Source organism: Leptodactylus fuscus, chromosome 4 (genome assembly GCF_031893055.1).
Source record: "Leptodactylus fuscus isolate aLepFus1 chromosome 4, aLepFus1.hap2, whole genome shotgun sequence".
NCBI lineage: Eukaryota > Metazoa > Chordata > Amphibia > Anura > Leptodactylidae > Leptodactylus > Leptodactylus fuscus.
In genome coordinates, this window is record NC_134268.1 from 53507370 (window position 1) to 53629265 (window position 121896).

Here is a 121896-nt window from a genome sequence, read left to right on the forward strand (position 1 = left end):
TTGCTGCTGCCAGATATCTCCAGTGCTGGGTCATCTTCCTTAAGAACAAAGGTTCAGGCATGTTGAGATTCAACACACTCAATCCTTTTTACCCCAAAATACATTGAACAAAACTCAGACAACCATAATAGACATATCACATGGTTGGCCAGTCCTGTCAAAATTGTTGGGTTCCAATTATGCAAGTCTTTTGAGAAGGCCACCTTTAGAGGTCCACGTGCTTCAAAACAAATAGTCAGTAGTGTGAACATGACCTAACCACAACCAGATTCCAGCTATTAAAATAAATTCATATTTTATTTTTGCCTAATCCTTTTGGATGAATTTGAAAAAAAATCCATTTTAATCTAATATTTTATATTATGCAGCCTATTATAGCACCAATATATAGCTTCACTTTCATAAATAATGTAATATCAGTCGGTTCTAAAAATGATTCGACCCTACAAGAATAAAGCTGGCTACAAAATAATCTCGTCGCAAGATCTCTGCACAATAATGAACATCTGCAAACTACGGTTATATTTTCAGACATGTTTGACAATGGCAGAAATTACAGATTTTTAGCAGATGTTTTTATTGCACACAACAGCTCTTCCAACATTTATTACGCTTGCAGAAATTTATTTTGAAGCTAAATGCGGATATCAACTCTTTCGACTCGGAAAACGTTACAAAAAGTGTCAATAACATTGAACTAAATTTCCACCATTTACGGGATGTCTTAACACCATTTATGGCTAATTACAGCCAACAAGGACGAGAACTGACACGTAGTAGTTCTCTAAACCCAAATGTAATCCTCCTTGAAAAGTAGGTCAAATACCATGGAGACGCAGAATTCTAATTCCTTCAGTCAGATCCATTAAAAAGTGGCTGCATAATATTTAATGACGGAGAATATCAAACACAAAGAAACTCAACTTACAATCCTGTTTTATTTTTATTTTTTTGTATTTGGAGACATGCTGAGAAAAGGTTGAAATGCAAAAAGTGGTGGTCACATGCGGCGGTATTATAAGTGCATGACTGAGCCTCGCAACGGTGGTCATAATCTCAGAGGTAAAACTTCAGTACAGGTTTCAAGACAGATTTTGACAGACTTTGACACAGGTCTAATATAAGGTGCAGTCAGGAAGAAAAACTAGAAGCGTATCTTTACTTTTTTTTTTCTAAAAAATGTCATTAGATTGCTGAAGGTAAAATAAAAAAAGGAAATAGAACTGCTTAAGTTAGGAACTGGATTTTTCACATGATGCCTCCGGGCTCCAAGACCTGATACACTGATAGAATTGCACCTCCATGAATGTACCCTTCTATTATTCGTACTGGGGGGGACTACACATAGGAAATGGGACAAGAGTGCGTAATTTCATATATAGCATGGCTACACTTAAAGAGGTTGTCTCTAGAGATGAGCGAACAGTAAAATATTCGAGCTTCGATATTCGTTTCGAGTAGCCTCTCAATATTCGACTACTCGAATCGAATATCGAACCCTATTATAGTCTATGGGGGGAAAATGCTCGTTTCAGGGGTAGGCAACATTCGATCAAATTATACTTACCAAGTCCACGAGTGAGGGTTGGGCTGGATCCTCCGAGAAGTCTTCTCATTGCAGGGTTCCCGCAGCGTCTTCCGGCTCTTCATTCACTCTGCCAGGCATCGGACATGCGCAGTCGGCTCTGCCCAGGCCCGATGCCTGGCAGAGTGAATGAAGAGCTGGAAGACGCCGCGGGGAAGCTGCACGGAGAAGACTTCTAAAGGTAGGAGAAGAACCAGCGTTGATTGGCCGACTGTATAGCATTCGGCCAATCAATGCTGGTTCTGCATCGAACTTTTACATTCGAATAGCGAGTGGTACTCGATCGAGTACGAGTATTTCGAATACCTCAGTATTTGATCGAATACCACTCGCTCATCTCTAGTTGTCTCATTACAGATAACTCTTTAAGGCTAAGGCAGTTTCTTCGGTTGCAGATTTTGCTGCAGTTTTTTTGAGCAAAAGCCAGAAATGGATTGAGCAGAAGGGAGAAATACAAGACCTTCCAATACAGTTCCCATTCATTTTTTTGGCTTTGGTTGAAAAAAAAGCTAAGCTAAGGCCCCAAGTGGTAAGCTGCAGTCACAAAACACCGTGGAAACAATCATGGCAGAAACGTATAGCGTTTTTTTCAGCAGCGTTTTTCACACAAAGCCCGCAGAGTTTTCCTCTGTGACTTTCTGCCCCTATTATACCTATACGTATACCTATATGTAAAAGGCCAGCGTTTCCATAGGTGCAATCGACATGCTGTGATTTTCAAAAACACAAGCTTTTCGGCTGCAGATTTTTTTTCTGCAATGTGTGGATGGAATTAGACAGAAGCCCTTCCACTTTACAGGTTCTATAAAATGCAGCGTTTTTTTGCTGTGTTGTCTATGCTGCAGTCAAAATGCTCCATTTTTCAATGTGGAGCCCTGACCTTAATGGGGGAGCAACCACAGTGATCTGCAAGGTTCCTGGACTTCCAACAAGCAGCTGATATCTATGTAATACAGGGAGAGGAAGTCCTGCCAAAATTTGATAAATCAACACCAGCATAGTTCTACAAATAAAACCTAAGGAAGTTTTAGAACCTAGGTAGAGAAGGAAGGCAAAAGGAATAGAAATAAAGGGATTGATTCCGAAGAAAATATCATTTTTATATATCCTATAAGTGTAACGTACCTGTCTAGGTGTATCTAAACCAAGTCACTTGAAAATAATGTACAAACGCAAAGACTCGCTCTAGAAAGTGTCGCCAGCACCAACATTTGGAAGACGTGTTTGTCCTCAGAGCCCCTTGATAGACTAATCCTTCTATTTTCTTCAAGGCTACATACTAGAAAATTGGTTACATTAGAATAATATATTGGAGTAAGAGAAAAGAATCCAAAATTTAGAGAAAGGAACCTTTGAACCTTTAGCATTGGATACAATGGAAAACAAACCCCATAAGGGTGTCCCTGACTAAAGTTTAACCTTCTACTTGAAGCACAAGCGACTAAACGGGAGAATTTTAGTAAATCATATACACCCGAAAGTGGTGTAAAAAAGTAGAATTTTTGGGTCAAATTTGAGATTCTGCCACACAGAGTGTAAGAAAGGCACCAATTTCTTTAAAAAATCAGATGCCGCTCCACTCCAGTGCACAGGGTTCACCAGTTTTGATAAATTCCTCCCATTGCAGGGTTTATAATTGGGTCTCAGCTGTAAAAAAAGATGGTGGTGGGTTGTGATTTGTTTGTTTCAGTTTAAAGACATTTAGGATAGGCTCACATCGATGTTGGAGACATTGTTCGGAGCTTCTGTTACCCCAGACCCCATGTAGTGAAACACAGCTAAAAAAAATGCTATGAAGAAAAAAATTGGGGTTTTTTGAGTTTTTTTGATTGGAGATTGTAAAATATCTCATTCACTTTGCTGGTAATGTAAAGTGAATTTTTTTTCTGTTCTGTTTCTGCAGCACAATTTCAAATGTTGCGCCTGAGCCTCAGTCAAAATTTCCATAAAAACAATGCGGCGCACACACAATTTTTCGTGGTAAAATAATGGAGACCATAATGGACAGGATCCATTATAAGCCAAAGTGGCTGTTCAGGCACAAGCGACATCTGTCATAGAACAAACCTAGCTCTGTCATTTACAGTTTTCGGTTTCTTACAGGAATGTTGGACAGATAAGTCTGTAGCAAAGCTTGTTTGTGTGTTATAGGAGGAAATACTACAACTTTGACATCTAACTGATCAGAACTAAGTATTGTCCATTTGTAGTGATTTGTTACAATTAGAGATGAGCGAACAGTAAAATGTTTGAGAATCGATATTCGTTTCGAGTAGCCCCTCAATATTCGACTACTCGAATATCGAACCCTATTATAGTCTATGGGGGAAAATGCTCGTTTCAGGGGTAGGCAACGTTCGATCAAATTATACTTACCAAGTCCACGAGTGAGGGTCGGGCTGGATCCTCCGAGAAGTCTTCTCCGTGCAGCATCCCCGTGGCATCTTCCGGCTCTGAATTCACTCTGCCAGGCATCGGGCCTAGGCAGAGCCGACTGCGCATGTCCGCACTACAAACGGGCATGCACAGTCTGAGTACTGTACTGTGACCTGTGCACCTGTGTATCCATCACATGACCATGGACTGTATAGTAGAGATCTAGAAAACCACAAGGGATTGATACAGTAAGTATATTGGAAAATTGTATAGTACTTCATTATATAGACATGATGTTAGTCTGAAACTGGACAACGACTGTAAATTGGTTCATATATACATTTGCTGGTTTTGTTTTAGGAGGTGGTTTTGCTTTTCATTTGCAGACTTACAATGGCCAGGAGTCCAGTTAGGATCAGACAAGTTATTTCTGGAGTTTTCTATCATGATGATTTTACACTTGTAGAGGATTGGAGTGCTGGCTATCATTAGAAGTCTGGATTATTAAAGCTGCGACATATACATCACATGGATATCAGAGATCCCCAACATACACCTATTAACAATTGTGATCTTGTCAGGTTCCGTTTGCCAAAAAAATTTGCACTATAATGGAATCTGCAGATGAGTGTAAACTGTAAGGTTTGTATAAGGATTATATAGAGACGCCATCCCCTTCATGTGCCTAATATTGAAATGCTTGGATGTTATTTGTCTTTCCATAGGCCCCTTATCAAGCAAAAAGTGAAATCAAGGAGAAGGTTATCTGAAGTGATGCTAACAGCGAGCTGATGTTATTTTCTTACCTTAGTTCCACAGCGAGGACCACATGTAGAAAATTTGGAAATTATAAGTTTTATCTAATAGAAACCCCTAATAGGAATATTCCTAAGACTGCCACGGTAGAAGACTTATCTTTCCGGTCATATTTGGGCTGGGTCTTAAAAAACAAACTAAAAGAAGTGAAATAAAGTGCCTTAAAATGCTAATGTAACCTAGATTTCATTTTATTTCAGAAAAAAAAATCCAAATTTCAAATCAATTGAGATTTCAATTTAAAAAAAAGTTCTTTTCAGGCTTAAAATAGAAATAACTTATCGTAGAGATGTGCAACTAATATTAGGTGAATGGGGGTCATCTGTTACATACAGCAGCCTGTAATAGAAGTATTTGCCAGACAAGCCGGGAAGCTTTCAAGCAGTGGGGCACTGGGTGAGTCCCCAGAAAATGGTGAGACATGAGAAAATGGCACTTCGGAAAGCTTAAAGCCCATGATCAATGCAGGCACTGATCGCAGGCATTAGCACCGGATCTTTGCTGTACAATACAGCAATGTTTCAGTGGCTATGGTGGCTACTAGAGATGAGCGAGTACTGTTCAGATCAGCCGATCCGAACAGCACGCTCGCATAGAATTGAATGGACGTAGCCGGCACGCGGGGGGTTAAGCGGCCGGCCGCCGTCAAAGCGGAAGTACCAGGTGCATCCATTCATTTCTATGGTGCATGCTGTTCGGATCGGCTGATCCGAACAGTACTCGCTCATCTCTAGTGGCTACTCAACTCTTGAGCGGCCACCATATTTGAATACCCACCATCTGCCATGATCACACTGTTGCACTAAAAAAAATTCAGCAAAAAACTTAATAAAAATCGCTGTGGGGAAAAAAAAAGCAATGCCGATTTGATGCAATTTTTTAAAATTTTAGCTGCATTTTGCTATGTGGGGCCGTAGGTTAAGGTTAGCTTCGCACTACGATGCTACTATCCGTTACTTTGATCATATCCGTAAAAATTTTGGAATGGCCAATAAAAACAGAACACTTTTTCATTGAAACAAGTCATGAAAACAGACAATGGATCCTTTCCGTCAGCTTTCAGATTTTAAGTTGGGAGAAAAAGTGCATCATGCTGAGCTTCTTTCATCTAGAAAAACCAAAAGTGGAACACCGTGGTGCTCTTTTTCTTGTCTATGGTTTCCCCCAAGGTAAGCAATTTCAGGGAGTGTGTAAATTTCTGATGTTTCATTCAGCTAAAAGGGGTATTGATCCTAAATCTTATCTATATAGACATTTGCCTTGTAGCTAGAACTTTCAGACAAAGGATAAGTATAGAAAATTACTAGGAGATGGGGGCCACACAGTGGCTCAGTGGTTAGCACTGCAGCCTTGCAGCGCTGGAATCCTGGTGTTCAAATCCCGCCAAGGGCAAAAAACCATCTGCAAGGAGTTTGTATAGCATAGCTTTGTTGGAACGATTCCAGTATAACTTGCAATTTATTCATGTAAAGGGAGTCTCTCACCAGAACCTAACATATTAACCCAGCCCTAAGTCTAGTATTTGTTCATGTGGCTGGAAGTAAGCCACATGTATAGTTAGCCTTATACTGTTTAGTTAGTGCTTGGATGAGCAGGGTTTTGTTTGACGTTTTTTTGCCTGAAGTTAAGGCTGTATTATATTTTGCTTATTTTGTAGCTGAAGTGAAGATTTATTTATTTTGCTGTTTTTCAAAATAAAGCTGTTTGCACAAGATATTGTGTCACTGTACATACAAAGAGACATGTCAATCACTGTGTAAGACCGCCCACTGGATTCCTTAGCCCAGAATGAACAAAGATTTAGATCAAGTTATGATGCATTATACCGAATCTTCTCCCACAAAACTATATATCAATCTGCTCAGCTTCTTCTGTCCTATAACATGCTGCCTACAGATTGTACTACATGTTCATTGTGGTAGGAACTCTACTGTACTTGTAATGCTTTTAATAGTCAGAGGACAACCAGTACATGCAACACTTTCTATAACCATCCTTATTATGCATAGACATTTACTTTTCATTAGTGGTAAGGAACACTTCTGTACTGTTTTTACACAGTATTATTATCTTTTCTATTGACCGGTTCACATCTAAGTTCGGGTCATTCCATTCCCCACCCCACATGAAAAATGCAAGCAGCACTTTTCTTTGCACATTTTTTGTGCGAAAACCACATGGACCCCATTATAGTCTATGGGGTCCGTGGGTTTCGTAAGGTAATGGTTTTTTTATGCAGATTAGGTTTCCATTTGGGAGTTCCCAAGTGGACCCCGAACGGAAACCCATGTGTAGATGTGAACCAGGCCTATGAATTAAATGAAAAAGTTAATTCTCATGTATAAGTGATCTTTAACTCCTAACACAGAGGTAATATAATTTCTTCTTATCACACTGATACATGGGGATCAATATAGTTAATACCAAATAATTACTAAGCAATCAAAATTATTAAGGGATTTTCCCACTAACAGCACTTCTCCCAAATACACAGTATATGAGATATGTGCCTGATGGTTGTGGATCCACATTCAGGAGAACGGGGGTCCTTGAGTGCCCCATGTGAATAAAGTGGTAGTGCGGATGTGTATCCACCACTCTATTCAATTCTATAAGACTCCCAGAGTGCTTTGCACTTAATGATTTCAGTCCCATAGAAGCTAATAGAACAGTAGCCACCAATTTGCAACACACACCCTTGACATGGAGCACTCGGGGTTGTCATGTTTGCTTGGACTTCCAGAGAAGAAGACACTCATCTCCTATCCTCTAGATAAGTGTTAAAAAAAGGAAAACACCTTGAAATCCATCAATTCCCATTGCTAACCTATTTGAAGGCGTACTTACATGGTGCAGCATTGTGTAGAAGTGAGTTGCTCCAATGCCCCACCATTACTAAGTATCATGTTAACACATACAATTTTTACTGTGCTCTCATAGTAATTGTAGCTTTATAAAATCTATACAGCAATTGTAATAAATGCACGGCAAAATCTGTAGCAAATGAATATCCTTCGACATAATGTACATGACCTATATTCATCTGCGGGAGTCACGCAGGACTGCCTGCTGCATTGATACCGTGTTAGTAGGTTGTAGATGGGGGTATGGAATAAGGACATGATGTATGTGTGATAATGCTATGTAACACAGTGCTGTCCTCATTTAATCCTGGTTTATAGGCAGTGATTCATTTCCCTATTGTCTGACTGCAGACTGGCAGGGAATATAGAGTGATCATGATCTAGTCTATATTGAGATAAGCCAAACGTGGTGTATATAATGAAGTCTCTCTGCTTTGCTTTATATTATAGCAGGACATTGAGCGAATAAAGGCTTGATATTTTAATACATAATGTGATGTAACCGGAAAGAGGGGGGAAAAAAAAAACACAATGTCTAGTAAATCTTCCCTATCGGAAATGTAGCTTAGGTTTTTTCATTTTTACATCTCTTTCAAATACCTTTGTCTGTCTCCATTCTTATCACAGCAATTTTTATACTTGCAAAAAATACCTATAGAATCTAAACAGTCTTTTACAGTCTCTTCCTACTGATCGCTTGCTGCACAAGAGTGCCCTCTATAGGAAGACAATAGGACTGCAGTCTTTTTTTTTTTTTTTCGCAATGTAATCTAAAGTGAATAAACTCTAAAGCCAAGAAGAGATCTCCTGAACTTTTAGAATAGCGATTAGGCACAAAATTGCAATTGTTAAAGAACAGATAGTCTGGCCTGTAATGAATCAAAGAGCCGAGATACCCTGAAGTCATTTGCTTTGCAGGAAAATCACTAAAACCCCTTAAAGTTTTGATGATACAGTAAAACTATGTGCCAAGTGCTGCAATAACACTGAATATATACTTTAGACAAAGAGCTGTCTACGTGAATGCGGAATACCGCATTGACCATTATAACGTCGCCGCCTTCTTAAGACTGGCCAAAGATGTTAGATTTTTGTCAGCAGCCAAACTACATTTAATTGGGATCTATGTACAAATGAATAAATCTTAAGATCGGATAACAATCCTTCCATTAGGGGAGGGGATCCAATATATTGTTACCTGTTGGATACAATTTACATGACCTATATTCATCTGACCTATGAGCAGAACGCAGGTATCTGGAAGCCGCTCATTTCCTTAATATAGAAATAGCATAAGAATTTGTCAGTGCTATAGGGGGTAGCAGAACAATCACTGGTCACAGCAGTAGTGCACCAACCTGATCACGGATGTCATCCCTCCGGACAGTTACTGGCCCTCGTGGTCAAGAGTAGGGAAGATAAGTCATTGGTATGGCTGAGTAAATAAAGAATATACATCGCATGTGAAATTATTTTCCAAGCCTGGAACTTACATGTTAATACGGAAGATAACTTGCATGTTAATATGGCAGATAACTTACATGTTAATATGGGAGATAACTTACATGTTAATACGGAAGATAACTTGCATGTTAATATGGCAGATAACTTATATGTTAATATGGAAAGATAACTGACATGTTAATATGGGAAGATAACTTACATGTTAATACAGAATATAACTTACATGTTAATATGGGAGATAAGTAGATAGATAATTGGCAGGTATACAATCTTTTTTCTTTTATTCTTCTATAGGTAATATATGAGCCTTGACCAGGCATACCCAGAAACCAAGTAACCCCAGCCCTACTTGTCATAAACAGCGCTTGAGACTATTTTTCTTTTCTTAAAGACAAGTTATCCGCAGGTTGTAAGACACTAAACCTCTATATGAATGGCCTATTTGAAAAGCAATATATTATGTGTCTAAAAACTGGGTTACAAGCCATAAGTGGAATAAAGGAAAACCTTTCTTGTGTATACAGTGGTATAAATAAAGTCTTACAGGCAAACATTAAAGTGGGAATAGCCATTAGGTCAGTCCTGAAAAATAGACACAAATGCCGGATATCTAATGACATTTAACAATGTCAGATCAGGTAAAGCACGACCCCTGTAATCTCCAGAAAAAAATCTGAGATTAGTGGGCTTTTGGTGGAAAAATCCCTTTAATTTTGTTAATGAAAGAATTGCATTGGTGGTGTTACGAACGGACTGACTGTGATCCTAACCATAACCATATCACTAGTACATTGCACTTACACACGTACGTCAGTAATTTGTAAAAGGTGTCCCGTATTATTGAGTATTCATTCTAGGGACGAATATAGTGTATAACAACGACAACCTAATGCAGTGTGTGCAAGATGGTAAATGACAATGTTGCTAGGGGTCCCGGTATTGGACCCCCCGATCAGATACCTACCTCCTGTCCTCTGGATAGGGAATAAGAATAATTAATGGAAAAATCCCTTTAATTCCTACAAGTTTAGGTGTATTACTTATCACTTTAGTAATTTGCCCATGACCATGCCAGTAAGAAAATGACATATATTACTGGTGGCCATAATGTATTGGTGTGCCATATCAAAATGATGACATACAAGAATTGGAAATTTGTAGCTGGACAAGGAATTGGTAATGAAGTGGCAATAGTCGGTATAGTGGTCGGCATACTTTGGCTCATTCAACCTAGTAAAGTACAACCCCCAGCAGACAGTAAAAGCCGTCACCTAAATGTTTTCTACATGAGAAACAGTAAAATTACCGGTTTGCCGCATCTGATCATCTTTGTATGTTTTTGAGGCAAAGGGCAGAAGCAAATTCCATATATATAAGACATCACAGGTGACTTCACCACCTTAGAATTTTCCTTTAATTTCAGAGAATTTCTTGAGATTCCCAATTAGTGTCTGTTTCTGAATCCCATTTCACAGGAAGCATTTATTCCATCTCCAGTATTAAAGGAAAGATCTAAAGCCTTCTCCCTAAACAGTGACCATCTGCTAAGCAAAATATGGGGTTCTGACAGTCAGACACTACTCAGCTCCCTTGTTGTTCCACATTATTGCGTATCTGACAAGAGCAATAAGGGGTTGTCATTAGCTTTACATGACAGGTCCTAAAATGACTTACAAAAGGGAGACTAAAGCATGCAACCCTTTGAAAAGACACAAGCTCTTTATTTCAACTTTGTATCTCAGACATCATCATTTGAATATTGGGCTATTTTGCATTAATTAATTTAACGTCCTAAATATAATGTTTTTAGACAATCCCTTGGCCTTGAAAGTCATGTACTGGACAATATTAAAGAGACATCAGTGTCAAAGATATTCTTCATTGTAATGCGTAGAAAAAATATATATGGAGAAAAGTATTGAGGTATAGCTTTTATAGGGAGTTAAAATGAACTTATTTAATCAAACTGATTATTGATCATGGACCTAGTGGTTCTGGTCAGGTTCTGAGCCCAGGTTCACATGATCAGAACCAGCCACCAACTACCGGGTTTCTCCATCACCTACCTCCTCTCCTGGTCTCACAGGTGAATACCTGGTCTATGGGGCTGCCTGAACTAGAGAGCAAGCACCCATAGCTCAGGTAATAACCTGTGAGATCAGTGGAGAAGGTTCGGGGCAGAGCTACTCAGGGGTCAGGCGCTGGTATTGATCATGGGTCAGAACCACGATGGAACCCCTTCCCCCAAGTCCATTATCAAGAATCCATTGGATGAATTAAAGAAGACCTTTCACCACCATTTCATCAATTCTAGTTCTTAGCATGTATTCATAGACAACACTCCACTGATACCAGCACAGTTACACCATAAAAACGAAGCACTTAAGAAAGTCACAAAAATGCACTTTTTCTTCAAATCTGCCCCATTATGTATTTTAATTCCAGCTTCCCAGTACATTGTACAGAGCAATCGATGCTGGTTCTGCATCAAACTTTTACATTCGAACAGCGAGTGGTACTCGATCGAGTACGAGTATATCGAATACCGTAGTATTCAATCGAATACCTACTCGATCGAGTACTACTTGCTCATCTCTAATAACAAACATCTAGGGTATTGCCATGTCTATAACGATCCAAGCAATACAGCTCCAAGTTATTTCATCAACAAACTGAAAGGCAAAAAAAAAAAATCTAAAAAAATGTTAGAATTACCATTTTTGTCTGTTGGCCACCGAAAAGTAGCTACAAAAAGCTATCAGAAAGCATTACATTCCCCAAAATGGCATAAATAAAAACGTTAAGGCTTCCCGCAAAAAAAAATATGGGCTCGAACAATTCCATTAACAAAAAGTAATGGGTCTTGGAAAGTGGCGAGGGAAAAAACTAAATTGTTATTGCAAAAAGTGTTTTTACTTTGCAAAAGTAGCAAAATGTGAAAAAAGAACGGTGAACTACACAAATTTGGTATCAATTTAATTGTATCGACCAAGTGAAGAAACAGGTTATTAAGGCTGCATGGTGACTGGCCCACAAAGAGACCTAACCGCAATCCTATCAAACACCTATGGGATGAACTGGAACAAAATTTTGAGCCAGGCCATCACATCTGACATCAGTGACCTCATAAATGCTCTTCTGAATGAATGGCTGAATGAATGAATTTTCACTTTTTTTATTCCTTGTATGCCAAATAACTGACTTACAAGGCAAAAAATACCCCAGTTAAGGAGGCTGGGGAGGAGGAAAAGGAAAGGATAAGTTATGAGAGAGATGCTTTTGTCTAATAAGATAAAGTACAAAGTTCCTTATATTTGCATTGCATGCATGAATTTTTTTTAACGTTTTTGCATACTTGTATTTTTTTTAATCTATAAGGCTATGTAGTTACTTAAAGGACTTTTTTTAGGGTTTTTATGTAAAAATGTTATAAACTTTTCATGCCTAATAGGGTATATATGTTACCATTTATTTGGATTATTTTTCAGGCAAAAGGCTTGAAAAGAAATTTTTTATAGAAAAAAAAAATTTGTTTACTGTTAATATTATTCGATTTTTTTATGTTTTTGTAATAAAATTATTTATCTTGTGTATGGCCAGCTTCAATGCCCTTATACAAATAAATCTGAACCCTTCAGGGGCCTTTGAATCATAGGGTAAATTGTGCATCAACAGCCAGCCCTATAATAGTGGGGGTCACCTCAGCTAACCTGCATCGAGTGGGATAATCCCGCATTTTAGGCACAGTACTGCTGTTCCAGACAGCAGGTCATGATTTCAACTGTATCTACATCATAAGGATGCAGATAAAGTTAATTACAATGTTGGAGCTCAGAGCTATCAGCTTCGGCTAATGATGTCTGAAGTTTGATGAGCACCAAACTATAGACATCACAATAGCCATAGCTGGGAAGGAGTTTCCTTCGAACAACGTTAGGTGAGTTGAGAGGGTTGGGGGCCACTTGGGTGAGCATTAATTTATGACTAGCTTCTGTATATTGGGGCTTCCCTTTTTTTTCCCTAAAAGATGATGGAAGAAAATCAATGGGGTATGTTAAATTGTAACTCCCTATGTTTATAGGAGATAAGCCATCAGTGTCTGGAATTGGCTTACTCACCTCTTCCCATTGACAGTAAACACACAATTGGCACATCTATTTCTCTATATACTGGCAGCTGCAGGCAGTCATTATCACAGTCATGTTATAAATTAGCAGAAGTTGTTTAATAACAGACTATTTTTTGATAATTTTATACATTGTGCCGCGGCGTACAATCTGAAGTGACCTTGTAGCGGTGATGAGAACCACTTCAACATCACAGAAAGCGGACTCGTATATAGAGGGAAGAGTAGCTCCTATGACTGATCCCTTACATTATGTGCGGTAATATACGGTGTACTCCTTTAATGAATTCTTTTATTGCAAGTTAGATTTTTCCACATGACATCTGTTTCATCTGAGAAATTAATTAAAGCTGAGACTAATGAATTTTGCTACTCGATATCTATCCTGTTGCAGTTTAACAGCTTTAAACATGTTTATTCCACAGAAATATTTTCCTTACTATTATTATACTCATCCAATTATGGCTGAGCCTTATATTCTCAACAGAACAGACCGCCATGACGAGAACTAGAATTAACTCTGTATGATTCTCCCAGTTCTTTCTATATGAATATTTTATACTGGTTAAAACATCATTTTATCAGACAATTTAGATGACTCACTGCGGCCCCGGCCTAAAAGAGTGTTCTGTCCCCACATGAGGCGAATGAAGATGTGGCAGGTGGATGGGGGCTGGGAGAGGTCCTACCTTCGTTTCCTCAATGCAGGGCAGACAGGACCATGTTGCTCAGCGTCCAGAGATATGATGCACATCAGGAATGGTGAAGTTCAGGCTTGTTTATTTGGAAGACTGGACATACAGCATGTGATGGTAATGCAACACTTCTCCAGGAATACAGGCAACTACTTATAAGTGTAGTTTGTGATAAGTATGTGTGAGTAAGTGGTCGAAAACTGATGCCTTCTGCTGCTCAGTCCAAGGGTGTCTCTCCCAGAGAAAATGGAGACTAGTAATAGTGAAAACAGGAAACAGTTTCCCTTGAACCAGGAAGCGAAGGCATGTACAGAATTAATTAACTACAGGCTGTCATACAGAAAAAGGACAGCAGATGGCAGCATGGATTATAAAGAATACAATCTATGTATGAACGGTATGACTATATCCAGATGAAACAGCACACTCCCCGTCTGAAATTCCGTAAGGGATTTCACTATATATATTTTTTTAAAGTTCAATAACCTAGAAAACAAACACAAATATGCATACAACATAATAATAACTTCAAACGAGGTAGATGACAGGTAGTTCCTGAGATAATCCAAAGATACCCATCTTCGGATCGGAGAAGCCGCACTAGGCCAAACTATCTCCGACCCAGTTGTAATCCAATGAACGAAATATTAGGGTAGTGTTCTGTTCATGGTTCATCCTACTGGAATGTCCTTGGTAGAGAGTGGTTTATGGCAAACATGCCAACCGTTGACAGTCTTTGTCTCCATGTGAGTTGTTATAAGATCTCGCAATGTGGACTAACCTTGCTATAGACTTGACAAGTTTCATCCAATTGGAGAAGCGTTCAAAGCGCTGGCAACCGAGGATGGAGGTTGTTTTAGTGTTCGTTGTCAAAGCACTAACCTCAGAGCGGACTTCTGGGTCACCATCCGGATCCTGAATGCTGAAGACTTCCTGGACACATTCACTTCCCTTCTGTTCCAACGGAAACTTAGGACCTGAAAGCCAAGAAGAGTTAGCGAAGGAACTTATAGACATACGTCTAGTGGCATGGTCAGCTGGATTAAGTTCGGATGGGATATAGTGCCATTGTTCGGGCTTGGAAGATCTCCTTATTCTCTCGATGCGGTTACTGACATACACATAGAAGCGTCTTGTTTGGTTCTAGATGTAACCTAAGACAATCTTACTGTCACTGTAGTATTGTACGTTGTCTATGTTGACGTCCAGCTCGTGCTGTATAAAGTCTGTGAGTTCTACTGCAAGCACGGTCCCACAGAGCTCAAGCCTGGGAATAGTGTGTTCAGACTTGGGAGCCAACTTAGCTTTGCCGAAAATGAACCCAACGTGATCTTGATTGTCGGGTCCTGTTACCTTCAGATAGGCAACTGCTGCAATGGCCTCCATGGATGCATCCGAGAACACATGAAGTTCCCTTCTAGTGCTAGCAGCGAGTGAGGTTCTGGCGTAACATCTTGGTATATGGATTTCATCCAAGGCACACAAAGATTGCTTCCAGGTTTCCCATTTTGATTCCTTATCGGGGGGAAGTGGGGCATCCCAGTCTTTGACTGTTTCGGAAAGTTGTCGCAGAAGAGATTTACCTTGTATGGTTATTGGTGCTACGAATCCCAGTGGGTCGTATAAGCTATTCACCACTGACAGGACACCACGTTTAGTGAATGGTTTATCTGCACAGTTGATTTGGAAACTGAAGGTGTCAGCTGACAGGTTCCACCTCAAGCCTAGGCTTCTCTGCACAGGCGGACAATCTGATCCCAGGTCTATGTCCTTGAATACTGGAGCATAGTCGCTCGACTCAAAGGCTCTCATGACAGCCGGGCTGTTTGAAGCAATTTTGTGCAGTCTAAGATTAGCTCGGTACAGCATACCTTGTGTCCTCTTGAGTAGGTCGATCGCCGCTTCTTCTGTGGGTAGAGATTTTAGTCCATCATCTACATAGAAGTCTTTCTCTACAAAGTCTCTGGCGTCTATTCCATATTCGGACTCTCCCTCTTGTGCAGTTCTCCGCAGACCATAGGTTGCTACTGCGGGGGAAGGGCTGTTCCCGAATACGTGTACCCTCATGCGATACTCCACCATCTCTTTGTTGGGCTCATTGTCCTTGTACCACAGGAACCTGAGGAAATTCCTATGGTCCTCTCTGACTATGAAACAGTGAAACATCTGTTCAATGTCAGCGGTGATGGCAATTGGCTCTTTCCGGAACCTCATCAACACTCCTACTAGGTTATTTGTTAGATTAGGACCTGTGAGGAGGACATCGTTGAGAGATACGCCTTGATGTTTGGCACTTGAATCAAAGACAACTCTAATTTGCTTAGGTTTCCGTGGGTGATACACTCCAAATGAGGGTAGGTACCAGCACTCCTCATTTTCCTTTAAGACAGGCGCTGGCTCCACATGGTTATTCCGGAATATTTTGCTCATAAAGGTGATAATGTGTTCTTTCATCTCCGGTTTGTTGCTAAGTGTACGCTGGAGGGAGTTGAATCTGGACAAGGCTTGTTCACGATTGTTCGGGAGTCTTACCCTGGTGGCTCGGAAGGGTACGGGAAAAACCCAGTGATTAGTCTTGTCCTTAAGGAACTCATTGTCCATTATCCTGACAAATTCCTTGTCTTCCATTGATGGGGCTACCTTGTTGTCATCCTTAGTTGTATGAAACACTGATTTTCCCAAGTTGTCTGCATAGGAAGAAGGAATAGCATCAGGTAGTTGTACGGGATCTGGAGGCTTCTCTTTCACATCATAGTGACGAGGGCATGGTTTGCAGAAAGTAGTTCGACCGTCCCGGCGTACATAGGTCTTAAAGGAATCAACACTTGTTCGGTCCAAGCACACATTTCCTATGATTACCCACCCTAAGTCGAGTCTCTGTGCGTAGGGGGCGTAGTCAGGACCATTGCACTGTTGGCGGACCTTATGTATCCTTAAGTTGTCTCTGCCAAGCAGAAGTAGGATTTCGGCATCTGTATCCATAGGTGGGATAACGTTGACTAGGTGCCTTAGGTGTGGTTGATGGAACGCAGCTTCTGGGGTAGGAATCTCATCCCTTTGGTTTGGTATTTGATCGCATTCAATTAGCGTAGGTAGGGGTATTTCTACGCCTCCATTGATGGGAGAAGCGATGAAACCTTGTGCCCTCCTGCCGCTAGTTTCTATGCGGCCTGAGCAAGTGTTCAGAGTGTAGGGCATCGCTGGTCCTTTGATTCCAAAGGCTTCAAAGAACTTGGGTCCAGCTAGGGATCGATTGCTCTGATCGTCAGTGATGGCATACATTTTTACTGCGTTCTCTGGTTGCCCTTCTGGATAAACTCTGATTAGGCATATCCTAGCAAAACATTTATCACTTTGGCTCTCCCCACATACTTCTGAGCATGAGCAGGAGACCGCTGTGGTAGACTTGGTGTTAGCCTGTGGCTCCCCGCCATGGCTTGTATCCGGACTAGAGGTAACTGCGACTGCTGGATCGCTGGTGGCTGAGGTTGGATGCAAAGCTGACGGGTGTTTGTCACTATGACACTCTTCACACTTAATGGCAGATTTGCAGTCCTTGGCCATGTGTTCTAAGGAGGCGCAGCACTTGAAACACACCCCAAGTTCACTGAGTATTTTCTTGCGCTCCAGCATAGTTTTGGACCTGAAGCCTCTACATTTGTTCAACGAGTGTGGTTTTTTGTGAATGGGACACTCACGATTGAAAGATTTATCTCTTGAGGAAACAGTGTGCTGTTTATCAGTGGGTACTGTAGGTAGTGGCAGGTTAGTCTTTCTGACACTTACACTGCTCTTCAAGTCCTTGCGTTTATGTGTGACGCTTTCATACCTTGGTGAGGATGTTGCTGGGGCTGTGGTGTTAGACTCCAGGAAGTCTAGGCTAGGGTCATTCCTCATTTGGGCCTGCTCGTCGATGAACTTGCAGAATTGAATGAATGGAGGAAAGGTGACATCATGTGACCGTTTGTACCTGGAGACGCATACCGCCCACTTCTCTTGCAGACTATGTGGCAGCTTTGAGACGATTGGGTTCACCCCATGGGCGGTGTCTAGGTAGCACAATCCAGACAGACGAGGATCCTTTTTTGCAAGTTCCAGCTCCATAAGCAGATCACTCAAGTCCAGAAGCTTGTGGGCTTCCTTAAGGTTGATCCTTGGAACATTTTGCAGTCTCTTGAATAGGGACTTTTCTATGGCTTCAGCGCTACCATAGGTTCTTTCGAGTCTTAGCCAGGCAGCAGCGAGACCTGATTCCGCTTGCCCCACATAGACAGTCCGAAGACTTTTGATACGGTTTGAGGAGTCAGGACCCAACCATTTAACCATAAGGTCGAGCTCCTGTTCCGCAGATAGGTTGAGGTCAGCAATGGCGGCCTTGAAGGTAGCCTTCCAGGCTCTGTAGTTCTCTGCACAATCATCAAACTTTGATAGGCTGGTACTGATCAGCTCTCTGCTCACCATAAACCTGGCAAATTCAGACATGTCTGATCCTTCACTCCTTGTTGCCGTGTTAGCTTGTGGTGCTCCTTGGGCGTATAAGCTGTGTGGCGTGAAAGGGTGAATCGCTCCCGGGTAGAATGATGTCGCTGCAGGGTTGAGCTGTGGTTTAACCTCTGGAGATTTCGATGACTGCGGCTTGAACTGTGGAGATGGGCTGGAATGCGTCTTGTGGTCGTCTTGTGATGATTGCTGCTCCTGAGGGGACACATTATGGCATTGGTCTTGGGTCTCTGCAGATGCTGTGGGTAACACTGGCACAGTAGGTTGGGCTGACTTGGATGCTTCCACATTGTTGGGTAGAATGTCACTGGAGAAGGCATGTGCTGCAGATATCTGTCTCTGTACGTAGACACTGGTACGAATGGCTGGATCATCTTCTTCCAGTGGTGGTAGGCAAACTGAGTCGAGGTTTTGCTTCAAAGCTTGCTCGAGTATTGTTACTTCAGCTAATGCGATTTTTTCCTCCATTTCTGTTTGAAGGATCTTTGCTTTGGCTTCTGCCTCTGCCTCTGCTTTCTTGGCTTCGGCCTCTGCTTTCTTGGATTCTGCCTCTGCTTTCTTGGCTTCTGCCTCTGCTTTCTTGGCTTCTGCCTCTGCCTCTGCTTTCTTGGCTTCTGCCTCTGCTTTCTTTTCTGCATAGGAACGTCTTAGTTTGGATCGCTCTGCGTTTAAATGGGCCTCTAGAATTCTGTCGCTGAGGGTAGAAGTTCTTGAGCAGGATGATCTGTATGATCGAGAAGAGTGCTTGGATGAGCCTGACCTGTTAGATCTAGCTTCTTGCAGATAAGCGATACGGAGCTCTGCCTTATCTTTTGCGTCTTGCACAGCGGCATCCCTTTCTCTATTTGTGGAATCTGCTTTGCTTAGCTCTGATAAGGCTTCATCAATATTAGAGTCTTTTAGGAAGGCAGCGTACCTTGTGGATAACCTCTTGTACCTTCCATGGGTCACATCTAGCCGTTTTATAGTGTCCTGTAGACTAGCTGCATCATTTTTGTGGCGTTGGATGCTTGACATGAGGGAGGTGACTCGTTCCCATAGGTCATGCAGGTTGTCATTGAACTCATCCTTCATGTAACGGAAATTCTCAAGGACCTTTACGGTTGGCTTAAGAGAGCGTACAGGTCGTGAGTCTTGGCCTGCTTCTGGTGATGACTCTACTTCCCATTCTTCATGGTAAGCAGTATCGGGTTGTATTTGCTCTGTTTCAACACTGTGAAACAATGCAGAGTCCTTTTCGGCCATTTTGATTTAAGGTGCGCTGTCCCTTTAAGAAACTGAACTTTTGAATTGGGGCCTGGAAACCGCTGTGCAGCTTAGTTAAGGTGTTCTGACAAGATTCCCAAGCTGTTTTGGAGAATCGTGGGGTCTTGCAGTCCGACAGTCTGCAGCAATGTTGTATAACATACAGAGTCTCTATACACAATGCAGACTATATAAAAAAACACGAAAACTTGGTGATCTTCAGTAGTTGATACCTTTTTAATGGCTAACTCATAATGATGACAAATGGCTAACGTTTCGAAGCGCAAAGGCTCCTTTGTCAAAGCAAATTTAAAAACATTTTTGAAGGATGCATATATATATAAACACAGAGCAGGCACAAAGGGTGTTAGATTTCAGGAGGGGAGGGGGGGGTTGTTAGTAGTTGGTGAGACAATGTAAGCAATTGGTGGAGACATTTGCTAGAGACAATGTGGTAATTGGTGGAGACAATGTAAACACTTACAGGTCCTTATCAGATCACACGCTACTGTAAAAAGACATGAACCCCTGTGATGCATTAAGCCCACACTCTAGTGTCTGAAACAGTGTCATGAATTTATATTCATGTATGCGCCTTTCTCTCTTAGATCTGAAATTCCCTCTCAAAATCAGAATTTTCATGTCATTGGTGATGTTGTGGTCCCCCCTGCAAAAATGTTTTGACACGGGAAGGTCAGATCTTTGTTCTTTAATAGTATGGCGATGTGAGTTCATGCGCAGTCTAAGCTGCTGTCCGGTCTCTCCAACATACAGATTTTCAGTGGAGCATTTGGTACACATAATTAAATACACTACATTGGATGTGCTGCAGGTGAAGGTACCTGGAATGTTATATTCCTTGTTCGAGTTAGGTATCTCTATCCTGTCGGTGGTCAGTATGTGGCGGCAGGTTTTGTACCTCTTATTTCCACATGGAAATGTTCCTGCGTTGGTTGGGGATGGTAATGAGCTACTGACCATCATATTCCTCAGGTTTGGTGGCTGTCTATAGCACAGGAGAGGGGGGTCCGGAAATATGGATGTTAGACGGTTGTCTTTTTGTAGTAGTGGATGTAATTTGCGTGTGATACCTCTCAGCGTCTCCAGGTGGGGGTTATAAGTGACAACCAGGGGCACTCGGTTGTTCTCCTGTTTGGTATTGTATCTTAATAACTCCGATCTTGGTATCCTGGTGGCTCTGGTGATTTGGTTATCAATCGTTCTTGGATGGTAACCCTGCCTCCAGAATGTGTCTCTGAGGACTCCGAGGTGTTCTTCTCTGTCTGCAGGGTTAGAGCATATGCGATGGTATCTGATGGCTTGGCTGTATACAATAGAGTTCTTTATGTGTTTCGGATGAAAGCTGTCCCATCCTAGGTAGGTTGGTCGGTCAATCGGCTTCCGATACAGTGATGTCTCAATTTTGTTGTCCTGTATCTTGATGACTGTGTCTAGGAAGTTTATTTCCGAGAAGGAGTGATTGAGCGTCAGGTTGATGGTGGGATGGAATTGGTTGAATAGTTCATGGAAGGTTTTCAGCTGTTGTTCAGACCCAGTCCAAATGATTAGGATATCGTCAATGAATCGGTAGTAGGCCAGAGGCCTGGTGGTGCAGGTGGAGAGGAAGTCACTCTCCAGCTTGGCCATGAAAAGATTAGCGTACTGTGGCGCCATTTTGCTCCCCATTGCGGTGCCAGTCTGCTGTAGATAGATACAGTCACCAAAAGAAAAGTAATTGTGGGTGAGGATGAATTTCGTGAGTTTCACCACTGATTCAGCGTTCATACCTCGCTTTTCCATGAAAAACTGGCAGGCGTTTACACCATCCTGGTGTGGGATATTGGAGTACAGGGATTCTACATCCATAGTGGCCAGGATGGTTCCATCTGGAAGGGGACCTATAGTGGCTAGTTTATTTAATAGGTCTGTGGTGTCCTGAAGGTAGCTGGCTGTATCCTTCACTAGGGGTTTCAGAGTGCCCTCCACCCATCCAGAGATCTGTTCAGTGAGTGTCCCCACACATGAAATGATCGGTCTCCCTGGGTTCCCAGGTTTGTGTAGTTTAGGGAGCATATAAAAAGTTCCCATTCTTGGGCTTGTTGGTATGAGGCTGCTTAGGCCTTTGGCTCCATCAGATAGGTCAGAGATAACTTTTTTCAGTTTTTTAGAGTATTCCACTGTGGGGTCTGAATCTAATTTAGAGTAGTAGTGCGTGTCATTCAGTTGTCTGTGTGCCTCCTGTATGTAGTCTGATGTGTTCATCATGACTATAGCGCCACCCTTGTCCGCTGGTTTAATGATGATGTTATTATTTCTCAGAGATTTTATAGCCCTTCTTTCCTGGGCGCTGATGTTAGACGGCAGGGCTTTATTTGTATCTTGTATAGTTGATTTGACCATGTGTCTGAAACAGTCTATATAATTATCCAGAACAAAATTTCGTCCAGTTGGAGGTGTCCAATCAGATGTCTCCTTCTTAGTTAAGCTGTGAACCTCTGAAGGGGTGGGTTGGGTCACCTCTGTGTCATGAAAATATTCTCTCAGGCGCAGCCTCCTGAAAAAATCCTCCATGTCACTGCACAGTTCAATTTTGTCCATGGTTTTAGAAGGACAAAATGAGAGTCCCCTGGAGAGTACCCCGAATTCTGCTTTGGTGGGTTCATAGGTGGAGAGATTGATCACACAGTTCTGTGTTTCCAAATCAGCATGTGTGTGACAGCCACCAAACCTCAGGAATATGATGGTCAGTAGCTCATTACCATCCCCAACCAACGCAGGAACATTTCCATGTGGAAATAAGAGGTGCAAAACCTGCCCCCACATACTGACCACCGACAGGATAGAGATACCTAACTCGAACAAGGAATATAACATTCCAGGTACCTTCACCTGCAGCACATCCAATGTAGTGTATTTAATTATGTGTACCAAATGCTCCACTGAAAATCTGTATGTTGGAGAGACCGGACAGCAGCTTAGACTGCGCATGAACTCACATCGCCATACTATTAAAGAACAAAGATCTGACCTTCCCGTGTCAAAACATTTTTGCAGGGGGGACCACAACATCACCAATGACATGAAAATTCTGATTTTGAGAGGGAATTTCAGATCTAAGAGAGAAAGGCGCATACATGAATATAAATTCATGACACTGTTTCAGACACTAGAGTGTGGGCTTAATGCATCACAGGGGTTCATGTCTTTTTACAGTAGCGTGTGATCTGATAAGGACCTGTAAGTGTTTACATTGTCTCCACCAATTACCACATTGTCTCTAGCAAATGTCTCCACCAATTGCTTACATTGTCTTACCAACTACTAACAACCCCCCCCTCCCCTCCTGAAATCTAACACCCTTTGTGCCTGCTCTGTGTATATATATATATATATGCATCCTTCAAAAATGTTTTTAAATTTGCTTTGACAAAGGAGCCTTTGCGCTTCGAAACGTTAGCCATTTGTCATCATTATGAGTTAGCCATTAAAAAGGTATCAACTACTGAAGATCACCAAGTTTTCGTGTTTTTTTTATATTTCCAACCCACTGGCTAACACGGTACAACAACGAACATTTTCCTTTTACCAATGCAGACTAGGGTGACACTGCAGTTTCTTAGCAGAGCAGAGTTGTGGTATATGGGCAGGCAGAGGGGTTACTACAGGTTGGGGCCGGGCTTCAAGGCAGTTTTCGACTGTTCTGTCCCCACATGAGGCGAATGAAGATGTGGCAGGTGGATGGGGGCTGGGAGAGGTCCTACCTTCGTTTCCTCAATGCAGGGCAGACAGGACCATGTTGCTCAGCGTCCAGAGATATGATGCACATCAGGAATGGTGAAGTTCAGGCTTGTTTATTTGGAAGACTGGACATACAGCATGTGATGGTAATGCAGCACTTCTCCAGGAATACAGGCAACTACTTATAAGTGTAGTTTGTGATAAGTATGTGTGAGTAAGTGGTCGAAAACTGATGCCTTCTGCTGCTCAGTCCAAGGGTGTCTCTCCCAGAGAAAATGGAGACTAGTAATAGTGAAAACAGGAAACAGTTTCCCTTGAACCAGGAAGCGAAGGCATGTACAGAATTAATTAACTACAGGCTGTCATACAGAAAAAGGACAGCAGGTGGCAGCATGGATTATAAAGAATACAATCTATGTATGAACGGTATGACTATATCTAGATGAAACAGCACAAAGAGTATTTTGTAGATGGAAGTGCATTATAACAAGGGGTTGTATATAACCTTGCCAATATTTGCATGGCTAAAATTGGGTCATACAACGAAATGGACTGGGCTGCAACACAGCGCAATATGTTCGTATTTCAAGAACCATTAATTGTAGTATCCTAAACTGTCCTCTGTCTGGCCCTATACAAAACAAATGAACTTATTAGAACGAACTGAAAAAAATATGATGGCTATAGTCACATTTGTTTAACCACTTCAGTACCGGGCCAATTTGTGGTCCAGGACCAGACACAATTTAGGTTTATTTTGTATGTGCAGTAACGTTTTTCTCATACATCTCATTCAAATAATTTTCCGTCTTTTTTCGGGACACATAGGGCTTTATTTTTATGTTGGTTTTATTTTTGAATGTGTTGTAATTTTTTTTTATATCTGGTAAATATAAACAAAATAGGAGGGAAATTGTGTCTGGTTTTCACTTTTCTTTTTTTTTTTAAATTTAATAACACAAAGTTCTACTGATAAACTTTATAATATAGTTTTTCCTCTCCTTTATAGTAATTTTTATTTTGTATGGTGTTGTTGGGGGTGGGGCTATAACCTTTAAAAACGGCGTTTTATTGGTGTATTATTTTACTTATTTTTTAAATTATTTTATTTAAAAAAAAAAATTAAAACTTTTTTATTAATTCATATATATACAGTGCATATATATATATATATATATATATATATATATATATATATATATATATAATTTTTTTTTTTTCAGATGGTGTCCCCATAAGGTCATAAGAGACCTTTGGGGACGTCTGATCACTTTTTTCTGTGTTAGGGAGACTGATTTCCTCTGTAACTGAGGCTGGTACATTTAGTCCCAGTTGCAGGAGGAATACAGCCTCCTGCACTCTGTATACACAGTTTACAGAGCTGATCTGGGTCCTGTAGGACCCAGCATCTCTTGCACGACACTGAGCTCGGCGGATCACGTGACCACTGGGCAGAGGACGGCCCCATTATGGCAGCGTGCATAGCTGTGTATATAGCGCACATTGAGCGCTGTATACACAGCTATTGAGAAGGCAGGGAGGGTAATAAACCTTCCCTGCCTTCTCTCTGGGAGCTCCGGCTGAAGTTACAGCCGGCTCCCAGTATCTGCAGTGGCACAATCTCGTCCAGCTGCTGTGTTCTGATAGGACGTACCGGCACGTCCTGTCAGAACTAGGCAACCACTGTCTGGATGTAAATAGTCTATGGGCGGTCCGGAAGTTGTTAATCGAGCATTAATAGGACCAAGCCATCAAATGTAATAAACTATCGGACAATGGTTTAAAAAAAAAATATCTGGAAAACTCACTTGGAGGGATAGAACAGCATTATAAGGCCAAAATATACTATACTATAAACATAAATGACTATTCACATTGGTAATAGCTGTTGAACTCAATTGGCTGTTTCCATATCTCCCATAGACATGTACAGTTCTATGAAAAAGTTTGGGCACCCCTATTAATCTTAATCATTTTTAGTTCTAAATATTTTGGTATTTGCAACAGCCATTTCAGTTTGATATATCTAATAACTGATGGACACAGTAATATTTCAGGATTGAAATGAGGTTTATTGTACTAACAGAAAATGTGCAATATGCATTAAACCAAAATTTGACCGGTGCAAAAGTATGGGCACCTCAACAGAAAAGTGACATTAATATTTAGTAGATCCTCCTTTTGCAAAGATAACAGCCTCTAGTCGCTTCCTGTAGCTTTTAATCAGTTCCTGGATCCTGGATAAAGGTATTTTGGACAAACAATTCAAGTTCAGTTAAGTTTGATGGTCGCCGAGCATGGACAGCCCGCTTCAAATCATCCCACAGATGTTCAATGATATTCAGGTCTGGGGACTGGGATGGCCATTCCAGAACATTGTAATTGTTCCTCTGCATGAATGCCTGAGTTGATTTGGAGCGGTGTTTTGGATCATTGTCTTGCTGAAATATCCATCCCCGGCGTAACTTCAACTTCGTCACTGATTCTTGAACATTATTCTCAAGAATCTTCTGATACTGAGTGGAATCCATGCGACCCTCAACTTTAACAAGATTCCCGGTGCCGGCATTGGCCACACAGCCCCAAAGCATGATGGAACCTCCACCAAATTTTACAGTGGGTAGCAAGTGTTTTTCTTGGAATGCTGTTTCTTTTTGGACGCCATGCATAACGCCTTTTTTATAACCAAACAACTCAATCTTTGTTTCCAAAATGAAGTTGGCTTCTCCAAATGTGCTTTTGCATACCTCAGGCAACTCTATTTGTGGCGTACGTGCAGAAACGGCTTCTTTCTCATCACTCTCCCATACAGCTTCTCCTTGTGCAAAGTGCGCTGTATTGCTGACTGATGCACAGTGACACCATCTGCAGCAAGATGATGCTGCAGCTCTTTGGAGGTGGTCTGTGGATTGTCCTTGACGGTTCTCACCATTCTTCTTCTCTGCCTTTCTGATATTTTTCTTGGCCTGCCACTTCTGGGCTTAACAAGAACTGTCCCTGTGGTCTTCCATTTCCTTACTATGTTCCTCAGTGGAAACTGACAGGTTAAATCTCTGAGACAACTTTTTGTATCCTTCCCCTGAACAACTATGTTGAACAATCTTTGTTTTCAGATCATTTGAGAGCGGGCTGTCCATGTTCGGCCACCATCAAACTTAACTGAACTTGAATTGTTTTGTAGAAAAAAATGGTCCAAAATCCCTTCATCCAGGATCCAGGAACTGATTAAGAGCTACAGGAAGCGACTAGAGGCTGTTATCTTTGCAAAAGGAGGATGTACTAAATATTAATGTCACTTTTCTGTTGAGGTGCCCATATTTTTGCACCAGTCAAATTTTGGTTTAATTCATATATCGCAATTTCTGTTAGTACAATAAACCTCATTTCAATCCTGAAATATTACTGTGTCCATCATTTATTAGATATATCAAACTGAAATGGCTGTTGCAAATACCAAAATATTTAGAACTAAAAATGATTAAGATTAATAGGGGTGCCCAAACTTTTTCATAGGACTGTATGAAGCACATCATGAGTATGTTCAGCCATTATGATATACAACTCGTTCCCATCTTGGCATGGGTGTTTGGAGCAATGGCGGTCTCCATAGTGATAAGTGGTAGTCACTAGAGATGAGCGAACAGTGTTCTATCGAACACATGTTCGATCGGATATCAGGGTGTTCGCCATGTTCGAATCGAATCGAACACCACGTGGTAAAGTGCGCCAAAATTCGATTCCCCTCCCACCTTCCCTGGCGCCTTTTTTGCACCAATAACAGCGCAGGGGAGGTGGGACAGGAACTACGACACCGGGGGCATTGAAAAAAATTGGAAAAAGTCATTGGCTGCCGAAATCAGGTGACCTCCATTTTAGACGAATAGTGGATTTCAAATCCGGGTCATATGAGAATGTGAACTTTGTGACTATGAGACAGGGATAGCTGTACAGGCAGGGATAGCTAGGGATAACCTTTATTTAGGGGGGAATGTTATTAAAAATAACTTTTTGGGGCTCTATCGGGTGTGTAATTGTGATTTTTGTGAGATAAACTTTTTCCCATAGGGATGCATTGGCCAGCGCTGATTGGCCGAATTCCGTACTCTGGCCAATCAGTGCTGGCCAATGCATTCTATTAGCTTGATGAAGCAGAGTGTGCACAAGGGTTCAAGCGCACCCTCGGCTCTGATGTAGCAGAGCCGAGGCTGCACAAGGGTTCAAGCGCACCCTCGGCTCTGATGTAGGAGAGCCGAGGGTGCACTTGAACCCTTGTGCACCCTCAGCTCTGCTACATCAGAGCCGAGGGTGCGCTTGAACCCTTGTGCACACTCTGCTTCATCAAGCTAATAGAATGCATTGGCCAGCGCTGATTGGCCAATGTATTCTATTAGCCTGATGAAGTAGAGCTGAATGTGTGTGCTAAGCACACACATTCAGCTCTACTTCATCGGGCTAATAGAATGCATTGGCCAGCGCTGATTGGCCAGAGTACGGAACTCGACCAATCAGCGCTGGCTCTGCTGGAGGAGGCGGAGTCTAAGATCGCTCCACACCAGTCTCCATTCAGGTCCGACCTTAGACTCCGCCTCCTCCGGCAGAGCCAGCGCTGATTGGCCGAAGGCTGGCCAATGCATTCCTATGCGAATGCAGAGACTTAGCAGTGCTGAGTCAGTTTTGCTCAACTACACATCTGATGCACACTCGGCACTGCTACATCAGATGTAGCAATCTGATGTAGCAGAGCCGAGGGTGCACTAGAACCCCTGTGCAAACTCAGTTCACGCTAATAGAATGCATTGGCCAGCGCTGATTGGCCAATGCATTCTATTAGCCCGATGAAGTAGAGCTGAATGTGTGTGCTAAGCACACACATTCAGCACTGCTTCATCACGCCAATACAATGCATTAGCCAGTGCTGATTGGCCAGAGTACGGAATTCGGCCAATCAGCGCTGGCTCTGCTGGAGGAGGCGGAGTCTAAGGTCGGACCTGAATGGAGACTGGTGTGGAGCGATCTTAGACTCCGCCTCCTCCAGCAGAGCCAGCGCTGATTGGTCGAGTTCCGTACTCTGGCCAATCAGCGCTGGCCAATGCATTCTATTAGCCCGATGAAGTAGAGCTGAATGTGTGTGCTTAGCACACACATTCAGCTCTACTTCATCAGGCTAATAGAATACATTGGCCAATCAGCGCTGGCCAATGCATTCTATTAGCTTGATGAAGCAGAGTGTGCACAAGGGTTCAAGCGCACCCTCGGCTCTGATGTAGCAGAGCCGAGGCTGCACAAGGGTTCAAGTGCACCCTCGGCTCTCCTACATCAGAGCCGAGGGTGCGCTTGAACCCTTGTGCAGCCTCGGCTCTGCTACATCAGAGCCGAGGGTGCGCTTGAACCCTTGTGCACACTCTGCTTCATCAAGCTAATAGAATGCATTGGCCAGCACTGATTGGCCAGAGTACGGAATTCGGCCAATCAGCGCTGGCCAATGCATTCTATTAGCCCGATGAAGTAGAGCTGAATGTGTGTGCTAAGCACACACATTCAGCACTGCTTCATCACGCCAATACAATGCATTAGCCAGTGCTGATTGGCCAGAGTACGGAATTCGGCCAATCAGCGCTGGCTCTGCTGGAGGAGGCGGAGTCTAAGATCGCTCCACACCAGTCTCCATTCAGGTCCGACCTTAGACTCCGCCTCCTCCAGCAGAGCCAGCGCTGATTGGCCGAATTCCGTACTCTGGCCAATCAGCACTGGCTAATGCATTGTATTGGCTTGATGAAGCAGTGCTGAATGTGTGTGCTTAGCACACACATTCAGCTCTACTTCATCGGGCTAATAGAATGCATTGGCCAATCAGCGCTGGCCAATGCATTCTATTAGCGTGAACTGAGTTTGCACAGGGGTTCTAGTGCACCCTCGGCTCTGCTACATCAGATTGCTACATCTGATGTAGCAGTGCCGAGTGTGCATCAGATGTGTAGTTGAGCAAAACTGACTCAGCACTGCTAAGTCTGCATTCGCATAGGAATGCATTGGCCAGCCTTCGGCCAATCAGCGCTGGCTCTGCCGGAGGAGGCGGAGTCTAAGGTCGGACCTGAATGGAGACTGGTGTGGAGCTATCTTAGACTCCGCCTCCTCCAGCAGAGCCAGCGCTGATTGGTCGAGTTCCGTACTCTGGCCAATCAGCACTGGCCAATGCATTTCTATGGGGAAAAGTTAGCTTGCGAAAATCGCAAACTGACAGGGATTTCCATGAAATAAAGTGACTTTTATGCCCCCAGACATGCTTCCCCTGCTGTCCCAGTGTCATTCCAGGGTGTTGGTATCATTTCCTGGGGTGTCATAGTGGACTTGGTGACCCTCCAGACACGAATTTGGGTTTCCCCCTTAACGAGTTTATGTTCCCCATAGACTATAATGGGGTTCGAAACCCATTCGAACACTCGAACAGTGAGCGGCTGTTCGAATCGAATTTCGAACCTCGAACATTTTAGTGTTCGCTCATCTCTAGTAGTCACATCAGTTAGACCCCCACTGTTCTAAAATTTATGACCTATTCACCCCTCCCTAACATGGACCCTGGGGTGGTCTCCATTCTTGTCAACATTTGGAGTTCCAGATGTCAGACCCCCCTCCCCCCTTCCTGTTCTAACATCTATTACCTTTTCACATAGGTAATAGTAGTAGAAATTCTTTAAAGTAAATGATCATTTCCTAATATTGTACTCTTGGGTATTAAAAGAGCCTTCTTCTGTATTCTCAGCCATATAAATTGCTGTTTTATATTTCTGCTCTCCTTCCTTTATTGAGGCCTTTTAATTCCCGTCTCTATAGAGGACTGCACAAGTGAATGCACCAAAACATCACATAATTTCTTAATGTTAGGGCTTTAAATTAAATGTCACCGAGTTTGTGAAAACTATGATAAGTAATGTGTAATCCCCTGCAGATGTCTAGGGGGGAGGCCATATAAGGTGTTTCTATACAAAGGATGAACAGATGGGTTATAACAGTATGTCTCATACCAATAGCTTAGAAGTGCCATTGTTCCTTATCAAGTTAATTAAATTGGATTTTATCACTGTTTCAAAACAAAACTATCTTCAAAAGGCCACATTGAATGAATGTAAAATGGTTATCAAGGCGCAAAAACGGACAAAATTGTACAATCAGCGATTAAATCTAAAGTAAATTGTAATCTATTTAATACTACAGAACTTTAACAGAAAGGATTATAGACTCGGTGTCTTTGTTCGGCTTATGAGGCTTCGGTAAATGTTATTCTTTTATTTTCCAAATGTAAATAGTTTTCCGGTTATTCGTGTTAATAAAGTAATTACGCCGCGTAACCTTCTGATTTACCATCACAAACTGCATTAACAACAACATACTAGGAGCAGGTATGACTTCAGGTCTGACCAGTTAGTTTCTCGAATACAGAGCCTTTTTGACAAAAATTTAGAGCGGCATACAGTATTGGATCTAACCCCTGAATCAGATTATATACCGGAAGGCAAACTAGACAGTTGTGTAATTGTTGGAAACCAGAACAAATTTTGCCAACCACATGTCCCATGATCCTGCACCTTATAACCGAAAGTATTAGGTTGATGTAACAGAATGCAGTCTATCTAACCAGTATACTCTATCACAGCAAGCTGAGGATGCGTTCTCAACTGTGACAGACACTCCTGCACGCCAAGGTAAAACAGCACTGAGTGTCCAACGCTCCCCAAATTGGAGTGGAACCAGGCCCCAGAGGTCTTCGCCGGAGCTCCTGATGGTGGAGATGGACTGGTAAAATCTGGGACCCAGAATCAAAGCCGCCTAGAGAGCGTCACATGCACAGCACACCCCAAGTCAGCAGCAAGACTCCGATCAGGAGAAAGAAGAAGAGAAATCAGAAGACTCCTGGAAGATCACCCAGGGCCTGCAGAGCCATTCAAACCGCGAGTAGTCGGGAGAGTCCTCCGCGACTAGGGCTTCCATTCTCCGAATGAGGAGAAGTTCCTGCAAGAACTCAAGCAGCGAGGGCGGTGTAGAGCTGCGCCAATGTCTCAGAATGACAACTGTGGTGGCCATGAGGAAATTCCCCAAAAGGTCCTTCTTAATCTTGGAAATCTTGCCGGGAATAACCGACAACAATGCCTATTGGGGAGTAATGACAATGGAGCGTTCACACACCCTAGAATAAAGGGAGAAAACCGCATCCCAGAAAGGTCGGAGGGCATCACATTCCCACCAGATATGAAGCATAGCGCCTCTTTCAGTGCCACAGCGCAAACACTAGTCGGAAACAGTCACCAAACATTTAGTTACCATTGTAATATTTACAGCTAACCATGGCGTGGTTTATGGATAATTTGTAATGAACCTGGCTCAAACTGGTTCCCTCATCCATATTTATTTTACATGCATGTAATGCATAGGATGACTAAGATTCTATACATTGCTTACCTGTATGTGGTGCAGGTGAGTGTACTATGCCATATACAGCTCATGCAAGGGGGTGAGGGATAGGGACCTACCTGGGGATTCACCTGTTCCCCTATGGGCAGCATTCCAATATCGACATCTCAGTTTTTAAGATTTGTACTATAAGATTAGCAATATTAAGATACTGGACTCATCAAGGATATAGGTACCTATAAGCCACATGCACTTACCCTGCTATGATTTATAACAATTCATTATTGACAATGGCTGAGGCTCAGGTGCAGTAATTCTCTATTGTGCACCATAAAGCCCAGGAACGCTGTCTAGGATAACTCTATGGTGCTGTCTCTCCCGCACGGGCATTTCTAGGACAGCTGCACATCCAACTCCAATCTGCTGTAGGCGGCTACTTTTTTTCCTTGGAAATTGTTCAGGCCTTCTGTACTATTGTGATGCATTAACGGAGTCAGTCTGCCCCATCAGACCTTCTCAGCAGTCCTGAGAGGAGAATGAAATCACTTCTATTGACCGCTGACATATTTATGTGATCACTGCTTTTGCTGAGCATGCTAGTTATCAGTTTTCAATCTCAGTAGTGTATTTATTCAGCAGCAAACTAAATCACATCTGTGCTTATGTGCAACATTAATCAGAGAGGGTAAACTGCGTGCCGCGGCTGCCACCCCTACAGCGAGCTGCATGTGGATGGAGGGGAAAGACGCCGGCGCTGGCACACGCTCATGGCGACTATGTGTGGTAGATGGAACCAGCTAATTCTTCTTAGCATCTAGTTCGGTTTATGTAGATCATTTAACAAGGGAATATATTATAAAACTAGAGAAGCCATACCTTATACAGTTTGCAAGATATTGGGAATTTGAGAAGGTTTTCTGGGAGTCACAAACTGATCATTATAGTGAAGCCAACTATTTTTCGACAGATTACAACCTACATCATTATTATATTTTGGGATTTCTATAGACTCCCAAAGTATAACAATTGAAGGCCCAGAGGAGTCATCCTCACCTTCCCTCACATCTCCTGTCAGCCTCCTGGGAGATGACAGTAGCCCATGGGGACTGTTGAGGCCTAGGACTGGGCCACAGCACAAGTGCATGACATCAATAAGCCCCGCAGGCCTCAGAAGGTCCCTTAGGCCGCTGATGTCACCCAGGACATTGGAAGATTCCTAGTAAGGAACACTGGACACGACAAGGGAACCTAAGACAGGTGAGGAAAGGAGAGTATGACGGTTTATTATTTATCCACATCTCCTCTGGGCCTATTATTATTATTCAGGCCCCAGAGTATAGTAATAGCACCTCCATTTTGGACTGAACAAGTTTGATTCAATACAAAACAGGTAGATGAACTTCACAAATATTGAAAATAAATATCACAAGGTTCACCCATCTCTACTGATGACCTATTCTTAGGACTGGGCATCAGTGTTCCATTGTTGGGGGTCAAATACCCAGTAACCCCACAGATCAGCTGCTCAAAGCAGCTGCACTTTCACTGCACAGGCAAGTGATGTCATTTCATGTGTAACTGTGTACATTTCAGTCTCATTCAAGTGAGTGGGGCTGAGCTGCACTACCAAGCACAGCTACTATGCAACATATGACATTGTGCTTGACATTCAGGGAAAAGGCAGCTGCACTCACCCGAATGCTATTGTTTCTTCAAACGGCTGATCAGTTGGGGTCCTGGGTGTGAGATCCCCAACAATCAGATATTGGTGACCTATTTGAATGTTGTGGTATGGATACTTGTGATACCAACAAACCCACACAGGAATAGATGGTTTCAGGTAGAGTACAAAAGAAGCATCATGACTTATCTTCATGTGCCATTTTTTGCAACAGTTTTCCAGTGTTTTTAGCAAACACTACTTAAAAAAATGCTATTACTTTTCTGTGCCTCCCATTCATTTCAATGGGCTTTGCAAGCCAGAACCTGTCTAAAGACAGGGAAAAATCTCCCTGACTTCCACTGAAATGAATGGGATATTTGGGTGGCATTATTGGAGGCAGGTTTTGAAGCGGTTCAAAAATCCACCTGCAGAAAAACTCTGAAAATTTACCCTAATACTCAACTATTGTTGGACACCATATCCAAATGACAGAACAACAAACACATCTGTAGCGCAAAAATAACAACGTTGAAGAACATTAACACAGAAAAAGCAACATCACTGATCCTAATGGCGGGTCATCAATATTTGACTTCCCAGAAATATTTCCTCAACTGCCGGGCAACTTTACATCAAATGGCTCAATCCACTTGTTATAATGCCCCAGTGACCTCATATGTGTTCCCTATCAGTACAAGTAAATTCACAAGGTTGTGCAGAGTGTGAGAACTACTTGTGGAGAATATGTTACTCTGCTACATGGAAAACATTCAGTAAATATTATTATTTCCCCATGTAATGATAGAAGAAGGTCTAGACTACAGTATAAACTAGAATCAGCCTCCGCTATAATTTGATAAGGGCTCTTGGCCTTTAGATTTCAGCTAAGTTTTCTGCTTGCTCAGTAATGGTACGTTCAATTTTGAAAAGGTCATTCTCAGATTATAAAGTTGGTTTTGAGCACATACATACAAGTCATTGGTAAGAAATAACAGAGCTGGCGCTGGAATAAAATCTTAAAATCCTAGTCTACAAAAAATACAAATGAAACATCTAGTAATTGTTAACATTATCGTTGTTAGGTTTGTTTGTCTGGTGTAGTTTTTTGGAGAAATAAAATTCAAGGTGAAATAAAAAAGTTACATTATTTATTATGTGTGTATGAAACAACAGAGATGATAGATAGATAGATAGATAGATAGATAGATAGATAGATAGACAGACAGACAGACAGACAGACAGACAGACAGACAGACAGACAGACAGACAGATAGATAGATAGATAGATAGATAGATAGATAGATAGATAGACTATGTGATCAAAAGTATCCGGACACCTGGCTGAAAATGACTTACAAGTTCGTGGTGCCCTCCATCGGTAATGCTGGAATTCAATATGGTGTTGGCCCATCCTTAGCCTTGATGACAGCTTCCACTCTCGCAGGCAGATGTTCAATCAGGTGCTGGAAGGTTTATTGGGGAATGGCAGCCCATTCTTCACGGAGTGCTGCACTGAGGAGAGGTATCGATGTAGATCGTGAGGCCTGGCACGAAGTCGGCGTTCCAAAACATCCCAAAGGTGTTCTGTAGGATTCAAGTCAGGACTCTGTGCAGGCCAGTCCATTACAGAGATGTTATTGTGGTGTAACCACTCCGCCACTAGCCGTGCAGTATGAACAGGTGCTCGATCGTGTTGAAAGATGCAATCGCCATCCCCGAATTGCTCTTCAACAGTGGGAAGTAAGAAGGTGTTTAAAACATCAATGTAGGCCTGTGCTGTGATAGTGCCACGCAAAACAACAAGGGGTGCATGCCCCCTCCATTACCAAAGGAGGGCGCCACGAACTTGTAAGTCATTTTCAGCCAGGTCTCTGGATACTTTGATGACATAGCGTAGATAGATAGATAGGATTATGCTATGTTCTCATACACACAGTGGGAGCGCTAATAGCCAAGACTGCCTCTGAATTAGCATATATTGGAGAAAATGGCAATTGTAAGGGGCCATTCACAAGGAGGAAAATGGTGAGGAATTTGGTGTAGAATTTCAGCGTTGAAAAAAAAAAAAAGAACCCATTTCAGTGCTGAAATTCCACACCAAGTTCCTCACCATTTTCCTCCGTGTGAATGGACCCTAAGGGTCCATTCACAAGGAGTTTTTTGAGAAAAAATCCACTTCAGGAATTAGGAAATGTTTTTTTCCTCCAGCACAGTGTATGGACCTTGAAAAAACCGCTAGCCGTTTTTCTGCGTGTTTTTTTCCAATTCCACATGGATTTTCCACCTCCCATTGATTGTGTTGGTTTTTGCAGGTGGAATCTGCCTGAAGGAAGCTTTTTTCTGCTAGCGGAACCCATAAAACTCTATTGGGAGGCGTTTTTTCCACAGGCATTTTCAGTGCCAAAATCCTCGTTAAAAAACTCAGTGTGAATGGACCCTCATAATAGAACAACAAAAATTAACCAAAATTAATATAATTTATAACAATCAATTAAAAGAAATTAAAAAAAATGAATCTATTATCGGTGAACAATGTATTTAAAGAAATGGTGCTATTTCTATTTTTTGTACCCCCACTAACAAAAAAATTAAACACCAGATCACCCCAAATGGTACCAAACAAGAGAAAATATGGAGCTACATCAACAAAATATAAAATAATTGTAGAGTATATACAGCTGTTTAACCCCTTCCCGCCGATGGCATTTTTTGATTTTCGTTTTTCGTTTTTGACTCCCCTCCTTCTAAACCCCATAACTTTTTTATTTCTCCGCTCCCAGAGTCATATGAGGTCTTAATTTTTGCGGGACAATTTTTTCTTCATGATGCCACCATTAATTATTCTATATAATGTACTGGGAAGCAGGAAAAAAATTCAGAATGGGGTGGATTTGAAGAAAAAATGCATTTCTGCGACTTTCTTACGAGCTTTGGTTTTACGGCGTTCACTGTGCAGCCAAAATGACATGTCCCCTGTATTCTGTGTTTCGGTACGGTTCCAGGGATACCAAATTTATATGGTTTTATTTACATTTTGACCCCTAAAAAAAATTCCAAAACGGTGTTAAAAAAAAATTTTTTCTAAAAGTCGCCATATTCCGACGGCCGTAACTTTTTTATACATAGGTGTACGGGGATGCATAGGGCGTCTTTTTTTGCGGGGCCGGGTGTACTTTTTAGTTCTACCATTTTCGGGAAATGTTATTGCTTTGATCACTTTTTATTCAAATTTTTAGCAGAATTAAAACAGTGAAAAAACGGCGGTTTGGCACTTTTGACTATTTTTCCTGCTACGGCGTTTACCGAACAGGAAAAATATTTGTATAGATTTGTAGAGCGGGCGATTTCGGACGCGGGGATACCTAACATGTATATGTTTCACAGTTTTTAACTACTTTTATATCTGTTCTAGGGAAAGGGGGGTGATTTGAACTTTTAATACTTTTTATATTTTTTTATATTTTTTTTAAAATTTTTTTTTTTGCATTTATTAGACCCCCTAGGGGTGTTGAACCCCAGGGGGTCTGATCACTAATGCAATGCATTACAATGCTAATGCATTGCAATGCATTGCAAAAAAGCATCATCTCTTTTGCAGGCTGTATACACCAGCCTGCAAAAGAGAGAATTTGCAGACTGGCTGGGAGCCCTTAACAAGGCTCCCGGCTGTCATGGCAACGGGGGGTCGGCCCTGGAGCATGCTCCAGGAGCCGGCGATCCCTGCCAAAATGGCGGCGCCCATGCGCCGCCGGGAAGATGGCGCCTCCGGCGCCTTTGACAGCAGCGCCGGAGGGGTTAATGCCTCCGATCGGTCCGGGGACCGATCGGAGGCATTAGAGCCGGTTGTCTACTGCTTGAAGCAGTAGACACCCGGCGGCTATGACGGCCGCCCGGCTCCCGGGCGGTCGTCATAGTTACAGACCCGACACGCACCGTACTATTACGGCGCATGTCGGGAAGGGGTTAAATATGGGGAGGAAAAAACTGATGTGCGGCTATTGAAGGACCTGTATAATTTTGCAGGATGGTGCAGGTTTATTAATGCTACCTTAGGCTGAGGCCTCACGTTGCGGAAATGCAGCCTTTTTGTTTCAGATTTCGCTGCTGTTTTTAAGAGCCAAAGCCAGGAGTGGATTGAGCAGAAGGGAGAAGTATAAGAACTTCCTATACAGTATATTTCCTAATCCTTTTGTAGCCATTCTTGGCTTTCACCCAAAAAAACGCAACAAAATCTGGAACAAAAAAACAAAAACTGTGTTTCCACAATGTGGGGCCTTAGTCCAAACTTAGACAATTTAGAAGTAGAAGAGATGCACCAAAATTTATCACAGAATCTCTCGCAGTAACTTTGATGCATCTTGCCAAATGTGTTATACACTTTGTTCTAACTTTATGTCACCTCTTGCTTGGCTTATTGGGGTTGAGCCGATCTTGAGATTTCAGGATCGTTTTTAAAATCCGATTTTTGATCATTTTCCAGCCGATCCCGATTGTGAAATTTGCTCAATCGCCAATCGGCATCCAATCTTTCCCGATCCCGATCGCTCAACCCCATGGCTTATGTTATTTTTGTGTACAAAAGTTGTGGTTCTATTCATACCCTTTTTTAACCTTGCCTGTTTCCATTAAAGGGTTATTCCCATCTTTTTTTTTTTTTTTCTTTTTTTTAAACAGACATTGCTACCAGGTCAGTTATTCCAAAATTGTGGAAATCCACTACCCTCCCAATATTATTACCTGGCTTCAGGATCTCTTAGTTGACATCTCTGTTTGGGGAGTCCGCTTGGTAACCCACCATACGCATAGAAGAGCGGTTACCTGGGAAAACACGTGGACTGTAATGTAATGTAATGTCGACCACATTGACTGTAATGGGGTTCGTATGGTTTCCGCATGACACGTGCAGAGAGAAAAGACCTGAAGCAGCACTTTTCTCTCCGCATGTTTCAAACGGAAACCACACGGACCCCATTATAGTCTATGGGGTCTGTGTGTTTTCCCAGGTAACCACTTTTCTAGGCGTATAGGTTTCCATTTGGAGGGTCCCCAAGCAGACTACCAGAATGGAATCCCGAACACAGATGTGCATCGGGCCTTACATATCCAACCTGGTTGTGGTGCTCAGACCTGATGACTCTGCACACCAACAGGTGTAGCTTCTCTGAAATACCTTTTATTACTCTTCCGCCTTTACCTCTTCCTTCCCTAACTTTCTGCCTTAACCTCTCTATTTCAGAGTCAAACCTCCCCTTTAACTCTATCCCCTTTCACTCCTCCCATGCTTTCTACCCTCTCTCCCCTACTATGATAGAGACCTGTTTATCTCTCTATTGTTTGACTTACTTATGTTATATGGTTGTCTTATTTTTTTTTCTTCATCTCATGATTGTTGATCTGCTGCGACATAGATTTGCATTTCTCCATCCCAGTTCCTTTTCTTGTCCTTCGCTCCCCTTTGCTGACAGTTTCCCCTTTCATCCCCCCCCCCCATCATCAAAATGTTCATGCCGTTTTCTATTTTTTCTACAAAAACTTTTACTAAATACTTTCAATGGTAAAAAATAGTTTTCAGGCCTTTTTTGTCAGAGATTTTTGATGGACTCCAACTTGACACTGTAGACTTCCTTGGCTCAGCTTCCTCCTCCCAGCATAGACTTCTATAGTAAATATGTAATCTGATTTCTCTGTGAGAGACTGCCCATCTTGTCTTCAAGACAAATTACCTAGAGAATTAAATTAAATGTCATATTAAGAGGGCTGGAGAGATGGAAAGGAGCCTGATCAGTGGAGAAAGAAGTATTTTTTCTAATGTAATAGTTCTCCATGTCTTCTATACAGAGTATTGTTTATATGAAGGCTGATACAGACCAGTAATTACAGCAATGTACTTGTTCTCTTTATGCAGAAAAGACAGAAGACGGTCTTCTCGGCTACATTAAGAAAATGGTTATTTAAAATTGCCCAGATTTTGGAGTGAGTTTATTAGTGAACCCCAGAGATGCAGCATTCTCTTAGGAAACGCGTTTCCCACAAATAACTTCACATAGATTACCGCGCTTTGTTTTGACTGATTAGTTATACAAATAGTCGGCTTCTCATCTCGAAAATAAATCCTTGAAGAAAAAAAAATGAATTTCATATGCTTTAGAGTGCTATTTTAATTGAATTAATAAGAAAAGCATAGGTTAATTGCATTCCGTGTTAATGGCGGAGTATTATGCATGCAGGCATAGTTTATTTATAGCCACAGTGTTTGATGTACACAATCAATTCCAAAAAGGGATAACAAAGACTTGTTTGTGTCTGTGCGGAATAATAATTGGGGATTCTCATGATTTTAACTTTTAACTAGATACTTTTAGAAACTTATTTAGCATAATGCATGCATGTATGTCCGGAGGGGATTGTTCTCTAACCTCCCCCTACACCCCACAAAAAAAGAGCATATATATTACATAATACATATAATAGTAAACAACAATGTAACATGATCAGGCTCAGACAAAGCGGTATTTGTCTATTTTACATTTAAAGAGGACCTTTCACCGCCTCCTCCAGCTGTTTGTATGCTTTAATAGGCGCTGCTCCAATGATTCCAGCACAGTTGGAATTTTTTCTCTAGCCCCCACCATTCCTGGGCAATCAGTGGCATTAGTTTTGGTGCCCCCTATGCCAATTAGATTGTCTACTGCCAAGGCAGAGATTCCCAAGCCAGAACAAACAAGCAGCATTATTCTAAGCTCATCATCATGTCCCCTTTTAAGGGACTCAAAAAAACCTATTAAATAAAATATAGTGACATGATTATAAAACCCTTATAATGATGATATTTGCAACACAAAAACTTGGTGGCTACAGTTAGGCATATGCAGCATATCACTTTGTGACACAATATCACTAGGGTTGAGCGATCGTGTTCGGAAAAGATCGGATTCTGATCGGCGATTGAGAAAATTTCACGATCGCCATCGGAATTCCGAACACGATCTTTTTATGTGGGATCAAGATCGGTGATTTTTCCCACAATGCATTGCTTAGCCTTCACACTGAGTACACGATGTATATTCAGTGTGAAGGCTCCGCTGCAGTTCCATAGGAATGAATGGAAGCAGCCGACACACAGCCTTAACCCCCTGTGCGCCGGCTGCCTCCATTCATTCGAATGGAAGGCTAAACTAAATCTCTAAAAGCTACTTACCTCTAGAGATGGCTGCTCCAGTGCCCTCCTTCTTCTTGCCTCGCTGCCCCGCCTCCCAGGTTAGTGTTTAAAGAGCTAGGTAGGCGGGGCTTGTGGCTTAGAGTGTGGGCGAGTACAGGGCGGGGACACGTGATGTCTCCCCTCCCAGTATCCGCCCACACTCTCCTAACCCGCCCACACTCTCCTAACCTGGCAGGGAGGGGGCAGCGAAGGAAGAAAAGCAGCGTGGAGCAGCAGCGAGACGAAGAATGAAGGCATAGGGCACAGGACCAGCCATCTCTGGAGGTAAGTGGACACCAGGGGGTAGGATTGCTTTTAAAATCTTAACTTGCATTGAGATCGGAATTGGGATCGAGATCGGGTTTGAATGAAAAATTATCGGAAATCGGATTTTAAAATCGATCCTGAAAAGTCAAGATCGGCTCAACCCTAAATATCACCAAATTATATTGTCTTGAACAGTTAGGGCCCCTTCACACGGCGTATACGCTCACTGCTTTGGAGCGTGTAAACGTTCCGTAGCAGCAGCGTCTAAAAGCAGATCGCATTGATTTCTATGGGAGCCGGCATACACGCGCTCGCCATAGAAATGAATGGGCTGCTTTTTCCATTCATTTCTATGGGGAGCGCGCGTCTGCCGGCTCCCATAGAAAACAATGGGAAGTGCTTTAGACGCCGCTGCTACGGAACGTTTACACGCTCCAAAGCAGTGAGCGTATACGCCGTGTGAAGGGGCCCTTAGTAATCTAGAAATGTTCAGTCAAGAGGAAAGGCAAGAACAGGCACATCAGTATTGTTAAAGGTATATTCCCATGAACATAACCACATTTATACTTGTAGGTAATTAAAAGCCAAACATTTTTGCAAATATAAGTAGTTAAAATTTTGTAGGGTTTTAAAGATTTTCTCTGTCTCAGTGGTGACATCTGTTGTCTTGATCAGTTGCCAATGCATAAGACTATGAATGTAGACACAATGCATCCGATGCAGGAATAGAACTTGTGCTGAATTTTGTGGCCTGGGATGTGAACCCACACACATGTAATACACGGTCATGTGCATGGGCCAACAGAAATGAATGGATCAGTGTGATATCCAGAAAAAAACTGATAGCACACTGACCTAGCACAAGGGGCCTTAATTGATATTTATGTATCACTGAGGAAACAGATTATAATTACGTTCCGGACCAAAATCAACCTGTTTATTGACAATTTCAAGATAGAAACAGAAGATTTTGGAGCCACACGGTGGCTCAGTGGTTAGCACTGCAGCCTTGCAGCGCTGGAGTCCTGGTGTTCAAATCCCGCCAAGGACAGAAAACCATCTGCAAGGAGTTTGTATGTTCTCCCCGTGTTTGCATGGATTTCCATCCCATATTCCAAAAAAGACATACTGCTAGGGAAAAATGTACATTGTGAGCTCTATGTGGGGCTCATAATCTACATTTAAAAAAAAAAAAAAAGATTTTTTTCTACATCACATACACACAAACTAAATACAATTAGCACCTTAATAAAAAATATATATATATCTATTAATTTAGACTAGTATAAGACGTTGATATTGCCCCTCTGCAACTTTATAAAACAATGCCCTTATCTAGAAGAGTTAAAAGACACAGAAACTCAGCGCTGTGTCTTGTGCATGACCTAAGTTGTCTTCTGGTTTAGATTCCCTCTGGCCACTTTTTCATCATGTCTTGCTATGTACAGGAAGAACTATTTCATTGACTTGCTACAAGAAAGTTACCTCTGAATACCCTCTGGACGGAGGGCACAATAAAGATCTATCATGTATCATGGCGGGAGAGGTGATCCAGTCTGATGCTTTATAAAAATTACTGAAGAAAGTTAAGGAACAAAACAAAATTTTAGATGTGTTTTGGGGAATAAGGGGAATGAAAGTCAAGTTGCGGGAGTCTGCATTGGCATAGTGTGTGACAAATTCGGAGTGGGACTGTGACAATTTCTTCCTGCCATTTTAGGCTAAGGTCCCATGTACTGAGACACAGCAAAAAGAAAGAAAACATGGCTTTAGCCAGTATCCCATGGACTTTGCAGGTACTGTAAAACACAGTGTTTTTGCAACGTGGTGCCCCAACCTTAAAAAGTTACATATGATAAATCTGGCTATCCGCACCCACTTCTCTACCCACTTTTCAAAAGTGCAGTGAGCGGCGTCAAATTTTTGTACAAATAAGTCCAAAATCACAAAACTTTGTTTTTCAACTTTTTGATGCCAGAATTGCTTCCAAATCTGCAGATTTGATTCCAGTATTAGATTGTCAACAAACCGGGCATTTTCGCAGCGACTTAGCTGTCTCATACTCGCTGGCAACTAATCTGCTGTAATGTGCAGTACAATATAGAACTCAGGGTTTTATAGGGACAGTTTCTGTAACCACCTTTAGTCTAAAGTACAACTCAATACGAAGTGATATTTTTAAGTATATCCTGATCCTCTATCAAGATGATAAACTAAGGAGGGCTCCTTAAGTGGGGGCTTCTATCTTGAGTAGAATATTTTCTCCTAGTCTTATAGTTACTAGATATGGGCAACTATTAAGATTCATTTCATATTCAGGTACAGTCGCTCTGGTCCCCAATTAGTTTCGGGCTGAACAAGTTTGGTATTAACCACACCTTAAAATGGCTTAAAACATAGTGTAGGATACTCTCAGGGCTCTTAGATTCCTAACTATCTAATTCCTAGCTGTCTAAGGCAAACACAGCTGAAGTTAGGTCAATGTGAAAGAAACACTATTATATTATGAGGTCTTTCAGACCAAAGAGTATAATTGGGGAGGTGAAAAAAAAAAAAAAAAAAAAAAATAACATTCACACTTACCTTTCATTTCCACTTTTGGGCCTCCCAGCGGTGTCTGGTGCTTTCCTGGTGATGTCCCGTGTTCTTCTGTGTCATCATTAGCCGAGGGGTCACGGCTGAGGACTACAATTGGCCCACCACTGGTGTTCTTCTGTGTCGTCACTAGCCCAGGGGTCATGGCTTGAGGCCTACAATTGGTCCACCACTGGTGGTCTGCTGTAATGTCATTAGTCCAAGGGTCACGGCTTGAGGCCTGTAATTGGCCCACTACTGGCGCTTCTTCTATTCTTACGTCATAGTCCCAGGTTTAGAGCTGAGGCCTGTGTTCAGAGAAACAGGAAATATCCGCACAATGCAGCTAGGTATTAGTAAAGTATTTACTACTATTGTTATTTTTGACCATTGTAAGCTGATGGTAAAGGATTTCATGGAGTTGGATAAATTGAACTACCCCTTTGGTACCATCTGAAGTTGCACATAGTGGTCTACCCAATGCCATTGGCAGAATACAGTTGTACTCAGTGCCCAATGCTGCCCATCATTACATTAGAGTTGTGCTTGTATCCTACTGATAACACAGCAGAGAATCCCTCGAGCTGAACTTAAATATTAAACAATATCCAGGTGCCCTATAGGCCAGAACTGAGGGCGGCTGTAAATGGCGTCTCTGGATGACAGTACTCAGCCGTATAGTACATGGGCTTATTCTTTGGACACTATAGGTTTTATTGGCATAATTAATTGATTTATTTGCCTTACATAGCACCAGCGTATTCCACTGCAGTTGCAGTAAAGATATTGTCATTGCTCATTATTCTAGGTAGGGCTCCAAATTTCCTACAAGGAATGTTACCAGAAACTGGAGGAAACCCATACAAACACAGGGAGAACATACAAACATACAGAATTTATCCTTGGCTGAATTCAAACCTTGAATTCCAATGCTGCAAACCAACAGTGCTTACAGTTTCTACAGTTACCTGACCTGCTGTGATGAGCGGTGATCACACCAATGCTATGTTATAGTACAGTCAGGGGGGCGTTCCTCACAACCCAGTCCTGCCCATCTGACAACAGGGAGTTATTGGTGCAGAAATTAACTGCACTGACATCTCCAGCACCCAAGACATATCCTGAGAAAGCCAACAGTGCGCTGAATTCAGTACATGGGCAGCTTTCTAGCAGTATATAATACCACATATTGATGCAGTATTATATACATATATAAGGGGATATAAGGGGTTAAAGAGGACATGAACGGTGCTCTTTAAACAAATCCCATCCACTCTTTCAGGGGGAAAAAACAGTGTGGGTTTTGAACCTGCATCATATGTATCATGTCTAATATTGCTATGGATTGGCCATGGTCTTAAACTTTGAATACCAGTCTGACTCTCTGGGAGTAGCAGCTGAAAGCTATAGAGAAAGCAGCCAACTTTATCTGCTTTTTGCCACAGTTGAGTCCATGGTGGACATCCCGCAGCAGACCTGTCCCCTGTATTCCCAGCCTTATACAGTGTACTATCCAAAATCACAAAGCCTGGGTTGATGACGTCAGAGAAGAGCGCTGGACACTGCGAGGAGGCCCAAAAGAAGTATCGGAACGAAAGTGATTTTTTTTTTTCACCTCGCCCTCTGAAGAGACCCCAAAGTATAATGTGGTGGTAATTTTAGTTTGTCCAAGACAAATCTCCATTTGTTCGGTTTCATAAGACGACAAACAATTTGGAATATTTGGCTTGAACCCGGCTTGGTACAAATCTCTAATAGTTACTTTTGGGAATTGGCTTTCTATAAAGGTTTTTTTTTTGTTTTGTTTTTTTTAAAGTGTGGCCCTGTTAAACGTGTATCCTGTAATTTTGCTTACCCAATTAATAACTTTATTAGACAAACCGATGGTGTTCATTATAAGATCAACACTTTTATAACATTTAATAAGGAACATTTACATTTACATGCTTCAATTAATTTTTCTTACAGTAACCCATGAAATGTAGCGAAACATTTCCACTATGTCTATCATAGTGATACGTCCGCCTTCAGCGTTGGATTGGAGAGAGTAAATAAGAATATTAGCTCAACACTTTTACTCAGATGGCATTTTGGAGCATCTCGAAACACTCCAATATTTATAATGGCCCCGATGTCAGATTCATATATACAGTCCTATGAAAAAGTTTGGGCACCCCTATTAATCTTAATCATTTTTAGTTCTAAATATTTTGGTGTTTGCAGCAGCCATTTCAGTTTGATATATCTAATAACTGATGGACACAGTAATATTTCAGGATTGAAATGAGGTTTATTGTACTAACAGAAAATGTGCAATATGCATTAAACCAAAATTTGACCAGTGCAAAAGTATGGGCACCTCAACAGAAAAGTGACCTTAATATTTAGTAGATCCTCCTTTTGCAAAGATAACAGCCTCTAGTCGCTTCCTGTAGCTTTTAATCAGTTCCTGGATCCTGGATGAAGGGATTTTGGAACATTCCTCTTTACAAAACAATTCAAGTTCAGTTAAGTTTGATGGTTGCCGAGCATGGACAGCCCGCTTCAAATCATCCCACAGATGTTCAATGATATTCAGGTCTGGGGACTGGGATGGCCATTCCAGAACATTGTACTTGTTCCTCTGCATGAATGCCTGAGTCGATTTGGAGCGGTGTTTTGGATCATTGTCTTGCTGAAATATCTATCCCCGGCGTAACTTCAACTTCGTCACTGATTCTTGAACATTATTCTCAAGAATCTGCTGATACTGAGTGGAATCCATGCGACCCTCAACTTTAACAAGATTCCCGGTGCCGGTATTGGCCACACAGCCCCAAAGCATGATGGAACTTCCACCAAATTTTACAGTGGGTAGCAAGTGTTTTTCTTGGAATGCTGGTTTTTTTTGGACGCCATGCATAACGCCTTTTTGTATGACCAAACAACTCAATCTTTGTTTCAACAGTCCACAGGCTTGTCCAAATGTGCTTTTACATACCTAAGGGGGCTCTGTTTGTGGCGTGGTTGCAGAAACAGCTTCTTTCTCATCAATCTCCCATACAGCTTCTCCTTGTGCAAAGTGCGCTGTATTGCTGACTGATGCACAGTGACACCATCTGCAGCAAGATGATGCTGCAGCTCTTTGGAGGCTCTTTTTCTTAACAAGAACTGTCCCTGTGGTCTTCCATTTCCTTACTATGTTCCTCACAGTTGAAACTGACAGGTTAAATCTCTGAGACAACTTTTTGTATTCTGTCCATGAACAACTATGTTGAACAATCTTTGTTTTCAGATCATTTGAGAGCGGGCTGTCCATGCTCGGTGACCATCAAACTTAACTGAACTTGAATTGTTTTGTAAAGAGGAATGTTCCAAAATCCCTTCATCCAGGATCCAGGAACTGATTAAAAGCTACAGGAAGCGACTAGAGGCTGTTATCTTTGCAAAAGGAGGATCTACTAAATATTAATGTCACTTTTCTGTTGAGGTGCCCATACTTTTGCACCGGTCAAATTTTGGTTTAATGCATATCGCACATTTTCTGTTAGTACAATAAACCTCATTTCAATCCTGAAATATTACTGTGTCCATCAGTTATTAGATATATCAAACTGAAATGGCTGCTGCAAACACCAAAATATTTAGAACTAAAAATAATTAAAATTAATAGGGGTGCCCAAACTTTTTCATAGGACTGTATGTCTAAATCTACCAATAGGATTTGTAGTTTAAGACAAAGTTTTTAAGTGCAAAGTTTGACGGTACTGATAACTGTGCCCTACCATGTCCAAAAAATGAGTGACCATGTAATACATGGATATGTAGGGTCGTCATTTACAGCCGCCCTCAGTTCTGGCCTATAGGACACCTGGATACTGTTTAATAGTAAAGTTCAATTCAAGGGATTCTCTGCTGTGTTATCAGTAGGATACAAGCTCAACTCCAGTGTAATGATGGGCACTGAGTACAACGGTGTTCTGCCAATGGCACTGGGTAGACCACTATGTGCAACTTGAGATGGTATCAAAGTGATGTTTCAATTTATCCAACTCAATGAAATCCTTTACCCATCAGCTTACAATGATAAAAAAATATCAGAAGTAGCAAATACTTTACTAATACCCAACTGCCTTGTGCTGATATTTCCTGGTTCTCCGACTGTTCTCTGGTTACCCAGCTGAGTGAGAGGTTGATGCCATTAAAGGGATCCTATCACTCACACACAATGTTTTCTAGGTACCACATCGGAATAGCCTTAAGAAAGGCTATTCGTCTCCTACCTTTCGTCATCTTCTCTACGCCGCCGTTCGCCTACAATCCCGGTTTTTTTCGGTATGCAAATTAGCTCTTTCCCCAATGCTGCAAGAGAACTCTCTCCATCTTTGTCAGCAGCGTCATCTTCATCCCCTTCTTCCAATGGTGGCATGTAACTTCTAGCCTTGGGCCTTGTGCAGAGAAGACTGCGCATGCCCACAGACCACAAGAAAATAGCCACTTGCACAGTATTGTAAGCGGCCATTTTCTCATGGCCTGTGGGCATGCGCAGTCTGCTCTTCCCAAGGCCTGAGGCCTACAAGTTACAAGCCACCACTGGAAGAAGAGGATGAAGATGACGCTGTTGACGAAGATGGAGGCAGCTTTGGAGAGAGTTCTCTCGCAGCATTGGGGACGCCCCTAGTGCTGTTTGAGAGCTGGGGCCCACCCCCAGTGCTGCAAGAGAGCTAGTTTGCATACAGAGGCGAACAGCAGCGCGGAGAAGATGACGAAAGGTAGGAGAATAGCCTTTCTTAAGGCTATTCCAACGTGGTACCAAGAAAAAATTGTGTGTGAATGATAGGATCATAGGATCCCTTTAAGGACATCACAGTGACGGTTACCTATGAAATCAGCACGTTATCACTGGAGCTGGAGGAGCAGAGACCAGTAGGGTAGCCAAGAAGCATCAGCACAAGACTGGCAGGGAAGTGGGTAAGGTGAGTATGATACCTTTTGTTATTTTATAGCATTGTAAACTGCTGGAAAAATATCACAGAGTTTAATACCCACGTTAAGTTATCTGAAGGCAAAAAAGTGGTATTCCTATTACTTTGTAGTAACAACAAATCGACTGTTCAGTTTCCATTGGAGTAACTAACAAATATTTATTAGACTTGTGATATCCCATCATAGCTGACAAACCACATTATTTCTATATTAAAATGTCATTTTAGTGCTTTTCGCTGTTCCTATCTGACATCCGTGTGAGTGAATAACAGGCTGCAATGGAAGTAATTATGGTGCAGAATCCCATTAATACTATACTCTCATTAACATTCTAAAACAAGCAAACAATACATCGCACATCATTTATATTGTAATTAATGGGAATATGCAAATGTGATTAGTGAGAAAAGTAAAAGTACCGACAACTTGTTAATATCCAGTATGAAGATCTTGTTAGACAGACAGAAGAGCAATGTGAATCTCCTGGGCAAAATCCATAATAGTACAGAAGCTGCTTAAATATTATCATTGGTCTCTTCATATGCGACAAAGGGTGCTCTGAGGACCCAGGGCCAATGTCTATCACCCACATTAACTATTATTCCTGTGCCTAAAAAGTGGTTAAAACTGCACCCCAGCTTGGCACATTGTAGGCACACTATGGCACATCTCATCTCCTGCGCGACACTTTTTAAGACAGTGGGAAAGTGGGGCAGGGATGTCTGCAGGGTGTAATTTGAGGTGGGGTTAAGATGGTGCAGTTGCACCTGGGCCCAGGAACCTTAGTGGGCCCATAAGCACTGGCATCAGTATTGAGATTGCAGCTTCCATCTGGCCCATAAGCCCACAAGCCCACAAGACTTTAGTTACACCACTGGATGTCTGGGTTCATCAGATTTAGTATAACACAGATGAAAACTAGCGAGAGTTTCATAAGAAATCTATTCCTGTTCCTAACTGGCATAGATTTAAGTTCAGGCGCACAGGACCTCCCGACTCCGGCCTCTTAATAATTCTGCAGCATCTTACGCCTGTGGGGGAAATGTATAAAGACTGGCATAGGAAACACTAGTGTTACAGGGGTTATGCCCGAAAAGTATTTATCCTCTATGCATAGTAGGGACTAAAACCTCAACGGTCTGATCTCTGAGACCACCATTGCCAATTCAGCCTGACTGCACCCAGGCTGTCTGTAGAAGTATTGTTTGGAGAACAGATAAAATCCACACCGCCATTTACCGGTACTTAAAATAGTGTTATCACAGCACTCGAGTATCTCCAGTAAGATCATACTCACACGTGATGCCAAGTCAAAATCAGGAGTGTACAATGCATGGAGATAAGGTATAATGTAAAGATTTGCACCTGTTTTGCACTTAACAACTCCTGGTTTTGGTTTACAAATATTGACCAAAAACATTGTTGTGTGTATAATGCTTTAAAGCGATCCTATCATTCAAACGCATTTTTTTATGACTAAGACGTAGGAATAGCCTTAAGAAAGGCTATTCTTCTCCTACCTTTCGTTGTCTTCTCCGCGCCACTGTTCGCATGAAATCCCGTTTTTTGTTGGTATGCAAATGAGTTCTCTTGCAGCACTGGGGGCGTCCCCAATGCTGCGAGAAAACTCTCTCCAGCGCTGCCTCCATCTTCGTCAGCAACAGCCTCTTCATCTTCTTCTTCCAGCGCGCACTGGGTCAAAATTCACATGCGGGCGGCCATTTTGTTGTGGCCGCTTACGCGAGCAGGCGCAGTAAGAACTCCATAGAACTACAGGAGCGTACTGCACATGCTCGCGTAAGCGGCCATAAAAAAATAGCAACTCGCATGTAAAGTCGACTCTGCCCAAGGCCCACTGGCAGAGCCGACTTGCGCATGTGTTGAATTTTGACCCACCGCACGCCGGAAGAAAAAGATGAAGAGACCGTTGCTGACGAAGATGGAGGCGGCGCTGGAGAGAGTTCTCTTGCAAGATTGGGGACGCCCCCAGTGCTGTGAGAGAACTCATTTGCATCCCGACAAAAACCAGGATTTCAGGCGAACGGCAACGCGGAGAAGACAACGAAAGGTAGGAGAAGAATAGCCTATCTTAAGGCTATTTCGATGTGTTAGTCATTAAAAAAAATGCGTTTAAATGATAAGATCCCTTTAAGCTTTTCAAAAAACCATCTGCATGTATCTTATTACAATTGTCATGATATATCTCTTGTACACCAAATTAAAAAAAAAAGTGATCATTTGTTTCTTTCTGATGAATCTGACGCACATATATTGGTATTGGAGGACGATTATTTGCAATAACACACGGCTCATACATGTTGGCGACCCTGGCACATGTAGAGAGCCCTGATCTTATAATGTATGACTTTATTACTGACTATAACATCAGCACAACCTCAGGTGCCTCAGGGCTCCGCTCTGGTGTTCTCATTGTCCTGTATAATAATCTACGTATCATGCACTCCCTCTAGTGGCTAAGACCTTTAATGACAGGAGTAATATCAGCTGACCTATTTATTTTTCCTCTCAGCAAAGGTTCTTTGAGGCTAAGCCAACATGGTGACCTTGGCAACACGACAGCAACCACATGTCCAAAGATTACCGTGTCACTGTACAACATTGCAAATAATGTAAGCGAATGACCTCGAATTGTTATTCCAAGGTTGCAGTGATTGTCATTTGCAAAAATATTTCACTTTGTTTAGCCACTAAGAATCAGGACAACGGAGAGTCACAATGAGATCGCACTCACTTAGGACAACACCGCCATGTTTGTATGCACAACAGCCGTCGGCAGAGTCGCTGTATAGCCAAGTCTGTTACAACAGTAGACAAATATGGACATTATTAGGTGAAAAGGTGTATAGGGGATAAAGATTGGGGTGCAAACAATGTTTACAGGTACTGAACTATCTGGGTCCAGGACACAAAGGGTTATGTCAGGGACGCTATATCTCAGGAGCTGCAGGTGTGGCGTTTGTAGATATGATAGAAGATAAAATATATTTATATATACATTTATATGGTTCTATTACTATTCAATTATTTCTTTAGGTTTGTAGGGATTGGATTTGCCTTTAGGACGAGATGAGAGTGCACTGTATATAAAAGATCCCCATGATGTTAGGAGACGCTATAACATGGTCCACAACTGAAGGATAATTCATGGGACCACGGTAACACTGGTATCTGGAGACAGATATTTGACCCAATCTTGTATTACTTAAGTATATTCTGGATTGGTGTATTGGGGCCTTAGGTTATGGGGCCATTTATATTTTCAAAATATTAGCCATAAGCACAACCATATGCGCACTCCAAGCACCCACCTATCACAAACAGGTCTTTAATGGGAGTCTACCACCTATCCAAAAGGGTATACAACTATGTACACAGCACATTACAGTGAGAAACTACTTACCATTGTTGTGTAGGTCCCTTTTATAGATTTGGAGAAAAACAGTTTTGAAGTCTTAAGTACATGATATAGTTGGTGCTCCCTGACCCAAGAATTACCTTCCTATAAATTTCTCATTCCTTGTGTAGCAATTCTTACCTTTGGGTAAAAAAAAAAAAAAAAAAAAAAAAAAAAAATGGCAGCAAAATCTGCAACAAAAAAGCTGCGTGTCTGCAAAGTGCCTTAGCTTATAATATTTATGAAATATGAACTTTATTTTTTGATAATTTAATTTAGTAATTTATTGATTGGTAATTGATGATTGCCACACAGACACTTTGTAATGCTATATTTAGGGCCGTTTTAACACACATTGGTGGGCTCAGTGCAAAGGTTTCATAAGTGAGAAGTAGGCCCCCGTCCCCACCCCCATCACAACCACTTAAAAGGATCCTATCTATGAAACACATTTTTTTCTAACTAACACATAGGAATAGCCCTAAGAAAGGCTATTCTTCTCTTACCTTTAGATGTCTTCTCCGCGCCACCATTCGGTAGAAATCCCGGTTTTCGTTGGTATGCAAATGAGTTATCTCGCAGCACGGGGGCAGTCCTCAGCACTCAAACACTACAGGGGGTGTACCCAATGCTGTGAGAGAACTCTCCAGCGCCGCCTCTATCTTCTTCTGGAATGAGGTCTTCACCGCGTCTTCTTCCAACGGTGCCTTCTAACTTCTAGGCCTCGGACTTAGGGCAAAGCTGACTGCATATGCTCGTAGCCACAAGAAAAATGGCTGTATTGTAAGCGGCCATTTTCTCGTGGCCGGTGGGCATGTGCAGTTGGCTTGCCCTAGGCCAGTGATGGCGAACCTTTTAGAGACCGAGTGCCCAAACTGCAACCCAAAACCCACAAAATTTTTGCGGAGTGCCAACACGACAATATAGACTTAATACTATGCGGATCCACAATTGCGGACAGTTACTGACCAAAAATTACAGTCATGTGGGGCTTTACAGAGCTTTCAATAATACAAACAACGTTGTACTGAAATGTAAAGGTCTCGGCATTTGGTACTTTGAACAATTAATTTTCACTATTTACATCGCACAGGATCTGTTTTATAGTTACCGTGTAATATTCTTACATCCTGTACTAATATCACGTCTGCTATAAAACAGATACTGTGTGATATAAATAGTGAGGGGACCCCAGACAGTATTATATGCTCTGCAGTGGGCCCACCACACAATATTATATTCTCCACAGTACCACAGTAGCCCCCCAGTGTTATATGCTCCGCAGTAGGTGTCCCCCCCCCCCCCACAGGATTATATGCTCCACAGTGGCATCCACACACAGTATTGTGTGCTTATAAATAGGCCCCCCCCCAGTATTATATGCTCTTTAGTACACCCCCAGTATTATAAGCCACCCCAGTATTATAAGCCCCCCCAGTATTACACACTCCCCCCAGTATTATACACCCCACCCAGTATTATAAGCCCCCTCAGTATTATACACTCCCCCCAGTATTATAAGCCCCCTCAGTATTATACACTCCCCCAGTATTATACACTCCCCCCAGTATTATACACTCCCCCCAGTATTATACACCCCACTCAGTATTATAAGCCCCCCCAGTATCATACACCCCACCAAGTATTATAAGCGCTCCCCCCAACATCATATACACAGTGAGCCACTCTCATACTCACCCCTGAAGAGCCGCCGGCATCCACCTTCTTGTCACTGGCGGCGCTGATGACGTCATCGCGCCCGCGTCGGGGCAGAGGTCAAACTCTGCAGCCAGTGTACGCCGCGGTCGCGCGATCCGCGGCCTACCCTGACAGCTTTCAGCTGTATGTGCATTTGCACATATAACTGAAGGCAGTGATCGCTCATCAACGGGGAATCCTGTACCGGATTCCCTGTTGGTGAGCGATCCGGGCGACCGCACGCGTGCCAGCATGGAGGGCTCTGCGTGCCCTCTCTGGCACGCGTGTCATAGGTTCGCCATCACTGCCCTAGGCCATAACCTCTCATACAGCAGCTCACAGAGCCTTCCCTGGAGTCTGCTTGTACGGCCGCTGCGCAGCTAGTAGTAACTACAAAGCCCAGTGGCTGCTGCACAGTGAGTGCCCTCCCCCTAACGCCGGCCCCGCGGCTTGGTGCAACATGCCCCGTGGCCCGGTACTGGGCCGCGGACCGGCGGTTGGGTCAAGTATATACCAGACCATGCTGGTTACTGATACTAGGCATAAGGCTGCTTTCACACGACTAAGTGTTTTCCAGTCTGAACAGTCTGCAGGGAACCATAATACTATATATTATAGTTGTATATGCTGCTAGGATTACGGTGTGTGATTGAGCAATTGTTACATTATTCATTACATTACATTATCTTTAAAGGGATTATCCAGGCAAGGCCATGTGACCAAAAGATGTGATGTCACTTCCTGAAAAGAAAAAGTGGATCTCAGTATAATCCCTTTAAGAATCCCTTTAGGTAATGTTGAAGAAAGTTTCATGAATATGTCACACATATTGTTTTCCATTCACGCTATTATGATTCTGCAGACTGCAGCTGAAACAGATCAGAAATAAGTAGTCAGGTCATATTTGTTTGCAGTGGCGTAGCTACCGTAGCAAAGACTGAGCCGCCCAGCAAACTTTTGACTTTCCCCTTCATGGTATAGCGTCTCCTTTCCTGGCCCTCACACAGTATAACACCCCATTTACACACACTATAATGTCCCAAAGTGGCCCCTGCACACACTACTATGGCTCATAGTGGCATCTGTACACACTACTATGCCCCATAGTGGCCCCTGCAGACAGTATTATCCCCAGAGTGGCCCCTATACACAGTAGTATGTACCATAGTGGCCCCTGCACACACTATTATGCCCCATAGTGGACCCTGCACAAACTATTATGCCCCATAGTGGCCCCTGCACACAGTATTATGTCCCATTATGGACCACCCATGAACAATTATTATACTCTGGGATCTTTGCATACCCCAGAGTACAATGATCGGAGACCCAGGGGAGGATACAAACATAAAAAACACTGTTACTTCCCTCTCTCTGGCTCCCCCCCACACTCCCCACTGATTTAGGCCATCTTCAATGATTACAAGACGTTACGTGACGCTGGGTTCACACCTGCGTTCATGTCTCCGTTCTATGGTTTCCGTCTTCTGCATGGCAGAAGACGGAAACCATAGACCGGGTCCGGCCGTGAGCGGCGGTGAGCGTTTTAGGCTCTCCGCCGCGAAACCGGATTTTTTTATCCGGACACAGAGTAGTGCATGTCCGACTCTGTGTCCGGATTATAAAACCCGGTTTCGCGGCGGAGAGCGCAAAACGCTCACTGCCGCGCACGGCCGGACAGCTTTCTCACCCATTCAAATGAATGGGTGAGAAAGTCTCCTGCAGGCTTCCGTCTCCTGCATCTGTTTTATGCAGGAAACGGAAACCTGCAATAAGGACAGATGAACGCAGATGTGAACGAGCCCTGAGTCAGGCCAGCATCACGGCGCATAATGACACCAGCCTGGCCCATGTGACATCTGAGATGTCATCAAATAGGCCGGAAGACTGCCGCAGGAGAGATAACAGGTTTTTTTTTATGTTCCTTCACCTCCCTTGGGTCTCTGATTATTATACTCCAGGATCTGAAAAGACCCCAGAGTATAATGATAGCAGTGTTTGTTGGGGTTCACGGGCCTGCGGGCTCACTTACCAATCCCCTCTCCTGCTCACAGCCACCTCCACAGAAGCGCAAGTGCAGGCAGCCGTGAGCAGGGACCAGGGATGGTAAGTAAACAGGGCACATATCTGCTGGGATTACTCCAGCAGGTAATGGCCTAATATCCCGGTTCCTGTGGCAGCTGCTACCTCTGCTACTCCGGTATTTACGCCACTCCTTGGCGCAGCTCGGCGCCTAGGACCTTCCGGCCGGCGGAACTTCCGATCTCTAGGGGGAGTTCCCGGCGGGCTGATTAAGCGGCGTACTCGGCCGGGCTGCCGCGCATGCGCAGAGGTTCCTCGCGCCGCGGCCCGGCCTTTGATTAGCTAAAGCCGGCGTGTTCGGCTCTATTATGCCTTTAGGAGGGGGAGTCTCCCCCCCTCCTTCTAGAGTGGGCCCTATCTTCCCCCTGTTTAGGGGCTTTTGGGGCAGTTTCTGCACTCTTTGAGGGGGGGGGGGACCTGTAAGTTGTGTCCGCCCCTCCCCCCCCCCCCCGTTCCTCCTCCTTCTTCCCTCCTGCCTTTAAAAGCCCCTTTGTCCTGCTGCTGAATGCTTGACTGCTTGCACTCAAGCTGGAACACGCGTATCTTTGTGTAGGATACTTGGAGTCAGTTCCCTACTACTTTAAGGTCTGGGGCAGGCAGGGGGGAGGGGAGGGAGGGAGGGTGAGTTTCCAGCACAGGTTTTAACTCTTTGTCTCTTGCCTTGCTAGATGTCTTCTTCCTCCTCAACCCGGGATATCCCGCCGAGAAAGTCCACGGCGAAGCGCCGTCACCTGGCATGTTTAAAATGTAGTATTCCGCTGCCCGATGGGTACGCCTATCAGTGCTGCCGTGGGTGCAGAGGCTCCCCCTCAGAGGAGACCTCAATGCGTGATGTCGTAGGATGGGTGAAGGAGTTTGTCGGAGAGTCTATGAAGAAACTGGAGACCTCCATTTCCCAGTTAGGCAAGAGACCACGACTGGAATCTCCGCAGCTGTCCCTTCCGTCCTTGGAGGGCTTGCAAATAGTGGATCAGGTATCCTCTGGAGAGGACCCGGAAGAACCGATAAAAGCCTCTTTCCCACTGAAGAAGATTCCCAAGCTCCTGAAAGTGGTCAGGGCCAAGGACCCAGATGCCGAATCGGGCGAGGGCCCTTCCGGATCTCTTAGATCCTTCAAGGCGTCTCCGGAGGTGATAAAGAGGATGGAGGCTGAATGGAGGAAGCCTGAGAGGGCATTCAATGCCTCCAGGAGATTTAGAGGCCTATTTCCCATTGCTGAAGACCAGCTGAGCTCTTGGGGACCTCCACCTAAGGTAGACATGGCAGTCGCCAAACTGTTTAAACGTACGGTTCTCCCTGCGGAAGACGGGTCTAATCTCCAGGACCCCATGGACCGGAGGACGGAGGGATCCCTGAGGAGAATCTATGCCGCCTCTTCGGCGCAGGCCTCCGTGAGCATCGCGGCAGGAGAAGTGGTGACCAAGCTCCAGTCCGATTTGGCTAACCTGCAAAGGGAAACAGATGCAGGAACCCACAGGGACGAGCTGCTGGAGTCCATAGCGGACATCAATCTTATGGTGGATTATCTTGCTGAGGCCGTCTTCTATCAGTCTAAATTGGCCTCCAGAGCCATGGCCTTATCTACGGCCGCAAGACGGCCTTTATGGCTCAAACCATGGCGGGCGGACAACGCCTCTAAATTTACCCTCTGCAGTCTCCCCTTTGAGGCCGGAAGATTGTTTGGGAGAGAGCTGGACAGAATAATGGAGGGGTTGGCAGACTCCAAGGGCAAGTGCCTCCCCCAGTCTGGCGGAAGGGGCCAGCGCTCCTTTCGGACCTACCGCCCTTCAAGGGGAACATCGAGAGGTCGCTTTCAAAGGCGCTCAGGAGGTCAACCCAGAGGAGGAGGTCGGGGCGCCTCCCAGGAGGCGAAAAGAGGCATATGACTATCTCGGCCCTCCCCACCGCGCTCCCGCGACAGTAGGGGGGTCGCCTTTCCGCTTTCACCTCAGAGTGGTCCCGACATATCAGGGACCCATGGGTCCTCGACATTATACACAGCGGCTACAAGATCAGCTTCGCTTCTCCACCTCCAGACAAGTACGTCAGGACCCGCCCTCTTCAGGGCACCAAACAACTTCATCTGGAGGAGTCCATACAAGAGTATGTGGACAAGGCTGCATTGGAACCGGTACCTATGGAAAAACGGGGGCTGGGAGTCTACTCCCCAGTGTTTCTAGTCCCAAAAGCGTCCGGAGGTTGGCGCATGATTATAGATCTCAGATACCTAAATCGGTATATCTGCAGAGTCCGGTTCCGCATGGAGACCATCAAGTCGGTCCTTCCCTTTCTGCAGCCAGGAGATTTTTTCGTCACCCTAGATCTAAGGGACGCTTATCTCCATGTACCTATATTTGCCCCACACAGAAGGTACCTAAGGATTGCCGTCCGCCTAGGCGGGAAACTCTGTCATTTCCAGTTCAAAGCTCTCCCATTCGTTATATCATCGGCCCCCCACACCTTCACCAAGGTGGTGGCCCCGGTCGTAGCCGCCCTGCGTCTCCAAGGGATATTCATTGTCCCTTACCTGGACGACTGGCTCCTGAAAGCCCAGTCAAAGGAGACTCTCGCCACACAGTTGAGTATCACCGTGGCTTTCCTAACCGAGCTGGGCTGGCTGGTGAACTGGCAGAAGTCAGTTCTGGTTCCTTCCACCCGGGTGCAATTCCTGGGTTTCAGTCTGGATTCTCTCAGTATGATGATCTCCCTGCCCTCTCCGCGCAAGGAGAAGATTGGTCTGGCGGTACTACACCTTTCCCGCACCCGGAAGGTTACGATAAGGACAGCAATGAAGGTCCTGGGGCTAATGTCCGCGACCATCGAGGCAGTTCCCTGGGCGTTATGGCATATGCGCCCTCTTCAAGCCGAGATCCTGAGAGAATGGAACCACAGTCCCAGAGGACTGCAAAAGCCTATCCAGTTAACCATCAGGGCCCGTCGATCACTAAGATGGTGGTCCCAGCTCAAAGACGGGAGGTCCACGGCCCAGACTTCCTGGACCCTGTTGACCACAGATGCCTCCCTCTCGGGCTGGGGAGCGCATCTGGGGGAGACCCTAGCCCAAGGTACCTGGAGCCAACTGGAGAAGACCCGCTCCTCCAACTGGCGCGAGCTGATGGCAATATACCACGCCCTCTTGGCCTTTTCCCCTCATCTAAAGGGAGCAGCGGTGAGAGTAAGATCAGACAAGCTGACAGCGGTTCATTATGTCAACAAACAAGGGGGGACCAGATCCCCCTCACTCATGGAGGTGACAGACCGCATTTTCACCTGGGCAGAAGACAACATATCCCAATTGTCGGCGGTACACATCAGAGGACAACTCAACGTCCTAGCAGATCAGCTGAGCAGAGGCATAGCGACGAGAGGCGAATGGTCGCTGGATCCAGGCGTATTTCAGCATCTCACACGGAGATGGGGTCTCCCCGAGGTGGACCTGATGGCCACCCAATACAATGCCAAGGTAGAGATATTTTGTTCCCTCTACCGGGAGGACAATCCCTTGGCAATAGATGCCCTGTCAATACCATGGAGGTTCAAACTAGTTTACGTTTTTCCTCCAATTCCAATGATTCCGAAGGTATTGGCGAAGCTCAGGCAGGACCAGACATCGGCAATAGTGATCATGCCATTCTGGCCAAAAAGGGCATGGTTTACCCACCTCATGTCAATGAGTCGAGGGACCTACTGGAGGCTTCCACGAGTCCACAACCTGGTAACTCTGAATGGTCAGCTCTGCCAGGACCTGGACAGGTTCAACCTCACTGCCTGGAGGTTAACCGCACCGTTTGTGGAGACAGAGGATTATCCCAGGCCGTCCTAAGGACACTGGCCAGTTCAAGAGCAGACTCTACTAACCGCAGCTACCAGAGAATTGCACGGATCTATCAGGAATGGTGCACAGAGAATCAGGCCGACAAGTCGGCTGTTGAAACAATCCTGGAATTTCTGCAAGGTGGCCTGGACAAGGGATTAACTCCGGCCACCCTAAAGGTGCATGTTTCGGCACTGTCTGCTCTCTTAGGGGCTCGATTGTCTCAAAATCCTCTGGTCAAACAGTTTTTGAAAGGGGCCTCTAGGCTCCGCCCTCCAGTGCAACCGCCAGTCCCGCAGTGGGACTTAGCTTCGGTGCTTCAAGGACTGTGTGAACCACCCTTTGAACCCTTGTCTGAGGTAGACTTAAGATACCTCACACTTAAGGTAACATTTTTATTGGCTATAACATCCGCCAAAAGGGTTGGAGAGTTACAGGCTCTATCAGCTTCAGAGCCTTATATTCAATTTTTTTCTGACAGGGTGCAACTGCGGTTTGTCCGTGGGTTCCTACCCAAGGTTCCCACTCCTAAGAACATCAACCAGGTGATATCTCTACCCTCCTTCTTTCCTTCCCCTACTTCAGAACAGGAGGAGAAGTTGCATAGCTTGGACCTGGTGAGGGCTTTGCGTATATACTTGGAGCGGACAAGCCCCTTTCGTAAATCAGAGAATTTACTCAAACACGTATTTGGTCACAATAAGGGTAACAAGGCCTCCAAAGTCACCCTGTCAAAGTGGATAAAGAAAGCCATTATTGGGTCCTTACAGACCCAAGACCTGCCCGTTCCAGAGTGTCTGCGGGCCCACACTACCAGGGCCGTATCTGCCTCCTGCGCAGAAAGGCAGTCCCTCTCGGTGGACCAAATATGTAGTGCAGCTTCCTGGAGCTCGCACCTGACGTTTGCTAAGCATTATAGGCTTGACTGGCGCACCTCCAATGCAGTGGCCTTTGGCCGTACCATTTTGGCTGCAGCCTCTCAGAGTTTCCCTCCCTAGTGGGATATTTCTTGCTAGATCCCCATGTTGTGCCGCTGTTTGGCGTAGGGGGAATGAAAGATTATGAGGATAATCTGTTTTCCCTTAGCCCAAACAGCGGCACAAGTCTCCCTCCCTTTTTATGCAGATTTACTGTCTGTAAGGAAGATGAATTATTCTTGTGACTAACACGGGGGGGGGGGGGGGGAGAGGTCTCTCTGACCTAATATAGGGGAGGGGGAGGTTGTTTGTTAGTTAAGTAAACTTATTCCACCTGTCCTAAACAGTACACAGGGGCAGGAAAACCCCATGTTGTGCCGCTGTTTGGGCTAAGGGAAAACAGATTATCCTCATAATCTTTCGAACTAGCCAATAACATGTTAAGTGAAACATTCCTAACAGAAATAAAAGTTGTAATTGTCGGATTTGAACTGTTTATTAAATTTAAAAGAAATTTTTTAAAAAATGGAAGTCTGGTTTCAACAAGCTCAGTTCTTATCATTGAAGGGTTTCATGATATCTACATAATATCTATATTATTCATGACCTAATATAACCCTTCCATAGCCTGAAAGCCATTTAGAAGTTCATAATGAAAGGTAAATTGAATTAAGTAGAAAGTAGTCATCCTCCATGCCACAAGGGGATCAGACTGTGAAAAAGGACACGGAGCTGGCACTATGCTCGTACATGGATTAGCGTGTCAGCTCTGCTCCCCGATGCACCGCTCTGAGATTGATGATATGTGACATTATCATAATCAACCTTGAAAAGACTTTGCAGTACTCAACATAATCCCCTGGAGTTGTAGTGTATTTTACCTTGAATGAGGTGATGTACAGCTCCGCCACTGACCAAACATCTAATAAGGGAGGAAATTACAACCCATATCCCGATCATATTTCATCCTGCACTAGACTTCAAACACCAGAGGAAGTTGGTTCTGATATCTCAAACTTATATCTTAGTCACCCATCCATGTCCATTTTTCATCCATGGGAATGTCCAGTCTTTTTTTTGGCCATAATTTTCCTTCTGTATGTCGTCCATTTAAAAAACAAAACAAAAAGCCCCCCAGTTTTTTCACTGACTCACGGGTTGAATGAGTATGCGCTCATTAAAAGAAAAAAACCAGACAAAAGTCATTCCTGTTTCAGAGTTCTTTTTCTGCTGAAAAAAACTAATGGACAGTTTTACTATTATTGTCTATGAATAAGACCTTAGAATAGACAAAATTAAAGGGATCAATTCGGGATCAAACTGAACAACTCACAGGTCCTTATGTAGCATGAGGCATGCACCAAATATTTGTTCCATACACGTCCTGTTCGTCCGTTGTTGTAACCCGGCAGATGACCGCTGAGGCCAAATCAGCAGCCTCTGCTAAGGACACATGACGTTGCTACCTGCGACTTCCCAGGCCCTTTCCTGAGGCCGCTAAGGCCCAAGACCAGCTTTAGTACAAGGCATCTGGAATGTCACGCCTGTGGGGAATCTCACTTCAAGACTGACTATTGATAAATGTGCTACCATGTATTCTGTAACATATCTCCATTTGGATGGTTTGAGCCATCCATAGAAGATAGTAAAGATTATCATGTGAGCTCCAGCTCCTGTAACCTGCTTGTCCCCTTGGTGGGTGTTCTATAGCTATGCAGCCATGAGCAAGACTACTTGTCCTCCCAGCCATTTCAATCTAGAGGATCAGGGTGGCAAAGTCATCAAATTAGATCCATTAATTCTCCATTTGAAAGAAACAATTGTGATCCTCTTCAAAATTGTGAAATCGCTGTTAACCTGTATAGAATATATAAGACTTCCGGCAGGGCTTTCTCCACCCATCACAAGTTATGACCAACAGTTTCTTTACTGTAATAAAGAGGTGGGTGGTAAGCAGAGCGATGGAGTAGAAATTAGGGTCAGTTTTGGTCGAAGTCAGAGTTGGAGAAAAGTTGCACTCTGGCTTCAAAATAAAACGATTTGAAATATTACACAATTATTAATATTGTATAATTAATCTGATGTATAGTTGTTACATATTTAATAGGAATTCAACTGTTCGCTTTTTCATTTAGTTCAGGAACTTCATTGTTCCTGTCTGGTCATACTGACTACACAGTCTGGTTGGTAGGATAAGAAAGCCTACAAATATCAGACAGACGATCTGTCTATTGATATTTTTTCTTATAACTTCGTAATAGAATTTTATTTATTTATTTTTACAAGCAAACTTTTAAATTTGCAGAAAAAGTTAAACATTTTTGTAAATTTAAAAAATAGCAGTTTTAAAGATTTTCTCTAATCATCTTAGTGGTGACAGTCTATTGTCTTAATCAGCTGTCCATGAATACAGCCATCAATGAAAGAACTTTCTATACCTTAAATTCAGCCATGATTTCCTTATTGTGGCCAGACCATCAGTGTCCCTGCCCGATAACAATAAGGAAATCATGGCTGGATTTAAGACAAGTACCAGACTATTGTAAGTTTTTGCATCCATGGTCGTATCCATCGACAGCCCATCAAGACAAAAGTCACCAAGAAGATTAGAGAAAATCTGTAAAACTGCAATTTTTTTAAATTTACAAAAATATTTAAACTTTTATTGGTCTAGAAATCCAAATATGGCTATGTAGATGGGAAAACTCCTTTAAGCAATAACAAGAAAATAGAGATTAAAATTGAGAATTGTCCAGAAACTTTTTAGGCAAATTTGCCCAGTTTAGTGTCAGTTTTTCCTTTCATTTAAACAGTTTTGACTAGTGATAGATTTCCATTACAAATCGAAGAGCAACTAACCTATAACACTTTAACTCATACTAAAAGGTTTAATGTCACAAGAAGCTGCCGGCAAAGTGTTGTTTTAAAAAAACCAAAAAATCTAATTTTAACAAAATTGCAACAAGAGGTGAGAACAGAGGGAGGGAAAGAGAAGACAGAAGAGAAGAAATGCAAAGAGAGGGTCATTGTTACAACTCACTCCCTTTTATTGGGCTCTTTTATGATGTCATCGCGCGGCACCAACAACTAGCAATTTACATAAGGCATTAGTGATTATACTTATTTATAGAGTTAGCGGGTCTACATTCATGCCTACAAAATGAAACTGTAGAGAAGAAATTACAAGGAAAGCATGCATCTTCAATTAGCTTGTCTCTGACTGAGGATCGCGCCATAAATTAACGTGTAAAAAGGAGCAGATTCGGAAATTTCAAAGCAATGCCAGTGTAATTGCCGCTCCGCGCAAAAATCAAAAGCACACAAAGAATGATTCTTTTGAAGAGAGTAGAAACATTCTTGGCAAGCCATTATTAATTGCTTGCATCTAATCGCAATAAATTTATACAAGAGGAATCGGGTTTTCATCTACAGACCCAGTTCCATACAGTAGTAAGGATTGTGCTCCCTCTATGTACCTGGTATCAGAAAGTGTCCATCATATCACCTACGCCACGTAGATAAAATGAAGATCACCTAAATCACATTACCCAATTTTCTGGAGCCCACAACAGCTCCATACAGCCTCTATAGGTTGTCACTAGAGAAGAGCAAACGCTATTCGAAACGGCAGTTTCGAATAGCACGCACCCATAGGAATGAATGGACGCAGACGGCACGCAAGGGGTTAAGCGGCCGGCAAAGTCTGCGTGTCGGCCTCTTCCATTCAATCCTATGGGAGCGTGCTATTCGAAACGGCAGTTTCGAATAGTGTTGGCTCGTCTCTAGTTGTCACCCTAGAAAAACAGGCCCTGTTTTTTTGCCTGATTTAATATCACCTAAAATTTACCTTCCAAATAAATGAAACAAAGAAATGGCAAAAATAAAAGGTTCTAAAAACACATGCTTAAATGTAATTTTATAATAAATATTCATTGTGACATGATGAAAACACTCTATGGAGCAGGAAGGAGCCTGGTTAATTGATTTGTTGCCTTTGTAGATAAACAACATCAGCAATTATTTCAGTGTCTTTTCATTCACCCCCCCCATCTCCATAGACTAAAATGGAGAAAGCAACTACCTGAAAAAAAAAAAAAGAGAAGGAAACATTTAATAAGATATACACATGGTTCCAAATTATTATACAAATTAGATTTAAGTATCAAAAATTAAATTTCTTGTTTTCCCCCCCAAAAAAAACAACCTCATGGCCAGTTTTGTGTCTCAGGGCTCTTAAATCACTGAAATCAATCTCAAACACCCGTGATAATTAGTTTGCCAGGTGAGCCCAATTAAAGGAAATCTACTTAAGGCCAGTGCCCCACGGACCAGAACAGTTGTGGTAAAAATCGTGGCATTATAGAGTACAGGCAAAGTGGAATTCATGTGAATCCCATGCCCAATTTGTGGTTAAAACCGCAGCATGTTCACGCTGCGATTTCCAAAACCGGTACAGTTTTGGAACTCGCAGTATGTTAATTATATTGATGGAAACACCGGCAGCTTTCCCATAGATATAATTGTAACAGAACCTAAGTGAATTTTCTGTTCAAAGCGCTGCGGGAAGAACCATGGGGCCTTAGCTGAAGAAGGTCGTTCCACATTATTAAGCAGGCCACAGGTTTCAAGCAATATGGGAAAGAAACGGGATCTCTGCTGCCTAAAAGCGTCAAATAGTGCAATGCCTTGGACAAGGTATGAAAACTTAAGTGTGATCATTGTACTGTGAAGAAATTTGTGACTCATTCAGAGCACAGATGGGTTTGTGCTGATAAAGGCATATTGAGGAAGATTTCTGCCAAATGTACCAGATTGAGATGAGCTACTAAATAGAGATGAGCGAGTATTGTTCGGATCAGCTGATCCAAACAGCACGCTCGAATAGAAATGAATGGACGTAGCCGGCACGCGGGGGGTTAAGCGGCCGGCCGCCGTCAAAGCGGAAGTACCAGGTGCATCCATTCATTTCTATAGAGCGTGCTGTTCGGATCGGCTGATCCGAACAGTACTCACTCATCTCTACTACTAAAATGTCATTACAAAGCAGCAAAGAGGTATTGAATTGTGATAATGTAGAATCCTCGAAAAGCTTGTAGTTGTGCATAAACTGGGCACCCATAAACAGTGCTCACAAGCAGAAACCGTTGCAGAGGGCCAAAACATTCAGGAAGATTAAGTTTGAAACAGTTTTGTTTACCGATGAGTGCTGTGCAAACCTGTATGGTCCAGATGGATGGTGTAGTAAACGACCACCTTGTCCCAACAAGGATGAGACATCCGCAAGGAGGCTATTAAGTTACATTTTAGGCTAGAATCATGAAGAAAGAGTTGGTATGCCCCCGAAGGTGTGTAAGGGTAGGTGGCTGGGTGTACCTTGGAAAAATATATAGAATTTAGACTGTCGCTTTCTTCTATGGCACAAAAAGACCCACCATGCCTTCTGTAGCTAAAATCCTCTTCATGTATGACAATATACCTGCAAAGAACAGCTCATTGGCTGCTATGGGCATAAAAACAAGAGAAACTCTTGGTGTGGCCACCATCCTCCCTGGACCTCAACTCTATTGAGAACCTTTGAAGTATCCTCAAGCAAAAGATCAATGAGGTTGGGAGGCAGCTCACATCAAAAGAGCAGCGCTGGAAAGGCTATTCTGACATCCTGCAAAGAGATTCAAGTACAAACTAACCAAAAAAAAAAAAAAAAAATCATAAGTTCAATGGATACAAGAATTGTGACTGATATCATAGAAGGGGTGCTATGTTATCATGGAACTTGTCCTGGTAATGTGTTTTTTTTTTTTTTTTGTAGAAATGGCATTTGAAAATGTGACCTCTTAAATTTGCAAATTCAACAAATGACCATTTTCAGTTCTTCACAGTCAATAAAATGTTTGGAAACTCTTCAATTGCAATAACTGTCAATTGCAGCGACCATTTTAGAAAAATCTGAAAAAATCATAATTTGCATAATTTAGAACGCAGTGTATTACAAAGCATTTTATATTAACCTTTACTAGGCAGTTCTAAGTGGGTCAAATATTGTGAATATGAGTTGGTGCACTGGGGACGGGCCTTCATCTCCCTGCAGCACTGCTCTTGGCACGTTCATGCCTGTGCCACTCTGTGCAGTAAGAGTTGATCTGCCCACTGCTGTGACATCTCCCATTCTGCTTAAAGAGGACCTTTCACCATTTTGCCCACAGGCAGTTCTATACACTGCTGGAAAGCTGACAGTGCGCTGAGTTCAGCGCACTGTCGGCTTTCCCGATCTGTGCCCGGTGTGAAGAGCTTACGGTCCGGTACCGTAGCTCTTCTATGGTCCTCTGCTCGCAGTACTCGTCCATAGACGAGCATTATCAGGGAGGGAGGGGGCGTTCCTCCCGGCTCTCACAGCACAGCGCAATTGGCTGTGCTGTGAAGAAGGACGTCTCTGACTGACTGTCAGAAACGCCCTTCTGACCATAGAAGAGCTACAGTACCGGACCGTAAGCTCTTCACACCGGGCATAGATTGGGAAAGCCGACAGTGTGCTGAATTCAGCGCACTGTCAGCTTTCCAGCAGTATATAGAACTGCTTGTGGGCAAAATGGTGAAAGGTCCTCTTTAAGCAACAAGACCGCTGCTCCCAGGACTACAGACCCGCCACAAGGGCACCAACTGCCTCATTTGCATAAAGCTTCAAAGTTGTTTTTATCCAAATCTACAAAAGCAACATACATAAGGCATGTTTATCGGTGTAACGTACTTGGTCATACGATTGGAAAATGTGATCATTTGCTTGTACAGTGCACCAGAATACTTCAGTATTAGCATTTCTGAAAGAAGGTGCAATAGGCCCTTTTTTTTAGATGCATAGGTTTCAGTTTGGGGTTCCCCAAGTGGATTCCCTGAACGGAAACCCAAATGCGGATGTAAATCAGGCCTTAGATGAACAAGTCAGAGGATGCTGACAAGAAGTATCAACATTGCCTGGTACCTTGCTAGTCCCCATGACGTGCATGCTCAGCCAATCACTTAGAGGATCTTTCATCAGTTGAGGCACATGTGGTTTTATATACCGCTAGAAAGCAGACAGTGTGCTATCGGCTTTCACGTTCTGTGTCCCAGGTCAAGAGATATCGGTGCCGATACCGTAGCTCTTCACCATCAGAAGGGTTTTTCTGACAGTCAGTTAGCACTGCCCTTCCTCACAGTAGTGCCTATAGCGTTGTACCGTGAGGAACGCCTCCCCAGTGCTTGTCTATCAGGCAGGCATTCCTCAGCGCACTGTTGGCTTTCTAGCGGTATATAACACTGCATGTGGTCCTCTTTAAGGTCAGGGCCCCACGGGACGTAAACACTGCGATTTGCACGCAGTGGAGACACTGCGGGAAAAATCGCGGGGTTGTACAGTGCAGGCAAAGTGGATGGGATTCATGCGAATCCCATCCCCACTTTGCAGAAGAAATCGCAGCACGGACACGCTGCAATCTGCTAAGCCGTTGCAGCTTTGCAAATCGCAGCATGTCAATTATATCTACGAAAACGACGGTGGCTTTCCTGTAGATATAATGGGAAGAGAAAGTCCGCGGAGGAAAACTTTATGAACTTTCTCTTAAAAGCGCTGCGGAAAGAGCTGCAATGCATTCACGCAGTGGTCCTTCCCCCAGCGCTTTAGTGCTGCGGATACGGCCTGTGGGGCCTTAGCCCAAGGCTGGTTTTCACTGCAGTTAGTGATTGACTAAGTAAACATTACTAGTGTGTCGAGACAGAACCAGTTAAAAGACCAATAAGCACGCAGGCAGCATTGGAGCAGTAATGGCGGGGTATTGAACTCTGTCCAACTTTTTTTTTTTTTTCACCTGCTGTAAAACCATATTACCACCAGTTAGGCTAAGCCCCCATGTGGCTATAACACAGTAAGTTATTGCTGCATTTTTTCCTCCCCTATTAAGCATATAAGGAAAATGCTTGCAATTCCGCGGCTACAATGACCATACTGCATTTGTGAATACTGCTTACCACTGCTCAGCACATTCTGCGCCGTCCCAAATTTTCCAGAACCAAAAACCAAACATGAAATAAAAACCGGGCAATGGCTAGATTTTGACATTGTTTATTTTCCAGCTCGGTAATGACTGCTTTGATCTGCCGTATTCATATACAGTATATGGGATATCTAACTTTTGAATCGCATACATAAAATTCAGTTGTACAAGACCGGGTCACCACAGTTCTCACAAGAGGCAGAGTGATGCAGAGGCACAACTGTGTAATACAACTGGAATCTTCCTGTAATCAGATTTGCAAAAACATACATAGTTACAAAGAAAGAAATGTTTAACCCTTTTTTTATATATATTTCGTGCAGTGCAACCAGAATTTTATATCTGTATGCTAGGTGCAAAAGTGTACCCCATGTGAAATGTAACTTTGCTATAGATCTAATATTCCTTTAAAAAACACCAGCAACCAAACAAGTTTCTTTGTTGCATAAAATTATATAATTCTACTACACATTTCTATACATAGATGACATATCCAGATTGATTTCAACCCAAATGCCAGTTAATATATGTATATAATTTTAATATAGGTATACAATAAAGTTTTTTTTTTTTCAATTTTTATTTTTTTAATACAACCTGACTGAACGTGTGATTAGAAAGATTAATTAAAACTGTTAACCTGTACCATTATTATATCTTAAGCTTTGGATGGATAAGTACTCGACAGTAAGTAAATATTACCGGAATTATCAGGGAAAATTGAGAAAATAGCTAAAAAAATAGTCTTCAGATTAGAGAGAAAGGGCAGGCAGAATAAAGCTGCTCGTAATACTGGTATAGCACTTGAGGATTGGAAAAAGATCTCTGAGAAATTGATGAAACACTAAAGAAAACGTGTTATTAAAAATCACATTCAAATACAAGGCTTCGCCGGATCTGATCTGGATTTGTTGTAGACTATGGACACATTAAAGGGGCTCTCCACCTTCAAACTAAAGTGTATGTACTTTAAAAGGGACTGTCCGAGCATACTCACCCATCTAATCGACATTGGGTGTAGAGCGATGCGACCACACGTTGAGCAGGACAACTGCTGAGGCCCATGAGCCTTGTGAACACTACTGCCTACGGTGCGGGTGCATCTCTGCCAACTCCGTGTCAGACGGGGTAGCAATATACCTGGACAACCCACTAAAGCCCTATTATTCAAAATAAAAAGGAAATCCCTGCAAACCAATTTTCGGTGCAAATTTTCGTAAAATTATAAATTTCGTGCAAATTAAAATCCATGATTGGGGATGATCCAGGAAGAAAAAGAAACTTTGAGGCGGAGGCTGTCTCAGGTTCCGATCCAAAAATCGGGTAGCCGTGACTGAAAGCCGGAGCACTGCATCGGCATCCAGCCGCGCACTCCGCTCTGCATTAGGCCCAATGAATGGGCCTAGTCGGGAGGAGGGAGTTTTTTCAGACTGAATCGTGAGGCAGCTCTGCCTGAAGAATGAGCATCTCGCTTCTTTTTTTCCAGGAGCCGGAAGAAACTGCTCACGGAAAAAATATCTGAGCGGCTCCCATTGATTTTAATGGGAGCCGTCTTTTTGGTCAGAGTTTTGAGGCGGATATGGCCTCAAAACCCTGACCAAAAAACTCTGTGTGAACTTATCCTTAGGGCTCTATTCACACTGGCATTTATGAACCATACCTTATGGTTGACACAGAGGGGATTGATAAGAACATTGTAGTCAGACAATATTCCATCTACCAGGGCCCTGACACATTCATGCTGTGCCAGTCTCCATATACTCTTTATAGACTGTCTAATCGGCCCTTTATGTGAACTCACAAAAAAATGCCCCTCAACAAAATATTTTGGCAAAATAAGTTGCCCCCAAAAAACAAAAACAAATTGTCATCCGCTACTTAATCACAAAACATTTGGATATTGCATCTCTACCCTCCAAAAACAGGAGAGGGAGGTCTTCGTTATAGGTGGAGAACACCTTTACGTGTACCCTACAAACCTGTAATAAGTGGGTGTAACCTGTCACAGCCCTGTCACACCGCACTCCTGTCTGGGTGTAAGAAGCAGAGTTACGTATCAGCATGCACGGACATCCTTAGGACTAGGGAATCGCATGATATGAGTTATACATGGGGTCCGAGAATATTACACACACACACACACACACACACACACACCACACACACTCTGAAATAACCAAGTAACAGTAATATAGCAAGCAGATATCTAGAAACAGAATGGCAAATTGTGCAATGGAAAGAGAACTACACAGCATTGTATTGTCTGACGGCTTGTACATTACACAGACAATCCATTGGAACAGACTAAAGCTATGTTATACTCGCTCCTATCTCAATGGGGAACAATACAGCAGCAGCTAGTGAGAAATCACATTCTAGCAATCCACAAACACTGATTCTGGACAGAGAAAAACTAGTTCATTGCGAAGATGGATACTATGCAAAAGACTACTCGATAGTGTGTAACGGTCAAGTATTGCCCACAGTGCAGGGTGAACACAAAGATGCCATCGGATTGGTTAAATCTGAGGGAGATATCAGGCACCAATATGGTATAGTGTTGTAGTGAGTCACCAAACACTACCCTGTATACCAGCACTGAGGGTTGGGTGTAATGGGCCATTCCTCGCAGCAGACTATCCAGTACCAGCCAAGGTGACAACCACCTGCCAATATCTAGAACCATCCATTACCATTTCCACAGGAATCACATGCTCTTATCTTCATGCCATCGACAACAGACGACCAGTGCCAACTAAAACAGAGTCAAGTCACGTTGTAGTGTCCGAAGAATAATAAAAACAAAACAAAAAAATTAATCTAGAGATGTAAGCCTTCTTTGGAGTATCAGCTTTTCAGGGGGGTACAATTTCTCAGTGAAGACACACAGTATATGGTATGAGCTAAGCCTTACCAATGGTGACAGACCTCATGACCATCAAGCCGTAGGGATCAACGAAACCAGAACCACTACAGGGTTATAGGGAGTCAGCGGTTGTGGGAATTACATAAAGTCCATCACAAGCGAGGGCCGGCCATGAACTATACATGGCTATCACCCCGACAGCCAGTCTCTCCCCACCACCCAAGACGTGCACCAAGTTTACACACCAAGTTTACACTGTGAATGAGGAGGAAGCCGCTGCCACGCTCCTCTAGCAGGGGGTTATCTGACCTGAGAACAGAAGCATCAGGTATGTATGTAGTAGTTCTTCAATGGAGTGCATGGGGGGAAATAATTTTTTTATGTTGCCCATGTCCAGTTCTGAGAACCTACACGTGAAGGGTATTAGTGGTACTTTATGTCAATTGTGCCCTTTCACATAAACCCAATTACAATACATAAAGAAGATGTTACTCCGCCGGTTTCGGTGTACCGGTTAGTACAGCTCAGACATTGGATACTAATGTAAAGGGCTGCTTCAGGCTTTTAGTGGTGGAAAAATAACCTAGCAGTCAAATGTAGAGACGAAATGTAATGATAAAGTATTAAAAGGCAACAATCACATAAAGCATACATCAACCACTAAAAGGTCACATAAAAGGTCTCATTTGGGAATCACAGCATGGCTTTTACATAGCAAACGTGTCATTTGTGGTGACCTGTCCAGTCACATACACAAGACCACAAACTGACGTCACTTTGGGAAATCTTTTGTTAGAAGGGCCTCAAGACAATAAGGTGGTTACAGAGTCTCCAAATCTAATGTGTATGGGGAACCCGGAGAAAGATTTCAGTTCCCCTCCAGCATCACTACAGTACAGAAGTATACGGTGTACACTGAAGTCAATGGACTGTCAGGATAGCACATTCAGAATCCTCCTGAGCAAGAGACTCTCAGGCTGTATTCACACGTCAGTGTTTTAGTGACCAAGCAAATCTTTCCCTTATACATTACCTCTATGTGGTCTCCGCAACTTGTTTTGGACACAGATACAAATCACTGAATGAGGTATGAATAAGGCCTTAGTCGTTGTGCTTACTGATGAAGGTCCTGAATGGGGGTAACAGTTTTAATAGAGTAAATGAGAAATTTGTATACTAAACCTGAACCTATCGCTTACCTGGAAATTGCCATTTTTGGCCTTCAATGTATCAATTTACATGGAACTTAGCTACATAAACAACCTAACACATTTTGGGCAATATCTAAGTATGAAGGACACACTTAATACATCAGATTTGTAGCTAAAATTTACCGGTTTGCACCTGAACAGGACCACTGTTTTATTCAGACGGGCACACAAGACCCACATTTTAATAGGTTGGGCTCCCAATGGTGGCACATCCAGCGATCAGACATTTATGGCCTAACCTGTACATAGATGATAAGTTATAATTCTGGACTAACCCCTTTAAGGCTTAGGCTCCATGCACACGAGCAAGTGAGCAGTCCGAGGGTGTCCCGATGCTCCATTCAGCATGTCCTATATAGCTCAGTTACAACCGAATGGAGCAGGAGCAGAACTAGAAGTCACTTTGATATGGAGCGCCTTCTATTAAAACCCCCACGGCCTGCACACCCAGTCATATGTAAGCAAAACCTAAATGTAGTTTCCATGCAGAGTACACAATGAATTGGTCAACACATGAGGGTAATAAAAACCCCTACAAATGTGATGACTTAAAATATCCCCCCTAGGAGCTACAAAATGGGTTAGTAGCCTGATCGCTGAGTGGATGACCATTGGGTTCCCTGTGTAAGTGAAACCGTATTACGCATGCGTGACCACTGTACCATATACATAGAAGAGTCAGCCATTCCTGTGATCACCAGGGGTACCAGTTGTCGCACCCCCAGTCATAACACTTAACCCCTATAAATCCCCTTTAACACACGTTGATATTGCTTGAGAAATTCACCTTTAAGAAACTGGCTTTTTTTTTTTCCCTTGGACAACCATTTGGCAGACATTACATCCCATTCAGTAAACCATCCCGGCAAGTGTGGAGCCAGCGTCACGATTCTTAGTGTACAGTATGTCATCTTAGATTTATTTCAGTATGGAAATACATAGACTTTCTCTCCATTCAATATAGAAGCATCAACTACAAGGAAATGAAATGAAATATACGAGCTTGTTAGAACTTCCTTTCAGAAGTTTAGATATGTCAACCATTCTTTACTATGAAAGCAAAAAAGAAAACGGCAAGTAACACAATCGTCATGATTCATGGTGGACGAACAGGATCGGCATAGAAATACATCTCTACTAGGAAAATGACCCCAAGGTTACATTAGTTGAAGCTAGAAAGCAGCTTTGGAAAGAATGCACGACTACCGCCATATTCTCAGGCTCAGACTTTACATTAATACATTTGCCTGTAATACATTATCAGATTAATTCTCTATACTAGGACAAAATGAAAAAAAAATAAAATAAAGGAGGCACTTAATCACAAAATGGGCCGAGGGATCTATGAGTGGACTTGACTGCGACAAACAGCGCCCATAAGGTTATTCCAAGAATTGAAGAGCCATACCAAACTAGAGAAGTGATGGATGCCACATGTACGCTCGCTATTTTTAGGTCTAGGAGTAGTTTTCTATGTAGGTCAGGCCTGCGCACACCCAGGAATACGAGCTGAAGTGAAATCATATGAGAGAGATTGTAAAAACTCTCCTGTGGACTGAGGTACGCTAACATTGGTGACACGGAGTGGCGTCAGACAAGGACATCCTCGTATGGGCTTTGGTGCCTGCTTCTGCCAATGAGGCCGGGTTCACACACCGAGCTTTGCACCTTAGGAAGCATTACGCTTGCCTCATCTCCGGAATCAACTCTTGCAACAAAGTATACACCGGCTTAAGGCTAAATGTCCACGAATGTGTGCAACAACGGGTACATGGGACAATGGCATGGACGGCACACGGAGCATATTCATGTGCTGCCTGTGCCTTCATTTCCTACAGTGAGCCCAAATAGGAATCTGAACAGTCCTAAGTTTTCCCCCCAAGTTCACAGCAAGCACACTTTTGTGCTTTCCCCGAGACATGTTCCACTATTGCTCGTGCGCGATGGGACTGCTGAGGCGCCAAGAGGTGCAATCCCATAGAAGTCAACAGAGCAACAGTGCGCACGTGCGACCACTGCTTAATTCATATTGGGGGTCATTGGACCTCTGTCACAGTAAGGTCAGGACTGTTGATGTTGTGTTCAATGGAAAAATCGCTTGAAGCAGTAAATCCAAGACATATTTCTAGAAAAGGGAGGTGAACCACTAAGTGATACTATAATAGTGCTTAGAAGGTATTCTCTTGATGCATTTCCTAGAGACATGCTGTCAGATAGGTGACAAGCGCTGGGACTCCCACTAAACTGTGAGTCCCCTATACAAATACAGTGGGGGTCAAGTATGGGCTCTGCTAACACTTTCAACTTTTAGGGGACTACAGAAGAGAAGCTTATTACATCGCTGAGCCATCTCTGCCAGTCCCATAGAGATGAATGCAGTGTTAGGGCACGTGCTTGACAGTCCCTTTAGTCACACTGATTTAAGGAGAATTTAGTTTTTTGGGGGGTTTTTAGGGCACAGTTTAGGGCACTGTTTGACTGAGGATGCAGTGGAGAGTTCAGTTCGGGTCGGGGTGCGAACTTGTTCGGGTCACACCTTCTGCCGACACATCAGCGTGTCAGCCAATCAGCAACTGAACGCTGATGCTGCTCAGCCAATGATGGTCTGACACACCCCTGCCTGGGTCAAAGTTCAGGGAGGCGGGAAACCGGAGACTCCAACATAGATGCTCAGCGGGATCCCTAGCGAAATGGACAGGTTAGTATCAAGTATTTGTCATTTTAAAGAGTGAACTGAAACACCCTATAACCAATAAAACAAGAAGCAGCCCTAAAACACGGTGTGTGAACCCAGCCAGGCATTGGCTCCTCATTCTTACCCCCCAACAAGAAAACAAAGGGCACCTATGGCAAAGACTTAGTTTACCATATTGATGTCACTACAAATATTCTCAAGAGACAACTATTCCTGGAACTCCTGAATTACAGACGGCATGATTGGTTTCATTTTCCAGCAGCTAACAAAAAAAAATTAAAATAGCAAAACAAAATATATATAATAAAAATAAAATAATTGACGCCATAATTCTCAATCTCGTGAACTAACTACTTTCCTAATAGTTAGTACTGAACACAGGAGAAAATAAAATAAGGACACCGGAGTCCTTGCATCCAAAGGGACCCCGGGGCCGCCGCCGCCGCTAGGTTACAAAAAACAGCAGATACTGGTTAAAAAGCTTCAGGACAGAAAGTGCTTGACAAAGATAAAGTTCTCAAGTGTTTGGTGAGGAGTACAAGGGCGATGCACTGATGAAAACCATCATGTAAAAAGAGGAAGGGGAAGAGAGAGAAAAAACAAAAACAAAAAAAGTCAATTTCATGTTAAAGTGTTCAAGGATGTTGCCGTAAGCAGAAATAAAATGCATTAATTAGGTTTTCTTCCACAAAGTAGGCGATTTCCAGAGTCTGCATCATTAGTGTTTCACTCAAGGGTTAACTCCGTCTAATTATTGTTTGTTTCGATTTCTCTCCTGAAAAATAAACACACAAAAAAAAGAAGAAAGTTAAAGTGAGACAAAAGGATTTTTTTATGCAGAATGTAAGGATTACAGGATGGCAGCGCTGACACTTCAGGGCCGGCAGGATTCTTATTGCGCTACAGTAAGGAGAACTTGTAATCTGAAAGGTTGGAACGCACTCTGCAATGGGAGTGTGGAGCCACCTGCTGGTCAAAGTAGGTCTCACATACCAGGCAGAATTTTACCAAACCTGTTCTGATAAGTTTTGAAGATGTTGCCCCAATTCTCTGTTATACGCTACATGTAGGGGGGCATTCACACGACCGTTGTTCGGATCCATTAGAAAATGTTATCAACGAACATTAATAGATCCGTCAAACATCGATTTCTTGTTTTCAACTGATACATTAACATCAGTTTGTGTCCCTATAAGTCTGAAAGGCGTCTGCTTCCAACAATAGTGTGAACTTCTCCCTTGGGGGGAGTTCACACTTGCGCCTGTGTCTGCCCGCCGGGTCTCTGTCCTATTTCCAAGGGAAACTGGATAGGGGACGGCTGACGCTAAGTTCACACCTGTGTTCATCTGCCTGTTCTGAGCTTTCAGTCTTCTGCATGCCAGAAGACGGAAAGCACAGACCGGGTCCGGCCGTGAGCATTTTATGCTCTCCGCCGCAAAACCGGATTTTTTTTATCCGGACACAGTACTGCACGTCCGACTCTGTGTCCGGATTATAAAACCCGGTTTCGCGGCGGAGAGCATGAAACGCTCACCGCCGCTCACGGCCGGACATCTCTCTCACCCATTCAAATGAATGGGTGAGAGACTCCTGCAGGTTTCCGTATCCTGCAACGCAGATGTGAACAAGCCCTTACTGACTATCAGTTTTAAAAACCCACTGGTGTCCATATGCAGCTTCTCCGAGGGAATCTTTTTTTTTAATTTTTTTGCAAGGAAACAAAGTCGGACATGCAGGACTTTGTGTCCATGCAAAAAAACGGTTTCCCCGTGTTTTTGCAGGCTTTTATTCAAGGCCAGGTAGGGATTACTAAGTGCTGTGAAATGTATAGGAGGGCGTCTTTCTTCCTGCTGATCCACTTCTAGCTTTGGTGCAAAGAAACTGCCACAAGAATGGGAGGCGGTGATTGGAGAAGGACGCTGAAAAAATAAGTGTCCTGCTCAATTGGAGTCCACGGTTCGAGACTCCCACGGACTAGGCCCGCTTTTCAGCAGAAAGCCAATACTTTAAATAAATAAAGAAGTGATGGCGGGAAGAGGAATTGTGTGAATGAGAACCCTAAACCGGACAATGCTTAGGTAACATATGTGGTGCTGGGCTCTCAGCAGGTTCTCAGCCTTCTCTATGCACATCCTCGGGTGCCTCCAGCCTCCCTGCCAAGCTACTTAATGCCAGTCACCTCACTGGCCTGGCTTTACAGAAACAGCATAGCTCTGAGCTACTCTCATGGACGTAAATGGGTGTTATGGACATGCAAAGTACATTGAGCTACGTTGAATATGTAACTACCATTCACTTCTATGGGACTTACAGAAACCGCACAACTCAGAGAGCTACACTGTTTCTGTAAAGCCCGACCATAGCGGAGAGTCTTTACAGTAAGGTCTCGGTCAGGTATATACCAGGTCACAGAGGGTGGGAGGCTCATTTTAGAGAGGTGGCACCCAAAGCTATCAGACATTTATCATGGGAACCCCATCTAAGTGTTTTGATAACTGCATATTCTGGATATACAGCTGACAAGCAATTGAAAATGGGTCGAAAAACATTCCAAGTAAACATGACTGATAAAAGGTGTTTGAACAGCAGGCCATAGGTACCAAGACCTCTCTATAGATGACAGTATGTGGGTGCACCGTGCAGAGCGGAGCGCCGTCTGATTCTACTACATACTCCATGCACATGGTTGTTCGAGAAAAAACTGACTCAGACTCTTAAGCACAAACGAGCTTTTTGTCCAGATATAAGCCAGTAGTGTAAAGTTAGACTAGACAGTCTAGCAGCAGCTTTATTCATTGTGTATGGAGAATGAGCAGCGCGGCTGCCGGCCTGTAGAGATTACTGAGAAGCAGCTGATCTGTAGGGGTCCACGTTGTCTGACCCTCGCAGATCTAATATTGATGAATAGGCCAACAATATTAGAAAGTGGATAACCCCTTTAAGACTTGTTAGTCAGTATTGCCTAGAACTTAGATAGTAATGGTAAATTGGTCCTGGTGTGCAAAGAACTGTCTGAGAAGCTGGGGACCATTTTACAAAAATGAACTCTGCGTTAGAGAAACTGCTCCAGAAAGCAGTGGGGGACACCGGAGAAGAATAGGATTACCCTCCACCATATGTTTTACCTTCTTTGGCCTCCTGCCCGACTACAGAGATTCCTGGACAACCCCTTTAAAGAGGACCTTTCACCACCTCTAACTCTTTAAATCCTTTTAATAGGTGCCGCTGGAGTTTTTCTCCTGTCCCCACCATTCCTGAGCAATTATTTGTTAGCTTCAGCACAGTTATTCTCAGACGTCACATGGGCAGTCCTGGGTTGTCTGTTCTAGCCCAAGACCACCCCCTTGGTGGTAGAGCACGTAATAGCTCTAAAACTCAAACTATTGCTTTGGAATGGTGGAGGCAGGAGAAAAAAAAAATCCAGAAGTGTCAGAAACAGTGGAGCGGCACCTATAAGGATTCAATGAGCTGGTGAAAAGATCCCATTAAAGAAAAAATGCTTGAAAGTAACAAGCTATCAATCTCAATGTTTCAGCACAGCATCATATGAGAAGGTGGAGTCCCTGCCATGCCAAAGGAAGGGTGGAGGCAGCAGAAGGGGCTACTGGCAGCCCTATCAGATTTCTCTGCCGAGTCTCTGCTGTGTAGTACAGCGGAGACCCAGCAGTGATGACACTTGTAATGCTTGTGCATTAGTGTAATACTGAAAAACCCACCCAGAACGGCAGGACCGAAGGGGAAAAAGTTGATTTTGAAGATTCTGTTAAAAAAACCCCTACATTGTCAAACTCCTTAAGGGCGAATTAATTGAATCACTCGATTGGTTTCACCAGTAAATTGGAGTAGTTCGTCTTAAATGTAATACATCACACATTACTTTTGCGAGAGAAACAAACGTGTCAATTGTGACATTTATTGAAGCAAATGGTTAAAAAATTCTCAAAGCCAAGGTTTGCAACTTTTTTTTTCTGCCAGATGTCTGATGTAAAGCAATAAAGATGTGAGCTGGCATCTCGTAATCATAACTGACGGGGGCCAAATAATAATCAGCATGAACAGGACTAGGAACACGTATGCACCCTTGTAGAAAGAATACAGAGCTAATAGTCCCTGAAGTTTGATTCACACAGATACTATACTAGAGCCCAAGTGTTCTATAGAAAGTGTTAAGATGGCCATACACATCAGATGCCATCAGGATGCTGACCATCTAATGTATATGGAGATGTCCATACATTGCCGGAGGAGTTACGCTCTTACCATTGAAAACACATGCCCATTGGCTCTAGAGGAAGGTCGGGGTGAATAGTGGTCAGCCAAATTGATATGAGATTCCATATGTTCAAGAGAAAAATAAAATGAATACAGATACTTTCCTCTCTGGGTGCATTACACTATATACGGTAATACGTAAGAACAGTTGTCAGTCTTTCCTAACCAGATGTGAAATGTTGTATCTCCTCTCGAACAGGGGAGAAAATACGCTCCTTCCCGTTTCTCAGCAAAACATAAGCAACCCTTTCAGTGCATAGAAAGCAAGCCATGGAAGCTCCACTATTAAAACACAAAAGCATTTGAGACGACAAGAGGAACAAAGTGCGCTCCTATATTTAGAGCGGTGTAATTTATACCCCTAATCTGGCAATTCAGAAGAGAAGCCGTAGTTAGAGGATGACTCACTATACAGACGGCCATATGAACTCCGTGACCTCTACATGCCACACATCCCTATCTAATTCATATTGTCCAGAAGAATCCTGCCGAGTATAAAAAAAAAATAACACACTTGTGCGCTCACATGTGGGTAACATGTAGTATTCCTGGAAAACAGACTCATGAGGCTCCGTACCCGCTGTCACAGCACAGATTGATAAATGTGCCCAGTGATATAAGGGGTAACCCCAATCCAAGAGTGACATTGTGGGGCCATGAGAATAATCAATAGTATTTTAACCTGTGAAAGTTAAACTTTTGAAAAACTTTTATTTCAGAAATAGATTTTGGAATATATTTTATTACATTTTGGCTCCTTTCGGTGAAGTCCTGTATATTTTTTCTTTCCCTTGTTTCTGCACACTGCTCTCACTATGTGTATGGAAGCGCAGGCTCTTGTATAATGCAGGGAAATAGTTGCACTTCAAACAGTTAAAAACCTGAAGTAAAGCTGAGGAGTCAGAGTTGCGCCGGTTTTTGGGTTTACTCCGACTTCAAAACAAAATGATGGTTACCGTATTTTCCGGCGTATAAGACAACTTTTTAACCCCCAAAACTTTTCTGAAAAGTTGGGGATTGTCTTATACATTGGGTATACAGAGGGGCAGGGGGTGGCGGAGCGGGATCGCAAACTTCCTGCCACCGCTGCCGGGTGTGTAAAGCTAATAGCTCTACGCGGAGGCCTGATGCTAATGCCCGCAATCAGAATGTATTCTAATTGGGGGCATTAAAACTCAACAAATGAATGGGTTGTAAAGTAGACTGCCGGCAAACTGCTGCCTGTCCAGTTTCTCTGGGGTTTAGGACAGAAATCCCAGGGTGGACAGCGGTGGTAGTGTGAACCCTCCTTTACATAAAAGATGGTTCGGGACTAGAGATGAGCGAATAGTATTCAAAACTATAGTTTCAAATACCTCACTCCATAGGAATGAATGGAAGCGGCTGGCGCCTTAACCCCTTGGTGTTCGGCCGCTTCCATTCATTCCTATGGGAGCGAGGTATTTGGTACTACAGTTTCGAATACTATTCGCTCATCTCTATTCGGGACTGGAAAGCAAATAAAAAAAAGCATTAAAGAGTATGTCAAGGGGTAAGTATGCATTAAAAAGAGGTACCCCACAAAAGAGGGGTAAATATTATACAGTGAGTATATCCCAAACCCTATATTTTAACTGGAAAAGTTGGGGGTCGTCTTATACGTCGGAAAATACGGTATATATTATTGCATCTGTCTGACAATAGTTCTGAGGTCATATACAGTATAGAGGCAGTATAAATATGACAATCCTGACTGTTGTCCACTGGTGATTTCTTTGTAAACTTTACAAGTAGAACTGTGATTTGTGTGCCATATGAAAGCGGAGAATCTCTCATATGACACCAGAACTTGTCTAGGGTTTAAACTGCATGGTATTACTGAATGAAATGAGAACACTCAAGCCTCAGATTGCCTGCATTACACCAAACCCCATCCACCCATACAGTGAGGGGCGATGCAAAAATCTCAGCTCTCCATACAGAAACAAGGAAAAGAATAAAGTGCAGGATTTCCCAAGAAAGAAGCCAAAACAGAGAAATTGTATTTTCTTTTTGGAAAATGGAAGTGATCAGACACCAAGAAAACACTGACATTTAGAACCAAAAGACACTCCTAGTTAGAGAGTCTGCCACCAACACTCAGCATGTCAACAAAGTCCCCAAGATTAATTCAATTGAATTCGATATCAAAGATGTTTCCTCTTGTGATTCAGTACATCCACTGCTGAGATACTGCAGTTTTGTTAATATGCAAATGAGCTCTTGAAGAAACAAGGGCGCTGTTGAGGACTTCCTTGGAGCAATGGGGGTGTTACCATTGCACCAAAGAGCTCATTTGCATGTTAAAAACACAGTGATATCTTGCCAAGAGAGGCACAAGGTGAAAACATCAATTGATTCAGGTGACCCTAACCTATATGCGGGGCAGCGTTTGACATGTTGGGTTCTGGTGGCAGGTCTCCTTTAAGGGGTTTAAAGGTAACTTGTTGCCTCTGATAATGTTTTATAAAACAAAAATAGAAAACCAAATGCAAAATACTGAAATTCTCCATCACACACGCTTACCCTACGCATGGCTTCCTCCTCTTCTTGACGCTTCTCGTAATGTGCAAAGTCATCAAAGATAGAGGTTGTATGCTTGAAAGTCGCAATTATTTTAAGGACTTGCTTGGCTTTTTCTAGGGGTACCTCTTGAGTGTCCCTTGAGTTGGTAACAGGCTTATTATCGTTGTTTTCCAAACGAATGTGTCGCAGTTGATTATTGGGAACGTCTTTGACAAAGACCCATTTGACTTCAAACTTTCCCTTCCACTTGTCTTGCGACCAGACTCCAGCATAGGCGTTATAGTCTACAACAGACTTCATCTCCGCGACTCCACAAAAATGTCCACTCCCATTTACGCTGAAGAGTAAATAAAGTGGGCCTTTACCATTCAAGGATCGGTAAGCAGCATCCAAACGCTTATTGCCATGTTCAGTACTGCACCAGATGGAGTACTTGATAGAACGGTGAATATCGTCCTCGGAGTAGCTTTTGATTATAAACACGCGCCCATTTTTCAGACTCCAATCAAAGTCTTTGGGATTATAGTTGTTTATGGCCTTCAATTTCTCCAGTACAGGGTGAACCTCAACACCAGGTGAGGAGCTAACAGGCACAACACCTAAGCTAAAGTTCTCATTGCCAGATACATTGTTCTGATTGAAGCCTACGCCCCGGTTCCGAGGTGCCACCCAGCGGTTCTGAAGCTGCTGCTGCACCTGGTGGGTCGGGCCCTGCTGCTGAGGTCCTTGTTGCTGCTGTGGCTGTTGCTGAAGCTGCTGTTGAGGCAGTTGGTTTTGCACCATGGGTAGAGGTTGAGTTAATGGCTGAGGCTGCTGAATTACAGGCTGAGGAGGCAGAACGGGCTGAGCAAGAGGGGTCTTTACCACGGCCCCCTTGTCATCCCAAGTTCCAATATTGATGTTGTGTTTTATAGGCGGTGGAGGAACTGCAGTGCTACCAATACCCATATTGCCCTTAGGTTTAAGTTTAGGCTGAGGTTTTGCTGGCTTTCGAGCAATGGCAGCCCAAGAGGTTGGTTTGGGAGCTGAACTGCTAACTGGAGGCACGCTATTTGCGGCTATACTAGTCATTCCTGCACTAGTCAAGGCTGAACCAACAGTTTTTGTCACAGCAGCTGTCATGTCCCCGCCAATTTTCAATCCTGTCATTCCTTGCTCGATGCTGTTAATCCCTGGCACTTTGCTTAAGGTATCACTGCCAAAACCAGCTTGCCCATCAGCAATGGCTCTACCAAGGGAACTAGGTGGGTATCCGTAACTGCTGCTATATGCAGAACTTTGAGTTGATTGTCCCTGAGATCCACTTGTCCCCCATGTGGAGAAGTCCGCATTCCCAGGAAAAAAGTTAAACCCATGCTGGCTTAGGAAAGGAGGAGTGTTCCCCAAAGCGCCAGGCTGACTAAACACTCCGTCTGGTATGTAGTGGTGTTCCCCATTGCTCATCTGTCCATACAAGTACGGCATTGGTGGGTCTCCTGCAGTGGACCATGCTGCCTCACCAAGGGAGTAAGGAAATCCAATGGATGGAGCATAATAACTAGGCATGTAAGGGTCTGACATTGGTGGATAGCTATTACTCTGTAACAAAAGAGAAAAAAAATAAAGTATTAACTAATAGACTCAAACTCTCAGTGCACACCCCTACATTTAACATAAAGGAAGCACAGAAGCCTCTTTGCTGAAAATCAAGCACAGCACATTGCTTGGTACTGAAGCTCAGCCCCACTTGAATGGGACTAAGCTGCTTCTGTACCATGTGACATCACTGACAGAGAATAGACCTGACTGTGTATTGCTTACATGTAGCAATTGCCTAAGGAGGGGAATAACTTCAAATAGCTGTATCTCTGGTTTTATACCACTTAGAACCCTGCGTTTAACCCCTTGGTGTTTGGCCGATTACACGCATTCCTATGCCAGCGAGGTATTTGAATGAATACTACTCGCTCAACACTAATGCTTACCATGGCACTATAGGATGTTGTATTACAGACAGTTTCCCCTCTGAAGGCAATGCTTCTAGGGTAGATTATATTATACAATGGTGTACAGAGACACCACGAGAGCCTATGTTATACATTGCCAGGTCATGTAAACCGGTAACACTGAAAACAGTCTGACCTGCGAGTAGCATGTTATACAGCAGGGGAAGCCAAGCAGATTGATAGGTAGCTTTATGGGAAAATAGGTCTGTATAAGGGCTCGTTCACATTTGTGTCCGGTCTCCGTTCTGCAGGTTTCTGTTTCCTGCACAAAACTGAGCAGGAGACGGAAACCTGCAGGAGTCTTTCAAACCAATTCATTTGAATGGGTTTGAAAGATGTCCGGCCGTGAGCGCTGGTGAGCGTTTTATGCTCTCCGCAGCGAAACCGTTTTTTTTAAATCGGACACAGAGTCGGTCATGCAGTACTCTGTGTCCGATTTAAAAAAAAAAAAAAAAAAAAAAAAAAAAAACACGTTCTGAGGCGGAGAGCATAAAATGGTCACCGGCGCTCACGGCCGGACCCTGTCTGACAGCTTTCCGCCTTCTGCATGCAGAAGACGGAAAGCTCAGAACGGACTCCGGGCGCTAATGTGAACCCAGCGTAACTGGTCATTTCCCCATTAACATTCCTGCTTACCCTGGGTTCAGCAGTCCAATGGGTAGATCTAGTCAGTGACTGACAGTGTTCCCTGTATCAGTGTGCATAGAGAGGGCCATTAGTCACAAGAGGGATCACCCACAATCTGCACAGCTCCACCATCTCTACAAACTGCACCACATATTGAAGGTAAAAAGTTACCTTTAAAGACTGTGCACAAGAGGAAACTATCCATCACCTACATAACAGAGGAGAAGCTGTAGATTGAGGGGAGGGGGGGGGGTCTGACCACCAGGGACCAACTCCGATGAAATGTAATAAATTCAATTCTACTTGTGCACTCCTAGAGCTGCTTTCTGGTCTACACTCTCATTGATGGCTGTTCATGCATACAATACACATTTTACACTTCTTTAAGCTTTAACGTGTAATACACTAATAAAGTGGTGTAAGATAAGCGAGCACTGACGATGTAGAATAGACTGCTGCCGCTCTTACAGCAGATGCTTCCTTTCAGCTCATTCCACATTCATTATTCATTGGATTTAATAAGTCAACAGAAAGTACAATTGTTTTTCACACAAGTAAACAGTGAATGAACTCCTTGTTTGTCAGTAACTTGACACGCACATTTTTCAGCTCTGCAATGTAACTGACAAGAAGGCACGGCCCGTTATTTTATGAGTACATTGTTTCCTTATAAGACATGATGCAATGTCAGTCCTGAGAAATAATAGTTATTTAGAATATCTGTTTCTATCTGTCCATGGTGCAGGACTGGCAAATGAACATTTTATCTGAGAAGATCCAAAGTTGAACAGGCTGCAAAAAGGTGTGGGAAAGAACAAGGCTATAATGTATCTGGGGTAGTCACCCCTACACCTTCACATCCAAATATACATGCAGACTGAGCCAATATGAGCATGCATGTGTATAAGGAAGGTACATGGAGTTGTGAACTAAAGACGAGATGGCAGGGCGAGCACAAAGCTTTATTTTTATTGTAAGCACAGCAGGCTTCACAACAGGCAGAGTTGGGACACTAAACCCCCCGGTATATAAAGACCTGTAGGTGGTTTAAAGTCTTCAGTCACCTGCAGGTTCCATTTAAGGCAAATTTGCATATGACAATCTAAGCTTATAACTTGACACTTTAGCAGTTGAAAGCTTAGGCCTGGTTCATATCTGCATTCGGGCCATTCTGTTCCCCTCTACGCATTAAAAATACGGAGAGAAAAGTCATATGCAAGCAGCGCTCTTCTCTCCGCATTTTTTGTGTGGAAACAGAGCGGAAAACACACGGACCCCATTATAGTCTATGGGGTTCGCGGGTTTCCTAAGGTAACTGCTTTTTTATAAGGATTATGTTTCCATTCGGGAGGGAAGGGGGGTCCCAAAGTGGACTCCCCGAATGGAAACCCATGCGCAGATGTGAATCGGACCTTAGGGATCAGTTTAGGATATAAAAAAAAACAAAACAAAAAAAAAACCCCTTACGATGGTCTCAGGTTATGACGTTTCGTGGTTACGACTAGAGATGAGCGAGTAGGTCCTTGCCAGTCAGGAGAGCTGGCAGCTTGCATTTATGCAGGAGCTTACTTTTTCTCATAGAAATGCATTGGCCAGCATTGATTGGCCAGTGCACAGCATTCGCCAATCAACGCTGGCCAGGAGGCGGAGTCTAATATCGAACCACAATGGAGACTGCTGTGGTCCGATCTTAGACTCCGCCTCCTCACAGACGAACCTCCGGCAGAACCAGCGTTGATTGGCCGAATTCTGTACACTGGCCAATCAACGCTGGCCAATGCATCCCTATGAGAAAAAGTCAGGTCCCGCATAAACGCAAGCTGCCAGCTCTCCCTGTACAGTATATTATTTAGTGGGCAGCGGCTCGGAACCGAGGAAGACTGTACTGTATATGGAAATGCTGCACACTAAATCACCTTGATCCGTTCCTACGCGGCATGGTATGGTACAGTAACGCATGTTTCCGACTTAAGTCGTAATTCGGTTTACGCCGCCGTAAGAACGGATCAATGTCGTAAGTCGAGGACTATCTGTATTTAGCAAGTCACCCAGAAGAGCCTTCCTCCGGGGGGCAATGGTGGGACCCAGAGTGTTTTGGGTGTATAAATGGACTAACTCTTCCTCCCTATCCAATTGTGAGAGATTTCTTACGAGTTGCTGGCTTTAGCTTTTTCCGTCCAAGTGCCATACAGTAAAATGACTCCAATACAATGTCAACATAATGACAATATACATAGCCATGGCATTCTGAAAAATGTACAGCTCGCACTAGATGATCACAAGTCGCATGCCTTTTATTATATAGATATGAATAAACACATTTGATTTTTTCATTTCACGAGCTGGTAACTTTCAGCGTGGTGTCCAGTACCATCGCCTACCTGATTCGTCTGGCTGGTTAGATATGGCTCAAAGTCATCATCGTTTACTGCATCCTTCTGATGCATTGAACCGTTCTGTACTGCAACTAAAGAGAAAGATGGTTATGTTAGTGTGTAGCAGTCGTCCCTCCACACATCTACAATTCACCGTAAAGAACACGAGCGAAGCTAACATGCATTATCCCACAAGAAAATGCCTTTGGCAAGACATAAGAAATGAGGTTTGTGGCTTTGTTTTGGGTTATTTCATTACAGAATTGGAAGTTCTAAACAAACCTGTAACAATAGGAAGTCCGAGACCTATTAGCCTCTTATTTTTAGTTAAGTTACTGTCTTAAAGGGATTTTCCAAGTTACAGGTTAGGATACATCTTCAATATTAGATCAATGGAGATATTTGACACCCAGCACCCCCAAGGTCAGCTGTTCCTGTGCTCCAGATTAGTGCCGGTGCTGAGGAGTTGGTAGGCTGACAGGCATGGGAAGACGGGAGCAGCAAAGCTTCACCAATTCGCAAAAAAAAGAAAAAAAAAAGAAAAAACAGTCTATGAAAAACTATTGATCTAATGATACCGGGAACTGATAAGGCTGGTTTCGCATGGGTTTTTTTTGGGACAGACTTTGACGCAGAATCCGCATCACAATCCGGCTCAAAAAACTGCCTGCCTTTGAAATCAATGGGAGCCGGTCGTTTCCGTCTTCCACAAGCAGTTTGTTCCCGCTCGCGGAAAAAAGGAGTGACATGCCCTTTCTTCAGGTGCATTCCGCGGCTCATTCAGTCACGGACGTCCGCCTCACGACACACTCTCCTGATTAGGTCCATTCATTTGGGCCTAATCTGGAGTGGAATGCCGATACTGCACCAGCATCCAGTCGCGGCTAGCCGTTTTTTGGACCAGAATCTGAGGCAGCCTCCGCGTCAAATTCCGGTCCAAATACCCAGTGTGAACCCAGCCTTAGGGCTAGAAATGAGCAAATCAGTTTGGTCCAACCAGATTCAACATAAATATTCCAACAGTTTCAGGTTAGATCCAAATCCAAAACTTTGGGGTTAGTCACCAACAAACTGGATATGAAGTTATAATATCCTGGAATCTCTTCAGACCCCAGAGTATAATAGGCGGTGGCTTGTTCTGGGCATCTTCGTGGCGTCAGCACTCCCTCCTTGTCCTACATGACTGGCACGCACACTGGGGTCACCACTGAGGCCTGTGATTGGATTTCAACGGTAACATGGGGCTCGCCTACATCACAATGCCACAGAGGCCTCTGTGGCAATCCTGGAGCACATGATGTCATCCAGGAGGCCCGAAAAAGGACCCAGCTGGAGCAACAGACATTGCAAGGATGCCTAAAATAGGTGGTGGGGGGGAGATGAGCCTGTTAGTCTTCCACACCTTCCACATGCCTTCACCCATTATACTCTGGGGTCTTAAGAGAATTTCACATACAATCATGAAACTCATTTACAAAGTTTCTCCCATCTCTAGTAGTCTGCATCCAGAAAACAAAGGAATACCTCTTGATTTTCTGCAGTGTGAACAGAACCTTACCATTGCTCTTATATATTTCTGCACACCTCGACAAAGCCCTAACAGTCGTAACTCTACATTACTGAATAGAGACACACAGAGTTGGTAACAGATTTTGGCTAAAATAACAGTAGCTTCGTGGTAGCTTGGGCTCAAATCCAGCCAAAGACAACATCTGCAAGGAGTCTGTACGTTCTCCCCATGTTAGTGTGGGAAAGACATATTGATAGGGGTTTTAGATTGTAAGCCCTGGTGGCTCCGAGAGTGATGACAGTCTGTAAAGTGCTTGAGAATATGTTGCTATAGCAGTGAATAAACTAAATAGAGGAATGGCACAAAATAAAATTATAGGAAATACATTCCAGAAATGTAATTTCATGAGAAACAAAAGATAAGCCCAGGTTCATACAAAGAGCATGGAGACACCGAAAAATTGCAGATAATTCACTAGTTATGGCAAAATATTTAAAGGACACAGCCAGAATTAACAGTCCTCACCTACTACTAGGACCCCACCAACCACGAGAAGGTCACATGTGTTGCTGCTCTATTCAAGGCCTTCTTCCTGTTCTTATACCCACTGAGGTCCCGCTGACTGGGGGATTAGAACAACCGCCCACCTATGTGTTATCGCAACATGACTGTACAGCTTGTAAGTGACAAACTGCCACATAGTACAGTGCAGGCAGCCATTGCAATGACATACCAGCTCCCTGCGGTGCTGAAGCCTCCTATTCCATCTGTTGCCCTTCAGATTTTGGCATGTGTTTGTTGACATACAAACCTCCATAGAGCGGGTATACAGACGTGCTGCATACTCAGACTGTACCCACTGTATGAATGTGCGTATGCAAACAAGTACACCGTGTCCATAAGACATCACTGCGGAGTCAAATTGCAAGAGTACAGTAGCAATGCAATCGCTCGAGTCCCGGAGAACTGCTTTAACCCTTTCACTGCCTATGATGTGTATAATACATCATGAATTGGGCTCTAGCTGCAGCAAGTCAGCCCCAAAGTCTCATTCAGGTAATCTGAAGTGTTTTCCCCTTGTAAACCGATAACTCACCAAGAGAGTGTTGTTGTTTTTTTGTTTTTGTTTTATTCAGTTGTATTTTTCTTTTTGGGGGTGGGGTGGCAATATGCAAATAAACTTTTTGGAGCCACAAAGGTGTTGTCCGTGCTCCAAAAAAGTAAACGGCAACTCCCTGGTAGCTAAAAGCAGCTTATTTACATATTAACAAAAATGTCAGTCAGTAACCAAGACACCAATAAACCTGTTTGTGGGGCTGGCCTCCAGTGACTGCCTTCCTTTAGGACAACCCCTCTCCTTCACACAGAAGGCTCATCTGCTCGGGATCTCCATTTATGAGCCACTAAAGGGAACGAAGTGCTGCTCCATGAATGGCCACCATGATAAACGTGCTCAGAAGAGGAAAGGTCATGGCTTCCCCAAGCAAAAGAGTTTTTCTACTAAAAGGAAAGAGAAAGAAAATTGTTCTCATTGTTTTAGCGGTTTGGGATCCATACGCTAGCATATTAGTTGGGGAGGTATTCCTGTGCCCACAAATTCCCTTTAATGAAAACGTGCTCAGTCACTTGGGCTTATATTTTGCTCCTGAATGATTTGTTTGCTGTACAGACAACTAGACGCTCCAGCTAAAAACCCATTGCCTATTTGTCCTGCACCGCCTACGTGTTCCTTATTCAGACTGAACCTTCTGTAAATACAGTTTACTCTTTCAACACTGCCCCGGAACATGAACCAACAAGAAAAAGCTTTCCAGCTGCAAACCAATACAATGAAAAAGAGGGGGGGGGGGGGGAAAGTATAGTTACACTGTAAAAGCCCAAACTGGGAGTGCCCCGCCTGGCAACTTAGTGAGTGGTTCCCACAGCAAGCTCATGTGAGTAACGCTAGCCACAGATCACCTGACTCTACCAAGGTAATAACTAGGCCAAGCCGGGTGGATGTGGAGAAGGTTTCCTATACGGGGAGTTACTTGATATCACACAATAAAGTTTATCAGGCTGTATGGAAGTCACCAAGAAATGAACACATTTATTAAGAAAATGGGAAACATGGCTCCTAATAGAGGATATGTCAATACCTGCAGAATCTACTGAAGTAAGGAGCTAAGCTGTCTCCAAGTGTCCCATAGCAGGGCTCCAGATGACAACCACAATGGTCTCCAACGCAACCAATGGCCTCCCCAAGGCTCTTTAGTCTTTGTTGCATTTGTGGCTAACCCCGCTGCCTCTTTTAGACAAAAGCCGGTAGCCTCTACATACTCGGACACGTACATTGATATTCACTATCTGCAGATCTAGTGAATAGACTTCATCTTCCTCCTCCATCATTCAAGCAGCTGACAGTAATGTCGGACAAGAAGAGGAGAGCGCCTTGGAATGGGACTGGGTAAGTACTACATGTGGGGGCTGAGAGAACACCAATGGGCTCCAGCGGAAAGTCTCTGTATAAGTCCCCTGTCTTGCTGACCTTTGGTCCCTAGAGCAGCGTCTCAGAGACCTGAATGGAGAACTCTGCTGGATCTCTGGGTGAATGGATAGTTAAGTATACAGTATTTATTATTTCAAGCCTCCCTAGGATTTACCTAGACCATTTCTCTGTCTACTTCATATAATAATATAATCATACTTTTGCATGCTCGTATATTGCACCTTTGCATAGAAATATGCAAACACATGAAAAAACCTTGGTATAACTCCATGGTGACACCAGCTCTGGATGAAGGCCTGACTAGTAGTTGCCACTATAAGGGGGCTAAGCAGGGCTGAAAAGGTTACTTGTAGGGGACAGTTCAGATCCAGGATGGGGTAGTACACTGTGGTGGATAGAGGTTATCAATATCAGATTAATGGTGGGGGGTCCAACACCTAGAACTGCCATTGATCAGGGTGCTCCCACAGAATGAGGCAGACAGCTCTATTCTTAATCGCCATTATTTCCTGCGCCATTCTTGGTTTATCAGTTGCTGAGAATTGATGGGGTCCCAACCATCTTTAGATTCGTGACCTATCTGTAGGCTAGCTCAAATATTTTTTAGCACAGAACGTCCCTTTAATGTGCATTTTAGATTAGGAGAAAGATCATCTACGATAGGATTCTAAACAGAGATGTGATATTAACAAATAAGACCATATACAGGGCCCGATGCAATAAAGGAAGACGTAAAACATTCTGTGCATGCTAATATTTGTAGAATGACATGAAATCACCTACCTTTATTTCCCTGTCCTTTAGGTCTCTGCAACAACGTGGAAAAAGAAAGAAAAAGGTCACTGGAATTAAATACACAGAAAATTCTTTAGAAGTCAGAATAACAAGACACAGCGACACTTCAAAGTATTCTCTAAATAACTGTGTAATAAGCTGACAGGACACAGAACGTTATATATAGTTAGTAAGAGCAGCAGAAATAATCGCAGGATCTAAGAACAATCTGATCCTCAGGATTAAACAATGCAGTTTATTGAGGTTATGTTCACACTGGCATCATGGCCTCTGATGTAAAAGATCTATGACGGATACGTTTTGTACAAGATCCTAACAGACCCCCAAAGACTGACAGTGTAATATCAGGTTCCTGTTTCATTACAGCAGATAGAATAGCACATTAGTGCACATTAGAGCTGATCGGACTATAGTATGGGATGTAAGTCAGGAGGGATGACAGGTTGTCTCCAGAGCGCCGGCCATGAGGCATCGATAACACGGCTAGGAGCAACATACATGGAGGTTATTGCCCTTAGTGTGCTGAGATCTGAGGAAATGCCTGTGTGAACAGCACTAGTGGCAAGCCCTGTCTCTCCCGACTCCCCTCCTATCTGTATTGTGCAATGTAATGGGGAGGCTGCAGAGAAACATTCTGGACCCAATGTGGTAAATGCTTGTAGCCCCCGTATAGATAAGGACTTCAAGGAGTTTTCTAAGACTCTAAAACGGATTGCCTATTCTTTGGGAAGACCATTAAAATCAGATTGGCAAGGGTCCTACTCAGCATATTGGGGAGGTCGTGACACTTCATTACCAGGTACAGGTCCATACATTGCTAGTCATGCCTAGTACTGTATATGGCTCAGTCCCATCCAGGTACAGGTCCATACATTGCTAGTTATGCCTAGTACTGTATATAGCGCAGTCCCATCCAGGTACAGGTCCATACATTGCTAGTCATGCCTAGTACTGTATATAGCGCAGTCCCATCCAGGTACAGGTCCATACATTGCTAGTCATGCCTAGTACTGTATATAGCGCAGTCCCATCCAGGTACAGGTCCATACATTGCTAGTTATGCCTAGTACTGTATATGGCTCAGTCCCATCCAGGTACAGGTCCATACATTGCTAGTCATGCCTAGTACTGTATATGGCTCAGTCCCATTCAGGTACAGGTCCATACATTGCTAGTCATGACTAGTACTGTATATAGCGCAGTCCCATCCAGGTACAGGTCCATACATTGCTAGTCATGCCTAGTACTGTATATAGCGCAGTCCCATCCAGGTACAGGTCCATACATTGCTAGTTATGCCTAGTACTGTATATGGCTCAGTCCCATCCAGGTACAGGTCCATACATTGCTAGTCATGTCTAGTACTGTATGTAGCACAGTCCCATCTAGAGATCACAACTCCATAAGCATCAGGCGCTATGCACAAGACTTATCCTTGCACATGGCAACATCTGTCATGTCACCCCCTCCGGAGCAGAGCAGGACCCCTCACTGTGAGGTCTGATGTTTTACACTACAGAGACCCACCAGCAGTGTCTACCATCACAGACATTTCTGATCAAAGAAACTTAACCTTTTGCGGATTTGAATACTTTCAGTTTGCAGTACCAATAATCAATTTTAATGACAGCCGTGAGCCTTCTGACGGTCCCAGGCCTACCGTAGTAAAACAGGGATTTTACTATAGACTGTAAAACAGTCATATGGCACTCCACGGTAAAAGCAATCTAATGTCTGCAGACACAAGCGCCATGGGGGGAAAAAAAAGTGAAATAAAAAAGTTGAACAAAAGTTCATTCTTCCCCTAGCATGGAAAAAACACACACATTGGATCACAAAATGCCCAGACTATAAGATGTATCTCCACATACAGTGAGCAGGACAGAAGGGGAAAAAAAAAGACCCTGAAACCTACAAATTCTTTTCTTTTTTTTTTCAATATTTGTTACCTTCAGGGGTTTTTTTTTGTTACAAACATGAAAAAACCAAACAATTTCAGTATTGACCTGCTCATACTATCACAACATAGGGAACATTTTGGTATCGTCTGACTATTCAAATACAGAATACTTGTCCTATGCGGTGAACGCCATACCAGGAAAAAGAAAATCTGAAGTGCCTAAACCGGAGTTTTTACAAATGCATAAGTTTGCTATTCGTGCATAAAAAAACAGCAATTGTTTCCTCCTTCCCTAAAACTACTTCTCAAGAATACAGGAAGTATTTTTACCCTGCTGGAAAAAATGTAGCGCCTCCTCTGGCCAACTGCAATAGTAGATGGCAGGCCCAAAGCTCCGGTCTGGCAATGAGTACCACAACCCCTTCATTGCTCGCTGGCAGGGGCCAAGGATAGGCAAAAACACCCCAGTGGCCCGTGACTATGGCATTACTCTGCTATGGGATGGGCAGTTGTATACAGACACTGCAAACTGACCTGGACAAAGCAGAACTGAAAGAGAAGCCGACAAGGACTTGCTGAGGGGCCAGGCCAGCACAATCCAATAAAACAGCATGAGATGACGGCCATCAGGACTGTGAGAACCTGCCATTACACATTGTCTTTGGTCGGCCAATTCATCAGTCATTACTCATTACTAGACACGTGTACACACCAGAAGCGTCTTAGGCATATCTATGAGTAACCATCCTGCTTATACGGCGGCATCACAGAAAACACCCACACGGTCTCTATAAATGGGGCTGCAAAAAAAAAAATCCCAAACATATGAAAAATTAATTTTGGCTGCTTCAGTAATAAAACTTTATTCCGCCTATAGGGATTTAAGCTGGGGCCTCCATTAATTTCCACGATTCAGGATGGTGGCCACTAGATCGCGCACGGATCACAAATGCCACTGATATGAATGGTTTCAGAGATCCAGTGGATGTGTTCGTTGTGTTAGTTGGGAGCGGGGCCGCTCAGGCTCTCAATGTAATGGCGGAAAATCCCCAAAGACTTCTGTACCAGAAACACACTCGATAAACTGGAATTGTGCCAGATATTTACCCATTACACTGCTCGGCCCAAGTCAATTGTTTCTAGTGCTGAACGGGCCACAGTAACAGTCGGACAGATACCAGCAAACTACCGGCGTCACTTATCTCATAGGAGAATAAAAGGATTGGACAGTAAAAGTCCAACCTAGAGGACCACTGTTTTCATATCAAGTGTTAATGGGGGTTAACGAGGCAAATGATATACAAGTGAATGGGATGTGATGTGCAGTAATTCAGCACCGCCATTACATGGAGAATAGAGCTGTCTGCATTTGGTTCTATTCTCTGTATAGTGGTTGCTGATCAGCAGGGGTCCCGGATGTCAGACTCCCACTAATCTCATATTAAGGACCTTTCCTAAGGATCAGGACATCAAGATCATTTTCCCAGAAAACCCTTTTCACAAAAGGCAAAACCAGCAGACAACGATCAGGAAAGGAAGAGGCTGGAAGGCATTGTTACTGTACAGTGATCGGTAGATTATTCATCTCCACATTGGCCTGGGGGGCGCTGCTGACATGGTTTTTTTTCCAGTTGGGTGATCTTTGCACATTTATAGGTACCAACAGTCTAAGATCTGTTCCTAGTATTGGTAGTTCCCGGTAACAAGGCTGGGTAAAGGGGTCTTTATATTACAGGTATCTGTAGGGAGACCTAATGTCTATGTCCAACATTGCACAACTACAAGACCCAAAGCCATCTGGTGGCAACACTCAGTACATGCGGTGGGCCAAACATGATGAACATTAAGAGTGATTTGTCCACAAATTTCATGACTTAGGAAAATGGGGAAGGTGAAAAAGAAAAGAATAAAAAAAAAAAAACAACACACTCACCGGTCCCCAACACTCTAGTGTCTTCCGTGTGCACTGCGCCTTTGCCGGCAGAAGTCCTGTGCCACATATGAGCGCTGAGGCCACAGGAAAGGAACCGGTGACAGATGTGAGTGATGTCGCCAATTCCTTTCAGCATCAGCAGTCACATACAGCACAGGACTTCTGCCAGGAAGGTGCACTGAACAGCGGAGTGACAAGGAAAGGAGAGTATAGTTATTTTTGATTTTCACCATCCTCAGTCCACTACCAGAGTCCTGAAACTCTCAGACAATCCCTTTACTTCAATACCCAATCAACGGCTTCAGCAGAACTCCAGAAGAGACACCACCAGAGCAGAAGAACCGGGACGTGCAGGAGGACACCATAGCATTGAGGACAGGTGAGGATGCTTTTTTTTTCTTTCTTTTTTTTTTAAATGCCCCTGGCTGATTTAAAAAAAAAAAGTTAAAAGGTTGCCCATTTTTGCCGGGACAACCCCTTTAAGCCAAAGTCAAAAATGGCCTCTAAAGGAACACTTAAACTTCTCCTTTCTGCCAAGCCCAATCCAAACCCTGGCTTAAGTAAAGGCAGAATTGGTCTTCTTTGGCCTCCACCAATCCTAAGCATTTAATTCAGCACCAAATATGCTAATCAGGCTCACTGTCAGATGGGCGGTCTCAGGCAGTCTGCACCAGTCTAAGACCGCCCATGTGACAGTAGAGAGTAATTAGCATATTGGGTACTGAAACAAACTCAACGAATTGCTCAAAAACGATTGGGGCTAGAAATAAAAATTCCAATTGCTTTGAAATAATTGGGGGAACCTATTCAAGGATTGGCAGACCCTTACACCATCTTCTAAGAAAGGAGTATGTTTGACCAGTGGCTACTATAAAATATAAACTTCAGATTTCTGGCACCTATATATGTGCCCCATGTTGTAAGTATAGCACAGCAGATAAAATAATACAGCATATAGCAATAAGAGAGACAGACCTATGTCTTAATAAATACCCCCAACAACTTAAGAATACGGTTATATTACATTGGTCACATGATTATTTTGTGTGGGGCAGTGAATTTCCCAGTTCAGGGGGGTTATAATTTTTAACTAACACGGACCCGCTATATGTAAGCACATCGGTGAAAGCTGTAATCTATCTTCATATATTACAAGCATCCAGCCCTTGTAAGTTCTATGGAGTCTATAGGACCAAGAAGATTGTAAAATGCTACTAACAAAGATTTGGCCTTGCTGACATTAAATATTAAATGAGGTAGTTCCAAAATATAGCTTTATAACATTGAGATTAAAAAAAACAGATCTTTGCAAAGCAAAAGAGAAAGTTCAACTTTAACCCCTTCCTGCTGCAGCCATTTTTCTTTCTTTTTTTTGACATTCCATACAATGTACAGGAAAGTTGGAGAAAAAAAAAATCAGAATGGGGTGGAATTAGAGAAAGACTGTATTCGCTCCACCTTCTTAGATTTCATTTATACTGTGCAGCCAAAATGACATGTCCCGTATATTCTTGGAGTCGGCACGATCACAGAAATAACATTTATATAAACTGGCTCATGTTTTAATACCTATACAAAACTTTAAAAAAATGCAAAGAATTTTTTTAGTCGCCATATGCTAACACTTATAACTTATTTTTTTTGCACCACATTTTTTTTTGGATGACTTTTTGTTCAAGGGGTATTTGACTGATAGTGCGCGCTACCCGTTGGGTCTCTGCAGTTATGGCATCCATTCTGAGTGGGTACAATACTATTATGGCGGATGTCAGAAAGGGGTTAAAGCAAATTTGCCACATTGAATATGTAGTTTAGTTGGCAGATATATAGTTATAGCTCAGGGGAGGCTGAGCAGATGGATAAATAGTTTTATAAGAGAATATTCAGTATAACTTATTCAAATTGCAGCTCACACAGGGCTTAAGGGTCCAGTGGGCGGCCCTAATCAGTGACAGAGGACATAGGCAGCAATTAAGTAAAACCGCCCACTGGACTCCATGCGCAGCAATTATACTGAATCCTTCCTATTGATCCCATATATCGAACTGCTCATCTCCTCCTGCTCCACAATATTCTGCCTAATGATTAGACGCCATTTTCCAAGTGACAGGTTCTTCGACCAAGTTTGATATTTAGATAAAGATGCCCATACTTTTCTTTCAGCCAGCCACTACTTCTAGTTTTCCTCTCTGGAGCAACAGCAACGCCCCAGAGCTCAATTGCATATTGCCAAAAATGGCGATATCTCGGCAATGGAGGCACAAGGGGAAACCATCGCTTGATTCACGTGACAGTAACCTATCTATCTACAGGGCTGGGTAATGGTGATAGACTCCCTTTAAACGTGTTGTTGGGGGCTTAAATATTATATTCCTAGGATCTGACTCCTGGCACCCATGCTGATCAGCTGTATAGCAGGTACATCATCAATCACAGTAGCGCACAGATGACAGGTCTTTGCCATATGTAGCACCACACTATGGCACCTATAGATGATGGGGTTAGTAGGAGGCGGCAAGCTACACACTTGTCTATATTGTAATGTCTCTTTACATGGTGAATTTATTCTTAAGGGATTAAAGATGGTTTGAAGGAAGAAGCGCCGAGCAATGGGCAGCCCCAGCATGTGACAGACACAACAGATACACGAGAGCAGCAGACATGGCCTCCTCTTCTGTTACCTGATCCACGCTGGTCGCAGACATTCTCCTGTGGAGCCAGAGATGATGGGGAGCCGCCGCCGTGTGATCCCTCCCTGGAAGTGACTCTCTAGGCGTCTGGACAGGCGGGACAAGGCGCAGAGCTGCGGGACGGACGTGTAGACTAGGCCTGCGGGGCTACGTACGGCATGTAAGGGCAGCGCTGTGCACAGACACACACGGACGTGTACACATCAGCAGCGCCCTGGACATACGGCTACAAAGACATTCGTGCCGCCGGGTCTTCTATAGAAGTGCCAGGCGCAGCTATAGAGTAACGTATATGTGTGTGTACACCTACAGGACACTAATGTGGCGCCGTGTCTGTGTATGGGGACACAGGGGGAGCGGTGGGGACCGCGGCGGCCTCCTCTCTTTGGCGCTCCTCGCCCCCCAGCTCTGACTCTGGCTCTGGACGGGCTCTCTCTTCTCCACAATGGCGGACGAGGCCTCGCACTCTCACTTCCTCTCCGAAGCTCCCCTGACCTTCCGCCGTGACGTCAATACAGAACCACTTCCCTGTCATGTGACCGAGAACGTGGGCGTGGCTCCTGGGCAGGGATACATGACCACGTGACAGGCCCGGGAAACGAGGGCTGTGTGTTGTGTTCAGGGCTTGTCATGGTCTATGTGTGTTCTGTATGTCACCATGACTGACTCTGAGGTGCTGCTCATTCCTGTCATGTCGCCCCTATTGTCAGTGTAGCTGTAGTGATTTGGTAGGTAGGGCCGGGTACCTGAACCAGTAAGGCAGTGTCATCAGTGTGTGAGCAGGGAGCAGAGCTGCTGTACTGCAGTCTAGTATAGCATCTATTATAGCCTGTTCTTCACCAACGGCAGAGAAGAGGTTAACATAGTGGGCCCAGTGCAAAGGTTTCATAAATGGCCCCCCATCAGCACCCCTTAGAAATACCTGACCCGCATAAATTATAACGCCTGCTCCACTTTATCCCCCACTGTATAGTGTCCCCTTTCCAGGTTGCCCCCTAATATTATCTCCCCTTTTCAGGTTGCCCCACTGTATAATGTCCCCTTTTCAGTTTGCTATCTACAGTATAATGTACCTTTTCCCATTTGCCCCCTAGTATAATGTTCCCTTTCCAGTTTATCTACAGTATAATGTACCTTTTCCCATTTGCCACCCACCGTATAATGTCCCCTTTCCAGGTTGCCCCCACAGTATAATGTCCTCTTTGCAGTTTGCTACCTACAGTATAATGCACATTTTGCAGGTTGTTCCCACAGTATAATGTCTCCTTTCCAGGTTGCCATCCTTACCCCCCATATCAGGTCTCCTTTCCACTCTGCCCTCTCCCCCAGTATCAATCACATAAAAAACTACTTTTCTCCATTCACCTGTTGTCTTCTTTCTCTGCTGCCGGTGGCTTCAGAGACCAATAGGCAGAATATAAGTGACGTCACTACATCGCACCTCCTGCTCCCAAGCGATACACTGGGAGCGGAGACAGTGCAGAGCCTGAATGGTGTTGCAGGGAGCGCACCTCCAGTATGAACATTGTTCTTCACTAGTCTCTGCCCAGAGACTGCAGATGAGTTGGAGCTGTAAATATCAGGACAGCCTGGAATAGCGGGATAGCAATCTAAATGCAGGACTTGTGTGTTCAATAAATCCCCTTTATGGCAGTTGTTGGTACTTTGTATACACACTAGGAAAATTAAATCTAAAATTATTAATATTCATGAGACTTTTTTCAACACATAAAAATGCTTTTAAATACGTTATTGTAACCTCTAACACTAGGTTCACACCTGGGTTCGAGTTTCTGTTCATGGGGTCCACTTGGAGACCCCACAAATGTAAACCTAATCCGATTAAAAAAGCGGTTACCCATGGAAACCTGCGGACCCCATGGACTATAATGCTAGCCGGACTTTTCTCTCTGCATTTTGTAAGTAGATTCGGGTATTGAAATCCCGAACAGAGACAGGGCGCAGGTGTGAACCTAGCCTAACTTGGGGTTTAGAGTCCCAAATTGCCCTGCTGTGAAGCCACCCTTTTCTGCACTAACAATAAACCTTTATCCTCACCATACAGCTGTGCTCCCTGCGTAGTTTTTCAGTGAAGCCATAGAAGTACACCTTGGCTTTAGTGCACATGTGCCAGACCTCGGGCGCATGCACAGTGAGGCCAGGGTCTACATTCCCAGCATCAAGGAAGAACTGCACAGGCGAGGTGAACTCTAGAGATGAGTCTCATCTATAGGTAAGTATAAGGTTAAAGCCCCACGTTGTGGAAAAGCTGTTTGTTGCAGCTTTTGCTGCAGTACTTTGAGCCAAAGCCAGGAATGGATTGAGCAGAAAAGAGAAGTTTAAGAGCTTCCTTTATATTTTGCATTCCTTTTGTAGTCCCTCCTGGGTTTCACTTAAAAAACCCAAGGAAAATCTATAAGGCTAAATTCTCATCTGCGTCGAAGTGAACGCCATCGTATAGTCTGGCAGAAATTGGCAGAGGAGAAAGCCATCCATGGAAGACCTTTTTCTCTACTGCTCTCGGTTTAAAAATGATGGACCCGCTATAGGCAATGGGGTCCGCCTGGATCCGTGTGTTTCAACAGTCTGCCACACCATTGTTTCGGTACCCTGACGCAAAGGTTTAATTTTTTTGTGAATGCTGACATAGATGGCTTTGCAACAGTGCACTAACCAGACGGGTTCCTTATAATATTCCATACAATGTAATGGGAAGCTGAAAAAAAATTCAGAATGGAGTGAAATTGGAGAGAAACTGCATTTGCAACATTTTCTTAAAGGTTTAATTTTTATGGCATTCGATGTGCAGTAAAAATTAAATGTTTGTTATATTCTTCAGGTCAGCACAATGAGGCTAGGTTCACATCTGCCCTTGGTTTTCAGTTTGGGGGGTCTTCTTTGGGATCCCCCTGAACGGAAATCTAATCTGCGTAAAAAAAGCGGTAACCCTAGGAAAGCTGCAGACCCCATAGACTATAATGGGGTCCACGTTTTCTACCCCGAAAAGGTCGAAAAATGCAGAGAGGGGAACGGAATCCCCATACTGAGAGTCAACGCTGGTGTGAATCCAGCCTAACCGATATTTACAGTGGGGCAAAAAAGTATTTAGTCAGTCACCAATTGTGCAAGTTCCACCACTTAAAAAGATGAGAGGTGTCTGTAATTTACATCATAGGTAGACCTCAACTGTGAGAGACAAAATGAGAAAACAAATCCAGAAAATCACATTGTCTGATTTTGTAAGAATTTTTTTTCAAATTATGGTGGAAAATAAGTATTTGGTCACCTACAAACAATCAAGATTTCTGGCTCTCACAAACCTGTAACTTCTTCTTTAAGAGTCTCCTCTTTCCTCCACTCATTACCTGTAGTAATGGCACCTGTTTAAACTTGTTATCAGTATAAAAAGACACCTGTGCACACCCTCAAACAGTCAGACTCCAAACTCCACTATGGTGAAGACCAAAGAGCTGTCAAAGGACACCAGAAACAAAATTGTAGCCCTGCACCAGGCTGGGAAGACTGAATCTGCAATAGGCATGCAGCTTGGATTGAAGAAATCAACTGTGGGAGCAATAATTAGAAAATGGAAGACATACAAGACCACTGATAATCTCCCTCGATCTGGGTCTCCACGCAAAATCTCACCCCGTGGGGTCAAAATGATCACAAGAACGGTGAGCAAAAATCCCAGAACCACGCGGGGGGACCTAGTGAATGAACTGCAGAGAGCTGGGACCAATGTAACAAAGCCTACCATCAGTAACACACTACGCCGCCAGGGACTCAGATCCTGCAGTGCCAGACGTGTCCCACTGCTTAAGCCAGTACATGTCCGGGCCCGTCTGAAGTTTGCTAGAGAGCATTTGGATGATCCAGAAGAGTATTGGGAGAATGTCCTATGGTCTGATGAAACCAAACTGGAACTGTTTGGTAGAAACACAACTTTTCGTGATTGGAGGAAAAAGAATACTGAGTTGCATCCATCAAACACCATACCTACTGTAAAGCATGGGGGTGGAAACATCATGCTTTGGGGCTGTTTCTCTGCAAAGGGGCCAGGACGACTGATCCGGGTACATGAAAGAATGAATGGGGCCATGTATCGTGAGATTTTGAGTGCAAACCTCCTTCCATCAGCAAGGGCATTGAAGATGAAACGTGGCTGGGTCTTTCAACATGACAATGATCCAAAGCACACCGCCAGGGCAACGAAGGAGTGGCTTTGTAAGAAGTATTTCAAGGTCCTGGAGTGGCCTAGTCAGTCTCCAGATCTCAACCCTATAGAAAACCTTTGGAGGGAGTTGAAAGTCCGTGTTGCCAAGCGACAGCCCCAAAACATCACTGCTCTAGAGGAGATCTGCATGGAGGAATGGGCCAACATACCAACAACAGTGTGTGCCAACCTTGTGAAGACTTACAGAAAACGTTTGACCTCTGTCATTGCCATCAAAGGAGAGAGAACAAAGTATTGAGATGAAATTTTGTTACTGACCAAATACTTATTTTCCACCATAATTTGCAAATAAATTCTTACAAAATCAGACAATGAGATTTTCTGGATTTGTTTTCTCATTTTGTCTCTCATAGTTGAGGTCTACCTATGATGTAAATTACAGACGCCTCTCATCTTTTTAAGTGGTGGAACTTGCACTATTGGTGACTGACTAAATACTTTTTTGCCCCACTGTATATGGCTTTTGTTACATTTTAATACCATTACAAAAATTCAAACTTTGAAAAATGCCAAAAAAAAGTACCATATTCTGAGACCTCTTATTTTTTCATGTTCTCATGTATGAAGATATGTAAGGAATCTTTTTTTTTTTGTGGTGTAAGGTTTGTTTGTTTTTTTTTTAAATGGTGTTGATCAGCGGGTGGCCCCACGCCGAAGCCTTCGAAGCCACAGCACCATAGGGCAATATGCTTCTTCTTTCAGCATGCTGAAAAACAACCATCGGTCATTGCTTTCCACCGAAAACAGTGTGAGACAGATTGGGGCATTTTTTGGAGTAGATTTTGGGGCAGAAATAAACACCGTGTGAACACACCTTTAGTCTACTGTCACCTGAATGATCCTTTTTTCAGGCTATAAAAAAAAACACGTACAACCTAGAGTATCTCCATTGTTGGTCTGTCTCATCCGTGTGTCATCCATTTTGGGGGGGGATGCTGTCTTTTTGTTTCAGGATCATCTAGCAATAAATCTGTAAAAAACAGATAAAACACAGGCAGAAAATGGATGATGTCCTTGTGCTGTCAGTTTTTTTGCATGGAGCCATAAACTTGCACGACCAAGTAGAGAAAAGTTACCAAAAAACTGACTTGTGAATGGCTCCACTCACTATAATGGATCATCGTGCTTTCTGTTTTTACTGTGGACAATACTCTGATAAGTAAGTATGAAAAATCCCTTAGCCTGCATCTACACCTACAGCTGAAGAACTCTTGGGAATCTCTGTTGCAGCTTTTATCGTGCCCTGGATGAAGCAGTAGGCTGCACTATTATTTCATTTACTGAAATGGTGAACATCGTGGCAGAAAGTCAACGGACCCGTCAATGGACTTCATTAGGTGCAATTGGTGTGTCATGACATGGATACATGTGCTGCTTGCTTTTCATTTCTCTGTTCCTATTAATTATAATAAGCTTCCCGTCATGGTATCTTACTTGACAAAACTAAGTCCTCCAGTGCAGATGTGAACACAGCCTAAGGCTCATGTGTCATTGTTAGCCTATCATATGCACTTGGATAGCTCTTGGTACACAAATTATTATCGCCCATAGGGATATACGTTAAAAAAAATCATAGTGGGTGTTATACACTAGAGATAAGCTAGTACCGGCCGTTTCGAATAGCACGCACCCATAGGATTGAATGGAAGCGGCCGGCATGCAGACTTTGCCCGCGTCGTCGATTCATTCCTATGGGTGCGTGCTATTCAAAACGGGAGTTTTGAATAGTACTCACTCATCTCTATTATACACTCTTCTACCAGATGCCAATGTATGCAGCAGCGCGGTCTAACCCTATTGTATACCAGAGGCCAAAAAAATCTTGATGTTGACACAGAGTGACTGCTGAGGTCAAAGATTGGCTGCAATGGTCACATGTCATCAACCTGATGTCAACACTACAGCTGGATAAACAAAGCCTGTGCAGCGGAACATAAGCTGGAACCAGCAGAATACTATATAAAGGGAAACTGTCACATGTATAATGCTGTCCTATCTGCAGGCAGCATGTTATGGAGAAGGAGGAGCTGAGCAGATTGATATATCCAAAAAAAAGAGAAAAACGCTCTACCGTAAAATTATCTCAGGAGCAGCAACATATAGTGGGGGATTGTTATGACCCGGTCTCAGCAGTCTCGGCCTGTTAGGTTCAGGCGCAGAGTGTCCGGACGGCATTCAGCGCGTGAATCACCTGATGCACGGCAGGGGAATGTTCACACCAGACATGCAGTTTCTGCTCTGGCACTCGGGCGTAGTTCACGTGGTGAGTGACCTGGTGGATCAGTGCCTGGTGTGTCTTGGCCTCTGAAGGGGTTAAGTTCTCTGCAGTGCTGATACTTTACAGGCCATGGGCGAGGCCTTCTCTTCAGTATATAAGGCTGTTGTACATGCTACCTGATGCCGGTCTTAAACGTCTGTTCCTGTTCTCAGTGAATGCCTGTTTCTGAAGCTGCTACCATCTGCATCCTGGCCCATCCAGTTTCTTGCTCCTGTTCACACAGGACTGGTTCGCTAAGTATTGAGCTTGTATCCAGACATAGTGTTCCGGGCACAGCGAGCCCTACGTATTTTTCTGTTTGGAAGTTTGGAATTTTGGTAGGGTTTTTTTTTGTGGGATCCTTCAATAGTTTTTTTTGTCATGGAGCAAGCTATTGGTTCTTTGATTGAGCAGGTGAAAAAACTGACTCTCTCAAATCAGGAGTTAGTTCAGCGCATACAAGCTCTTGAGACTGCAGGGCTGCCACAAGATGTGGAGCCTAAAATTAAGTTACCCGACTGTTTTTCAGGAGACTGTACCCAGTTTGACAATTTTAAAAATAGCTGTCGGAATTATTTCTCAGTTAAAACTCGTTCTGCTGGAACACCTCAGCAACAGGTTCAGGTCATCATCTCCTTACTGCGAGGTGATGCCCAGCAATGGGCGTATTCTTTGCTCCCTAATGACCCAGCTTTGCTAAATCCTGATTCATTTTTTGAGAGCCTTGGGTTGATTTATTCTGAACCTGATGCTGAAGGTGTTGCTGAACATGCTCTCATTAATTTGCAGCAGGGTTCTGATAAGGCAGAAGTGTATTGTCAGAAATTTAGAAAATGGGCTGTACAGACTACGTGGAATGACTCCTCGCTGGCAGCCATCTTCCGCAAGGGTTTATCTGACTCGGTAAAGGACGTAATGTTGGGGTTCCCAAAGCCTAAATCGCTTAATGAATCTATGTCTTTAGCCATACAGGTACACCGACGACTACGCCAAAGGAAACACAATTTGCCGCTCCCTTCCGTAAATAATGAGTTTTCTGAGCCAATGCAAATTGATCATTTCAAAACTCCTGAACAGCAGAGGGATTATCGGCGCAAAAATAAAAGGTGCTTTTACTGTGGAGATCCAGGTCATTTAATCTCGCAATGTTTGAAGCGCCCTCCAGTGAAGTCCAACCCAGAGGTTTGTCTTGGACCAGGTTTTCGCTTTTCCTTGTCTGTGACGTTTCCTGATTGTAGTTTGTCCTCCTCGTGTACTGCTAAGGCCTTGGTTGATTCTGGGGCGATGGTTAATGTTATGAGTTATGATTTTGCACGCCAGTGTCATTTTTCTCTTGCTCCAGTAACTGAGAAGATCAATCTTCAGGCTATTGATTCTTCTTCTATTGCAGAATCCAAGCCCCAGTTTCTAGTCAAATTGAGAATGGTGACTGAAGGGGAACATGAGGAGCTTTGTACTTTCTTGGTTTTACAGGGTCTCCAAAGTGAAGTTATTTTGGGGTACCCGTGGCTGAAAGCCCACAACCCAGTAATTGACTGGCAATCCCAGAAATTAACCAGTTGGAGGTGTAAATGTAGGGATTCAACTATTACTCTGTCTTCGGTACTGACTGAAGATGATCAAGTTCCGGAATACTTGTCTGATGTTTCTTCTGTTTTCTCCAAATCCCAATCTGAAAAATTGCCTCCTCATAGGGAGTACAACTGCTCCATTAATAACAAGGCTTTGTTGAAGAAGTTTCTTCCACCTCTGATTCCTTCTGTCTCTCCGTCCGAGCCAGTTCTGGTGGATGGTAATCTGGAATATGAAGTGGAGAATATCTTGGACTCTAGATGGCGTAGACGCAGGTTACAGTTTCTGGTTAACTGGAAAGGCTATGGACCAGAAGATAATTCTTGGATTTTGGCGTCTGAGGTGCATGCAGCTAGACTGGTGCGGAAATTTTTCCGGAGATTCCCAGAGAAACCAGGTGCGGCCTTTGAGGGTTCGGTGACCCCTCATCAAGGGGGGGGTCATGTTATGACCCGGTCTCAGCAGTCTCGGCCTGTTAGGTTCAGGCGCAGAGTGTCCGGACGGCATTCAGCGCGTGAATCACCTGATGCACGGCAGGGGAATGTTCACACCAGACATGCAGTTTCTGCTCTGGCACTCGGGCGTGGTGAGTGGCCTGGTGGATCAGTGCCTGGTGTGTCTTGGCCTCTGAAGGGGTTAAGTTCTCTGCAGTGCTGATACTTTACAGGCCATGGGCGAGGCCTTCTCTTCAGTATATAAGGCTGTTGTACATGCTACCTGATGCCGGTCTTAAACGTCTGTTCCTGTTCTCAGTGAATGCCTGTTTCTGAAGCTGCTACCATCTGCATCCTGGCCCATCCAGTTTCTTGCTCCTGTTCACACAGGACTGGTTCGCTAAGTATTGAGCTTGTATCCAGACATAGTATTCCGGGCGCAGCGAGCCCTAGGTATTTTTCTGTTTGGAAGTTTGGAATTTTGGTAGGGGTTTTTTGTGTGTAATCCTAAGTTCTGTTTTTCCCTATCCCTTGCTTAGTTCAGGTATTCTGTGTTTCACGTTTATTCTCTTCCTATGCTTTTGTGTACTCACGTTCACCGTTAGTCCAAGTCTGGACATCCGTGGGGGGCTTGTTCTGTATCTGCCTCTCCTTCGTAAACGTGAAGCTAGACAGGGGCTCTATTTTCCTTGGTAGGTTAGCTACTTCTCCGGATGTGCTCGTGCCCCTTCAGGCAAGTTAGTCGGGCCCACGGCTACTTCTAGTTGTGCGAGGCAGGGTGTAGGAGTATCCACACTAGAGGTCCAAACTGCTCATACTTATTATTGTTTGTTTTTATATATGTTTTTCCTGTACCGTACTGAGAAGTTATCAGTCCGGGGCCAGTCCGTGGTCAGGGATCCCCAAACCATAACAGGGATGCACGGAAGTCCTTGACTGATAGGAAATATCATATATGCAAAAATTGTATATAAAAACATACAGCACACCTAAAATTCCAAAATTGATAAAATATAACTTTTACTTCATATAAAAAGTCTTACAACATGGATCCAGTAGATAAGATCAGAAAGCCTACGCGTTTCGAGACCTACATTTGAAATTATTGATATGTACCTTTATGGACAAAAGATTCAATATAACCTGTCATTTATCCATTGAAATCTTTGCTCTTTCTTAGTTTGAGAAGTCAAGGGGGCGGTCCTATCAGTGTTTAACAGTCTCTCCTATATGACATAGATAGCTGTCAATCACATAGAACAGCCTCCTTAAGACTTCTTAACATAGAAAGAGCAGAGACCTGTGTTACGTTCCGGGAGACTCAGTACAAGCTACTTATGCACTGGTACCGTACCCCAGCCTTGCTCCTCTCCCTTAATCCTAACATTTCTTCCCAGTGTTGGCGTTGCCGGGCAGGAGTAGGTACCCTGTATCATATTTTTTGGGACTGTCCAGGGATCTGTCCATTCTGGCTGGAGGTCAAGTCCCTTACAGACGCTCTATTTATTTAAGGTGTGAAAGAAAGAAAAAATAAGCATATAGCTTACCACGTTTAGCTGTCGGGCTTCACTGTAGTCCGGGTGCACGATCTGAGCCTTGGACTTGGAAAGCTCCACAATAATAGTATGTAGCAATGTTTTGCTACATACTATTATTCAAGGTGTCCCTTTAGATCCCCTCATCTATCTCCTCAATCTCCCCCCTGCTCATCTGGGTAAGCACACCTCTAAACTGTTTCTTTATCTCTGTACCGCAGCCAAAACTCTCATTGCTCTCCGATGGAAGAGTGCCTCTCGTCCCTCTGGCTCTGATCTTGTAGCCCGAGTTAAGGATGTCCGTATCATGGAGAACTTGAAAGCTACACTTAATCATACTGTTGAGGCGTTCCAGGCTATATGGTTATCTTGGGACGCATACTGTATTTTGAATGGTCTTTGACTCCTTCCCCTTCCCTTCCTCCCCCACCCCCTCATTTCTACTCTCAGGTTTTTGTGATGTGTATACATTTCCAGTCTATTTGACATTATATGCATTGCTTCACGTTCATGTTTTTTAGGTTTTCAACTCTTGTGTTGTATTGTATTTTACAAAAATCCTTTCAATAACAATTACAGTTTAATAAAAAAGAAAGAGCAGAGACTTCAATGGATAAATGACAGATCTTGAATTTTTTCCCTCAAACAACATTAACCCGCTCATGCCCTCCTGCTCTATAACATGCTACCGGCAGATTGTCCTGCATTTTTCATGTGACAGATTCCTTCTAACCCCTTCCCGCCACAGGCATTTTTTGATTTTCGTTTTTGACACCCCGCCTTCCAAACCCCAAAATGTTATTTTTCCATTCACAGAGCCATATGAGGGCTTAATGTGTGTGGGACAAATTGTTCTTCATAATGGTACCCTATATTATTCTGTACAATGTACTAGGAAGGTGGAAAAAAAATGGAGAAAATTGTGGAAATTGGAGAAAAAGTGCATTTGTGCGACTTTCTTACAGGCTTTGTTTTTACTGCATTCTCTCTGACTTAAAATGACATGTCACCTGTAGTCTATGTTTCAGTACGATTCTGGTGATACCAACTTTATATGATTTTATTTAAACTTTAACTCCTAAAACTATTTTTTTTTTAAATTTCCAAAAAGTCGCCATATTCTATATAACATATAATAATATATCATATAATATAACTTTTTTTAATATTTCTGTGTACAGGGATGTATATGGTGTCTTTTTTTGCTGGGCCATGTGTAATTTTTAGTTGTAGCATTTTGGGAAATTTCTATTGCTTTGATCACTTTTTATTGATTTATTTATTTTACCTTTTTTACCTCCCTTATTTAATGAAATAAAAACCCACAATGGTCACAGAAATAACTTGAATTTGACAAAAATAATAAAAATTCTGTGAAAATGAACAAATGAAAGTCAGACATTGCTTTTCGCTTCAACAGAATTTCTTCAAAAATAAACCTCATGAATCAGGCCTGGACAGAAATGATGGTTCAGTGACTTAATATTTTGTTTCAGAACCTTTTGAGGCGATCGCTGCAATCACACGATTCCTGTAACTGTCAATGAGACTTCTGCCCCTCTCAGCAGATATTTTGGGCCACTCCTCATGAGCAAACTGCTCCAGTTGTCTCGGGTTTGAAGGGGGCCTTTTCCAGACGACATGTTTCAGCTCTTTCCAAAGATGCTCAATAGGATTTAGGTCAGGGCTCTTAGAAGGCCACTTCAGAATAGTCCATTGTTTTCCTCTTAGTCATTCTTGGGTGTTTTTAGCTGTCTGTTACAAGACCCATGACCTGTGACTAAGACCAAGCTTTCTGACACTGGGCAGCACATTTCTCTCTAGAATCCCTTGATAGTCTTGAGTTTTCATTGTACCCTGCACAGATTCAAGACACTCTGTGCCAGAAGCAGCAAAGCAGCCCCAGAACATAACAGAGCCTCCTCCATGTTTCACAGTAGGGCCAGTGTTCTTTTCAAGATGTGCTTCATTTTTACATCTGTGAACATAGAGCTGATGTGCCTTGCCAAAAAGTTTGATTTGTGTCTCATCTGTCCATAGGACATTCTCCAAGAAGCTTTGTGGCTTGTCAACAGTTTTTAGTTATTGTTACTTTTGTCAGATTGAAGTTATTTCTGTGACCATTGTGGGTCTTTCTTTCATTAAAGGGGCTCTATCACTAGGAAAAGCATTTTTTAACTAATCACACCTTTGCATAGCTTTTAGAAAGTCTATTCCACACTTACCTTTAGTATGTAGATTGCCTCAGTGGTCTCTGAATAAGTCCGTTTATATTCATATGCTAAATAGACTGGTGCACGATACATCGTGCACTCCTCTCCCTGTTGTTTTCTATGGGAAACTGCTGCTGATGATGATTCAGTTTCCTGTTTGCCTCACACACATAGAAGATAATAGAAAAGAGGAGGCTGCTGGGAACTTCCTGTGCTGGCTGGAGGCTCATTAGCATATGAATAAAAACGGACTTATTCAGAGACTACTGAGGCAATCTACATACTAAAGGTAAGTGTGAAATAGCATTTCTAAAGCCTATGCAAGCATGTGATTAGTTAAAAATGACTTTTCCCAGTGATAGAGCCCCTTTAAACAAGGGATACCAACAATTTTGTCCATGTATTACACAGCTTTGGGGAGAAAAAAATGTACATGCTGCCAGAACAGACAATGGCTTGCAGTAAATCAGTTTTATCTTTGTATTTACATAGAGAAATAACAGACATTATCAGAGCCTTAAAGGGGTTTTCTCATCTATCTCAGCAGTTTGCTTACTGTCTCTTCTCACTTCCTGAATTCTGACTGTTTGATGGACAGGACTCTATGCAGAACTTCACTAGATATAGACATTGCCTTTACCATGAAACATTATTTGTTGTCATTACTAGATATGTAATGTAAATGCAGACCAAATAATATGCATAGTAAATGTATATTACATTACACACGTTTTGAGAGAAAAACAAAGTTTACATGCTGCAGAGCGGACTTCCAATAAACTCAATGTTATCTTTGTGTTTACATAGAGAGACTATCAGCATCTGCAATGAGCTGAACTGGGCTGGCAGAGCTGTAGATACCAGCAAAAGAACTCAGCTCCTCCAGAGAGCAGCGACTCATCCTCTTAGGGCTCGTTCACATCTGCGCCCCAGGTCTTCGCTTTCAGGTTTCCGTTTCCTGCCAGAAATTGGACAGGAGACCAAAACCTGCAGGCATTTTTCAAACCTATTAATTTGAATGGGTTTAAAAAATGTCCGGCCATGAGCACCGGTGAGAGTTTTATGCTCTCCGTGGCGAAACGTTTTTTTTTCTTTAGCCAGACACAGAGTCAGACATGTAGGACTTTGTGTCCAGTTTTAAAAAAAAACGGTTTCGCCGCGGAGAGCATAAAACGCTCACCGGCGCTCACAGCCGGACTCGGTATGACAGGTTTCTGTCTTCTGCATGCAGAAGACAGAAACTGAAAGCGAAGACGCGAACGCTGGTGTGAACCCAGCGTCACCTGTCTTATCAGCTATAGGATGGGTGTTTTGATAGTGATGTGTGAGGGATAATTTCACATATTAGACAAATTAAACAGAACTTCTAAAGTAATGTATTTAGGCCCCTTGCAGAAGACTGTTGGCTGGCCGCGAGTCATGAATGAACTAATAAAAGCCGTGGAAGCACAACAACAAAACTGGACAGGAAAAGGAGTAATACACGGTTGCGTGTATGAGCCGATATAAATTAATGGGGAAGTGTGCTATCTGGGAAAAACCTGGATATCACACTGAACTCTAACATGGTCGTCTGTAAAGGGCCTAAGGAAAAGTTTTGAATTTATATAAGTTAGCTGTATAGATAGGATCTTTGAGATGGGAATACCCCTTTAATCAGCAAAATGCAATTAGGTGACCTTATTGCCCAAGACCTTACAGTAGGAGATAACAGCTCTGAGAGCAAGTAAGATTGGAGAACTCAGCCCCCCTCCTCTCCAGAGAACAGTGACTCACGTCATCTGTCCTATAATTTAGTAAACGGAGAGGTGCTCCGACCCCGATGGAGATCCAAGGAACATGTATTGAGATAGTCAGGACCTATAAGTATCTGGGCGTGATCCTCAACAATAAACTAGACTGGGCTGATCACCTGGAGGCGCTGCACAGAAAGGGCCACACCAGACTCTACCTGCTCAGGAGGCTGAGGGCCTTCGGAGTCCAGGGGACACTTACTAGGGCCTTCTTCAACTCTGTGGTTGCTTCAGCCATCTTTTTCGGTGTGGCCTGCTGGGGGAGCACTATATCAACCAGGGACAGAAATAGACTTGACAGGCTGATCAGGAGGGCCAGATCTGTCCTGGGGAGCCCCTTGGACCCAGTACAGGTGGTGGGTGACAGAAGGATACTGTCTGTGGTGACCTCCATGCGGGAGAACAAATCCCACCCCATGTATGGGACCCAGATGGGACTTGGCAGCACTGTAAGTGACCGTCTGCTTCACCCCAAGTGTGAGAAGGAACGCTATCACAGGTACTTCCGTCCAACCACGACCAGGCTGTATAATCTACATCAAACCAAGTGTAGATCACTCCGCACAGAGAACTAATGACTATGACGATGACCAAGAGGTCTTCCTCTTTCTCTTCCGTTTTTTCTTAGCTGCTATGGACTCCTAGTATATGTCTCTGCTCAGCATATGTGTGTATACGTATATAAGAGGAATAATACGTGTATAAGAGGAATTTGGGTCTGCAGACTCTGTGGCTAATTCAGCTGCAGAATCTACAGTGAGATAGGGTAGGATGTTCCTACATCAACCCCATAACAAACTGCAGCTCCATCTCCAAAGCCAAGTTCACATGTCAGTGGTACTGGATTATTAAAAAATGTAAGGAAAAGTGGGGAAAAAAATGGAAAATCACAGCCCTTTATGCTGAAAAATACACATAATTCAATCACAACACAGGTGATCATCAGTCCATTCACATTATCAATGGATATAAAAAAAGGAAAAATTCCAAAATTCACTCACTTTAGACGTAAAGAGGAATCGCACGAAGCGCTCCACGGTTCCTCCGGCTTGGAACTCAAACGTGTAGATAATTCCCAAGAAAAAATGGAGTCCAGCAAAATCCTCCTTGGTTAAAATTCGTTACTTTATTTGTTTACTTCATATTAAAAAAACATTCCCTATATGATAGGGTATATGTACATGTACATGGACAGCTGAGGAAAAATAATTCAGTGACAGACCTAGCTGACCAGCTGACGCGTTTCGAAACACTGAGGTTTCTTAGTCATAGCCTGGTACTGGATTATACCTGCCATTGAAGCCTCATTATGAGGGAGACCCAATAGAGTATCTTCTGTATTAAGGAGCTAAGGGGCCCATGTTCGATGGAGAGCCTTGCACTGAATTGCTTTTGCTATCAGCAGAATAAAAATATTTTTCAGCAACTGCCACAAGGGCCCCATGTTCAGAAAGGGCCGCACCTCAGTCTATAAGCAATAATTTTCAATGTATTTATGCCAGAAAATTGCCATTAATTCACTGACAAATGTCCCCAGTTCACTTTTTCACTGAAAAAGCTCTAGCTGCCTGCAGCCGCCACTAGGGGGACCTCAGTATCTACAAATTTATACAGCTACCATATAAATCAATAATTGTAATATTCCCTACTTAGAGCTTTCTCTAGTGGCTGCTGCAGGTAGCTAGAGTTTTTTTCATTGAAAAATTTAACTGGGGACATTTGTCAGAGTATTTATGGCAATTTTCTGGCATAAAGACATTGAAAAATATTGCTTGTAGACTAAGATGCAGCCCTTTATGAACATGGGGCTGCATGAATTCTGTGTACGCTCCTGTTGAGACGGTGAGACTTGTCTCCCTCAATCAGTGCATTATTTACATGTAACCCTAACCACACTAGTTTCTTACTGGCTGTGCCAAAGTAGCCTTCATTATGTTTCTTCTGTCTGGAGAAGCACTGGCATGGGTAACACCGCTGTTGGAGCTAGGAAACAATCTGATTTTAGAATGTGGTGTGAAGAATTGCTGTAGTAATACTAGTACACTCGACAGATTCCAGACACTTTGAAGCCAAGAAGTACAAATTGTGTTTTCTCTCTTCAAAAGGAAATGTCCTTATTACCATGAGCTGCATTTCCTCAAGACAATCCTGGAGTTTCAGCCGTTAGATATTTTTTCAATGCCTAACTTTAATGCTATCACATTTATTTGTTGACCTCATACTTTTATATCATTTCATCAGATAACTACATAGAAGTGTCTGTGATTCATTTTCACCTTCTCCTTACCTTACACATCTGAATTAATTATTCCTGCTAGTCAACCAGAATCTTCTCAACCTCAAGGGTAACTGCAGTTTAGGGAGAATGACCTACTAGAGATTCAAGGTCACATCAGGAACCTGAGGGGGACCAATGAAGACCAGCAGAGGCTATCATCACCTGAGATCTCCATATCAAGACCTGTGGCCCCTTCAACATATAACTCCACGTTCCCATTCAGCAACTGTCCTCCCTGAGTGTCCAGCACAGGGATTGGGTGGGCACGGGAGGTGTGTCCTTGCCATTAACTGTGGTGGGACAGCTGTAATTAGGGTAAAATCCACAGAATTATTCCTATTATCATGACTAATCAATATATGGAATAATTGACAGTAGATTACATCTTCTCCAGCATGACTGTGCGTGATCCCAGTCCTTTTGTAGCTATTCCAAGCTATCATCGTTCCTCTTCAGGCTGGATTCACAACTGTGCTCGGTTCCCCTTGGGGGGCTTCTGTCCCCCATTGAGCTTGAAAAGTGCGGACAGAAAAGTCTTGCAAGCAGAATTGTTCTTTTCACATTTTTCAGGTAGAAACCCAGCGGACCCCATTATAGTCTTTTTAAGACTAGGTTCATATTTGCAGACTAATAGGAATATTGTAAAACAATCTCTTGACTTCCCACAAGGATGTCTAACAATGCCCAATTCACTTGCAGAGATTGACATATTTTGCCCTCAAGTCTGATTTTAGTGGAATTTATAATTTCACTAGAACAATGGTTGCAAAACAATAATAATGAATAAGCCACCACCATATTTGATAGATATCAGCTCATCATGGACCCCTCCTCATGTTTCATTAATGTGTTGGAAGGTTTAAAGAAAATTTAATCAAAAAGAAAATTGGAAAGTTAATAAATAGGTTCAGTTCACCTACGATCTCAGTAGATGGTGCTAACACTCAATGTTCAGCAGCCTTACATGTCTGAGGACAGACAGCGCATGGTGTCTTCACAGTGAAATCTCATTATACTAAAATGACAGCCCCGTGAGGAGCTGTAAGTAAATTAAATTTCACCATATGATCACATTACAGGAATTGTGGATTGATACATTTTTCAGAGTCTGTACACTGTTGTTTTACATGGTCAAATACTTGCAGCATTATAGAACTACAAAGAGTGTTCTAACAACAAGAACAGCAATATGAAGCCGCAGAGTGAAAAATAAAAGATACCAATGCCAAGCAGTGGCAATACTTAAAAAAGAGATATCACTAATATGTTTCCAATAAATCAATAGACAAGCAAAGATATGAAACTCTGTAATAAGCTTGCACTATTTATCCAAACGTCAGAAGACGGCTCTTTATACATGAATTATATAGATTGTATTGTGTCTGCTAATTCCTTACCAAAAACAACAAAATTTAAGAACATGGATAATGTGCTCACGAAACGTCAGAAGCTTTGTGTACATCGAAACAGTAGGACAGCCATTTTTCTTTTTAGAAAAACAAACTGAAGCTATGGCTCCTAAGCATCGACCTAGTATTAAAGAGGACCTTTCATCAGATTGGGCACATGCAGTTCTATATACTGCTGGAAAGCTGACAGTGCCCTGAATTCAGCGCACTGTCGGCATTCCCGATCTGTGCCCGGTGTAAAGCGCTATCGGTCCCTGTACTGTAGTGCTTTACAGTCAGAAGGGCGTTTCTGACACTTAGCCAGGCAGCCCTTCTGCCCAGCAGCGCCTATCGCGCTGTACTGTGTGAGCGGGAGGAACGCCCCCTCCCTCTGCTCACAGTGCTCGTCCATAGACAAGTATTATCAGGAGGGGAGGGGGCGTTCCTCCCCGCTCACAGTCTACAGTGCGATAGGCCCTGCTGGGCAGAAGGGAGTCCCTGGCTAAGTGTGAGAAACGCCCTTCTGACTGTAAATCGCTACGGTACCGGGACCAATAGCGCTTTACCCAGGGCACAGATTGGGAAAGCCGACAGTGCGCTGAATTCAGCGCACTGTCAGCTTTCCAGCAGTATATAGAACTGCCTGTGCCCAATCTGATGAAAGGTCCTCTTTAAATATGATCCCCCTTCTCATCTTGTCTGTGTAGGGGTCAACATGTCAGGACTAAGGGATTAGAAATGTCTGGGTAATATTTTGGTAAACAATTCTGTAAAAAGAAATTGGCCAGTGAGAGTTTATAAATTCTAGGATTTTACATGGTTTAGACTTTGTTCACATACGTGTTGGAGTCTGTACGAGATTCCATCGTAGATTCTGCCGAAAATTGTCAGAGAGAAAAGTCTTGCAGAGAGGACTTTTCTCTCTGCCAGTTTTATAGTCTATGGGGTCTGTGGGTGTCTGCAGGTAACCGCTGTTTTAGCGGGCGGGCTCTCTGACGTTCAGGTCCCATGGCGGATATGAACGACGGAGTGCACGCACAAGTGTGAACCTAGCCTCAAGGGGATTTGCCATTTGACATTTAGGATAGTTCACACGGGGGCAAAGAGGCTGATTTTGACAGCGGATTTTGCTTCAAAATCAGCCCCTTTACAATAGTGGTCTATGTAGACTGCTAGCTTTTTTTTTTCTGCTAGCAGAGAAAAAGAAGTGACATGACCTTTCTTCAGGCGTTTTCCACCTGAAGAAAGCAATAGAAGTGAATGGGAGGCAAAAAACGTGGGTTTTTTCTGCGCGTTTTTTGCAAAATTTAAGCAACACTTTTTTTTGCAAAAAAAGTGCGGAAAAACGCGACGCGTTTTTTTCAGCCCATTCACTTTACAGGAGGGAAAAACAGCCTGGCTTTTTTTTAAAGCTGTTTTTACAGAAAAAAAGCTCCAAAAAAGCTTGGCATAGTCCAAAAAAAGCTTCCTAATTAGGAAGCTTTTTTTTCCGTTGCCAAAATAAGCCACACGTTATTTACGTGTGAACTAACCCTTAAAGCTACATTCACACTACCATTATTAATATCCTTTGTAGAGATGAGCGAACAGTAAAATGTTTGAGGTTCGATATTCGTTTCGAGTAGACCCTCAATATTCGACTACTCAAATCGAATATCGAACCCTATTATAGTCTATGGGGGGAAAATGCTCGTTTCAGGGGTAGGCAACGTTCGATCAAATTATACTTACCAAGTCCACGAGTGAGGGTCGGGCTGGATCCTCCGAGAAGTCTTCTCCGTGCAGCGTCCCCACGGCATCTTCCGGCTCTGAATTCACTCTGCCAGGCATCGGGCCTGGGCAGAGCCGACTGTGCATGCCCGCACTACAAGCGGACATGCGCAGTCGGCTCTACCTAGGCCCGATGCCTGGCCGAGTGAATGAAGAGCCGGAAGACGCCGCGGGGAAACTGCACGGAGAAGACTTCTAAAGGTAGGAGAAGAATCAGCGTTGATTGGCCGACTGTATAGGATTCGGCCAATCAATGCTGGTTCTGCATCAAACTTTTACATTCGAATAGTGAGTGGTACTCGATTGAGTACGAGTATTTCGAATACCGTAGTATTCGATCGAATACCTACTCGATCGAGTACTACTCGCTCATCTCTAATCCTTTGCAGTCAATAAAGTAAAACATGATGGAAGAAATGTATCATGTTTCATGTTTTTGCATCATGTTTTTTACATTGGGGTGATATGGATAGATATTCCCAAGAATGAAGACACTTTCTATGGCATGGCACTTTTCAGAAACTCATCTATGAGTTACTTATTGTGAGCGGTTTAGGGTGAGTTCACATAGAGTTTTTTGCAGGCAGATTTTGAGGCCGAATGCACCTAAAAAAAAAAGTCTCCCATTCATATCTATTGGAGTCAGTAGCAGTTTTTTTTTCTAGGTGTTTTTTTTTTCAGCCGGAAGAAAACAAAAATCATTCTGACCCATCTTCAGATGGATTCTGCTTTGCAAACCCCATGGAAATGAATGGGAGTCAGAAATAAAAAAAAACAATGCAGTTTTTTGAAGCAGATTTTCCATCCCATCCCCAAAACAGTGTGCTGTAGGAAAAAAGTGTAATAAAAGTGACAAAGCAGATGAAAGTGAAGCAGATGTTTTCAGCATCGAAGAATCTCATGTGTGAACTCAACTATACCATCTTGTGCCTGCTTCTTCTAAATGAGACGATAATGTTCTTTAAATATTGACCAAATACAACTTTCATTAAACCATTCAGGGGTGGACATTTTCAATAATATATCATTAAGTTCGGTATGTCAAACGCCCAACAATTTGATATCAATGACCTTTCCTAAGGACAACCTCTTGAAGGAATTGGGGAATTTAAAATAATCCATTAGACTTCAGATATCAGCCCTAACAAAAAAAGGGTGAATCCAAAAAGTGGATTCGTGAAGCTGAATTAACCTTTCTTGAGCTTAAAGCGTAACTAAAGTTTCAGAAAACTTTTGATTTTCTTGCAGTGTTTGCATCATTGATACATTTTGTTATAGACTTTATTAACAGATTTTGGCTCCTTTCTGTGAAATCCTGTATGTCTTTATTCTTTCCCTTGCTTCTGTATTAAGAGCTGTTCCTGAATGTTACTGTGTATGGCGTATGGGCTTGAGTACGGGTCTGTGTAACATGTAATAGGTGGGGGTGAATGTCAATTTGAACAGTTATATCTCGGCCATTCTAAATCGAATATTCTTCCTTTTGGCATCATATGAAATGAGACAATTGACAGCGGAAAAAAAGAGGCCATCTAATAGAAGTGATCCACTACTACACAGGAGCTACCTTCTACCAACTCCACTTAAAGGAATTTTTTAGACTTGACAAAATAAAACATGTCTGCTATTGCTCAACCCGTTACCCACATGATGAAGCACGTGGACAAGAAACACAAATATCCTCTGCAATTTTCACAGTGGACCGAGTCTGTTTTTTTTCCAAGATTATATTCTTGAAAATAACCTTTTACAAATTTTCATTATTGGACCATTTGAAGTAGAGGGACAGATCAATCAGGTATAATATATATTTTACCTGTCTGATCTTCTTTGTGTTCAAAACTCATTCCATGTTTCTTTGCTGAAACTTCTGGTCCCCAAAAGGTTCTCCAGAACTTATGCCACTTCTGTTTCTGTTGGACTTGAAAACAAGTTTGAGGTCAAGGACATTCTTGACTCCAGGAAAGTGAACACTTTAATTGGTGGACTGGTATGTCATCCATCCTTGAAGAAAGGTCCTGCTCCTCCTGGTGGTCATGGCCATCTCTTACTTAGTGTGTCTATCATGATTCTCCAGCATGCTCTTGTGCAGGCTTCTTTCCCTTCTTCTCTCCTCCTTCCTGAGTTAGGGCCCATGTGTTGACACTTGCTGTCTCTTAAAAGGGACAGTACATGAAGTAACTATTCTGTCTCCATCCCATCATAGCTCTTCCTTGACTATATATTCCAACTTCACCCTGAGTAAAGGTTCCTATTTTTGTAGTGTCCTGTTAAGGTGTATGCTGATCTGCTGCTGTGTTTGACCCTGGCCATTTTCTGACCTTGACTCTTCTTACTCTCTTGTATTCTGCTTGCATACCCATGTTCGACCTTGGCTGGTTCCTGACTACGAAACTGTGGCCAGACCACTAACTATAAATGATCTCTGCCTGCTCAGCGCTCAGTCTCTTTCTTGATCCTATGGTGCAATACACAAGTTTCTCTTGGCCTCGTCAGTTGTTACCAACACAAGGACCACTGAAAGAGGCAACAGCCTGGTAGTTTACCTGCAGCGAAGTCCAGATTTCCACACAAGGAGATTAAATAGTAAAAACCAGGAATTTCACTATTACCCTCTGACTGAACATATATTTATGGGTTGTCCAGGATAAAATGATATTTCTACTCTAAGCTAAACTCCCTCCCCCATCTACCTTCTAACTTACATAGTTTACAAAAATGTATGTTTACCTAGATCACTGGGGCGCTCATGTGACCGAATACCTTTATGTATGTTGTGGTGGGGGTATTTTGAGTTAGTTAGTTAGTTAGTTGGGAAGGACTAGTTGTGGGTGGCCTAGCTAGGGAAACAGGGAGGGGTTGTGAGGGAGTGGGAGGGGAAGGGAGTCAGAGAGGGAGGTAGTGTGAGTCAGCTCTGAGTGAAGTGCTAGGCATCATGAAAGTTGTAGGAAAACAGAACAGGAAGCTACCCATGTAAGCAAATGCAGAAGATGCCAGGAGCTACCAGAGAAACCCAAAAATCACTCGAAACACTGCACTTATTAACCTATTAATAGCACTAACTGACCTTTTCCGAAAAATGTTTTTTTGCTGAGAAAACCCCTTTAACAGAGTTCTTTATTACCGGTGCATAGTATCACTATGTTTCCTAGGGATGTCAGAGAATATGTGACACTTAACACTGAGCAAATTTGTGGCACATTTTCCCATTTGAGACATCATTGGAGATAATTTTTTTCTTGAAAAAACTTGGTATGTGAAAAGATGCTGGTAAGAAGATAGTTAGATAGATGTAAGCTCTTCCTGAGGCTGTGCTGATGTGAATTCATTCTTGCTGCAACACCATGTAATATATATAGTAATAGCATGCAATTGTACAAATAACCATATGACAGTCTCTGGAATGTCAAAAAATGATTTCGTAATACAAAGTGAGATGATGGTGTAAATTGTGACATTGGACGACACTGTTTAATATTTAAACCATGTACAGGACATTGGCAGGGACAGAATTAATCATTTACAGTTTCTGTACAGTTTTTAGTCTATGCTAGGTTCATCATCTAAAGTACAGGACAGTATATATCATCAATAAGTATAAAGGCCTTGTAAATATCATGGATTACAGGGCACGTGCTGGCTACTAATGTACAATTCCTGAGAGGCAGTTTGAAGCTATGAGTGATGATACCCCATACAGTAGGTGATGGCTATGTGTCACATGCTCGAGCACTTGGCAGCCCTGCCCTGTGAGTTTTCATGGACTACCCCTTTGTGTCTGAGATTCCATTACTCCTATATACCAATAAAGCATGCACAGTTCACCAAAAGTTAATAGACTTGCTTGTATTACTGCCAAGTGCAATGTTAGGGGGCATTCACACTGCGTATACTGAAGCTTATTCTGAACATAAAATACGTTCAGAATAAGCAGTGTATAAAGCAGCTCCATTCATTTCTATGGGAGCTGGCATACGAGCGCTCCCCATAGAAATGAATGGGCTGCTTCTTTCACTATGAGCAGTCCCATTGAAGGGAATGGGAAGTGCCGGCGTGTACGGCAAGCTCTGCTCATGCTGAGCCGTACACGCCG

General features: G+C 43.2%; 1 protein-coding gene across 3 annotated transcripts; it reads right to left on the reverse strand.

Annotated features, from left to right (window-relative positions):
• Positions 1–68487: 68487 nt before the first annotated feature.
• On the reverse strand, positions 68488–98642 carry YTHDF3 (YTH N6-methyladenosine RNA binding protein F3). 3 transcript variants are annotated; one of them, XM_075270391.1, is made up of 5 exons: positions 98318–98642; positions 91792–91816; positions 87017–87102; positions 82024–83601; positions 68488–75982 (listed from the first exon to the last, which is right to left on the reverse strand). In XM_075270391.1, the coding sequence occupies exons 1-5, from the start codon at positions 98339–98341 to the stop codon at positions 75959–75961; spliced, it is 1737 nt and encodes a 578-aa protein (XP_075126492.1). In that variant the 5' UTR covers positions 98342–98642; the 3' UTR covers positions 68488–75958. The 3 variants fall into 3 exon arrangements, with proteins under 3 accessions (XP_075126492.1, XP_075126494.1, XP_075126493.1); XM_075270393.1 differs by having other exon boundaries at positions 91792–91850; positions 98318–98528; XM_075270392.1 differs by lacking the exons at positions 91792–91816; positions 98318–98642 and adding an exon at positions 89046–89127.
• Positions 98643–121896: the final 23254 nt, after the last annotated feature.

Bases quoted from the DNA above. Each gene is read 5' to 3' on its own strand.
- YTHDF3 (XM_075270391.1), bottom strand. From the start codon at position 98,341: ATGTCTGCGACCAGCGTGGATCAG. The intron at 87,103-91,791 runs GTAGGTGATTTC...CTTTCTCTTTAG, and splicing joins TAAAGGACAGGGAAATAAAG to TTGCAGTACAGAACGGTTCA. The intron at 75,983-82,023 runs GTAAGCGTGTGT...TTTATTTTTCAG, and splicing joins AGGAGGAAGCCATGCGTAGG to GAGAGAAATCGAAACAAACA.